The 126,281-nt window shown below is 32.0% G+C and overlaps 4 protein-coding genes across 5 annotated transcripts; 2 read left to right on the plus strand and 2 right to left on the minus strand.

Moving 5' to 3' along the window:
- Positions 1–13,082: 13,082 nt before the first annotated feature.
- LOC132757209 (F-box/WD repeat-containing protein 7-like) lies at positions 13,083–36,803 on the minus strand. Its single transcript, XM_060748419.1, has 13 exons — positions 36,701–36,803; positions 26,693–26,823; positions 23,410–23,525; positions 21,735–22,305; positions 21,055–21,134; positions 20,426–20,552; positions 19,802–19,936; positions 17,659–17,922; positions 17,109–17,222; positions 16,308–16,489; positions 15,182–15,407; positions 14,344–14,554; positions 13,083–13,451 (listed from the first exon to the last, which is right to left on the minus strand). Exons 2-13 carry the CDS (start codon positions 26,795–26,797, stop codon positions 13,153–13,155), a joined length of 2,430 nt encoding a protein of 809 aa, XP_060604402.1. The 5' UTR covers positions 26,798–26,823; positions 36,701–36,803; the 3' UTR covers positions 13,083–13,152.
- Positions 36,804–41,160: 4,357 nt separating this feature from the next.
- On the minus strand, positions 41,161–54,104 carry LOC132757210 (uncharacterized). 2 transcript variants are annotated; one of them, XM_060748422.1, is made up of 4 exons: positions 53,981–54,104; positions 43,777–45,465; positions 42,040–42,233; positions 41,161–41,561 (listed from the first exon to the last, which is right to left on the minus strand). In XM_060748422.1, the coding sequence occupies exons 2-4, from the start codon at positions 45,406–45,408 to the stop codon at positions 41,219–41,221; spliced, it is 2,169 nt and encodes a 722-aa protein (XP_060604405.1). In that variant the 5' UTR covers positions 45,409–45,465; positions 53,981–54,104; the 3' UTR covers positions 41,161–41,218. The 2 variants fall into 2 exon arrangements, with proteins under 2 accessions (XP_060604405.1, XP_060604403.1); XM_060748420.1 differs by having other exon boundaries at positions 53,977–54,075.
- A 47-nt stretch (positions 54,105–54,151) lies between these two features.
- Positions 54,152–59,895, plus strand: LOC132757211 (transmembrane protein 218-like). Its single transcript, XM_060748423.1, has 3 exons — positions 54,152–54,364; positions 56,213–56,306; positions 57,640–59,895. Exons 1-3 carry the CDS (start codon positions 54,249–54,251, stop codon positions 57,781–57,783), a joined length of 354 nt encoding a protein of 117 aa, XP_060604406.1. The 5' UTR covers positions 54,152–54,248; the 3' UTR covers positions 57,784–59,895.
- A 950-nt stretch (positions 59,896–60,845) lies between these two features.
- Positions 60,846–84,211, plus strand: LOC132757212 (FHF complex subunit HOOK-interacting protein 1B-like). The gene is given in 17 exon segments (XM_060748424.1): positions 60,846–60,998; positions 62,463–62,756; positions 62,758–62,850; positions 62,852–62,942; positions 62,945–63,288; positions 63,567–63,725; positions 65,715–65,801; positions 69,398–69,463; positions 72,913–73,080; positions 74,195–74,274; positions 76,256–76,396; positions 76,998–77,021; positions 78,760–78,864; positions 79,892–81,114; positions 81,552–81,730; positions 82,634–82,832; positions 83,579–84,211. Coding segments are annotated over 16 exon segments (3,483 nt in total). The 5' UTR covers positions 60,846–60,998; positions 62,463–62,525; the 3' UTR covers positions 83,872–84,211.
- The last annotated feature ends 42,070 nt before the right edge of the window (positions 84,212–126,281 follow it).

A 126,281-nucleotide genomic window follows, 5' to 3' on the forward strand; every position in this document is an offset into this window, starting at 1 on the left:
GATTCATGAGTGTTTCAATAAGCTTATAGCTTCCAACACAATCTAACTGAAACTCTAACAAACTCTTATTTGTTTAAATTATAAACCTAAATAAGGAACTGAACGAATGATACTAGAATATGAATCGTCACAAGTCAGCAAAAATAATCATGTCGGAAAGATGTATTAAATAACTACATAAATCTCTGTATTATAAGGTAAAAGTTGTACTACTAGTTTCATCAAAGTCATGAGACATTATTAAATTTTAAGCATTTTTGAATTATTTGAAGTTTGTATACTACTGTTGTAAGATTATATATATTTACACTGTGTTTTGATTTATGCTTGTCTATGCTGACATATGCTTTGTGTATAGTAAATGTGTGTGTAAAATTATGAAATTACATAATATATTAATTTTGAATGGATGATTTGATAATATTGATTATATAATCTATCCTATCCTAAGTAATCATAATTTTTACTTTAGAATATTTTTATCAAGCTATTTATACAGTACTTTAATATTTAGCTGGTACTAAATTATAATCTGACCACACGGAATAGAAATAACTAAAACTCATGTGTGTACAGTAAATGTAGCATATGGCATATATTTTTGTTTATGATATAAAATGGCTCTATCAAGTGTATTGTGATAACTATATATTCCCGACCTTGACATTAGCTTCTTTGACTTTTGACAGTACTGTCTCCATTGTTGTTGTTGTCAAATGATGTGTGTTGTACAGTTTTGAGTGTACATTGTGCGTTCCATGCAAACAAGTTTTTATAATGCATGTTAAAGATTTTGGTAAATTTTTTGTGTCACATGAAGTCATAGAGGCAATGTGCAATGTGTATACATCATAATGCCTGTTTCCTCTAACATTGTGTATATAGATACCTTTAAAACTTCCTCTCCATTAATAATTTGCTTGCTTATCAACAGTTCACCTATTCAGACTTTTTTTGTATACAATGAACCATAAATATGTATTTTTATGTTTATTGTATTAAGGAAGTTTTTTTAAGGATTTATATACTGATTTATACAATTGAATTTTGACAGTTTCTCACGTTCTCATGCTTTAGAACTCTTACATCCCACCTATATATTATTACTTTGGCTTGATTGATTCTCTCAGGTTGTTATTGTTGTTATAAATGTGCTGTAATGTTATGTATGATGTTTTTCACTGAATTGTAAATTACAAATAGTTGATTTTGTGGTTTACAAAGTATTAACAGTCCACAAGTTAATTGTATTTTGAATTTGAACAAAATCAGTTTGAAGATATTTTGTTTCAATCTTTAAGCATGTGCTAATACTTTATCATTAAATGATTTGAGATATTCCCTGATTTGTTCTTACTCAGAAGTTGCTCTATTATGTGGACAAAAAAATCAGCAACACCTAAACATATTCAGTTTTTGCAACACTGTCTCAGGTTGACTTAAATGTTCATTTTACAGTCAGTCAAATTTATCTCGTGGCATCACTCTATTTCAATATGTTGTCAAGGTAACCAAGTAAGAACAATGTTGTCAAAGTAATTAAGTTACAGCAATGTTGTCAAGGTAGCTTAATCACAGCAATGTTGTCAAGGTAACATAGATACAACAATGCTGTCAAGGTACCGTAACTTTAAGTGACAGTAATGTTGTCAAAGTAACTAAGGTACAGGTAAGATAACAGTAGTGTTGTAAAGGTAAATTAGTTACAGCAATGTTGTCAAGTTAGCTTAATTATAGCAATATTGTGAACGTAACTATGTTACAGTAATGTTGTCAAGATAACTAAGTTACAGCAATGTTGTCAAGGTAACTTAGTAACAGCAATGTTGTCAAGGTAACTTAGTAACAGCAATGTTGTCAAGGTAACTTACTTGCAGCAGTATTACCATAAACTCACCATGTCAACACCTTAAATATAATTTATGATTGTTTTTCTTGTACTTCTATACATGTATTGTGTACATTGACATTAAATAAAGCAGAAGTTATTATAACAAAATGTTTACAGAATTTTTGTTGATTGTCATATATATAATTAACCTTTGTGGCAGTGTATAAGTTTTTCCTACTTTTTCCCCCCTAGCTTATAAAACACAATGTAGTAAATATGAAATATTTGGTGATATATGTTTATAATGACAGGAGAAATGTGCACATATATAAATGAACAAAGTTTTATAAATATATCAAATATGTTGTGTCTGTTTTATATATAAATGAATGTATGTTTAAATAGCAATTTATCATGTCTTGTTTTGTGAACTTGTGTATATATAAATGCAGAATATTTATGTTATAAACAGATAAGACATTCTATTTAATATTAATAAAGCTTGCTATTACAATAAATAGTATGTTCTTTTGTCCTTGACAATTCCAGTCTGTATCAGTAGAAATGTACAGATCTTCGCCCCCTTTCTTGATACATTGGGGTTTTTTGTATAATTTTTAAGTTGAGAAGCAAAATTATCTCAGTTTCACTTTTAGCCTGTGTATGACCAAATACATCAAGAGGTCAAAAATCTGGGACCTCTCATTGTCTCGCAAAATCAATAAAGAATTCAACTGTGGTTAAAATAGTGTATGCCATCAATACCTAATGAACTATGAAGGTTCACCAAGCATTATACAGATGTAAGGGCAAGTAGGACAGCCAAAATTTGCTCTTAAGTTAAATCTACTATAGTGCAGACCTACTTCCCATAACTCGGGGAAGACATGATTGGATCAGGCCATTAAATGGTTGTTAATGTCGGATTCAAGTTAAATACAAAATAAAGCTGCATTGATTTAGGCAAGCAATTCTGGACAGCAGTTGAGAGACAACCACTTAACTTGACTAGCAGCTAACAGCAACAGATTTTACCCATGTAACCAGTACTGAGACCAAGATCAGTCACCACGTCTATACCATCTGATCATGGTCTACAGTATACAGATCACTATTCAGTCAGTAAAATATTTTGAAATTTTTCCCTTAAATATGATGTATGGTTTTGTCCAGATTGAAAGATGGACAAGTCAATTTAAGATATTTAGCATAATAAGAGTGAAAACCTCACTGCAGCACAACTAATTTCATATATTTTCCTTTTTCTCAGATCAGCAAATAAAATCTACATTTTGTTAGTTAGTTTTTGGTTTTATGTCACACCGACTCAGAATAGGTCATTTGGCATCGTTCAAGCATTACTGGTGGAGGAAGACCTCAGGTGCCCTTCCGTGCATTATTTCAGGCACAAACGGGCACCTGAGTAGAACCACCGACGTTCCGTAAGCTAGCTGGATAGCTTCCTCACATGAAAAAATTCCAAAGTCCCTGTCGGGATTCGAACCCAGAGCGGTGAGGGGCAAGAGGTTTTAATATCTACATATAGAGGCATCTATGTGATATGTATATATGAAATTATAAACAACAACACATTTCATGTTTATTTCTTTTAATTGTGATAGCTAAATGAATAGCTAATAATCATTTCTATTACAAAGACAAAAATTATAACAGTTCACACTGAGGCAGAGAGAGAGAATACAAACTGGTGTGATAATTGACCTTATATTGATCAATCAAAACAAGAATTATAACACACAAGTCCTTTCTTAAATTAGGCTGGAAATTACACAGGCTGCAGTCTATTATTAACGATTATAACAAAATTAATAATTAATTTAGTTCCACAAGATCAATGAAAATGAATGTAGTTTTTACCATATAATTTTAATTTGAAAATAAGTCTATGTATTCATCAAATAAGCTAAGTCTTTATCCCAGTATTTCAACATCCCTTGATTTAAATTAACATTTCTTTTCTTTTTATTAAAAAAAAACTACTTTTGTCTAAAACAAAATGTCCCTAAAAAGTAAAATAATATCTCTAGCAAAATAAATACCTTAACTAAGTTTGAATTCTAGACCAGCATAAACCTAAAAATTCTTTTGTGGGTTAACAAAATAAAAGCCCTTAATTATAACATTGTTTGACATTTAGGTGTAAAACAAGAAATATCCTAAATATTCTACTTGAACAATTCTATTAAAAGTTATACTGGCATAAATAAAAAATTAGGGTTTATGTAAAAGGTCAAATGTCAAGGTCACATCATGTTCAACTGTAATAAAACAGCCCATAAGACATCTACAATAAATATTCCAAATATGTATTTAGCACCAATACAGGATGTAACATTAAATTCTCTGTGATAAAATTACAACACCTTAAACTATTGCTCCATCTGACCTCCATACATAAATCCATATGACCTATATATACTACAACATCTGACCTAAGTAACACTTAAACATCTGACCTATATAACTTACTGCATCTGACCTACATACACTACAACATCTGACCTCTATACACTACTACATCTGACCTACATATACTTCAACATCTGACCTATATAACTTACCCAAACTGACCTACAGACATTGCTCCATCTGACCTCTATACATTACTCCATCTGACCTACATACACTACAACATCTGACCTATATAACTTACCCAAACTGACCTACAGACATTGCTCCATCTGACCCCTATACATTACTCCATCTGACCTACAAACACTACAACATCTGACCTATATAACTTACCAAAACTAACCTACATACATTGCTCCATCTGACCTCTATACATTACTTCATCTGACCTACATATACTACAACATCTGACATCCATTAATTACAACATTTGACCTATATAAATTACTCAACCTGACCTACATACATTACTTCAACTGACTTCCACACACTACTCCATCTGACCTACACATATTATTCCATTTGACCTACAAACCTTGAAAGTATTTCTATACATGTCAACTGATACTGTAAAATCATTATTATTCGTGGGGCACGAATTTTCGTGGTTTTCGTGGGTATGTCAATCCACGAATTTAAGATCCGACGAAATTTTATCCCAACAAATACTTTTTACCCTGTTTCTGTCCTATATATTACAAACATGCGTCGGCTCTTTTCCGGCCGATTTTCGTGAAATAAATGTATATACATACTTACATGTACAGATAATCAGGTAGTGACAGATTTAATCCGTTTGCAATATTTAAGAAACTTGATAAAAAACTCTATTATAATTATGTCCTCAATTTACTGTCACAAAAGTCGGTCGCATATACACACTTGATCGTTGTTAGAATACTTGATATAATCGAGTAAATATGGAAACCCAGGTAATCCAATTAATTGGCGCTTATAAAAAATGTCAGTTTTCTCTTATTTATTAAAAAAAGTCTTTGATATTAATGTCGTAAATACACAAAACGATAAAAAATATAATCGCTAAAACAGATGAATTGTACTTTCTTTTGTCGTTTTTAAATGATCCAGTTTTACTAGATCCACACATATTTGTGTTATTTACTCAGATTAATTTATATGCATGTAAATTTACACAGTCGCTATGACTTTGCGTGTAATTACTGTCAAATATGGTAAGACCAATTCAGGGTGTAAACTTTTTAAACTCGCTGGTTAAAACGTGTTTGGTGTCGTATAAATTATGCGATGTTTACATCGGCGAATTACAGGGGCAGTGTGTGTAATGGAGGTGCATATCAAGTCACATAAATGTGTTAATTGCAGCCAATTATCGGCAGTAACTGTGCTATATTAGAGTTATGCCCAGGGGCAAGGATTAAATTTATTGACAAGCGCTGTGTGACACATAAAGTTATATACATGTTGTAAGTAAAAAGTAAAAATGTTCGGCGATTAAGTTAAAGATTACTTTGCATTAGGTTACTAAATTTTTTACAAGAAAATGAAAATCCTCGAATTTAAGAACCCACGAAAATGCCCGTTTTGATAGAACCACGAAATTTCATGCCCACGAATATAAGTGAATTTGCAGTAAATGCCAAGGTATGAATGCATCAACCATGAGTTGTTTAAGCTGTAGATTCAAAGTCTAAACTTAACATCTTATCATATTCTTTCCTATCAAGTTATAAAATGGTTGCTTCTTGCATGCTAGGTCCACAGGTCAGTATAGAGTAACTACCAGAAGAAACATTGTATAATTTGTATTTAACCAATAATTTGAATACACATACAAAATTAGTTAAAACAGGTATTTTAAACTAAGTATAATGTTGTTTTCCTATATCTTTTTTTATAACTTTCATCTTTTCTATAAAAACAAATATGATCATTTTGAACTCAAACACTTTTGTCCTTAAGAAGTAAGCATTCTATTTGAATAGTAAAACTTATAATTTTCTGAAAATTGTACATTAATGTTTGTTTCCCTATTAAGATCAGGAATAATAGACAAGTGTGTTGTAATTTGAGCACAGAGAAGAAATGTTACAATATTCTATATAAAACTACAGACAACACATGAGCAGCACTGTTTCCTTAACAACAACATTATAAAAACAGTTTAATATGACTACAACCAAATAAAACATACATTTAGAGTATACCTAGCAAATATATCATTAACCTACTCTTCTTACAATTATATGTCTAAGATGTCAATATAGAGTCATGTCAGTCTGTACTTTCAAGCTGTCAGTAAAGAGCCACATCAGCATGTACTTTCAAGCTGTCAGTAAAGAGCCACGTCAGTCTGTACTTTCAAGCTGTCAGTTAAGAGCCACGTCAGTCTGTACTTTCAAGCTGTCAGTAAAGAGCCACGTCAATCTGTACTTTCAAGCTGTCAGTAAAGAGCCACGTCAGTCTGTACTTTAAAGCTGTCAGTAAAGAGCCACATCAGCATGTACTTTCAAGCTGTCAGTAAAGAGCCACGTCAGTCTGTACTTTCAAGCTGTCAGTAAAGAGCCACGTCAGTCTGTACTTTCAAGCTGTCAGTTTAGAGTCACGTCAGTCTGTACTTTCAAGCTGTCAGTAAAGAGCCACGTCAGTCTGTACTTTCAAGCTGTCAGTAAAGAGCCACGTCAGTCTGTACTTTCAAGCTGTCAGTAAAGAGTCATGTCAGCATGAACCTACAAGCTGTCAGTATAGACCTCTGTCAGCCTGTAATTTCAAACTGTCAGTATAGAGCCATGTAAGCATCTATTATTAAGCAGTCAGTTTAGAGCCACTTCAGCTTGTACTTTTACTGTTGTCTGTTCCGGTCAAGGATTTGATTCTTAAACCAACAATGAATGGGCAGGACACGTCTTTCAAATCTATTCAGCTAGGTTATGATTAAAGTCGTCTTATCTTTTTTATACATCCATATTCTCCCTAATCTAGTATATAAAACTATGACAGTTTGTTCCAACATATTAGTCAGAAAAAAAACATTAAGATAAAGAAAGTTGCTAGAATTAAAACAGGGACAATAAATTAAAAATATTATGCTATTTTAGGGGAAAAAATAAAATAGAAATTGAATATAGATACAGTTAGATAAACAAAGGAGATAGCAAACATGTTTCTGTTTAAAGAATGATAGATGTTACAAGAGACTACAGTTAAACACCAGAAAGGAAATTATCTTAAAAGTTTTAACAACAGGAGAACTTAATTACAACAACTGGCACTAGATTTGCAGTGGTAAAATGTTGACAGGTATAGGGACCTCTTTCCAACCTATAGTAAAATAACAAGATAATTATAACTCTAAGCCTTCATACAGTCTAATACTCATATATTTCTAGTGGAAAAGTCACAAACAAAAAATCTCTTTGCAGGTTACCTTCTTTATAGATATGTAGAAAATAAATTTCTGCTTGACTGATTAAAGCTGACCTATTAATTTATAATATCTTAAGACCTTAACAAAGAGAAATTGTTATGGACAAAACTAGCAAGTAGAAAATGTTCAGGGACAAAGTAACATTCAATCCTGTAACATATACTTCTAGATAGATATAGTTGTGTCATTTAAAATATGTGTACAGTAAAAAATATTGAATATTTTGAAGAAAGAGAAGTGAGGTTTTGAACATTCTATCACAGCAATCAATCAACAGAAATATTTGCCACATATACATGTCAGTGATCAGTAATGTATGCTGCACTAAACCTGAACACTTAAAATTTTATTTCAAACACCAATTTTGAAAAACTTTGATCTTTAACCCCAATTTAGAATAAGGATAATCTCACCATTGGTCACATCTATACTACCAAAATCTAACACATCCGACCTTGATCTCCTGCTTTAGAGATCCACTAAACTATAAAACATGTCAAGTAAATCTAGTGTTCATAAATAAAGCCTGTCTTCTTCCTCTGATACATAGTACCACAGGCAGTATAACAGTCATACTAACTAAAAAACTTTATAGAAATGTCTATAGAGTTATAGCATGATAGTAAACATTTTACATAGAAAAAATCCCTCAAATGTGAAAAACATTTTAAACAAGAGCTGTCCGTAAGACAGCGCGCTCGACTTTTTTATTGCTTGCCAATAAAAAAAGTTTTTGCAGTAAAAGGCAATACAAGAATCTCTGTATTTTTAAAGTGAACTAGTTGTTTGATACCCTTGAATATTACAGCAATGTTTATATGACATAATTTATGGTAAAGTGAACAAGTGGATAGGAATGAATTTTTTTAGATTTTTTAAGTTTTTTAGTGCTTGCCTATAATACAAAACATTGACAGTTAAGGGCCATAATTCAAATAAAATCTTTGACAGAATTACCTTCTCCTGGACATGTTTGGGAATCATGATTGTAAACAAGTATTCCAACTTTCAAATTAATATCTCAAACAGTTCAGTCAAAAAGTGGACTGGTACTAAAAACTTAACCAAGATTCTAAGTCGATAAAAGGCCTTAATTTTTAAAACAAATCCTTGACAGAGTTACCTTCTCTTGCGTACAGATGGGGGTAATGATGTGAAATAGCATTAAAAGTTTCAAAGCAATATCTCAAAGGGTTAAGGCAATAAGTGGATTTTACCCATATTTCAATGTATTTCTAAGTCAAAAAGGGGCATAATTCTGTCAAAAAACCTTGACAGATTATGTCCTCTTGTCTGTTGATGAAGGTCGTGATGGTAAAAAGTATGGTCAGTTTCAAAGCAATACCTCCAATGGTTTTGAAATAAAGTGAGGTGGTACAAAAAACTTAACCAAGCTCAATACACTTTCTAAGTCAAAAAAGGGCCATAATTCTGTCAAAAACCTTGACAGAGTTATGTACTCTTGTCTGTAGATGGAGGTTATGATGGTGAACAAGTATGGTAAGTTTCAAAGCCATACTTGTAATACTTCTGAAATAAAGTGGGGTGGTACGAAAAACTTAACCAAGGTTGTTGACGCCAACGCTAACGCCGACGGCCGGGGCGAGTAGGATAGCTCCCCTTTTCATAGAAAAAGTCGAGCTAAAAAAGGGCCATAATTCTGTCAAAAACCTTGACAGAGTTATGTACTCTTGTCTGTAGATGGAGGTTATGATGGTAAAACAAGTATGGTAAGTTTCAAAAGCCATACTTGTAATACTTCTGAAATAAAGTGGGGTGGTACGAAAAACTTAACCAAGGTGTGACGCCAACGCTAACGCCGACGCCGACGCCGGGGCGAGTAGGATAGCTCCCCTTTTCATAGAAAAGTCGAGCTAAAAATAAGCCCCTTTCCTGATATTAAAGCAAATGTCTCAGGTGGCAAATAGCAGTGTGACACTTTGTTAAAACATCATCTACTGACTGACTAATTACAATATATAAGTAATGTTCAAGTTTATATATTGACAAAGATCTCCAAAACAATGACCTTGAGAAATAAAACAATATATATATCCTTTTTCAATTTAAAACTTTATTTTTTTGAAAACCTAGATTATATCAGAAGACTTGCTGCGGATTTTCTACTAACTTTTAATGTCTACTAAATATTTTTAACAATCACAACATTGTTAAAAAAAAAACTATTCAACTTTTTCCTATAATTAATTTCTATGACTAAATCATAGTCAGTGAAAATAAATATCATCTCTTTAGTAATCAACCTACATACATGTTACAAGATTCAGATTTAAACTTGTTTTTGTAATTGTTTACATATTATACCAGAAAGTCAACCCATGTTTATATATTGTATATGTTTTTTATGTTTATATTGTATAAGTTTGGCTATAAATTAACAGTGTGGTCCTCAGGTTAATACAGAATACTGTAACACATAAATAAGATAGGAAGATAACATGTCTATTATAAGGGAAAAACAAAAAGGAATACAAAAACGTTATTATTTTACAATTAATAACTTCCAAGTATCCAGAATGAACCCTCACATATATAAAAATCTGCTATGCAAGTTACAATATGCAACATGTGTGTGTGTGTGATATGCCATTTTATCAGTACAGGATAAAATCAAAATGCTGATTATAACATTTATACTAATCTCACTTCATACAGTCATTCCTGCTCATACATTATATAATCTCATACAAACAGTGAAAACATTCTCAGGGCATGACTCATATCTACTAGTGTCTATAACTCTCTGTCTAATTACAATTAATCTGCGTAAAAACATCAACAACAGCTGTCTGTATGTCGGTACTTGACTGCTCTCAGTGCTTGATAGTATGAAAAGGGGCATAACTCTGTGAAAGGTAACTCAGAGTTTTGGACCTGTGCCAATTTTTTGTTCTAGATAATCAAAGAGAACAAGTTTGTGAAATTTCAACCCATTCCCTTCTTCAGTTTTGAATATACCAACTTGCACTCATGAACTTGACCAAACTGTAAAAGCGAGACCAACACTGTGGATGCGTACGATAGCTCTCTCTATTCTTTGATTAGTCAAGCATAGAACAGAAATGCTGGAAACATATATCTATGATTACATTTAATCTGATCAGAAATATGTTTTTCTTTTATGAAATAAGCTTTGAAAGGTTTGTTTTTGTAATGATCTTATACATTTTCTGTGTTGTATACATTTTCTGTGTTGTTGTTTTCAAAAAGACTAATTATTAGGGGCATGATTAAAACTAGAAATGTGTCCATAGGACACGGATGCCCCCACACACCACTGTTCTGTCAATCTTATGACTCTAGGTCAAATTTTTTTTGGACTACATGTGCCACAAGTTGAAAACTAAAAATCAACAAAGGGCCATAATTCTGATAAATTTGGTCGCAGCAAAAATTCCTACCTTTACTACCATCTACACATTAAGGTTGTTAATCCCTGGAAGTTTAAGCAAAATCTGCCATCCGGTTTAAGAGGAGTTGCATTCACAAAATTTCTACATAGTATATAATGAAAAAAACAACAAAGGGCCATAATTCTGTTAAATTTGGTTGCAGCGAAAATTCCTTCCTTTACTGCCATCTACACATAAAGGTTGTTCATCCTTGGAAGTTTAAGCAAAATCTGCCATCCGGTTTAAGAGGAGTTGCATTCACAAAATTTCTATAAGTATATAGTGAAAAAATCAACAAAGGGCAATAATTCTGTAAAGTTCGGTCGCAGCGAAAATTCCTTCCTTTACTACCATCTTCACCTTAAGGTTGTTCATCCCTGTAAGTTTAAGCAAAATCTGCCATGCGGTTTAAAGAGGAGTTGCGTTCACAAAATTTCTACATAGTATATAGTGAAAAAAAATCAACAAAGGGCCATAATTCTGTTAAATTTGGTCGCAGCAAAAATTCCTTCCTTTACTACCATCTTCACCTTAAGGTTGTTCATCCCTGTAAGTTTAAGCAAAATCTGCCATGCGGTTTAAGAGGAGTTGCGTTCACAAAATTTCTACATAGTATATAGTGAAAAAATCAACAAAGGGCCATAATTCTGTTAAATTTGGTCGCAGCGAAAATTCCTTCCTTTACTACCATCTACACATTAAGGTTGTTCATCCCTGTAAGTTTAAGCAAAATCTGCCATCCGGTTTAAGAGGAGTTGCGTTCACAAGATTTCGGGACGTACGGACGGACTGACGGACTGACGGACTGACGGACGGACTGACACTCGGACGGACAAGTGCAACGCTATATGCTCCCACTCTGTGGGGGCATAAAAAGAGAATTTACAACAATTTGTATCAAAGTATAAAATCAAGTAGATTAATTTTAAGTATCATTAACAGCTATTAAGAGATACATCAGAAAAATGTGACAAGTTCAGAGTCCAGCCAATCACCTCATTATATGTTCACTGACCAAAGTCTTTCATTGTTGGCAGCTGAATTTCTGTACTTTGATATCTGTACCCTAATAATTGACAATGGATTGGTTACAAACCTATAACAGGACAGTTCAATACAATAATATAGCACTAGAATGATTTAAACTGACACAACTAGCAGATTGTAAGTCATGCCTTTACTGGCAACTCAACATTTCTCTGAAATACAGGCCATTACATGGTGGAATGTCATTACACACATCAGCTTACAACAACTAACACTCATTACTGTCATATTCACCATCTCCTTTCACACTTTGAGCAGGTATTTTTATCTACTTTAATTATCTTAATAAATCCCCACCTTTACTGGCAAATAAAAATCTTACCAGTTGAATACAGTTAACTTTAGAATACAGGTATTAATAAAAAAAACAACATAATACGTTAATAAAAATCAATGACTTGAAATTGTAGTTTTCAAATCATGGTCAAACCTACTTCAACCTGTAATATGTTTACACTGTTTTCTTTTTCACATAAAATAATGGGATCATCAATATATAATATATACATTAGATGTTTTTGGATTCCAATTTTTACAAATCAAGTATGTTCAATGCAGCACATGGCATTACAACCTGACTTCAAATTAAACTGAAATAGTCACTGTACATACTGGCTCTACCTTTTACAAAGGTATTTACTTATATATTAAATTATTTATAATGTCATTCATGACGCATCTGTACGTTGTTGACCCCAAGCTTTCAAACAAATTTAGCACACAGAGGTACAAAACACTTCAAATCCCAGATACTGTAATCCATATATAAGCTGCGTCACGACAAAACCAACATAGTCCGTTTGCGACAAGCATGGATCCAGACTAGCCTGCGTATCCACGCAGTCTGATCAGGATCCATGCTGTCGCTATCAGTTTCTCTACTTGTAATAGGGTAAATGATTCTTGTAAAAGCCTATTTATGTAGACATTTTTTAAAATAAAATACAGCACATTTAAAACACAGTACACCTTTACAAGTGTGTTTTTGTCGTTAAAAACATCCTAGAAAACAAGACATTTAATCACACTCTTTCAATGATGGGTAATTTATCCTTCTTTTCTTCAACATCAAAATCCAACACAAGTAATTTAGTTTCTTCTGTACCGTTCCGACTACCAACGGCACATACAAGTTTAGTGTTACTACAACGCACTCTCCAGACTACTCCACCACTGCCACCACTATCAAGTGTGACAAGATTACGGAGAAAATCTCCACTTCGAAGGTCCCAGATTTTTACAGTACCATCATCAGATGAGGTAATGACAAACTTCTTGTTGAACTGTAAACAAGTTACTGCGCTCTGGTGCTTGTTTGAACCTGAAAAAATTAAATCAAATAATTTTACAATTGTTTTAATGTTGAACTTTCAGATTTTTTAAGGAAAATCATATGAATTGTGTACTGTAATCTGTATAGAGCTTATTTATACTTATCATTAAAATTAAATATACTACCAATGAGCTTTTCCATTTTAATACTTACTATGTAAATGATATCAATGAAAGCCTGTATTCTGATGATAATGCATTCAAACACATTTTTTGTGATCAAGAGTAAGAATTAGAAAGAAAGACAATCTAACAAAAATCTTCTTGCAAATGACCACTACAATACTGTCATCTTATTGACACTATTTAAAATCCAATCAGAGCCCAGGATTCCAATTCTTGCAAGTAAACTTACATTTCTAACGAAAGATATTACAGGTGAACAAACATGTCTGTTTAAGTAGGTTAAGTAAAATTCCCTTAATATAATTGACAGAATTGAATGCACTACAATAGTAATATTTGACGAATCAATGCTAGCATGGTATGAAATATTACAATAATCTCTCACACTGAATTACAAGACATATCATACACAGTTTCTTCAGGTAATAAAGTTGTATATTTTTTACAGCTGCTAATTCATACATTTATAATGTATATAAGCATGTGTGGAATAAATAGCTGGTCATACAAAAAACTGACATAACTTTTAACAAAAAAACCTGTATATGATCAGGTAGCTCAAAATCTGTGCTTATAGAGAGTAGACCACACTTGAAATCTGTGGAACTAATCTATATTCTTGTAACAACCACAAACTGAATACATTATTGTTTGGTACACTATGATATTACATATTGTAACATAAAAACTGTAGAAATTATTCACTCTGAATGTCTAAAATGCATCTTAAAAAGCTATTATTAAATAATACATACCCTGTAATGTCTGTAAACACTGGCCTGTAGTAATATCCCATACTTTGACCGTAGAGTCAGCATTTCCCGAGACTAGAATGTTATCTTTCAGCTCAAGCCCACTGGTCAATGACTGATGACCAATCAGGGTATGTAAACAGTTCCCTGTTTCCACATCCCATACCCGAATTGATGTGTCCAGTGAGCCACTCACTATGTGTACACCATCAAACTACAAAATGAGAGAAAGTTACATTAAAGTTTCATTGATAAACAAAATGGCCATGACTACAATATACAGGAGTAATATGGCTTTTTGTATTCCTCTATCTCAGAAAGTACAGTTGGAAACTTTAATCCAAGGTATAAGTTAATGACACTGTGTCAGTAACCTGATCAACTACCATCTTTGGTTTTATGTAACAATAAACTTAAAATTGTGACACTCATGTCTCCTCATCTGACAAGTCTCAAATATCTGCCCTACAAACGTAACTCATTTATTTAGTTTTTCCATGTATATTTTTAAGCTCAAATTTTAAGGGTTCACACTGTTAAAAGTTACTTGAAATTTCAACCTACATTTTTACCTTAAAAAAGCAGAAGAAAGTGAAATAATTGTTGTTGTTTTTCTTCTTTTACATTTTGAATGTTTAAATTGATCCTAATAAACTTACTTGATAATTCTAAATTTATCCTACATGTCATGACTATAGGTGGTAATTTATAGTGATCACAAAAAAAAAAGTTTTTTTTTTTTCAAGTTTGAACAGATTCTAAACAGATTTTAACTTACTTGTGGATTCTACACTTTTGAAATTTGTAAATAATAGATGTAAGTGTACATATATACAAATACCTGTAGAGAATAGACTCTATTTGTATGTCCTTGTAGTGTATGTAAGCAAGTTTCTGACTCCGGGTCCCATACTTTAACCATATAGTCATATGCTCCACTCACAACACGGCGACCATCATACTGTACACAGCGCACGGCAGCCACGTGCCCCATCAACACATGTAAACATGTACCTGTATCAACATTCCATACTCTCAGTGTAGCATCTCTAGATCCACTTACAACTCTACAAAATATCAACAATGTTTAATTAGCTAAGACGTATATCTTCACAGACAACATTTTACTTTGTATATTATATAAAATGTACTGATTTTGTTGAGTTTTATGTTTGTTCATGAAATATATAATTTGTGATTATTGGATTTATATGGGTAAAATACGTTTTAATAAGACCAAAAATGTTTCTTTTTTTCTCACAATGAAATGTCTTTCCTTGAAAAAAAAAGCCCCTTCAGAAGGTCTAAAATGTTAAATTTAAGAAGAAAAAAAATGAGCAATATTCCTGTAAAGTTTCAAGATCCTAGGTCAAATACATTTTAGCTACATGTGTCACAAGTTGAAAATTGCAAATTGTCAATGATTTAAGGACAATAACTCTACAAATACTGAATAAATCTACACACAAACACCAATGTGTACATCAACACATGCTGACAGATATTCCTATAAAGTTTCATGACTCTAGGTCTAATACTTTTTGAGGTATATGTGACACAAAAGAGAACAGACAATGCCCCCACCCCCCAATACTGGGGGCACAGAAATCTTTGATCTGCATTAATCAAAAGTGATTATCAGTATATGCCAAAAATCATTACCAAAAAAGAACAATTGTTACATTAATTTGACTGCATTATATGGTTGGTAGTAAAATGAGACAATATTGTACCAGATATGACTCACTGTATGATAATAAATATGCTGGTTTACTACATGTTTATTTGAAAAGTACGTATACGTACGTATATATATAAAGTGTATTGCTAATTTTCATTATCAAGACTTTGATGTGAATTCCATTTATAGCAAACCTGTGATAATCAATAAATAGGTAACAACACTATAAATAAACCAGACAAGGACACAAACACAAGGTTACAGTAAAATCATGTAAAAGCCTTACTTGCTGCCACAGAGATGCATACATCTTACAGTAGAGGTGTGACCATATAATGTATGCATACACTGGCCAGTATCTGCATTCCATACTTTCAATGTTCTGTCAGTGGAGCCACTTATAATTACATTACCCTGCATCTGAGATGACCACACCCCACCTGTATGACCTACTAACGTACGTAAACACTGAAATATAAATTAATGTTTCTTTTTTCATCAGTAATACATATGGGGTTAATAGGCAGGCTCAAATGTCATCAGTACAAGTTTGTTTCAGAAAAGGGTTTTGAGACTTCAAGCTTCAATCAGTACAATTCAGTAATACTTTTGTGTGTTGAACTTTGATTAGTCGATTTTCTTGATGTGTCAAAGTGAAGGGAAATTCTTGATTTTATTCCCCCAATATAGTCTTTATTAAAACCTATATGAGTCTCACTTTTCGAGTTTAGTTATTGCTTTCCTTTCTGTTGCATCTTTTATAACTCGCTTGTTGAAATATATCACCCGAAATTTTGTCATTAAACTGAGACCAATTCATGATTTAAAGTCCCATTATGTTAAAGTCCCTTCAACTTCAACTCACCAAAGTTCTACTGTACTTACTGCAACTGACCATAATATTTTCCTACTGTACATTCACTAGCTATTTAATTAGGAGAAACAAATAGAGTTGAATGTTTTTACATCAAAGATACACAAAATACATAATGTAATGCATTCCAGTACTATAAAATACCTGGTGAGTCATTACAACTGAATTCCAGAAAAAATTTATACATGTTGATTTATATATAGATTTACATACCTTGCCAGTTAAAGCTGACCATACTTTTAAAGTATTATCATCTGAGCCACTAACAACACGGGTACCACAAAATTCTAAACATGTAATCACATGATCATCATGACCTTTTAATAACTGAAAAATATAAACATAATGTTAAAACAACAGCTGTCAATAAAACAGCATGCTTTACAATACTCAGTGCTTGATAGTAAAACAACAGCCTGAATAATGTAGAAGTTAAAGAAGTGCCATAATTCTGTCAAAATCCATGTTAGAGTAATGGGCATTGAACAGACATCTCCTATTATGCTCTCAAGTAAGTGAGTGGTTTTTCAACCCATTCCCTTCAGTAGTTTTGGAGATACAAACTTGCATGCAAAAACTTACCAAAGTGCGACCCTGACCCTGACACCTAGATGAGTACAACAGCTCTCAAGCTAATAATACTAGTTATCAATATTTTTGACAGATAATGTGGCCCTGTATGTGGGTCTGAACCCATAGATATACAGATACCGTACATAGATCTAGTAAACACCAATATTTACATGTATAATACAATGTTTACCTTAGGAGACCTAAGAGGACCAGTTCTCCAATTCTGTTCTATTTGATGCTGTCTCATGTACAATGATTTCCAGGGACTTTTAGGTGAAGGTTGACGTCTACGTAACCGGTTGGATCCAAACACTAATGACTCATCTATATTCTCCTCCTTACATTTCTCTCTCCATAATAAATTGTCCTCGGCTAGAACTCGCCAGTAACGACAAGTCTGAGCTGCTTGTAACAGATCTTTTGGTTCCAGGAATGATAAAACATATAATGCAAGCTGAAATATAACAGATGACAGATCCTTGTATTACAAACTTATCAACATACATGTATACAAATTCTTTCACATAAATGTTTCCATTATTGTAATATATATTTCATTAGGTAATATGCATAGTATTTTGTGAGGAAAAGATCCTATTTTCCTTTTTACTTAACACAAAGTGTCAATTTAACAATATTACGTAGATAATTGAATATCTTTTTCACAATACATGTAATAACAGGAACAATTATTATAAAAGCTAAAAATAATTTGTTCACTTCCTTATTGACTTAATAGGAATGTACCAATGAATGTGGGTTTACATGATAAAATTATTTATATTAGGAAGCAAATAACAAAACTTTATATTAAAAGGAACGAGACAATTACAAATACAGTGGAGCCTTGCTAATCCGAACCCTTCTAATCCGGAATCCTTTCTTATCCGAACGAAGTGTACGGTCCCGATTTTATTCGTTCTATTTTCAATAGTAAAAAACCTTTCGGATCCGGAACCTGTCTACTCCGAATTCCGGACGATTTTTTCAATTTTTGTTCTTATTTTACTCTAAAATTTACCTCTCGGATCCGAACAGATTTTGCCAAATGTCACACCTTCATTCAAAATAACAAATAATCGCGCATCTTGCAGGACTGGTTTTTTTTTTTTTTTTTAATGCGTTTTATTTAAGGTCGCCGCCAGCAGCCCATATGGGCGACCGTACACTCAAGTCGGGCCATCCTAGAGCGTCCAGCCGAGATTTTTTCGTCGATTTTTTTTCCAGCTTTATTGGTGGAGGAAGACCCCAGATGCCCCTTCGGGCATTATTTCAGGCACGAGCGTGCACCTGGGTAGAACCACCGACCTTCCGTAAGCCAGCTGGATGGCTTCCTCACATGAAAGAGTTCGACCCTAGTGAGGATCGAACCTACACCAAACTGGTAAATATTTCGCTTGATTAATGGGTGAAGAAGGTGTGAAAATTACACTTAGCCTGCCTTGATATCTTCTATAATTGCTTATTTGATTGTTTTTCGTCAGCTTCTATAAATATTTTGATATAATGCAATAGAAATATCTTTTAATCCTTTGTATTGGATTCAATGATACGTAATTAAGTAATGAAAATTAATGGAAACTGTCAGTGAATTCGGATAGTCGCTGAATCGGATAAGAGTAAACAACAATTGACAAATGCTGGTACGAATATCTAATCATGTCTCGGCCTCCTGTTTAACATCGTAGGTTAACTTACCCTTGAGGACATAATATTTTTGCTTATTTATTTATTTTTATTCTTTATTTTTGTATTCACATGTATTAAAATGAACGATAAGAGACTGCAAAAATAAAATATCTAAATTGCAATTTCAAATGCATTCCTGTTTTCTTTTCTTAAACTTTTTTGCAAATAACATGGAAAAAACATGTAAAAAAACCTTCTAATTCGGAAACCTTTTTAATCCGGAAACCTTTCTAATCCGAACTTTTCTTCTGGTCCGGACGAGTTCGGATTAGACAGGTTCCACTGTATATACGGAATTAAATGACTTTATATAAGTGGACATACACAGTTTTTTGCAATAATATTTAATCTTACTACATAGTGTAAAAGACCCAATAATACAAGTCATCTTCAATGGAAATGCTATAGAAGAATAGTTGTTTCAATATCATCATCAGTGAATAAATAAGAATCGGTTATCTTAGTAAATTTATTATTAAAGTAAGTCGTGTGTTACCAATTAGATCCACACAAATCATCCAAGACTTTCGCCTACAAATTCCTCAGCTTTAGATAGACCCCAAAAATAATCCAGGAGGGGCTAAAACTGGAAATCCAAACAATTCTGGATGTTCGACACCCGTGATGGTAAACTAAGAACTTACCTCCTTTGGAAGGAGTGATATAAAATCTCGTTGAAATTGTGGCTCTATCACCTGCATCATGTGACGAACCTGTGTCGGCTCACATAACGTAATCAGCTCATCTACAGCCATTAATCTCTCAGCGTTACCCCATTCCTGACATAATTATAAAATTATAAAATGTTCATAATTATAAGAGGAAGTTGTCAAACATTCAATAAATAAAAAAATAGATGATAAACTGTGTGAAAACTTCTACGTTACATGAAAACATACACACAATATACATGCACAGTATAAAATAGAGAAAGTTTAATTATAATTTAATTTACTTCTAAAAATCATTACTTCTCAGTGTAAGAATTTTTTTAGCATTATCTTATAATTATTATATATATATGATAATGAACAGCTAGTTCACTGTTACCATTACAAAAACAACAGTTTCCAACATTTTTCTTACACAATATATGATGATAATCTTTTTTCATCACAACAGTACAGCATAAAGATTATCTACAAGAGTAAACACAAAACTATTAACACCAACAATTATAAAACTACATCATTATGCTACACAAATGCTGCATTTCTATGCTTTGATTATAATTGTGGTGTTGGGAGTATTTAATCAGTTTAAAGTACCTGAAACTGTTTGAGCCATTCTGCTAGGCCTGAAGGTGGGTGCTCCTTTGAGGGAATCCTCTGCCGATGAAGCTGGTACACGCAGTTCTTCATAGGAGCTTTTAAATTACTGTATGTGGTCTGTGGACTAAAAGAACAAAGGAAATCTTATCACAGATTTTTAACAATGCAGCAGCACTATATATATATTTAAGATAATTAATCTGACAATTTTCAACTGTTATTATAGCCTTTAAATGTTTTCCAGCTGTTCTATCATTACTATGGTAATATGGTAAATTTATGTGATTATTTCATGCACAAGCAGGTATTTGCCTGAAACCACAAATCCACCACACAAGACAGAGTGAAAGCAATAACCTGTATAACTAGAAAATTCAGTACAGTAAAACCTGGATTAAAAGATCAGTTAAAACTATACTAGTCAGAGTGAAACCAATTAAAGGTAATTTGTTAAAATAATTAATTAACACACAGTTAAAACTGTAAAACCTATACAACTAGAAAATTCAGTACAGAAAAACCTGTATTTACAGAACAGTCAAAACTTTAAAACCTGAATAATGAGTAAAAGTCAATACTGGTAAACATGTAACATTAAAAAGAGGTAAAATAAAGTACTAACTAACCTAGAATATTCTATACGGCACATCCTCTTGCTGTTTGGTAACAACAAATCTTCTCTGTGTAAATTGCTCTTTCTCTTCATCTAGATAAAATCAAATAAACTATCTGTTATTACTTTGTTTTTTTTAATTATGATAACTACTAACAATTCAGACATTCATGGAGTCTGTATACCTTAATGGTTTTGTGGCTTATTGACACACGTACATATATCTGAAACAATCTTAAAAGCCACTATCTGGAAAAGTCTAAGATTGTACCCAAAAGGGAATACCATGAATTCAATATTTATATATCTTTCCAAAAAGCTGCAATACTTCTATGTAAATTACGTTAACAATTTACTTGTCCTGGTAATACATGACAAAAACAATGACAGCACTATAACAATAGATATATTATCATCACTTATCAGCTTGATTAACAAGGATGACAGTACTAATTCTCAGTTTTGTTATTATATTGTAGGTTAAATAATATCAATAAGCCAAGCCTATATAATAAGCTTTATGTTAAGTCTATGGACATCAGTGATTTAATCCTCTAAAAATTGACTATAACTATTGTGCTGCAACAATTTTATAACTCAGTTAGTCTATGCTTAATATTCTCTATTATCTTTATTAATTAATAATGAATGTTAGCCAAAACATTACTGATTAAATCAATTTTATATACTTACAAGATTATGGGATGTCAATGAACCAGATATTGGCACAGGTATCCGCGACCTTTGACTTGACAGGCTATAAACTGTGTCGGAAACATCTGACATATTTTCATGACTGTCATCTTCGTCTAGTTCAGGGTCAATATCTTCAATATCACTGGCATCATTTATCTCATCTTGAATACTTTCTGAATCTTCATTGTCGTCGTCCTCCTCCTCGGCATTGTCCTCATTTTCCTGTAATATACTGTCAGCTGACGGCCCTGGTGTTAGGAATGACTTGGAAACTTGTCCAAATGTACTACTAGTATTTGAGGCAGAGTCTTTAGAAGTAGAAGCTTGGTCATCATTACTAACTACAGCTGGAGATTTTAACTTATCCTTTGTTGTATCTTTATTTTCACTATCAGTTTGTTTATCTACAGAGATCCTTTTATTTCCAATTCCTGATTTACATTTCTTTTGTGGGGATATTGATTTAGGTGTCCGTGGTTCAGCTCTATTACGCAGTACAGCTCGAATTGCCCTTGACGAACCTTGTTCTGTAGAACTACCTGAACAATCAAGCTGTAATCTTCTAACCCTAAAAAAACCCAGGAAAATAAGGGTAAAAAGGGTGAATAAATTCAAAAACTTTCCTATTGTTTTGACTTACTTTAAGATTTTCATTAAATATTAATAATGTGGCAACATAAGTCATCTCAATGATAAAATGTTACAATGTTACCTGCCTTATATAATTTCTACACTCCTGTTTAACACAACTGCATTGCATTAACAATATTTATCTAACTTCAAGGTTCACCGTACACAATTTTATGATCAATGATAGTTTTATAAGTCGCATCAATATTACAAGAAAGGATTGTTTTCAAGAAGAAATGACATCAAAAATCACAACACTATTTCCCAGCAAATTTCTACCATAAGAACAATTAATTTTTCATATTTAAAAAAATCTTACACATCCTGTTCCTACAGTAAGTAATATACAAACTTATTCTAAAATTATAATATATATTACATCCATTTGTATTCTTACTTACATATTTGTCAAGGGTACATAGGTTAAACATCAAATTTATTTGGTAAAATATTTACATAGAATAATCTTTTTGTAATTTCTTTCATTAACACAAATTTATTTGCAAAATAAGATAAATGGTAGATTATACCAATGATTAAAATTTTCACAAGCATTAGCAACCATTTTTAAAAAAAAATCTTTTTTTCCCTTGTATATCCAATTATTAGAATTTAAATTGAATTAATTGAATTTCCTTAGTTACAAGGTATGAGTGAACAATATCTAGCAAAAGAATGAACTATGACTTCATTCCTAGAATACAGTAACTGTGTTACAACATGATTTCACTTCTAGTTAGAAAATGTGTCAAACCAAAGTGATTTATCATAAGATTATGATGCCATGTTCACATGATTTTTCATAAAACATAATTAGAATTTGTCACTCCCATTTCTAAATGCTGGGAAACTTAATTACAAGGACATAGTATGCTCAATAGAATTTACACGTAAATCATAATTATACATGTAATAATTATCATTTATGCTGTAAATACTAGAAATATTCTGAAACTGGCATGGAGATCAAAAAAGTTCCTAGGCAATGAAATAAAAATTACCCCATTTCTTTCACATCAACAATTACAATGGTAAAACTTACCTGCCAGTCCGACCAGTTATCTTACAGCAAATTTGTCGCCTATTAAGGTCAAGGACACTCCGACCCACACTTGGTACAGTACAAAGATCACTTACACTCTGGAAACCACCAACACTCTGAAAATAGCCGCATTTTGTTATATTAATTAAGGAGTGAAAAAAACATGGCTATTATAAACTATTTATTATCTCCTTTCATCACTGATGCCCATCATTTTTTTTTTAAAAACATTACTTATAATAATTATTTTTAGGGATGGGAACAAATATTGAATTTTTTGTCCAAAGGCTATTTGAACTATATAATTACAAGTTATTATCAGTCTTCATCTGAAATTAGATATTCAAAGTTAGTTCAACTCAGTGCTGTTAGGTTAACTGACTTATTACTTATAAATTATTATATTTTACAAAACAACAAAATAACTATGCATTTTATTTCAATCTTAGCAGGTTAATGAAATAATCCTTTAGGATAATCAAAATTGCATTATCTTATGTGAAATAATTCCAAACACACAAACAGGCGATGTAGGCAAGTTAATTTGACGGAATACATATAGCAAATATAAATCTTAAACCAAGGCCATTTAAGATACATGTATTTTAAAACATATCTATCCGCGACTACTTGAGTAACTTTCAATGATTTGGTTATTCCAGTATCAATTAATGGACTTACAAATGTGACTGGTTGTTTGTGTTTCTGTCTCAAAATACAGTGTAAGTACCAACACACAGTGAGATAATTTTCAAAAGTCATTACATAGCATGGGTTACAATTACAACAGGGATCAGTGATCACATGTGTTGCTGCCAATTAGGCAGTTGTATTGAGGGATAATTGTCCAGTTTGTTCCCTGTATGTCGCTGTAACTGTACTTTTTATCCTGTCACTTGTATCAATTTCGGCCTGATAACAAGGTGCTGTATATTTTTACTGATCTACGGCACTTGATCACGTGGTATGCATGTTTTCCGGACTACTTTTCAAGAAAAAATATAAAAACTGTCGTTAAATCTTCTGTGTGTAGAATAACAAATTTTGGAAACGTTGATAAAACTTTGTTTGTTTATTTTATTCCACTCTATAATTTTTCAAGCGAAATAAAAATTATTAAAAGAGAAATAAATGTAAAACTTAACTCGTTTGCGACATTAAAATAGCGTACTTGATTTGATTGTTTTGCACCGTGCTGTTTGGCGCTACATTGTGACGTCACGTAAACAATACTTTAAACGTCTGTACAGCGTTAACGACTGAATAAAAGATATTGGTGTTCGAATTCATTTTCTTAGTTAGACCATTTTTTTTCATTCTAGATAGTTTTCACAACAAAATTCAACAAAAAATTGTTTTTATTTATCACATTTTTCAAACAAAATGGTGCCCTCAATGTGAAAATACACAGGGAGATAATAAGAACGGCGAGTGCATTGTTGTAGAATAATGCACGCTTCGGGCCTTCTTTGTTTATATAGAAACATTTCCGATAGTGTGATTAAAGGTAGTTTGCCTAATAAAATTCTTTAAAAAAAACGGTGACAGGATAAATAGAATAATAGATTGGTGCCGTGGATGGAGAAAGTTTATCTGGCTCTGCTCCGGATTTATTTGGTTCGCCTTCGGCTCACCCAATAAATTCCTCCGCCTCGCCAGATAAACTTTCTCCATCCACGGCACCAACCTATTATTCTCTATGTAGCATGTTGAAACTACTGAGAAGCAGGAGACACAAAAATCATTGACATTCAAAACACTTTTTTATTCAAGGGCCATAAGTCTGCCAAAAATCATTCATGTGGAACACCCATTAATTATGTGCAAGAACGTTTGGTATCGATCAATCATGTAACGATCACTCCAATTGCATTTGTTTAATGTAGTATAAGTGAAGTAATCTGGACAAAACTTAAAAAAACACTAATAATTAAAGGGCAATAACTGTGACAAAAATTTTAGGACTGGAAAATGCTGACTATATGCACATATATATTTAATACTGATCATTCCTGTAAAGTTTGGATGAAATAAAACCAGCAGCTCTTGAGGAGTAATCCAGACAAATTTGGTGACATATAGACAGACAGACGGTAGATAGTGATCCCTATGCGTCAAATAAAAAGAATATAAGAACAAGAGTCGTTTACTATCTTGTTTGAAAAATACTGACGACAATAACAAATATGTTTTCATCAATTTAAGAATAGGGTTACCTAATTTTATCTTCATTTAACATAGTTTTGAAATAATATTATACCATGCAAATATAAAAGAAAAGTTTATCTGAAGAAAACAATTTGGTTCACTGAAACAGGTTTCTGTCATTTGTTGATGAAAAAGAAAGTGTATGGGTTCAGAAATCCTATAAGATTTTGTCATTTATAAAGAGAGTAAAATTGTTCTAAATAATTTTCACAACATGCCATGTACATGTGACTAACATATTAACATGTATGTCAATACAATATACAATATTAGTATACAATAGTTTGTATCCGGATATAGTGATAATTTTTTATGTACGTAACCGGCATTATGTGTCTTCTCTTTCTATTAACACATGATGTGAAACTGTGAAAGCTGCAACTAAGTTTGGAGTCAATTAATGCCACTGTCTGAGTCAATAAAACTTTTAAAATAGATGTGTACAATGTAAGGTGTACATGTACCTATATCAAGACACTTTGATGATCTAACTGTCAATCATTTAAATCAAAGTAGAATACCTGGACATTTATTCAAATCTATTATTAGACCAATTAGAATCAGAAACATTGACAAAGTAAAAGAATTAATTTTCGAATACTGTACTTAGTGATCCATCTAACAACTTGTAGCTTACCTGTACATAACATTAGTATTAAAATTTTAGTTTAAAATTTAAATATTATTCAATAATTCAGAGTTTTATTTGAGACAATTTCATGCAAAGATAAATATAAAAGATTAACAACACTGTACAAAACAAGAACTGTTGGTACAATAGCATGCTCTACTAATGGCAGTGCTTGATAGTAAAACAAGTCGGCATAATGTAGAATTTTCTACAGAAAGACAAGTTAGTTATGGGCCTTGGACAGTGACCTCTTATTGTGCTCTCAAGTAAGTGTGTGAAGTATAAGCCAATTCCTTTCAGTAGTTTTATAGATACATTATGTACCAACTTACATGCAAAAAATTTAACCAAAGTGTGATGCCGACACCAACATCAGGGTAAGTGCAATAGCTGTACCTATTCATTGAATAGTTGAAAAAACCAAAGACCTTGTAAGAAACTCACTTTTCTATGCTTTACAATAGCCTCTGCTTTATTTCTGCCTATACCAATCAGTTGTTCAAAATCATCTACAGTAGCGGCATTAATATCCAGTCGATTATTGGCCATCCTGCTGTACAGTCAGCATGTTTACACTGAAATGATAATTATATCCCAACATATCAATATAATATCTAGTCAAACAACAATTACAATTAAGATACAGTATTTCACAATTCTTGCATATAAATGCATATTAATTTGTAATAAAACATTGAGGCTGATTCATATCCAACAACTAATGAAGTGCCCTTGACAGTTGTTCCCAAAGATAACTGTACTGATTATTAAATTAAATAAGTTGTTTTAGATAATATATATTACTGTCTTAACACATTATTTTCAATGTTATCCAGCACTGTCCACTAATAAGCCTTCGTCTTTCACCCAAAATCAAGAAGGAAAACCCTTCAAAGCATGTGCCACGACCACTTTTAAACTTTTTCTAGTTTTCCAGGCAAATGACTTATAATCAAAAGATTTTAATTCAAAGAAGTTTTAGTCATTGGGTTTTAATATTTTTTCTTTAAAATTCCTGCAATTATCTTTCTACAAATCAGTGGCTCACTTCATCTTTATTCCCTTACAATATTAAATATCAAATTTGGTATGTTTACTTAAATGGAATTCTAGACAATAAATTATATATATAAATATATATATATATCACAGCATCTTTTGTTACAAATGTAAATATGTATAAATTATATCATGATGCATATAAATTTATGTGCTTAACCTAAGTTTACACCATGACCTATATTTGCTATATGTTGAATTATTGTATAACTTGTAATGATTGTGATTGTACATTTATATATATATATATGTTTTTTCTATTATGTTAAAATCTATGAAAATGGGAAATAAAGTGTAATAATAATAAGTTGAGAGAAATGGGACCCTGCTGTGTTAATTGCTTATACATGTCTAAGACTCTTTTATTGTGGTTTCAAAGGTGACAATTGGTAAATAAACATCCAGGCAAAATTACGTAGACAGATTAGCAAGTAATTGGCAACATAACTTTGACTGTTTATAAGAATAACTGACTCTTCACAATGTTAATTGTTATACAAATAAAAACTTTTGATTAAAATCCTGGTGCCAATGGGACATTGGTAATCTTGAAATTGATTCAATTCAATTCAAATATTTTATTTACGTCTCATCACATGTACATTATATATATCACAATAAAAAAGACTAAAACTGGTAAAAGTACATATGCCATTCAGTATAGAATTATAAGAGACGTGTAAGCAAAGCTTACATCTATAGGTAAATATAATAAAGGATCATATTTACATACTTATATGATTATATACTATACATACTTATAATGAATGAATTGGGAATGTTGTGGATCTATCATTTTAAGTTTTCATATTCCTACTAATGTGTCTAAAAGTCTATATATAAAACAATTCACTAGTCTGATGTATAACAATTCTAATGAAATTTAAGAGAATTAAAATACTAAAATGTATAATAATAAAATAAATTCAATCTGTAAGATCCACAACACTCTATCTTAAATACCCACAACTACTAATAATACAATTCAAATGTTAAAATAAACACTGTACTATTAAAAAGACATTTATATTATTTACAGTACAGTAAAATTTTTCTTTCCTTTAAAATGTTAAAACAGGCTTTGGCTGTATATTTAACTATGTTTACATCAGTGAATAATATACAAAATTTCTCCTTATCAGATAAATTATCAAACCCATTAAAAACTCTTCTACTCTGTGTGTATAGTTCCTCTCTTATGGAGGTGTACAATGGACATTTCAGTAAAACATGTTCTTCATCTTCAATACAGTTTAAACAATTGAAACAAGTTCTGTCATGTACATTAAGATTTTCATACCGCCCAGTTTCTAATCTAATCGGTGCCACACCGCATCTAAATTTTGCCATAGCACTTCGAAAATGAAAAGGAAGTGGTTCTTTAACATAGTGTTCAGTTACAAAATGAGACTTTATAAGTCTGTAAGATCTCAACTTATTACAACCATTACCTCTTACTGAATCAACTCTGTTTACAGTTTGCTTCAATTTCTCAATTTCAATCTGTAACAGCTTATTTTCTAAAGTGTCTACAACAGTTTTAGTACATCTCTGTAAATTATCTATATTAAACATTCCAATGTTTCAGTACATTTCCATTATACGAAATATTCCGGTTTTACATCTTATATTAGATGACAATTTAACCCATTCAAAAACTTTTTTATTTAATCTAGAGCCATGCATCTTTAAAAATCTACAATACTGCCTTGTAACAGCACCCCACTGTTTTACAAATATTGGTTTCCAACCCATATCTCCCAATACAGCAGCATTTGGTGTGTATTTTCCAACTCCCAAAAAATACCTCATGGCTCTATTTTGGACAGCATTTATACATGAGTAGGATTTATCACCCCATATTGGAGCTGCATAATTTATTACAGGTAGAACCATGGAGTCATAGAGCTTTGTGAATGTTGAAAAGTAAAAACCACCAAAACTTTTACATTTCGAGATTACTAAACCAAGTGCTCTACCAGCGGACATGGCTACATTTTTGGCAATTTCTGTAAAATCTAAGAATTCATTTAATACAACACCAAGATATCTATAACTATGAGTAATCTGTAGGTGTGACGGTCCAATTTTAAAAACAGAGCTTGTCTGAATACAACTATGTGGTCGAAAATGAACAATATTAGATTTGTTACAATTAACAACCATACTATTATTATTACACCAAATATTTAAGATATCAAGCAGCTTTTGTAAATCTGCAGCTGTTTCCGCTAAGATAACAATATCGTCTGCGAATAATAAAATACTTAACAGCTCGTCATTTACTTTAATTCCAATATTTGCTTCTTTTATAGCAGTAACTAAGTCATTGATGTATAGGTTAAAAAGTATAGGTGACAGCGGGCAGCCTTGTTTCAAACCACAATTTACTTCAAACCACTGTGAATCAAAACCATTTAACCTTATACAGCATTGAACATCTTTATACAATGAAATAACAGATTTGAGAATTTTTCCACACAGACCTGACTGTTGTAGTTTTGTCCATAATTTAGCCCTAGGTACAGTATCATATGCCTTTTTGAAATCAATAAAGGCTGTAAAAGTACTTTGTTTTTTCAATTTTCTTGTTTCAACAATACTTGTAAGGGTGTAGACTTGATCAATAGTACTTCTATCTTTAACAAAACCATTTTGCTCATCATGTATAATATTTTCACTCTCACAGAATTTAGAAATTCTTTCATTTAAAATACTGCAATATACCTTATACATTGATGGTGCAAGAGTAATGCCCCTGTATGAAAGTGGGTCCCTTGGGTCTGAAGTCGATGACTTTGGTACTGGAGTAATGATACCCTTAGACCAGGCCGATGGTACCATGTTAGTATTTAGACATTGGTTGAATAAAGCCGTGAGAGTATATAAAGCCGGATCATTTTTCAGCAATTCAACCGGTATATCATCATGACCAGGGGCTTTACCAGACTTTGCATTAATAAGGGCCCTGTATGTCTCTTCAACAGATATTTCTGAATTTGGGTTAAAATGTGTAAAGTCACCGACTTCATTATCACAGGCCCCACCCACATACTGAGAACAACTGCCATCACCCTTTGTGTTCAGAAGGTCAGAGAAGTCAGATGCCCATTTTTCGAGCACAACCGTAGGTTTGGTACTAATTGAACCATCTGGCAAAACTGTTTCAAATGGAATATTTTTCATTCTCTCATTACCAATACCAATCTTCCCAATTTGTTTCCAAAACTCAGTTGGTTTGACTGTTAATAAATCATCAATATCCTTTTGAGCATTTTTAACTTGTTCACTTGATACAAGAAATGAATAGAATTAATTTTTACTGTTTAGCGTGTCTTACTCTTCATTTGACCAACAGAATCATATCTTATAGTCTTTGGAGGCTTGAAAAGAAGCTAATACATCATCTCAATTAGTTAAATTTTCTAATTGTACAATGTACTAAAATCTTAAGATATAATCTGTTCGAAAGTCTAACCTTTAAAAAGTATACTGAGCTATCAACTGAACCCTATCTGTTACTAACAGATCCTGGCCATTTTTCATGAATCTGGTATCATAACAGAGTTTGACTTTTACAATGCTCTGTATGGATAATGGCTAATGACAACAATTTAAAAAAATTCAACAAAAATTATTACAGCCACCAAGATACCGTATAATAGGGCATAAGTTAACATTATCTCGCAGCAGTCCTTTATTCAATGTCTGTTAAATGGCCATTACAGCTTATGCACTCTTTTACTAAAAACTTCAAGTTAAGACAAACTTTACTTTACAAAAATTAAAAAAAAAAAAAGCAACAGAAATTAGCTTCTATAATTTTTTTTTTTCAAATTAAGAACATTTCAGAAAAAATGATGAATTTTCAGCTGATTATTCACAGCAAAATCAATGCCAGGATGAGGTCAGTCTGCAAAAATATGACGTAAAAGAGGGTGTATGTAAAAAACGCCCTTGTTAGAAAACATAAGTTTGGACTGAGTCTTTTAAGCCAATGCACCTTAGAGCAAAGATGGTAACTAAAATATGGTAGAATATTCTTTTTATTTTCGTTCACTTAATTATCTGATTATTGTACTTAAATGGTATATGCATCACTTAATTAACTTGTTTTAACATTATGTCTTTATTCTATTTTTACTATTTCTTCCAGTATTTTACATGGGAAAGTCTGGTCCAGGCTTGGCAAGGGAAAAGAGTCAACTCGGCCCTATACCAACTCGGCACGGGTCAACTCGGCACAGGTCAAATCGGCCCACTTTACAAAAATATATAGGCCTAAGCCCTTTAACGTATTTACTTTGCTTTGCATGTTGTTAAGGTAAATGAATAATAAGAAATATCTTATTATTATTATATATTTATACATTGTACCTCTGCTGAAATAAAGTATATTTAGAAAAAAAAGTTATTTATTTGTATTGCAAATTCGATAAAATTAATATAGACACAGGCACGATTATCGAACCTAGGAAGAAAAAATATGAACAGATTGATAAAATAACTTCATATTTTTTCTTCCCAGGTCCGATACTTGTGCCTGTGAATATATAGATAAAAATGTGTTTCCTTAGATGCATTTTGTTTGTAAAATAATTTTCAAAAAAATATGAAACAAAAATGTGTTTACTTAATAGCATAAGCTTCTAATTAATTGCAGGTGGTCACTAATCAAATTTGAATGAATGAGTCAATCATAATTATCACCTAATTAATCGGTATCTTTAACATACACATTGATTGATAATAATAGCCCCTGACAATAGGAGTCCTTTGATGTCCTTTACCCATTTTTAAAAGTGGGTCGAGTTGACCCGTGCCGAGTTGGAATAGGGCAGAGCTGACTCGGGGGCCGAGTATGTTTAAGGGCCGAGCTGACCCGGATTCCTTGGCAAGCCTAGCTTTAGACTGCATGTGTGTAATAACAAGAGCTGTCACAGGAGACAGCGAAGCTTGACTAATGAAATACTGGACGCAGTAAGGAGGACAAAACTATGAAAGAAAAATCAATTATGTATAATTATGTATTAAGTTATAGTAAAAAAATAATATTTGTTAACATAAATTCCAAGATCAAGGGGCATAATTCTAGAAATAGTCATGCTAGAGTTATGGACCTTGTCACACAACATTTGTGTAATGATAAGAAATATATATTTGAAGTTTGAAGTAGATACCTTAAAAAGGAAAAGAAGTTATTATATTTCTTAAAGAAAATCCTAAGTTCAAAGAGATATAAATCTGTAAATATTGCATCAAGAGTTATGAACAATGTCACATAAAATGTAATTGTTGATAAGGAATAAGTATTTGAAATTTGAGGTAGATACCTTTAAAAATAAAAAAGTTATAATAAGAAATAACATTTTTCTAGTAAAAAAATCTAAGTTTATGGGGAGATAATTCTTGCAATATTGGTGCTAGAGTTATGAACCTTGTCACATAAGATGTGGATGATGATAACGTAAACATATTTGAAGTATGAAGTTGATCCCTTTAGAAATAAATAAATAACAGAAAAAAAAAAAAAAATTTATGGAAAATTCTAAGTTCAAAGGGAGATAAATCTGAAAATATTGGTGCTAGAGTTATGAACCTTGTAACATAAGATGGGGATGATGATAATGTAAATACATTTGAAGTATGAGGTTGATCCCTTAAGAAATAAAGAAGAAAGAGTAAGAAATAGTACTTTTTGAGGAAAATTCTAAGTTCAAGGGGAGATAAATCTGAAACTATTGGTGCTAGAGTTATGAACCTTGTCACATAAGATGGGGATGATGATAAGGTACATATATTTGAAGTATGAGGTTGATCCCTTAAGAAATAGGGAAGTAACAGTAAAAAATAGTATTTTTTAAGGAAAATTCTAAGTTCAAGGGGAGATAAATCTGAAAATATTGGTGCTAGAGTTATGAACCTTGTCACATATGATGTGGTTGATGATAAGGAACATATATTTGAAGTTTGAAGTTGATACCTTAAGAAATGACAAAGTTATAGTGAAAAATATTTTACTGCACCAAAACTTTAATCTAAAATCTGGACGCGGACGCCGACGCCGGGGCGAGTAGGACAGCTCTCCATATACTTCGTATAGTCGAGCTAAAAAGGAAATCAAATGAAAAAACAATAAAAAATGTCCAATTTTATACAAAGTAGATTTCTATACTGTACAGGGAATTGAAGAATTACAGTCAAATCGGCCCCAAGTCAGATCGGCCCCAAGTCAGATCGGCCACAAAATAGTCAAATCGGCCTCAAGTCAGATCGGCCCCATTTTTTTTTATTTTCTAAATTCATTATTCATTTTCTTATTTTTTAAATGTTGTTAAAAAACAATTGTGTGGATGGGAATACCAAATGACAAACAATGGATTACATATATATAGAAAACAAGAACAAAACATATAATAATCAATCTAATTGATTATATGCATTTGAAATCATTTTTACCAACAGAGTTTAATATATATGTTTTTTTATAATTATACTAAGACTTTTTTCAATTTTGTTAATTATGATTTTATACACAGAGATGGAATCTAGGTAAGTAGAATTACTCAAAAATTTTAATTAAATGTGATTACTTTAGCTTTAAAGACGCACAGTCTAAAACGCGGACGTCTTAAGTTGTTGGTGATATAATTTCTTTTATGTTCTTTTATAGTTTTTTAATTTAAAGAAATTAAATTTAGATTGATAAAATATATAATATATCCAGATTATTTATTATAATGCATGCACCAAGAAATCATGATATAATAAATTCAAGCAGTTATATATATTCACATAATTATATACCGATTTTTTTTTAAAGGGACAGTTTGAGAATTTACGTTTATATATGATGGTCTTCAATTAAATATCAAATTATACATTCATATATGATATCTATATTGTCTGCGTGTTCCTATATCCACTCATGTGCGACAAATCAAATTAAGTTTGAACATCACATAATTTGTACCGTCACGTTTAATCAGGTAGCACGTTGTTCACACTTAATTATCGTTAATTGCATCAATCATTCGTTTCCAGTAGCATTGCATGTCTATTTATTATAATCAATAAACTATAATTTAAATTGAAAATTACTCTATTAACAAGAGCGATCAGTAATCACATGTGTCGCCTCATGATGGCCAATTTTATGTTGGGACAAATTTTGTGACAGACGGACAGACAGACAGACAGTGCACAACTAGACTTGGTACTGATCATTCCTTCAAAGTTTGGATAAAATTGCACCAGTAGTTTATGAGGAGTAGTCCGGACAAGCTTTTGCGTATCTGGCAACACACAGAAAAAAAACACCTTTTTATCAAAGGGCCATAACTCAGCCAAAAATCATTCAACCGGAAAACCCGTGCAATATGCGCAAGGACTTGAGCTACAGATCAATCCTGTAAAGTTTCATTGAAATTGCATTAGTGGTATAAGAGAAGTAGTCCGGACAAACTTTAAAAATAAAAATTATTAAAGGGCCATAACTCAAACAAAAATCATTGAACCGGAAAATGCTGACAATATGCACAACTAGACTTGGTACTGATCATTCCTGTAAAGTTTGGATGAAATTGCACCTGTAGTTTATGAGGAGTAGTCCGGACAAGCTTTTGTGTATCTGGCAACACACAGAAAAAGAAACCTTTTTATCAAAGGGCCATAACTCGGCCAAAAATCATTCAACCGGAAAACCCGTGCAATATGCGCAAGGACTTGAGCTACAGATCAATCCTGTAAAGTTTCATTGAAATTGCATTAGTGGTATAAGAGAAGTAGTCCGGACAAACTTTAAAATTAAAAATTATTAAAGGGCCATAACTCTAACAAAAATCATTGAACCGGAAAATGCTGACAATATGCACAACTAGACTTGGTACTGATCATTCCTGTAAAGTTTGGATGAAATTGCACCAGTAGTTTATGAGGAGTAGTCCGGACAAGTTTTGTGACGGACGCACGGACAGACAGACAGACGGACAGACAGACGACGGAGAAGTGATCCCTATATGTCGCCACTACTCCGTAGAGGCGACACAAAAATGCATTTAGAAAATTAGTAAAATACATTTTTGACTGTTGCTAAAAAAATCAACCTTTTTATACATAACTGATTAAATTCACTTCACGCAAAATTGTTTGCTAAAAAAGTCGAATTCAATGCATGATTATTTGTGACAATGACTGAATTGATTAAAGACACGTGATAAATGTTTGTTTTTCACATAATTATTTATCTTCAAAACGTAGACCGACCTTTATATGTTCAGATATTTAATTGTAATTAAATGTAGAAATCAATCAACAAAAAGCAAACCTGCATAATTACATTAATAACAATTATCACTAGCATCAAAACTGTCTCAATTTCGTAATGAATTATTTTTAATTGGTACATTTATGTTATAGTACAATTCTCAGTTAATAACCTTGTAATTTTTGGCGAATAACATTATTTTAACCAAAATAGGATTTTTTCATAAAAATAACTTTAGGGCCGATTTGACTAGTTTTGGGGCAGATTTGACTAGTTTTGGGGCCGATTTGACTAGTTTTGGGGCCGATTTGACTTTTTAAAATTGGTGTGTGGCCGATTTGACTAATTTTGAGGCCGAATTGACTAATTTAGGGGCCGATCTAACTTGGGGCCGATCTGACTTGGGGCCGATTTGACTAGTTTGCCTGTACAGGTCTATCAGTGAAATTTTCAGTGCCATTTCTATGTCAAGTATTTGGGCGCCACCAATTGTAAGGTAATTCAATGACAATTGAACAATTCAACATCAGAACAATCACAACTTTTCAAATGACACCTTTAAAACAAAAAAAGGAACAATTTCTTAAATCTGACTACCCTGTTCACAGGCTTCATCTACTTTCATATTAAAAAGTTTTAGTTTTTCTAACAGGCATTTATAAAAAAACAAACATTATCAGATTATCTTTACTTTACCATCCAAATACTAACATTTTTCAATTTCTAAGCTATGCTGTATGTGCCGCTGTTATTGTTATATACTAAAGTTAATAACAATATGTTGCAACAAACATCAGGACAAATAATTTAGCTACTTCCTAAACATTAAAATAAATTGATTATAATTTAGGCAAGTATTTTATACTGTTGCTCATGTATATTCGAGGATTTATTTATCTAAAGTTAAACAATTTATATGTCTTAATGACTTAAACTTAACATTAACTTAAATAAAAATCGTGATGGCACACAATGAACCAAGATTGAAAATTCTCCTGAAAAATAATCTCCACTGCCACTGACAAAGAGACGAATTTTCTTTGCAAATTTCTCCATGCTATGCAAAAATCGAACATGTTTAAAGATTGAAGTAATTGTTTACGATCTGTTGCATCGGTATAACTTACTTAAATTTGGCCTTTTCCCTTTATTATCGGAGTATTTAAAATTTCCTTTTTATTTTTTCATCGGCCAACCTGTCAGACTCCATTTTGTTTCCGAGAATGTACGGAAAATGCCGAATTGAATGGGTGTATCTTAATAAACGAAAAGTACATTTTTATGCGAAAAGTATAAAAACTTAGGATTTAAGAAACCACAAAGAATGAACCAAAATGCGCTTAAACGTTGAAATATGTTTTTTTTCCAAAACAGCTGATATTAAGATTTTTGATACATATGACAAGTATATGTGCTGGAATTGACAAATTTACAATTTATTGGATTTTAACGCATTCTGAACTCCACGTACCCCACGTGTAGGGAACTACGTGTGTGCAACCACCTCACGTCCAGTCCCTTGTTTGATAGCATTCAAGTAAGGTTCGCAATTTAGGCAGGGTCATTGAACCTGGTAAAAGATAGTATAACTCTACATGAAGATCTCAATGGGAAAGTATCAATTCAGATACATGTACATGTAAATGCTTTTTTTATAGGAATCACTAGGAAATGCCGCTTATAATACATGTAGGCCTCGCAATACTGAATTGAAACCCGATATATACAGCATCAAAATATTATACGCGTTACCCTCTTCTTACTTAAATTGGTCTAAAAACAAAAGTACATACTCAAAGGCAATATCCCTTTCATTCAAAGAAATGTCAAAACTGTTAATAATCAGATCAAAATTGCAGGGTGCAACATAACAATTTATATACCGGTATATATATATACGTCCGCCCAAAATTAGAAAATGTTCTAATATCTAATGGTATCTCTGGAAAACAGAACATCTCAGATAATATCAGTAGGTCAGCAGTCTGTTGTGTCATGTCAGGCTACTACAATGATAGACAAAGTTCACGAAAATACTCATTATCTCGGAAAAGAAATCGTTAAAACAACAATGTAGGATGCAAAACTCCCGCAATGTTTTTTTTTTTGCTACTAAAGCAGAAACCAAGCAATTGCAGTGAACAATAGCCGCCTTATCCCCACCAGAAACCTTCTTTAATTATATCTATCTAGAATATAAGACTCTGGAACTCCTTACCCCTGTCAGTTAATCAAATCTGACTCAGCCTTAATGTTGTCTTTATAATACCTTCTAATGTTTGATCTAAATTCTATTATCAAAAGTAAATCCACCTGCTATCTTATAAATTATTTTAGCAAAATGGGGTTTGAATGAACATAGTTTTTGTTAGCATCATTAAAAAAGATCATATATGGAAGATTTTTAACTTGATTGGTATACAGTAGACCATTAGACTGTCATGAATATATATGCACAAGTTTGCCGATTTTATGTTCAGTTTAATAATGATTATGCTGTTGCAAATCCCTTACGACATCAAAAGTTGCTTAAGAATTCTCGTATATGCTCTTTTTTATTGATAAGTATAAATGATCGATTTCAATACATCATTGCCATTTTTAAATACTTGCTTTCTACGTACGCACATTTACCTTAAATAACTTACCAGAAATGAAACAAGGTTGCTTGATATCGAATATATTTCTGATGGGACTGTAGAATATGTTTGATTTGAAATAAAATGATTTAGTATTTAAACTGCCTTTTCACTGAAAAAATATAAATAAAACAATCGTCTTTATGTTGCAAGCGTCCAGTATATTTGTTTTTATTTGTTTGGGTCGTCAAACCAAACAAATAATGGTAGCGAAATTTCAGACTCTAATGCTGTTAATTGCAAGTGCCGAAAGTAGTCCGCTTTTTTGAAGCGGTTACTTCCCTTTATATGTAAACTAACGCCGAAAATTCAGGGGAGAACACTGCGTAAAGATGGTCAAATGACAGGCGCATTAATTTTCAAGCAAAATAATTCCCGAATGGTCAAAGTTAAGGCATTTTTTTTCAAATTATTTAAGTCAAATAAACATTGGATTGAATATCAGTGTTTAAATTAGTCTTATAGCCAATTTACTACAATTAAAACGCTGGAAAGCATTGGTGACACTTTACAAAAACAAATTGGTTTATAATCTCACAGCCTTCACCTTTCTGACATTCTGAGACCCAAACAAATTCAGCGCCTTCTGTGCTTTGATTCTACTCTGTATATGTCCAGGGTTTTCGTTCGTTAATGTCAATTGATTTTACACAACAATTTAGCTGATTATACAATAGCATTAATAATTAAATGGACAAATACTGTGGACAGACTGGCAGGTTAACGGATCGAATACCCTCATTTTACCGTAAAACACTTCAAATTAAAAAAACTGATAAGATAATGTTTTTGAGTATGTTTTTATTAAATTCTAGCATCAAACATAATTATAGAATCCAAAACTTATAATGTGAATCGGATTCAATAATATGCATGCAATAAGAAGATAAAAACGTAATTGTTTTTTCTTCTTCAAAACATCAATACGTAGCACAATGTTCAGTATTAAATATTTAAATATCTCTAAAAATAGACTAGTGTAAAATCAAAATTTTCCTCTGATAAATGTCTAATAGCAACAATTAGTAAGTGGTAGAATATAAAAAAAATGTTATGGCCGAGAGAAAAGTAGCCAGCGGAAACAGACAGGCCTTTGATTGATGCAAGATCGAGGTTGTGTGGGGAGCATTACACATTTAATGTTCTATATTGTCAGATCTTGTTAAAATGTTTGAGGAAAAATGTTTGTTTCAGAAATTTCAAGTTACTATTATCATCGAGCCCTGGTGATCTGGATACATACAGTGGTTATAAAGGCATCACTTCTCTGCGCTTTGAGATGACCGACTTCTTAATTATCACGTCACAAAATTACCCAGCTAGCTTATGGAAGGTCAGTGGCTCTACCTATGTATGCATTTGTATCTGAGTCTATCAAATATAATGACCGTATTAATAATGTTTGGTAGACATCAGTAAATCTGGCAAGTTGTCATATGTCCTTGACATAGAATGAAAGTGTAATTTAACAAGCATGCACGGTTAAAAAAAGTAATTGTTACTTGATCATCTTTCATTTAATTTTTGAAGACTTTAGTAGCTTTCAAATATCACAACAGTTACCTCCAGATTCGTCCTTTTTTATAATTTTTTTTTTGAAAGCATTTAAAAGTAAAACTTTGTGAAATGAACAAAGAAAATAATTTACACATTTCAAACAACACTTACTTAATGCGTTAGTAAGGCAGTAGAAATTTGGTGACATACAGTGTATACTGCAAAATCAGTCATTAACCCATTATTAAATGAATCTTTTTCGTTTTTTTACAGTCTTTGTATTTTTTCCCCAAGTTTGATTTTCTTGAAATAAGTGGCTCATTTGAAGGTGCCAACTTTGCATAATTGTAATATCAGATAAATAGGAGGGTCTTGAATTGCTAACCTGATATACATCGCTAGGAAAGGTCACACTTTTTATTTTTCAATGTTAAAGTCAGTAATGAGGTCACATTGGGTTTGTCATTTTTTACCCAAGCTGCATAATTTTTAAAACATTTGTAGCTGTCTGCTACAAAATGCTTTATGACAAATATCTGAGCCCTTGGCCTCACACAAGACTGAATTGTGTTTTACAATGCATAAGTCTATATAAACTAAGTGACCAAAATGTACAAACAAATTACAACTAAAGAGGCATGATTTATGTCACTTTTGTTGAGGACCACAAGGTGATGCTACATGCAGAATAACTACAATTTAAGCTTTGGGTATTGTACATTCAGAGAAACAGATTTGTGAGACTTTTTTACTATACAAGTCTATGTTAACTAAGTGGCCCCCTGGGTACTGCAATTATTACCTTAGAGGCACAACTATGATTTTTGAAGAGGTCCACTAGTCAATGTTACATGTCAAATATCTAAGCTTTTGGCATTGTAGTTTCATAAAATAAGACTAAATATAAATGTATTTTCCTATACAATTTTGTATAAACTAAGTTATCCCCAGGATGGAATCAGTTTTGTCACCAGAGACATGATTTTATTATATAACTATTGTAGAAGAACATGCCAAAATATCTAATCTTTGGGCATTGTACATGAAATTTCAGAGAAGAAAGTTTTAAAGACAGGGGCATGATTTCTATATTCAAGTTTTAAGAGGACCGCAAGGTGATTCTACAAGTTAAATATCTAAGCTCTAGACATTCATTTGTTAAGTGACTTAAGTCTATTTTTTGCTCCTGTTTCCTACTTATGCATCAGACAGGAACCATTTATAAAAGGTTTGCAGAGGACCATCAACGGATCATTCCTGTAGATATTGGTCAAAATCCATCAAGTGCTGAAGAAGAAGTTGTTCATAGAAATTGTGGACAACAATGGAGGACAGACAGCAGACACACTGACATCACAAAAGCTCACCTCTAAGCACTTTGTGCTCAGGTGAGCTACAGCTAAAAATTCACACCATTAAACCATATTATTGAAAGATAATGGAAACATGCAAATTGTATAAAAATTCTATTGCAAACAACTTGCAAACAAGTAACTCAAATGTTTTAGTTCAGTTAAATATCTCTGGAAAATCTGACAAAGAATCTGCCAGCAAAGATGTATATCTAGGATGAACATGTGTTCCATCAAATATGAATTCTTCTTTCAGCATCTCTCCTTCATCTGGACCATTAGTTAGGTCTTTAACAAAGTTCAACCAATGGATTGCTGGCTCTCTCAACAGCATTGTTGCCAAGATTCTATTAAACTGTGATACTATTGGACGGGTAACATCTAAGACTGGCAACACAGGATGAATGAAGAGTTTCCATTGGTGTTTTCTCTGCAGATTGTTCATTTCTTTAAGGTAGATGTCAATCACAGCTTCCATGCCATCCTCTATTGTGTCATACCTGAAAAATGTACAACATTTGTTTTCCTGCTTGATGAATTATTTACTGTACATAAAGTGCAAGTCTCAAGCTGATAAACAGTTAACCATAAAAATCATAAAAATTCTTAGAGATAAAGATATAAAGCAGGCCAATCCAAAATTGCTAACAAATTAATGGACAGACAACCAGGGACAAAAAGTAAAACCATCCTTCAATCATTTAAAAATACACAGAAAAAAAACAACAGCAAAAGATCTTGTTTACAGTATTAATCAAAGGAAACATATCCTGGCATGTAAGAATGAAACACTTGTAAATGTTGGACTATCAAACAAATATAGAAAAATATGGCAGACTTTCTTTTTTATTTGTAACAGGTTGCTTTTAAGCACTTCAAGTATAGGTGAGCTGAGGCAGAAACAAATGCTTGTAATAATCTATAAGTTATGGTCTTTAAGAAACCGTAACTCTGCAAAAACTAATATCAACAGTTTACCTGGCCTTTTCCCAACAGCTTAGTAAGGCTTCTCTACAGTCAATCTCACCAAGACAAACAATTACAGTGGCATTGTCTGGTATGTTTTTAATAGCTGAGTGGAAGTTCACCTTTGGATAAAACTTGCTTTCGTGTCTTAGATGCCAGATTTTTGTACCAGTTGAAAGGATTGGGTGCACAATGAATGTTGAGCCCTGTAATACAAAAATAGTAAGCATTTTATTGAATAGACATGTACTCGTGAATTATTAAAGAATATTTTAGATTTTCCGAGCTAATCCAGGACAAACACTTTCATTTACAGCTTTGGTCATAAGCACAATGGATTTACTTATCTATTGTGAACAGTAATGCACCATGAAGCTATAACAGGAAAGTTTGATTTAACCAAGGGATAAGCTTGGAAAAACACACATTTGCTTAGTTCTGGATAACAACTATAGATATCCCCCACAGTATGATACAAAGAACCTGATTAATTATGTTTCTCAGGGCATTATTATGTCAAAAACCCACAAAACTGAGCAGTGTTAATCAAAAGGACATTCTTTTAAGACATGAGACATTACGGCATTTCAATATCACTTTGAAATTACGCCATGCCATTTGGTCATTCATTTAAAGTATGTTTGTATAAGAAATACAATCTTAGGATTCAAGAGTAGTGAAAGATTGTTTATGCTCAAATTATTAAATTCATTGAATCCAGGAATAGAACCGGAATAAACATCATAAATTCAAATTTTAATTCTCCATTATTATAATTTGGTAATGCTGATCGAGAGATATACATGTATCAATTTATAAAAGATTTTACATCAAATTTTCTTAGAATCACTATCTAAAAGCACAATCTAAAAAGATCCTTAAATGTGTTAACATTGATAATAGTAATAAATATGGTTCTTGATGAAAAAATGGGGATAACTGAAATAAGCAATAGGAAGACAATCACTCCAAATTATACCAAGAAAATTTTGGTTTTTGGACATGATACTAGTACATGTATTTTTCCTTTAAATGAGATTTAACAATCATTGAAGTTTCATGTTGATATCACCAATACTTATGAGTTAGGCCCTGGGCAAAAGTTTAGTGCATGTAATAGACATAACAAAGGGCAATAACTCCAAAATTACACCAAAGAGTTAGGGCTTTTAACCATCACTATTCTTAAGCACTGCACTTATTCTTGTGATCTTATGAGATCTATCACTGATGGATATATCCAACATTTTTTAGTTATGTCCACGACAAAAATTACGAAAAATTAAAATGGCAATAACCAAAATTTTGTAAAAGAGATTCTTCAGCACTGGATTTTTTCTCTCAATGAGATGTAACCATATATGAAGTTTTGAGTTTGTAACTGAAGTAGTTTTAGTTTTATGTTCCCATCAATGAGTGATGGACAGACACAGGAAAGACAAAGAGATGGACAAAAGAATAAATGTCAGGACAGAAGACACCAAATACATCCTTGCAACCTGGCTGTGGTAGGCTCGGTCGGGAAAAGCTAAATAAAATGAAAACATCATTACAAGAATGTTATTCCTTAAACTAATGTACATTTGTGTTTCCAATAATAATACTGTAAGATGATTTTCAATATTATAAATACAGTACTCTTGCTATTCTTAGTCTTATTCACCTATCTTTATTTCTTTTCAAAATTATTTTGTCTGCATGGGTAACTTTGGAAAAGAATATTATCAAAAAATGCAATAGTATACAAACCTTTACAGTAATTTTCTGCCAAGCTGGTGGTATACAGTGACTGTCACCAATAAAATATATGTAATTTTCTCCAAGTGAGAGCTTCGTAGCAGGAATATCCCTATCGTATGTTTTGAACAAATCTCTGATGCAGCTGAAATATGCAGCTTCATTTCTAATGTTGCTATTGTGAAGGTCATGCCCTTCACATAAAGGATGAATCATCTCCAATAAAGGTGGAATATAATGCAACTGTCCTTTGATAAACAACACTTTGACAAGAGTAAACCAGAATGCAAGCAGATATTTCTCTTCATCAGTGTATTGTTTAGAACATGAAGTAATTTCTGAGTTAGAACCTTGTTTCACAGTTGCTACAACAACCTCGTCTGATACTAGTGAGTCATCTAGCTGTTCAGGTATGCTATCAATAACATCTTTAACATTTTCACATGTAAGATTATTTACAGACTTTTCTAAATATTTACTACAGTATTCTTTGTAGTACTTTATAATATCCTTATGCCTATCTACTATCTCTAAAGTATGAACATAAATAAGTGCAATGCTAGGATTACTTGGATCTGCTTCTAAAGCCAAACTAAACAACTCGAGACATTCTTTAATGGCACTAAAGTCTCTTAAACAGTTCCCAAGGAACACAAGTGCAGCAGAATCTTTCATCACTGGTTTAATCACTTCCTTTAATACTTCCATTCCATCAGGCTGTTGACATACTTCTGCAAATGTTTGCATAGCTTTTTTATCATTTTTAGCTCTTGCCAGAGTTGATATTAAAACTGACATTGCCTCCTCTTTCTGTGATGGTCCAAGTGGAAATAAAAGCCCTGCATATAGTACAAGAGCATCTTTATGTTCCACATCTTCTCTTAAAACCCCTTGAAGAACTGCTATAGCCATATCTTTCTGTTCTTTGATAAGGTAAGCTTTGGCAAGGAGCACATGAAGTTCATGTTTAGTCTCTGTGTCAAGACCATTAGAACTCCTAGCTAACTTGGAGCACTTCATGAGATACTCAATTGCCTCATCTCCATTACCACAGTCAACATGCACTTCTCCTGCTAACATATTTAAATCCACATCATTCTCAAACAGTTTTAATGCCTTCTTTGCCTGTGCTAATGCCTTCTTGAACCTACCTGCCTTTTTGTAGCATGTTATTATACCTTTGTAGGCAGCTTTATTTCGTGAATCTTCATCTAGGATCTCTTTATATACAGCAATAGCCTTTCTATATCTACAGTTACCAACATGAATAATTGCTGCATTATTTTTACTTATTAGAACATCTTTCTTCGAATCTTCACTTTCTGCTTTCTTTTCATTCTTTTCAATACCTAATTCTTCTACTCTCTCAGATACTTTATTGATTCCATCTTCTTTAAATTCAACATTTACATATAAATCATCCATATGCTTTACAGCTTTGTCCACTGAAGTACTTTCCTCAATAATTTTTCCTCTGCCATTCTTAACAGTACAAATTAATCTAAAAGTTTTAAATTCAGGGAATTTGTTTTTCAAAGATTCCGTAAATATGTTTACTGCTTCTTGCAAAGTGCCTGACCTGTTTTTTTCCCATACTATAACTACTGTTAGTTCTGGTTCTTCTGAATGCATGTAAAATTTCATCTCTCACAAAATAGTTCTATATGACTGTGATCATAACCTTTTTCTTGTTCTGTATTTCTGAAAAAGTTAAAAAGAGATAAATATAACTTTTGATCACATAATGTTCACTGAAAATTATTTTAAGTTAAACTAAGAGTAAGTCATATTTTCTCTCTCCCCCTCCCCGTCCCCCTGCACCAATGCCAACACACATGCCAAATTAATACTAAAACAAGGAATACAATTAGTATTCAGAGTGCCTGCCTACATGTATATCCAAGTTTCTCATATTATCAAGGTTTCTTGTACATGTATTATAGAAGCATGCTTAAAAGTGATAGAATAAATCCTGGTTTATCTTTAAAATGTGACAAAGCAGATCAATAACAATTGGTTGTTATGGAAAAATACAGTTTGCTATGAAAAGTCAATGGCTGCTATGAAGTCACTGTTTGCTATAGAAGTCAATGGTTGTTATGGTCTTACGGACAGTAAATGGTTCATATGGAAAGTCAATGGTTGCTATGTGAGTCACTAATAGCTATTTAAAGTCACTGTTTGCATGGAAGTCAATGGTTGCTGTAGAAAGTCACTAGTTGCTATGGAATTCTACAGTTGCTATGGAAATCCTTGGGTGCTATGGAAGTCAGTGGTTGCTTTGGAAAGTCAATGGTTGGAATAGAAATCATTGGTAGCTATGGAAAGTCAATGGTTGCTATGGCAAGTTAACGGATGTTATGAAAAGTCACTGGGTACTTAAGAAGTCTAAAGTTGCAACCGAAAGTCAATGATTGATATAGATGTGAGTCACTGGTTGCTATAGGAAGTTACTGGTTACCATGGAAGTCTTTGGTTACTATGGAAAGTCACTGGTTGCTATGGAAGTCAATGGTTGCAAAGGAAAGTCATGGTTGCTATGGAAAGTTAGGGGTTGCTATGGATGTCAATGGTTGCTTTGGAAAGTCACAGGTTGCTATGGCAAGTCATTTAGTGTTAAAGAAGTCTATGGTTGCTATGGACAGTCAATTGTTACTATGTGAGTCACTGGTTGCTATAGGAAATCACAGGTTGCTATGGAAGTTTGTGGTTGCTAAAGAAAGGCCCTAGTTGCTATGGAAATCAATGGTTGCTGTGGGAAGTCACTGGTTTCTAAGGAAGTCACTGGTTGCTATGGAAAGTCAATGGTTGACATGGAAATGCACTAGTTGCTTTGGAAAAGTCTCTGGTTGCTAAAGAGGTCTGTGGTTGCCATGGAAAATCAATGGTTCCTATATAAGTCACTAGTTGCTATGGAAAGTCAATGGTCCCTATGCGAAGTCACATATAAGGCAAACCTATGTTCTCCCAGGGTGGGGGCCAATATTGACTCCAGGGCTATAATTTGAATAATTTTTGTTACTATGTTTCATGTAAAATATGGTAAGACATAGCTTTGCAGTTTTCAAGGAGATTTTTTATGTATTTAATATACAAGCAAAAGCCAGAGGTCCACCAGACAATGTTTCATACCAAACATCTAGGCTGATGAGTGAAGCCTCTATATTATAATATAAGTATTAGTATGCGCCAATTCATCAGGCCTCGACATTAGCGGTGGTCCGTTGGTCCGAGACCACTTGATTTTGGCAAGGACCACCTAATTTAAAAACCCACTGGTCTGTTGGACCACTTGAATTTTCTGGTTGATGCAAAGCTCATTTGGAAGAATGGCGATTTGGTCAAAAACAGTTTATATGATTTTGTTAAAAATCTTGTGTCCGATGTACATGTATATGGTTCATTAATCTCTGATTAGTTAAAGAAGTTCTTAAGTCATCGATAACTTTCATTTGAAGTCGCTAACATTTTGTTTTGCAAGTTAAAAGAGTTTAGAATTTGTGATATTAATTTAGGTACAAAATTCATTCAAATGGTGCTAGTAATTATGCATCGTTGGATACCGGCAGCGGAACCATTAACATTTATGTTATGTTACATGTTAATCAACCGTGAGTATCCGATGATGGTAATTATATGATATCGGATAAACTTAAATTTCAGATACTTGAATAACGGCAGCAAACGAAATGATCTGGTAGAAATACATCTAGTAATTCTTTGCTATTTATCTTTATTTTAACTGTATAACGATAAGAGATGTATTTCTCCTAGAGTTAAAATTAATTTAAAAGGTTAAAAATACTCAATTTAAAAAATGAATATCAACCAACAAGCAACAGGGAGGTTAAACTTCTGTATTATAAATCTGTGAGAAAAATAAGCTATTTAAACTACAGTTAAACATAACATTACGTTGTAATTATTTTAATAATTTAGATATTTCATTGGTTTCAAAGACAAGAATAAGATAATTTATTAGTTTTATTAAAAATGTTAATCTATTAAAGATACTATGTTACTGTCATGATTATAAGACGTACCACGTATCAGCAATGAATATTTCAATAACAGTAAGAAAATTACAGACACAAATGGTTTCACTATTCCCTAACTTGATTTGAGGGAGAAATCACTTCAATATGAAAGTTAACATAAATAAGAGCTCTGTTGTGTATTTTTGAATGAGATAAAAACAAACAAACAAATAAATCTACGATAGAGTACCTAGTGACTTGCTCTCCCTTTTCTAATTAGATGAAAAATACATATCTAAAAATATCTGTTTTCTTTAAAGGTTAATAATACATCTTTGTCATCAAGGTTAAACATTTTTATTTTACATTTCCAGTAAAATGATATAATAATGATAATTGACCACCTATCTTCTGGAAGGACCACCTAACTTTCAAATCTAGTGGTCCGGCGTACCACCTGCTAAAAATGTTAGTGTCGAGGCCTGTTCATACATTTAAATTTACATGGTTGTTGTGATGTAGCGTGTACTAGTCTACCTACTGCCAAATAAAGACTGAATCATAGAGTGTAAAAAAAAATCTCAGACAACACTTGTTAAACATGCAAGAATAACTTAGGCTAACAAGGGGTGGGTTTATTATGTCACCTCTCTGTCAATTTGCAACACAATATTTAATTTTTAATTTTTCCAGCATTCCAAATTATTCACATAGTAAAATTTTTGACTGATTCAAATATGCTGCAAGTTTTTGATAAATTTCAGTTATTATTTATTTATACTCAACTCATTCATAAAATATAGAATAAAAAGAAATAAATGCCAAGTTTCAAGATACTCTTTTCCTGAAATGAAATTATTAATCCCGAAATTTGATTTTAAATGAATTTAGTTTCTCTGATGAGTGGATTCAAATCAAGATATCATATAAAACATGAAATTATTTTTATGGCCAAATTCAAAAATGTAAAATGTCTAGTCGGCTATTTGTTTACATGAATACCGGCAACCAAGGGGAAGTAATTGTGAGCTAAATAAAATCAATATTTTTGTTAAAAAAGTTGAGAGGGACAACCCTTGTTGCAGTTAATAAACATTTTTGTCCAAAAAATATAATCAGTTGAATGTGTTCATGTATAAAGTTGATTACAGAGTGCACACAAATCATTTCATAAAAGTATTAATATATTTCTTTGTCAACCTGGCATAGATCAAAAATCATTCTCGCAGGGCGGAGATGCACAGTATGAATAGAATAGAATAGAATAACTTTTATTTCCAGTCATGTTAAATGACATGTAAATCACAATAATAATAATGAGATCAAAGATCAAATAAAGACATTAAAGAAACTAAAATTTGATTTGTATTAAAAAAAAACTTGTTATTTGTATAACAATGAACTTAAAGAAAAGACAAAGCAAACAAACAAAATAAATGACACAGTTTTGCTACCTAGACTTATCTTAACTATTAAACATCATAATTAAATAAATAAATAAATAATGACATTATGTTTTAAGTATTCTTTTGAATGACATTCAAGTTACGCAAAAAGTTAGCCTATACCAGTATGATAACATTATTATCCCTGTTTCTCGTATTCTCGGGGTTTCTCGTATTCTTGTGGAATATTTAAAACGGATGGAAGCGACGCTCGCGACTTCCGCCGATATCCGAAAACATGTCTATTTAGCAGAGCATTTTCATCCCCATTAAAAAAATAAAAGAAATGCGACAAAAGCAAATAAAAAAACAAAATAACTGTGAAAATAATCGTAAAATCCAGTGAATAAACATTAAATTTATCAATTTTCCCCCCAAAATCACGAATTTTCTAGTTTTTTCCATGTTACAGAAACCTCTAGCGGGTCCCTGACGCAAGACGCTTATATGACGGTCTCACACTACTATTTATACAATACAGCTCAAAATATTTGTTCCATGAATAGATATTTTAAAAAAGATATGAACTCCAATTAAAAACCAATAATGAAACATTATTTATCCTAAACACATTTCATTTTTGACAACTGCAATGGAAAACAGTAGTATTCATTGTTTAATGCTCAAATAACTAATAAGTAACTAATAAATAAACGTAAACTTAATATATTTTAGAGAGATTATGTAAATAACAAGAGCGATCAGTAATCACATGTGTCGCCTCATGATGGCCAATTTCATGTTGGGACAAATTTTGTGACAGACGGACAGACAGACGGACAGTGCACAACTAGACTAACCACTTTGTACTGATCATTCCTGTAAAGTTTGGATAAAATTGCACCAGTAGTTTATGAGGAGTAGTCCGGACAAGCTTTTGCGTATCTGGCAACACACAGAAAAAAACACCTTTTTATCAAAGGGCCATAACTCGGCCAAAAATCATTCAACCGGAAAACCCGTGCAATATGCGCAAGGACTTGAGCTACAGATCAATCCTGTAAAGTTTCATTGAAATTGCATAAGTGGTATAAGAGAAGTAGTCTGGACAAACTTTAAAAATAAAAATTATTAAAGGGCCATAACTCAAACAAAAATCATTAAACCGGAAAATGCTGACAATATGCACAAGTAGACTTGGTACTGATCATTCCTGTAAAGTTTGGATGAAATTTCACCAGTAGTTTATGAGGAGTAGTCCGGACAAGCTTTTGTGTATCTGGCAACACACAGAAAAAGAAACCTTTTTATCAAAGGGCCATAACTCGGCCAAAAATCATTCAACCGGAAAACCAGTGCAATATGCGCAAGGACTTGAGCTACAGATCAATCCTGTAAAGTTTCATTGAAATTGCATTAGTGGTATAAGAGAAGTAGTCCGGACAAACTTTAAAATTAAAAATTATTAAAGGGCCATAACTCTGACAAAAAAATCATTGAACCGGAAAATCCTGACAATGTGCACAACTAGAATTGGTACTGATCATTCCAGTAAAGTTTGGATGAAATTGCACTAGTAGTTTATGAGGAGTAGTCCAGACAAGTTTTGTGACAGACGGACGGACAGACAGACGGACAGACAGACGACGGAGAAGTGATCCCTATATGTCGCCACTACTCCGTAGAGGCGACACAACAACACTAAATTGAGCTCAAACTATTTCTGGAACAATCAAAATCATGTGGTACCAAAGAGGCGTCAATATGATCCTAAAAGTTTGATATGGCCTGCCAAGCTGTTATCAAAACACAATAAAATTACAGATTTAAGCCATTTAACACTTAATTAGGAGTGGCACTAATGATTTGAACTGGTATGTAGAATAAAATCATCACATAGCTACCAGCCTTAACAACCAATCAGATTCCACGAGAATACGAGAAAGAACCTGCTTCACATAAAGGGTGAAGGTCAGTATATAGGAAGGATTTACCACCACGTCACTGATAGCTGCTGTGTGGACTACGTATACACACAATCTTAGAAGGTCGTACATTCACATGTAAACAATGGTAGTATTTTCTGTAAAGTTAACATAAGATGATGTTCCTGGGGCAAAGTTTTAAAAATCAGAATTATCTGAACTTAATTTTTTGTAATATTCAAAATGAAGAAAAAAGATACAAAACTATTTTCTAAATAGTATTGATATATTTTATATATAAGATAAGTGTGATGTTATAAAGGGTTAAATTTTTGCTAAACATCTACATGTACTTTAATTTCTTTTGTCTATATCAATCTTGAAACAACTCGCTACATATGTTCTATGAATTATCATTTTTATGTGAAATATGCCTGCTAATTGCTCAGTTTTGTTTCATTTTAATTTTCCCTTTTTTCACCCTGTCAATGTAAATATGTTTTATGATTCAAGGGTATTATATTTCAGCCATTGTTAAATGTATGCTTAAGACCCAAAACTGAGTGTTGTTAACATAAATATAATTTAAAACTTTATGCTTAGTTCATGTTCAGTTTTAAGTATTAAGCAAGTTAATTAAAGTGACATTATGCTCATATTTTCATAGTCAATTTGAGCTGAATTGACCTTATATTTATAAAGATTGACTGTTAAAATGGTGTTTGACCAACTGGTGATATTTGAAAATGTTTGGGATAAATTTAATTTATTTAAAAAGTTGACAAAATCCCAAGTTAAACATGTTTACAGCAGCCAATAAAAAAAAGAAAAGGCAACATAATTACTCAAAATAGTCATGTGTCACATCTGTGGTGGGATCAGGTAGATATGATAATGACCTCAGTGAATTTATTTCAGAATACAAGTACACCTCTAAAACTATATCATACTTATAAGCTAGGCATTATATATTTGATGTAGTTAACTAATTATAACTTTTTTTAAGGCCACATATCATAACAAATATCTAAACAATGTCTTTATAACTGTTCGAATATTTCTTTTGCCTACAGTTTTTATAATTGTTTGAAGATTTCTTTTCCCTACAGTTTTATTTATTTTCAATAAAAAATAAATAAATAGGAAATATGAGATAAGAAATATTGTTTTGTTTATATAATTTTGTAGTCAGTACCTTTAAAAGTACAATAGAATTGCATCGTTTCTTACAATAATTAAACATATTTTCCCAGTCACTTTGCAAGCTTAATGTTAATGCTTTACTTTAATTATTTTCAATCACTTGTTTTATTCGCGATGAATTAAGTTTATGATGAATTAAGTGTACGTTATTTTTTTGCTGATTTAAAAAATGATAACAGTTTCTTGACAATATTTCTAAGCAAGTTTGTTTCACATATAATGTCTTTATTGTAAATAAATAGTTACTCAACATATTGTTAATCTTTTCTTTATTCATGAACCATTTAACTGATATTTTCTTAAATTTATGATAATGCAATCATTTTTCTATTTGGGGACTAATGATGCTTTAGCATCAAAACCTCTACTTTATTGAAACAGAGCTCATATTTATTTCTTAATAGACATAAACACCATAGTTTTCTTATGTAAAATGACTAAGTAGTACAAAGAGGATGTACGACCAACAACGGTTGCTATGGTCAGTGCTTATCAGCAATTCTATTTTTAGAATATTGGCCACTGGTAAATCGATTTCGAGACGTTTCGGCCCCAAGACGTATCGGCCCCAAACTACCAAATCGGCCCCAGAATAAGTACTGTATTTTAAACCTATATATTAATAGCATTTCAATAAAAAAAAAAATTTATATATATATTTAATCATTTTGTATAAAAACTAGATTATTATAGTAGTAGGGGGAAAGTAATCAATACAAACAGAACAGAACATAAACTTTATTTGAAAAAATATAATTACACAAACAAACAATTATTAACCATATATAGATAATATTTTATTTGAATGATTAAGAAGCAAGACACAAAACAATACCGCCAATTAGCATAAAGTATAAACAGTTAATTAGTTACACTTACGTATAGTTTAATTAAGATCAAAAGAGAATGTTTTCTAAGGAAAAATTGTAAGTAACTTTCTTAATCCAGAAGTTTTAGTGGTTTGTTTTATAAGTAAGTAACCGGCCTTTATTGTTTGTTACACCTTTAAAAACATTAACGTATATCTAAATCGTTCAAGAGATCAAAAGATAATAAATAATTATTCAAAGAATTAAAGTTTCATAATTGTTTAATTGTAATTCAATTTATTGTTGTTGATAAATCAAGCAATACACTATAGTGGGGCCGAAACGTCTCGCGGAAAAGGGCCGAAACGTCCAGGGGCCGATTTTTTGACTGGGGCCGATTTGGTTTGGGGCCGAAACGTCCTGTTTGCGGTAAATCTCTCCTATACAAGCAGAAATATCTTTTGTTTTGCTTACAGTTACGATCTTTCTTTCTATATATTTTGTTAATAAGGTATTTCTCTGTGTACCAGGCAAAAAATACTGTAACAGAATGTTTTATAAATATTATGCAACCAAGTTTAGTCCTTAACCCCCCCCCCCCCGAGAGTATGAGAAAACAGGATATATCAAACCCCAAAATACACCTGAAAATGAGTTGATTTGTTTTTTAAAAAAACAAACAATCTTGGTTCCGTTTATATAAACAAGACAAGTCCTGGATTGATATAAACAACATTGAATTTTACTCATTTACACTTTATATTGGCACCCTTTGTTTTTTGAAAATCGTCATAGACGAATCGTCCGTGGGACGAATCATTAAATTTTAGACTGAAGGATTTCCCCGGAGATAGCATGGTTAATTGTTGTTTTTTGGGGATTTTTTTGCAAATATTATTATAAACGAAACTACCTACATGTTTTAAATCACTCATTTAACGAGTCTTTGCATTGAAACCTCCCCAAAAGTGATTTTATAAAAATTCAATAACATCTTAATCATTGGACGCTTTTAACAGATCTCTTCACTGACTGAGATGTTGCAGAAATGTGTGCTAAGATTTCATTGGTTTAGATTTTTGAAGCGTCCAATTATTTCTTATGTTACAAATCTCTTCCTGACACATTTGTTGACATTCGTGATAGATGTTGTGACTTGTCTTACACGAGAGATAACTTTAAAAAATGACGGACCATAACACTGTTTTAGGGGTTGGCATTGGCCTTTTCCTCATAATACTTGTTTGGGCATTAAGCTTATTTCTATGTTTAGTATTTTCCAGATCGACAGGGGCAATATCGTAAGTGCATCACTCAGGAAAATTCTTGAGAATCATGAATTTTTCCACAGAATTGAATTCACATCAAGATTTTTCTTCTTCCCCTTTTGCAGGAACAATTAACTTTTTTCTCAAATTAAACGGCATTGCCCTTTCCTCTAATTGTGAAGAAAACCTTGACTTTGTTCTCTGGACAAGTGAATGTACTTGGCTTTAAGGCTGCTTCTTGTCCCAGGCAAAATTAAAGAGCCATCCACATTTTGAGCATTGGACTGTGAATTGGGCAACCCGGTTCGATTCCCTTACCGCGCAGGTCACTTTCATAATTGTGATTCATCATGAAATCCTTTCTACGGTCATTTGCACTGTACCTCGATCTGCTCTTGTATGTACAGAAGTTTCAGTTCCTTGTGGAAAGTAATGTCAGCTGGTACTGCTGTCAAGCAGTTTACCAGTCAGTGTCTATTCTAGGATTTGAAAAAAACAGGAAGTATTTTTACCGAAAAGTGAGAATTTATTACATTTGTTGATCTTTTTCCTTCTTTCTCTATGTAGAATTTTACCCCTGCCTCTCTAAAAATGGGGAGGAATTTTTAAAGAATATGAGTGAATTCACCCCCATCCCCCTCCTAGAAAAGACACTGACTGATAAACTGCTTGACAGCCTGCCCAGGTGGTTGAACTATGCTCTGGTGAATTTAATGTGGCTTAATTACTGCCGTGATCTGGAGTGAAAAATACCAACACCACCACCAGGCTAAATTAAAGTGATTGGGCAAACTTTAAGTAATAATATAAAGCAGTGTGAAAGCAGTTTTTGTGTCGCCTTGAAAAGGCGACATATAGGGGTTACTTTTGTCGGCGTTGTCGGCGTCGTTGTCGCCTTTTTGTCCAGGCCAAATTTTCCTAAATTATAAAAGCTATAGACTTGAAACTTCACAGGATGATAGATCTTATTGATAAGAAGTACAGTGCACAGAAACTGCTGCTCTGCAGTTCTAATTTTTTGAGTTATTGCCCTTTTGTCCTGGCCATTTCTCCTAAACTATATTGTTCACAAGGCGACACATCCGACTCGCAGAGTTCTAGTTATCAATGTAACATTGTTTTTATGTAGTTTATACTTATTATTTTTACTTTGTGTTGGAAGCTCGAAGCTTATTGAAACACTCAAATTTGTTCCTGGGGCCAACTCCGTGGGGATATAAATGCAACAAATTTGCTTGTTTTCTTAAATTTCTGGGGGCAGGCAGGGGCCCATTGGGTAGAAGAATCTAGTTGTTTTAAGGGGAATTTTGTCTGTCAACTAAAATACTCATAATGTTGAGTTTTAAACTGTTTTATGTATTCTATTTTACAAAAAGCAAATTTCAGTATGATATTGTAAAGGGTCTTAAGTTTTAGGCAGTAAGAATTAAAAAAAAATAGATAAGGGGATTATGTTTAAAATGTATAATAAATGCGGAAGGGAATTTGGCCCCAAAATTTGAGAAATGAGGACCCTGTCAACACTAGAAAGACTTTTGCAAATGAAAATTACATAGATTTTTATTGATTTCAAATGTATAATAAGGCAAATTTGTTCAGTGGTTTTATCAAGACCAGTGGTTTCATCAAAATCATTGATTCTAATAACTCTATTGCTTAAAAGACTGTCAAAATATAAATTCATTTCTAAAACAATAAGCCAATGTCATTATGAAATGAAAGGAAATTTGTAAAATTTTCTATTTAACACCTCAGAAAAATCAAATATTTTGATATGAAACCTTGATACAATTGGCAATGAAAAACCCAGCTTGAACAGTTTGGGAGCTAAACACCTGATGTTCTTTGTTGTAATGAGTTGTTTTGTTTTTTACATTTCAGGAATGTTGGTATTGTGATGATTCTATTTGCTATTCTGTTTTCTGTGATATTATTGGTTCTACCAAGAGAAGATTTTGAAGCCCCAACAACAAAGGTATTTTAAGCGTATTGTCTATTTCATAGGGTATGCTTTTAATTGCAAAAAGGTGCATTAATTTACATGGCAGTCAGTTATTTGCTGACTAAATAGTTGTTTTTATGTAAATGTAAATTAAGTACTGTTTTACTTTGTTTTTAAATGTAGTTGAGTAAACACTCATTTAACATTTGATTTATCTTTTTATTATAATCCATTCTGATACTTGGTGTCTAAACTTGAAGAAATATGAGCCGCGTCACAACAAAACCAACATAATGGGTTTGCGACCAGCATAGATCCAGACCAGCCTGCACATCCGCGCAGTCTGATCAGGATCCATGCTGTTTGCTTACAAACCCTATAACAAGTAGAGAAACTGACAGCAAACAGCATGGATCCTGATCAGACTGTGCGGATGCGCAGGCTGATCTGGATTCATGCTGGTCGCAAACCCATTATGTTGGTTTTGTCATGACGCGGCTCATATTAATCAGTGCAATTGTGTATTTGTAAGTAGTGTTTATGACTTGTGTAAACATTTCAGAATAAACCATCAAAGGTAACCTAAATAATGCTCTCACTATGACGTGTTAAATGATCACTGTTCCAGATCTTTCAGATTGACTCAAATCAATTAACGTTGCACAAAATAATGAATCAACACCTTGAAATCATAAAATCACATAAAATGAGTTTTCATCATTTGAAGAAATTGAATACATTTTGTATGTCTTTACTAATCTTTATGTATTATATCGCAGTGTTTGAAAAATGTATCCTTTGATCTGTTACAGCCACCTTAATGCCTGTCTAATCAGTCCTAAATAATCAAATATCTTTTAGCCAAACTGAGAATTAAAGTTTCAGAATCATTATATACTTTAGTTTTTACTATAACTAATATGTCTATCAGCAAGCATCAGAATTTCACAAATGGCATGATCTATAAAAATATTGATCACTTAAAATTTATTTTATAAATTTGTGTGCTAGTTTACTAATTAGCCTAATTAAGGGACTCCAGAGCAAGAAATGATAACATATTACAAATGTGTTTTCTTGCAGCTATGAATTTTAAGTGCCTTATTGGTTTTCAGTTTTTCCAATTGAGAAAGTGTGCTTATTTAAGATATAACCTCAAAATGTACCATCATTATGACTTACAGATTGGCCATTATATAATTACCATTCAATGATGTTCTTTGTTTTACATACATCTAGTTCTAATGCTGGCTTTAATTAATCAGGTCTTAAAGTGACCTTATGTGATTGCTGTATCTGATGTTTTAAGGTGATTTATAAAAGTTATTTTGTATATTAAATAAATTCTTATGATTTTTATTTTCAGAAATATGATTACTCAATCATCTTTCGATCGGTGTTGATTGCTGGATGTTCTTTATTCCTGGTGATTGGAATGGTTATCTTCCTACTTTTACATTTAATGGAACCAATCTACGCAAAACCAATACGAAGACTTAAACTTACGTAGATGTATTGACACATATTGAGTGCTAGAAAACAAACCTTGTGCCAAGATAATTGTGATAAAGAGAAATAACTCATGCTGAGAAAAATCAGAAGACAGGAAATAAAATAAAAATCTTGTGGTTCAGCTAAAAGACAATGGGGAAAAAGATTTAAAGTTGATGATTGTTTGAATTTGTCAATTGAACGTGTTTGAATAAAACAGGGTTGAAATTTGTAATCTATTGTTTGACAACTATGAATTTAAAGTGATATTATGCCTGTCCATGTGTAAATGGTGATGGACAGGTCAAAGTCGAAATAACTTAAAGATTTAGCCATTATTGTTTTCAATTTTATAGACTAGTTCACGTGTATTATCAATAAATTACATGACTCATAGAAAATTCTATAAATAGCCTTCAGAGTGTATTGTTACTTTTAAATTGATAAAAAGAGTAGGGAAGGCTTTTATGCTGTAGGCATTTGTTATATTTTATCCTAAACATTTTTCATCATAAATTATTTGTCAGTAAACATTATATTTAATAGCCAAAAGCCAATTCAGCTGAACTCAACAGTGAAAAAGTGAGCATAATGTCACTTTTGGTAAGAATAAACAACATTCACCCCCTGTAAATTGTAACCACAGTCTTGCATTCCAGTGAAGGACTGAGCAGAGTTATTCCTTTCATCTATCACCACATTGCTAAGTCAATGCCACAGATTTAATTTGGCATCAAAATAACTGGGATAATGTCCGAATTGCAGTGCTGTGGCTTTAGGAATGGGTTTTATTACCTGACTGGTTTGAAAATCTAAATGTTCCTGCAGTTCCTCAGGGAATGAGTGCAGTGCCATGGTTACAATTGACTTATGCTAGCAAATGTATCAGATTATTTTCTTGTAGCTTTTAATAGCTTATGAAACACAGTTAATGTGAAGATTCTATAAGTTGTAAAATTGTTAAGCAAAACAGTTAAATGTTGCTACATTATTTGTGTATGAAACTTTGTGCTTTAAGATGTTTGTTGTAAAATGGTTTTATTTTGAATAAGAAAATATATAATGAAAATCCTTTAAACAGAAAAAAGTGTAAGGGCAAAGATTTAAAGGTATTTTGTAATTGTTTTTTCTTCATTTCATATGTTACAATTTGTATAGATATAAATATGATAAAGGTTTGTCAGAACTCTATACATAACACATGATATTTGTTTCAAAAAGTACAATTTTAATGATGGAAATGAATTGTTTCTATAGTGAATGTTAAAATAGGATGGAGAACTTATATTTTATTATTTCCATTTTATGCTCCGCATTATAATTTTGGGGTGATATAGTTGTTGATTTGCCTACCCTTACATCAGTTGTACATGTGACAATGATGTACTATTCATATAACACCTATAGCACTTATTGACCAACATCTTAAACATGCACTGAATACTACATGTGACCTTGGTTGAGGTGTGAGGTCAATTAGGGGTCAAGGTCAACGAGACTGAAAACAGATGTTAGTATTTACCATCATAGAGCATTTGTTTATTGACATATTTTGGTTGTTGAGTTGCACATATCTCTGCCCTTTAAGAAGTTTTTTTTTGAGCTCATTGGGGGTAAAAGTCACTTAGCTTAAAATAGGTTTTTGTGCTCCTAGAAGCAAAGAAAGTTAAAGAACCATAATGCTACCTAAAAATGCTTGATAATTTCTTCATTAGGATAAATGCGGATAAAAATTATGAATAATGCTTGTCCAGAGTTTGACTCTATTTCATTGAAACTTCACACAGTTGAGGAAGTGCAGTGTTAAAGAATCAGAATTCTATATTATTTAGTTTTTCAGCCTCTCACTTTATAATACTTAATAATGCTTATCCCAGAGAGTTATTTGGAAAGTATTGAATGCTTTATTTTCACACAGTGAAAGAGATTAGTGGTATACTCAAACTTATGGATGGAGTAAGGGGTCAAGTTTACCAGCTCTCATTCAGTGCTATAAAAATGTTATGGATATTACTCTTTTAAATTATTTATGTATGATTTTATCTCAAATGTTTAATATAGATGTTAATTTATTAATATTTGTTAATAACTTAGCTTATAGAAATATTGCAGTAAACATTGAAATCTATAATGATTTGTTCTGTTTCTTTATCATCAGCTGCAATGTTTACATCACTATATATTTATACCTTTGCTATAAAACCATATATCAATTATTATCAAGGGTCCAAATCATTCAATGTCCTTAAAATTATATTATGTGTACATTAGTTTTGCTTTCAATGCCTTAAACCTGGCAATGTTTTCTGAAGTCCATCAATTTAGTCTCCAGTGTGAACAATAAACTGCTATAAAACCACCACAATGTCTCACTCCTTTACAAAACACAGGACCAAGATGATATTTGGTTCCAGTCGAATACACAAGTAGGTAAGTAGGTCACAAGACCATGACTTTTCAGTGTGACCTTTACCTTGGTCAAAGGGACCTGAATTTTATACTGGTGAAAATTTGTACCAAGTTATAATAAAATCTCTCAATGCACATTGAAGTTTTGTCCCTGACAAGTGTTTTATTTTGTCCCGATGCCAGCTACCAGGGGTGATCCAATTGTATGTTTTTTAAAAGGTGTATTTTTGAAACCAGAGGTACACTTTTATAGTTTAAATGAATTTATTGACAAATATAACATAAATACTAACTTTATGCATTATCTTGTAATGAAATCTTTAAAATCTTCTCTCAGAAACTGTAAGTCTGGAGCATAGTTATATTGCATGAAGCATCTCCAAGGTAATATACCTCTTCAATAGCTATGTAAATCATGCCTTAAGACTTGTATAGTAATTATGTCTTAAAAATCTGCTCCACTGAAAATACTATTAGACTGTATAGAATAGAATGGAATAAAGAATAGAATAGAGAAAATATAATTGATGAAAATAGAAGAGAAGAGAGAAAAGAATAGTAAAATAGAGAATTAAAAAGAATAGTTAAATATAAAAGAATAGAATATGGGTATGGAATTGAATGAAAACAAAAAGAGAAAAGAACGAGAAAAAATTGTTCGTCTTTCAAATGTCCTTTCGGTAAAAAGAATTTTTCAAGCATCTATCCGACGCAGACTTTTCGACCTTGAACTTAGCAAGTTGTCAAGATTTTAATTTTACCTGTATTTGTAAATATTCGTGATGAATCAAACATTCGAACTCATATGACCCTGATTTGCTAATTGTAAGTTTACAAGGAACACAGTTTTTTGAGATCAAACTTTTTTCATAAGATGCAACGCTGTGAAAATAATGAAAATATCTGCCACACATTATCTCACCAGATCATAAAAACGCCTTTTTATCATTTTTTTGTTTGTTTAATCCCAAATTTCAAACATATTCTCATCCCAATAAAGGTTCTGCTATTAAAATTAAGTCGGTTGAATAGATTAAGTTGTTATTAAGTGAACCATGATCAGATGATTATTATGACAATTGTTGAAGTGCGAAAGTCTCCAGCATTTCACTATCAGGCAGTTACAATTGTCACGGGGAAATTTGACATTCTAGTTATTTTTATGCCCCCACAGAGTGGGAGCATTAAGCGTTGCACTTGTCCGTCCGAGTGTCCATCCGTACGTCCCAAAATCTTGTGAACGCAACTCCTCTTAAACCGGATGGTAGATTTTGCTTAAACTTCCAGGGATGAACAACCTTAATGTGTAGATGGTAGTAAAGGAAGGAATTTTTGCTGCGACCAAATTTAACAGAATTATGGCCCTTTGTTGATTTTTATTTTCAACTTGTGGCACATGTAGTCCAAAAAATATTTGACCTAGAGTCATAAGATTGACAGAAACAGTGGCGTGTTGGGGGCATCCGGGACACATTTCTAGTTTTTGCATCATTTCTAGCTAGTGTCTTTATCTTGAAACATGTCATCGGTTTTGCAATGAAATAATGTTATATGTTATAAACATTAAAAAAATACATGAAAAATTATTATTAATAGATTTATATAAATATGAAAAAGTATATTTATAATGAATAAATAATTAATTCATGGTATCTATTGTATTGATATGTTCAAAGGCAATTTTACCTGTGTACATAACTCTACCAAAGATGTATTTATTTTAATGAACTAAGGTAAAACTTGTCATATTATTTAATAAAAGAAAAGGATTCCCAATTAAAGAATTATCATATTAATCAAACAACGAATAGGCTAAATGCACCCTTCCGTATTCTGGGCTTACACTCCACAGAAAGATTAAATACTTTCCTTCTTTATTGTTTTATGATTTATTGATCAATTTATGACAAACCTTTTTAGTATTTAATTTCTTAACTTGGATGTTTTTTAAGAAAGCAGGATAATTCACATTTCTTGCTGTTATTAAAGACCTGACATAAAATTCCCAATTTGCCTCATTTCACGCTTTGAAAATTCCCAATTTGGCCCTTTTAACAACTCAAAAATTCCCAATTTGGTAGGTACAGGACCCGTTCCAATTGGGTGAAAAAAAAATGCAATAGAACATGACTTTAACTGTTGCAACATAAAATGTTAAACATGTAATTGTGAGTAAATTATCAATGCAGTCTGTTATCAATAAATTTGTAAAGAGTTTTTAACAGCTAGTAAACAAGTCATGATTTGCCAGTTAGTGTAAACAACTTACATTGCTCCTATTTATTTCAGTGACTGGCTGATAAAACATGACAATATGTTTGTGAGTATTGTCATGTCAGTAAAACATTCAGAATGAGCTGGTTTAAAAAGAGGTCTGAGTCTAAGAACTCATCGGATGCTAGCAGTATAAACAGTGAAAGTCCGATGGAACGTCGTAGCCGACGTGACACGGATCCAGCCACTTGCCTGGAGGTGTTCCAAAATCACTGGGAGCAGGCTTACAGTATAATAAATAGAGATGTAGAGAAAGGTACAAAGTCAACAGATGATGAGATTAATACAGTTAGTCATAACTTTGAGCAAAATGATCACCTTACTTGCCCAGGAAGATGGAGAAGATGGTCAAGGTATGCCAGGTGCTATCCTGCATTACCTGTTAGAACATGAGATATTAGAAAAAGTTCTGCGGATGGTGTCATGGATACCATGATGATGGTCGGAAACTTGTACAGGAACAACTTCGAATGTTTGAACACTTGATAAGCCAGTCCACCAACTTCTTTTAATTCATAAACCTGTGATAAGACCACTGTTAAACCTTCTGGCCTACTGTTCAGATGACAGTACTGGTAACATAGAATCTAGTTTAGTGCTTGTTTTACACCAGCTGTGTGTGAGCATATCCAAGGAGACCGTTATATTGGAGAGTGTGTTCAACATGAATGCAGATCATGGCCCGACAAAGTTTCTTATTTTCTCACTGCTCATCCCATACCTACATAGAGAGGGAAAAGTTGGCCAACAGGCTAGAGATGCTCTCTTACTGATTATGACGTTATCCTCCAAACATCCTTATATTGGAGAGTACATTGCAGAGAACTCCGATTTCTGTCCTGTAAGTAAGATAAAATTCTTAACTTTCAATATTATATATAAAAATTTTTTTTTACAAATACAGGAAGTTATACAAGTATTCTTTTTCTTTGTGTTTATTAGTATAATGTTTAGACTTGGGTTATGTAATAATTTCACAGGTTGAAATTCAAATCCATCTTTAAGTAGTCAATAACTAAGTTAAAAAAAACAATTTTCAGTGTATTAGTAAGAGCTGTTTTATTTTAAGTTTATGAATAATCTGTAATTTTTCATGAATATATTATGATATTATTACAGGTGCTGGCCACAGGGCTAAGTGGCTTATATTCCGATTTGCCTCGTAAAATAATTATACCATCAGAAGACTGGTGTCAAATTACAGATGAAGATGTTCATAATATTCCTGAAATGGCCATGTTTCTGAACTCCCTAGAATTTTGTAATGCTGTAGCTCAGGTAAATTTCACTTTCATTCAACCTGGATATATATACTTGTCCATTGATTTAGATAAAACTTCATTTTCTGGTACACCTGTAAGTTGTAACAAGTTCCTTACTGAATGTGTGTATAATAATTACATATTCTCCCTGCTTTTAATTCAGAACCATCAATTAAATTCATTATTTTTGTTAAATTAATGAATTTCAGTTTGTATTGTTTAAATGATTTGGCTGATCGCAAAGTTTTGTCGTGATGATGGAGACTGACCTTGATCTGTACTAGTGTCATAGACCTGTCCATATTTTGGCTAGCATATGAAAGGTTTGATAATGCTCACCATTAAAACCACTGGCTAGTTTCTGGCTAGTTACTGCAGAATTTACTGCTAACTACTGTCTTATAATGATGATTTGTTTTAAATGAAAATTCTTTAACATCACCCAGGAGTGCTTTACTTCTAGCTGCTCTTAGTTTCTCACTGGCTACATGTGAGCTCTGAGTTTAAATATATAGAACCTATAAAAACACTATTGAAGCATTTATTTGATAGATATCTTTTCATTCAGAATGAATGATATTTACAAGTAATCCTCTTAAACAAACAAAATCTACCTATGATAATCTGTAAGTAGTGTATTTAAAATGTTTGTACACTTTAAAACTGGGTTTATTTTGTTTTCTTTAGTCACAATAATTCAGTCTGATATCTACATCAACTTTATATATCTGTAGGTGTAAAATTGTTCATAAAAAATTTAAAGCTCTTCAAACATTTATTGTAGAGAGTAAGCTTCTTTAATATTTGAAATTCATATGAATTAGGTTAATTATTTAGCTGAACACATCATTGATACTGTTTTCTTATAAAACCACAATGTCATGATTATATTGTGGTGCATTTCAAGCAACAATAACCAACTCTAGTTTATTTAATTGTACATTAATTAAGACTTAATAAGGGACATAGGTTTATCAATATAGTCTTTTCAGAATAAATAGCAAACATTAAACTACATGTATGACATATCTGCCGCTGCATGAAGATTTCCATTTGAAGAATTGTTAGTGTGTTTAAACCTGATTAAGACAATAAATGATGGATCACAGGGTAAAGGAATAATGAGAAAGTGTGATTTTATCAAGATAATCTTTTCAGAATAAGTAAGAGGTATGATATGGCTGCAGGCTTTACTGCTGTGGTTAAGATGCATTGATTATTGTCCGGATAAAATACCTGTCATGTCAATGTAGCTGAAAGTTAATACTCCTACAGATCCTACAAATGTTATTGTACTCTAACCAAAGGAAAACATAAATAAATTCTTTAAAATTCTAATTTTGATTTAATAGATAATAGGATAGGTCACATTAAAGATGATATTATTTTTATGAAAAAGAAAATGCCTGAATGAAAACACACTTTTAGACTTACACTTTTAGATTAATGGAAAAATATTGTGTGAGAAAATGACATATAAAAAGTAATGTGTCTTGAGTTCTATATGAAAAAAGCAATAATGCTGTTAAAATGTTCATGAAGTAATTGGATTAAAATTGGTATAGATTATGAAATACAATATTACAAGTAACAAGCTTTCACATTTATGAGATAGTTTATCAACAACTTTTTCAATTAGGTTAGATGGCATTTGTTACTATTTTGATAGTACATTTTGTATCATTAGGTTTGATACTGAATTATTTCTAATATGAACAATACAAAGGAAATATTAAATGTCTGTTGTTGTTACATAATGACTGCCCCATTGATTGGTGTCAATCAAATATTTTTGCAATAATTTGCATGAATTGAACAGAATCATAATTATGATATGGTAGTTCTTATCACATTTCCCATATAATCACAAAATCTGTATAATAAAAAACCAGTGCATTGTAGATGACAATGTTTCTTGTAGAATCAGAATGTTTCTCCTTTACTATTTTTCTGAGTATATAATGGTGCATGATAAATTCACTTGACAAAAATGTTTTGCTTGTAGATTGCCCACCCGCTTGTACGAGACCAGCTCATCAAATATATATATAATGGATTCCTTGTTCCGGTGCTAGGACCGGCTCTTCATCAGGTTTGTATTGCGATCTATCTGTCTGTTACCCTGTCTTATGTGAATCACTGCTGTACACTGAATAGGAAGAGATCATTTATAAGACACATAGAGGATATTAAATAAGTGTAGATTTGATACTGAATTTATTGAACTAATTAATTGAAATCATATTATGTGAGCCTCGGGCAAGCACAATATTGTTTATATTCAACAAATTCAATAAATTTATAATATAGAACCTGCACAAATATATTCTTTTTATCATACATCAAAAAAAAAAAAGAACAGTTTACAGTTCAAAGGGTCATTTTTCATAAACATGCCTATAATGTAATCCTAAATTAGGGAGTTACACTATGTTTATATATAACGCAAATGGCATCACGTCATCTCCTGGCCATGGTTTACTGTATGTGATAAATGCATGTCCTATATTTTAAAACAATAAAGATTAAGAATTTATGATTTAATAAAAAGAAGTTTTGGCTGAAAAAATCTTGTAATTATGTAAAGGATTTTCTCATTCTTTGGAATAAATATAAACATTGAACATATAATTAGTTGAAAAAAAAACAACATGTTATGGCACTGATATAGGCTCTTAACTGAAACATTTGCAGCTAACATGATATATAAACTCTACGTTCATCAGGTGGAGTGTTTTTATGCCCCCACAAAGTGGGAGCATATAGCGTTGCACTTGTCCGTCTGTCAGTCAGTCAGTTCGTCCGTCCGTACGTCCCAAAATCTTGTGAACGCAACCCCTCTTAAACCAGATGGCAGATTTTGCTTAAACTTTCAGGGATGAACAACCTTAATGTGTAGATGGTAGTAAAGGAAGGAATTTTCGCTGCGACAAAATTTAACAGAATTATGGCCCTTTGTTGATTTTTTCAATATATACTATGTAGAAATTTTGTGAACGCAACTCCTCTTAAACCGGATGGCAGATTTTGCTTAAACTTCCAGGGATGAACAACCTTAATGTGTAGATGGTAGTAAAGGAAGGAATTTTTGCTTCGACCAAATTTAATAGAATTATGGCCCTTAGTTGATTTTTTCACTATATATACCATATAGGAATTTTGTCAACACAACTCTTAAACCGGATGGCAGATTTTAATAAAAAGTTCCACATAAATTCTTACATACAGATATGCATGCTCTTGTTTACGAGCACATCTGCACAGTGGGGGCATCCGTGTCCTTTGGACACAATTCTAGTTTTTTGTTCATTTCATCATATAATTTGTTATTGTTTGCCAGTTTTGATTGTTTTTTATGTTTAATATAATGATTATGAAAATTGTTATAATGTAAAATGATCATTATAAACATTGTTATTTGACATAGTATTCAGTTTGCAGCATACAGATTTGTATAAGACAGATTGCTTGTAGATTTGTTCAAGATAGACAACTCTGTAGTGTTACCATGTTTTAGATTGCTTCTCTTTGCATTGGCCTTGTTCAACTTTGTTAATTTTTTTTTAATTCTGTTTGTTATTTTTGATAAGATGAAATATGAAGTGATACATGTTATAATTTTACTGAAAATTTATATTTTTGAAAGTAGATAGCCGTTAAGAGATTGTTATAAGTGCCTAGGGAAAACTTTCGGAGAGTCACTTTTAAACTTTGTTCATTAGATGTAATAAGTGGTCGAAAATGATATAAGCAAAATTATTTATTTTAACATACACCTGTCAAACTGTTGATTGCCTCATTTAGATGTTAAGTTAACCATTGTCAATTTCCAATAAATTTTTCGCAATCTTGCATGATATTTTGATTAACAAGTTTAAAAGTTAAAAGTTTCTAAAGTGAAATTATATCTCAGAAACTCTGAGATTTTATTTCTACAATTGAAAAAAAGAATGTTAGATGTACTTTATTTTCTAACCAAGTACACAATTATCAAATTATGTTATCAATATACAGACGTTCAATTAGGTACTCTACTGAATGGTCACTTGTTGCCATCCCTTATTAGAGGTGATATGTTCATACTAAGTATTACTGTTGTCTGTGCGCCATATTTTAGTTTCTGCCATTGATTAAATGAATAAAACATCATAAGATATTGTCAAGTGCCGTCTTGATAGTCTTCATACTACTAAAGGATATTTTCCTTTTCCTACATGTCACTGACTAAATTAATAACATGTACATTATATTTTGGTAAAGAATATAACAAAAGAGGTATAATTTTCAAATTTCAACCCATTTAACATATATCTCAATTCTTCAATCTTATGCACATCTGATAGCCTTTGTCTCAAGTGTGATTTCTTCTCAAACCAAACTTGTCATTTCTATCCCCCCCCCCACCGCTATATAGAGATAGCACTATAGTTTGATTAGATTTATTACAGTTATCAGAAATTTGTAAATCTCCTCAACCTTAATCTCACATATATCTCAAGCTGCACTTATCTGCTAAAAAGATCATTTACACTTTGTTACATCATATAAATAGCTCAAAACTAGAATACAAAAACGTTTTTCAAGTCCAAACTTTATTGTCCAGCCCTGGGTTTTGCGTAATATGATATTATATAAATAAAACATAAGTTTGTGAGTAACAGTCTATAAATCATCCCAAGAAGGAACTGTAAAAATATCGTCCTTAGGAGTAACCGAGGAGAAAAATGCTGTTACCCATGTCGTTGGCAGAGGGTAATAGTATTTTATGAAGGATAATATTTTTGCTGTTTTTACTTAACAAACCTATGTGTTATTTATTTTATTATATTTTTAATCACATGGTACACTTGAATAAACAGTAAGAATAAGTCCCATTGGCATATGGGAAATTAACGTTACAAAAATAGCAAGGGGTAATAATAACATTGAATCATTGATTATTTTGAGTGAGTGCATAATGTTTATGTGTGCCTATATAATCTATAGTTGCAACTTATGTTACCATCACTTGTTCGTCCAGTCAGCCTCAGCTCGCAAAATATTGGTCATTGTATGTTTTTGAGGCAAGTAAAAGTAACTCTTCTATCAAGATTAAGAAAAACATAAAACATGAGTCTATTACAAATGTATATGAATGATTATTTGTTGAAAGTTATTTTATTGGGGTATCAAACTAGAGTATTATACATGTATTTTGTTAAGTATTGATCTAATATACCAATGGATAATGTATTAAGCATAAAATTTCATATGTTCTGTTATGATCACCATAATCTTATTAAGATTGCTACATGTTTAATGTGGTAGACTAAGAATACAAGTGTGCTTTTGTATTAACTGTATTTGTGTGTTTGTAAACAAAAAATAAATCACCTCAGATTAATATCATTATAATTTCCTATCCCTTTGTTACTGTAATGTATATTAAAGGACATTTTTCACTATCTGAATCTTTAATGTCTTCCGGAACCCCATCTTGTTAAACAATACAGGTAAATATGAAAATAACATTGTAAAATGGGCACTTTCCTTTATTATAATTATAGTCTAGATATAATGATTTTTAAACCATAAAGACATACTGATGTCTTGATTTGAGGGGATTGTACTATGTATATTGAAAACAGTTTTAGAAACAATACTTGCAACACATTCATTATAAATAATCACATATTTTATATGTATTAGAATGGTATGACATTTTCTCCACTACGAGAAAAATATCATACCTACAGGTCTAGCTATCTTTGGAAGGTAAGGTGCTTCATCCTGTCTGCTTAAACCTTGAAGATTATTTGCAATTGTGGGAAATTTAGTTGCATTTCTATTATTTGATGGTCAAGTTATGTTTTGGGTTTTACTTTATATAAAATATAAATTTACCTAATGCACCTGTCATTTATAAACCCTCCCCCATTTGGGAAGGATGATGAAAATGAAGCCAAATTTAAAGTCCATTCAGGTCATTTCGGTAGTTTTATTTGACAGCAGAATGACGTGAGGCGGGGGAGGTGGGTTTATACTGTCCAATTCACAATGTAGGAGTATTTAGTGTTCATTTTCTATCTGAATTTTCTCCTTAGCATGGAGCCTTTACCAGAAGTTTGAAAATGTGAGTTATCTCCAAGGGATGGGAGGGGTTATTGGACTGGTGCACTGTTAGGGAGATATAAAGTTATTCTCAAAATCTTTGGTTATTGTATATTTTGAGAAAGGTAAAAGAGTAAAGATCTTGAAAATACATGGAATTTTTACAACACAGTAATAATCAATTTTTGGTGGGCTTGATTTTTCTCCTTTATCTGATTTTTGTTGCAGGGTTATGGCTCTTGTTTTGAGTTAAAGTAAAAATCTATTTCTGTTACAGCTGTGATATTTGTATTTTGATTTTATACACGTTTGTATTTGAAAGTTACTGCATTATTTTCTATAAAGTTAATAATATTGTATGTGTTGCTCAGGCATATCTATATGTATGGGGAAAGTTTTAATTTAAATGTTCTGCTCTAAGATCAATAATAAAAATAGAAATAAGTAAGACAGGTCAATATCAAATGATTATGTCCAATATATAAATTAAATTGTAAAATATCTGTGATGCAGGTACCTAAATAGTGTTGTAGGTAGTGTGATGTTTTGCAAATGAAATACCTAAACTAGAAAATGGTGTCCATGGATATAGACATATTGTATGTAACAGTATGTCCATTCACAATCTAGCTAAGTTGATGTAGTGTCTTCATAGACTGACAAAACATAGCAATGTGAGGGCATCGTGTCATATGGACACATTCTTAGTGCTTTATAAGTTTGACCACCTTAGGAAAATATAAAAAGTAAAATTTTCATAAGGTCATTCATGGTGTACTTTTTGACTAAGAATTCTGAAAATATTCAATAATAAGAATTAGGAAAAAAAATGCCCTCCTATAAATATAATAAAGTTTTTATAATCATTATAACAAGGAAAATGTAAAAAATGACAACAAGGAAAATGTAAAAAAAGTGGGATGTTGTTAGAAGTGTTTTTTTCCTGACATGAATTTTTATGCTACAAGTAATAATCTTTCTTATGTGATTTTATGTAATCTTTACATAAATATATATTGCTTTTATTGGTGAAATTTCCATCTTTTCAATTTTATTGTTTTTTTCTTGTGCTTGCACAATATATAACTTCATTTATAAGATATGTGGTTTTATTATTATGGTGTAGGACATTACGGGGCTTCCTACCCCTCTTCTTGATTCACCAATGTTTTCGGTCAGTATATTTATGTTTATCTCCCCTTGTCTTCTGTTTGCTTCTGTTCTATTCTGTTGTATGATGACTGTATTTTACCACAGAGCTCCTAGATGATCGCACTCTAGAGCTTAATCTTGATGTTGTGATTGTACATGTGATATGTTCGTGATATGTTCGTATGATCATCATTGTGTAAATGGCGGCAGTTTAAAACACCCACCTTTGTCGTATCTTTAGTTGATTTTTTTTGCCTGATAACAAACCAAACTACCAAATTATGTTTTACATAGTATTACATACTGATACTGTTTTTGTAAATTTAATGCCATTCTTTTTCCAGTATTATAAAACGAAATTGTATTATTTGGATGGAACTTGAATCAGTTATAATTAATATCAAGGGTACATTTATTTCTCAAGTCTCCTTTTTTATGTCATACTTCAATAGAAATTGTCAAAGTGGTACTTGTTGATATTTAACTTGTCATTAATTAGGTCTTTATCTACATGTAGTTATCAATTTGGAGTGACTTTTTCTATTGCTTGAACATCAAAATGCTAAATGTGAGTGACCTACAGTAAAAAATTTGGTCAATAAGTATAAACAAAATTGATTGTGCTTTGACTGAATAAGAGTATGGATATAGGTGCTTTCATGCACAAAATGACACTTCTTCATGAAAATCTTGAACACTTACCAAACAAAATTGTTATTTCAATAGAAGGTCAGAAGAGAAAAAGTCAAATTGACACTTTGTAAATCCTGCATGCAAAAAACTTTGTTGTCAATCTATCAGCAGCATTGTTCAAATTTTAAAAAGCTATTTACATAAACATTTTTATGATTTAGCCATTCTTCTATATTGCAAAAGGATTGTACAATCTCCGTAGGGCTAGAAATAGGCCAACAAATGCCCCATGGTTAAGGATACCTGTGTACACTGTCCTAGTGTGTAGTATCAAATACTGTTGTATTGAAAGTATGGTGACTAGAGCTTATTCTCCAGTCCTTGCTTCAGGCAGAATGTAAGCTTTTGCTTTGTGAAAAAAATTTCCTTTATCATGATGTTATATACTAAAGTACCAAGTTCAAATCATTTTCCAAGTAAATTTGTTGATAAGACTGTATATGCAGTTGTTTCTTTCCTTTCATTTCACAATGATATTAAATGTTACAGTATTACCATACTGTATAATGACCACCCTGACTATATTCTGATGACAGGACTGGTCTGCATTATTCCAGCTAGTATTGACTATTTTAATGTCATCCCTAGTATTTTATTTATGTTTTATTAATTTGCAATGCATTGTTAAAGAGCTTTGCTATTGTGATGAGGAAATGTTTTTGTGTTGTTACTTATTTGTTTTATTATTTTACTTATTTGTTTTATTATTTCATATCTGGCATGCTTTTAATGACTTGTGGATATATTCTGTTCATTTTCAATTATTTTATTGTGATCTTATATTTGTTTTTATTCCTTTAGTGCATTTATATATCTGACTGTTGTAAATTAAGTTGAACAAGACAGAAAAACTTATTTCCAGTTTGTAAAGTTGATTTACATTGTTGTGATAGTTGCTTCTTGTATATAGAACTGTCTTATTATTTTATCTCTTATAGTAGAATGATGAGAAAAATACATTATTGAATAGTACAATAAATTTTATATTAATGTTGGAACAAAGATAATTTTCTGTCTTGCACTGAATTTTTATTCTTTGAACTGTCACACATTGCATGGTAAATTGCAGATATGTATATATAATAAACTTTTTGTAATTGTGTTAAGTAAATTTGGTATAAATTTGGTATTAAACAATTTATGTATTATGTTTATATTTCATATGATTAAGTTTTTTAATTGGATATAATGTTAAATTAAGTTTCAGTCATATTTGGAATATGTTAATTGTTCGTAAACTATGACCATGTTTTTATTTTTTCATTCAGAATTCTCGTGAGGAAGTTATCACAGCAACAGCCTATCTAGACCTATTTTTACGAAAGATTTCTGAGCCATGTCTTGTAAAGGCATTCCTAATGTTCATCTTTACAGAAAAGAATGATGAAATAGTTATCTTAGATTCCCTCATCACTAGAATTAACAGCAGCTCCAAGGTAATAATAGTTATCTTAGATTTGTTTATAACTAGTGTAGAAAAATCAACAGCTCAAAGGTAATAGTTACCTTGGATTCATTTATAACTAGAGTAGAATAATCAACAGCTCAAAGGTAATTGTTATCTTAGATTCATTTATAACTAGAGTAGAATAATCAACAGCTCAAAGGTAATTGTTATCTTAGATTCATTTATAACGAGAGTAGAATAATCAACAGCTCAAAGATAATTGTTATCTTAGATTCATTTATAACTAGAGTAGAATAATCAACAGCTCAAAGGTAATTGTTATCTTAGATTCATTTATAACTAGAGTAGAATAATCAACAGCTCAAAGGCAATAGCTATCTTAGATTCATTTATAACTAGAGTAGAATAATCAACAGCTCAAAGGTAATAGTTATCTTAGATTCATTTATAACTAGAGTAGAATAATCAACAGCTGCAAGGTAATAGCTGTCAGCTCTAAGGTAGTTTCAGATATTAACAGGAACTGCAGTGATAAATGGCAGCTCAAAGGTAGGTAACAGTGATTAACAGCAGCTCCAAGATAGGCAATGGTGATTTAAGGTATTCTACAGTGATAAACAGCAACTCTAAGGCATTCAACAGTTTTTAAGATCAACTCTAAGGTAGTCTACATTGATTAACAGCAGCTCTAAGGTATGCTACAGTGATTAACAGCAGCTCTAATGTATTCTACAGTGATAAACAGCAGCTCTAAGGTATTCTACAGTGATAAACAGCAGCTCTAAGGTATTCTACAGTGAAGAACAACAGCTGTAAGGTATTCTACAGTGATAAACAGCAGCTGTAAGGTATGCTACAGTGATTAACAGCAGCTCAAAGGTATGCTACAGTGATTAACAGCAGCCCTAAGGTATGCTACAGTGATTAACAGCAGCTCTAAGGTATGCTACAGTGATTAACAGCAGTAGCTATAAGGTATGCTACAGTGATATACAGCAACTCTTAAGTATTCTTCAGTGCTTAACAACATCTTTTTGTCACTGTGACTGTAATTTAAAAAAATCATAACCAACTTTAATATTTAAAAGGACTTAACAACATGTCATACTTATTTATACAGTGATTGTTATGTTTAATTTCAGCTGTGCCTTGTATCATTGTCCCTGTTCTTCACCTTGATAGATCTCAACTGTGAAGATGCTATGTTTGATCTTGTCTTCAGGTAACACCAGCATGTTTTCTACCTTTGATTATTACATTGACACATTGTGCTCAGGTATTTTGAGTCCAAGACATACTGAGGCTGTGGTGATATCTCCTATGTGACAATAGTACTGGTTAGTTCCAGGAAATGGGCTTGAGAGTAGTTTGAATAAGTTTCAAGCTTTCATCATAATCAAGCTTAAGAAAGCTATTGCTACCAGCTTTTACTAATTGTCGACTGTCAGTCATTCTACTTTGGATTTGCAACATCTTTCTACATGGATGATCTTTATGTGGTTCTCTATAAAAGTTCTAAAAATAATTATGGTTTAATATATAAATAGGTTACTACATCAGAAAAAGATTATTTTTTTTAAATTAAACTTTAGATGTACTAAGCTTTTAGACATAACATTAAAATTTTCTGGTCTCAAACAATACTAATTATAGCTTTAAAGATTTGGCTTATAACCTAGTTGTTCTCTACAAGAGTTATGTCAGTCAGTGTTACCATTATTAAAAGATTAGCCATGCATTTCATCTGTTCAAATGCTGTTAAAATTGGTTGTATTTTCAGTCTGTAGATTAAAGTATTCCCCTTGACCCTTGGCAAAATCTGAAAATCAGTTGTTTTCTTGGCACATCTGTTGTCTCAGATGAAAATGAAAAACTTGTCAGATATGTCCCTGGGATCACACATGGCCTATCTGGGGTCAGTTTTGTTATTATCCCCCGCCGAAAAATTTCGGCGGAGGATATAGAAATAGTCTCTGTCCGTCCGACTTCCGTCCGTCCGTCCGACATTTTTGTCCGGAGCATATCTCTAAAAGTATTTGAGTTATCAACTTGAAACTTCATAGGTGGATAGACCTCATTGAGGAGGAGTGCAGTGCACAAGAATGATAACTCTACCTTGCATGATTTTTGAGTTATTGCCCTTTGTTATTTTTCAAAATTGATTTTTGTCCAGAGCATAACTCCAAAAGCCTATGAGATATTAACATGAAACTTCATAGGTGCATAGATCTCACTCAGGAGGTGTGCAGTGCACAAGAATGATAACTCTACCTTTCATAATTTTTGAGTTATTGCCCTTTGTTATTTTCATACCTAATTTTTCACCTGAGTGGAGCATAACTCAAAAGTGTTTGAGATATCAACATGAAATGTCATAGGTGGATAGATCTTATTGATGAGGAATGTTGTGCGCAAGAATGATAACTCTTCCCTATACAATTTTTGAGTTATTGCCCTTTTTTTTTTCATGCTATTTGTCCAGAGCTTATCTCAAAAAGTATTTGAGGTATCAACTTGAAACTTCAAAGGTGGATGGATCTCATTGAGGAGGAGTGCAGTGCTTAAGAATGATAACTCTACCCTGCATTACTTTTGAGTTATTGCCCTTTGTTATTTTTCAAAATTAATTTTTGTCCAGAGCATAACTCGAAAAGCCTTTGAGATATCAAAATGAAACTTCATAGGTGCATAGATCTCACTCAGGAGGTGTGCACTGCACAAGAATGATAACTCTACCTTTTATAATTTTTGAGTTATTGCCCTTTGTTCTTTTTCATACTTAATTTTTCAATTCAATTTTTTTCTCAAAAAGTATTTGAGGTATCAACTTGAAACTTCATAGGTGGATAGATTTTACTGAGGAGGGATGCAGCACACAAGAATGATAACCTACCGTGCATTATTTTTCAGTAATTGCCCTTTGTTATTTTCAGCCATCAGTATTCACATAGGTTTCAAATCTGTAATCACTATAGCCATCAGTTTTCATTACCAAAAGACCTCTTAAAATGGAATTATTCCGCTCTACTACATATACATTCTTCCAATGAGCAAACACATTCGGCGGGGGATGGCCATGTTGACATGGCTCTTGTTATACATGTATTTATATTACAGATATTTGATACCATGTACACATGTAATGATCAATATATTACAGATATTTGATACCATGTACACATGTGATGATCAATATATTACAGATATTTGATACCATGTACACATGTAATGATCAGTCAGAGGAGATCTGTAAGAGATCATGACATTTACTGTAAGAGTGCCGAAAAGTTCCTGTCCCTGAGACCAACATGTTGTTTACCTGAGATAGACAGCCCAAAACACAAGTAAGTGATAAAGTATTTTCTACATAATCTACTTGATTTTGTGCATTTGATATAGTCTGTGTAGAATAGAGGCTGTTTTTCTCATATATTTAATTGTTATAATGTCGGATATAATTATCCATAAAATCATGTCCTCAACAGATTGATATGATTTTATTTGGATTAACATCAGTGTCAGAATATATCTAATTGTTTATTTTTGTTGTGATGTTTGTATTTCTTAAGTAGTTGTAATGTAACCTCACATGTCTGGTATTGTTAAGTTGTGTTTAAAAATTCATGAAATGTGTGTACATCACACCTACCCTCACAAATGTGACATCAAATATGGAAATTTCCAACCAAACATTGTCTTACAAACATGTTTAAAAGTTTTTCTAAATTCAGGGACTTGGTTTGATTCTGATTCAGTTCTGATGATAAAACATAATGAATTAGAACTCCGTTAAAGTCAGTTTTGTTGAATGTATCCTGGCACTGACATAAAGACATAAAATATTTGCTTTGTTTGTTGTGTGTAAAGATTAAACTTTGATAATTTTTATTTGCTACTGATATATAGTACAAGCATCTTATAATTATTTTGAATGTTTTTGTTTAGATTAAAACCAAAAGTTAGCGCAGGGTATGTTATAAACATGTACACTATTAGCTGTTTTGGAGTGTAATTATATTTCATAGAAGCTAAATGTTCACACAGAATAGTTGCTCAAAGTATCGTTTTAATTTTCTATTTAGTGAGTTAATTTGAATTACATTTGCTGTATGAAAATTATACATGAAACAGAAAGTCAGTTGTATATTCTCAGTAAAAAATGTCATTTTTTTATATTTTTTTTAAATTTTATGCAGAGAACACAATATATTAAAAAAAAACTCGGAGAATTGATGAACATTTTGCTTCTATAGTTTCAACTTTATCATTGCATATTTTTGTAAAAAAAAAAAGAAAGAGAAACATTTGACTGTTAAGCTAGCTCTGTCTTTCATACAATAAAAATCTGATATAATCTTTGCTTGTTAATTTCTGTTTTACTTTAAATGAAATAAATAATGAAATTATCAAGCAAAATATATAAAAGAAGATTATAATTAAATTATCATCTAGAACATTTATCACTAAGTGTGCAATGATATGGTTATGTAGATGAGTTTGGTTTAAAGCACTGGGATTTTTTTTACTTCATGCACAGAATGACTAGCAGCATGTAAACAGTTGTGACTTGCCAAGAAATAATATTGTAATAAATTCTTGAAAATATTTTAGAAGACATTCTCTTAAAATTCTGAGGAAAAGTTTGATACTCTTTGATATCTGGTGACAATATTAACTTGCCAATGGCATCAGTATATAGTGAGATCAGTCTGACCTGAGATTTTTTTTTTGTTGACTGCATAATTCCCATAGTGATAACGAAAGAAAGAAACACCAGTTGTCTCCCCTGTCTAAACTTTCTTTAATGACATTCCACTTTGGAAATTTTATAAGCAACATATTATTATCCTGGCAAGATTACAATTATGAAAACAGTTTAGTATACTGAGACAGTAGCACTAACACACAAAAATAACAAATAGATAGTATAGCATTAGATAATACAAATAACTGATAGTGAAAGTTGACTCATTGATTATTACATTGCTATCTTAGTTTTGGCTGAAACTTTACATATATAAATCAAGTGATAGATACATGACTGATGTGGCTATATCATGTACTTCAAGTTTATTAGATAACAATAATTTTTGTATGAACCATTTATATAGAAGGGTCAACGAATATGAGATTATAGCACTTCACATTGTGATCTCGGAGAAAGTCATATAATATTTGTTTCAATGTAAACTTTATGATAAAGATAGCATACATGGTATTGAGGGGCTGCATCATTTTGAAATAAGGACATTTTGTATATCATGCATGTTGCAGTTTGTTCATTATGGCATATTTCTCCATTTGAATATCATTATTTCATTAAAATTATAAAAAATTATGCTGCAATGATTGCTATAAATTATGATTAATTTTGTCTATGCAAATATATTCAGCCATTGAATGTCTCAAATCATCTTCCTTACATATGTTCACATCCGCTGCTTCAATAAAAAAAGTTGGAAAAAAAAACCCAAACCATAAAAAACATGTTTTAGTAAATAGGAATGCATGTTTGCTTTTTGTAGACATGTATTAAAGTGAGAAAATATCCACAATTTCACTCAGACAAACAGACAAATATTCATGTATGTATGCAATCTTATTCAGAAAGGCAGCATTGGAGTGTATAAAAAAGTTATTGTAGTGTGGTGTATACAGTATATATAGCACAGGTAGTAGTGGTTTTATGGTGCATTATATGTTGTAGCCTTGGTGATCTTCCTGGCCTCCCAACTAACATTTCTAATGGTCCTCGTCTACCTAAAGTTTTTCGTTCTCGGAAGGATCGCAACAAAAAACGTCAAATTGAAAGGTAAAGTTTGGATACCTTAATGCCCTCAAACCCTGTTTATTCTTGATAACTTTTATTATTTTTGAGAAATATGCAACAATATCTTCTGTTATAAATGCCCTTCCTCTAAATAATTTGAGCCGTGTCATGACAAAACCAACATATCCGCGCAGACTGATCAGGATCCATGCTGTTCGCTTACAAACCCTATTACAAGTAGAGAAACTGATAGCGAACAACATGGATCCTGATCAGACTGCGCGGATGCATTCATGCTGGTCGCAAACGCACTATGTTTGTTTTGTCATGACACAGCTCATTTCACCTTCTTTTGACAAAGAAAAAAAAACAACAACTGACTTACTTAAACAGAATCAGTTTATTAAAATCAAAGAAAATAGATAAATAAAATCCAGTGGAAAATGACAGAAAAGTGGTTTACAGTCTTTCTATTTTGACAAGATTTAACATTATTTCGTAAATCAATTACTGCCCCCTTTTGGAAATGTTGTACCTTCAGAGGCATTTATAGGGAATATACATTATTTTGATTTTAGAGTTTAGATTGCTTTTAGAAAGCATAGCATGACACAATGCATGACTGGATGCTATTGATGAATTATTCTTATGTCATAGTATTGAATGTATTTCTGTAAAAGTAAAAAAGAATAAAACAACTTTTTGTTCATTGAATTAGTTATGAAGAAGATGAATTCTAGAATTTTCTTTTACAAAATTGTTAGGATAAATCTCTTGACATCATGAGATGTTTTGTGTATATGATAGATATCTAATTATGGCAATTTAATTTCACAAAGTCTAAAGACAACACATTTGCTGACAAAATATAAAAAAAAATTAATTTAGATTTGCACCACAGATTAAATGTTGGTGTATATTGTTTGAGATTTTTCAACTTATTATTCTTAATGATCCTACTCTCACATCATTTTGAGAATTTTCTTCGGTTTCTAAACATGTTAATATCTTTCTTTTTACATTTGTACTTGAGTAAGATGTAATGAAATTAAAAAATTTACATTATCAGTGAGCCAGAAGTTAATGAGTTGAGCACGGCATTTCCGGCAGGTACATTTGGCAGTAAGCTGGAACACTTTGAGACAACATACCTAGAATATCTACAAGAGGCTCGTGTACGACTTGAAAAATGTAACCAAGCTTGTCACACATGGCAGTATCTCTATGATGGGGAAAATCCTTCTTACAGCTGCCTAGGGGCCGATATAGGCAATGTCTCACATATGTTGAACATTTCTGTGTCTGACTCTAGTTTACAACAAAGGGAGGTAAAGAGGAGCATTTCAAGTGATATTGAAGAAAGGGAGAGAATTGAGGTTAATAAAAATGATAAAATAGGAAAACATAAAACTATACAAATAAATTCGAGCAGCTGTGATAGTAGAGTAGAAAACAGTAATTTTAGTTCAACAGAAGGTGCAATAGTGAATAGTGATATTGTAAATAATGAGATTCCACTGAGACGAAGTACGGCCAGTTACAGAGATACCTTTAGTTCAGATAAAGAATTGATGCTATACTTAGATGAGAGTGGCAGTCCTGTAGATAAGTCAGCATCTCTGGAAGAGAGTGTGAAGTGTTTGGACACACTGTTATCTAGTGTTTCTGCCTCTGTTTCCCGAACTTCTACACCAAGAAAGGACATCAGTCATGAAGCAACACTAGATAGTGATTTTGGAGATGAGAATGAACTAAGTACGGTGTATTTTGATTGTGAAACGTCACAAAATGAAGGCGAAGATGTGTTCAAGTCTATAAATGAAACTTCATATGATATCATTGATGATCCAACCAAAAATAAAACCAACAACGGAACAGAATTCGAAATTGTAGATTCTCAGATAGGAAGTGAAAATGGTAAAAGTATAGAAAATAAATCCAATAATGTGACTTCATTTGTTGATATAACAACAGAGCAAGATCAAAGTGTCTTAAAACCAAAGCATCAGGGTAAAATTGGAGAACCAGACATAGAAAAACTTGATGATGATAGTCTGAATATTGTTGATGATCATTATAAAGCCCAGGCGAAGGGTGGTATCCTTGTTACAAAAGCAGCAGATAAAGATGCAAGCCAAACTGCTCCTGAACCGAAGGATGTATCAAAGGGAGATAAATCAGTAAGGTTTGCTGGAGATTCTGCCTCGGCACCAAACTTACTTGAGGTATCTTCACAGTCCGTTCTTGGTGTAGGAATGACATCTGTTAAACAGTCAACCACTCCAAATATTGGTAAGAACTTTGATTTATTTTATTGAATATCTGTTATAATCTGCAGTGTAAAAGGCTTTAGTATGTAAACCAACCAAGGTTTATGTTGTTTGTATCATTATTAAACTACTTTTATCACATAAACTAAAGCACAGAGGAGGGTTATAAAGCAATTAAAGTTATTACACCAGTGTAATAACATTGCAACATGACATCATCAGTGTTATACAAACATATAGTATAAAAGCTTGCTTATGTAAGCATTACACAATAGGGGCAATAATTAAAAATGGTTTTACTGTAAACCGTTCATACTTAAGATATGTGATAAATGAATTATTATATTCATGTAGGTAGATCTACTAAATGTAAAGTGGCTGCAACTTTCATTAAAGTAACTTTAAACTTGTTGGAATATTTTCTGTCTAATTTGTTTATGTAAAATATCTGTATTACAGGACCATTTTTGATGGCAATTTTGTTGAAGTTAGAGGGTATGATGCAGAATCCTCTGCCTGTAAACCTTATGTTGACTGGACTTATTTCTCGACTTGCTGTTTATAAACAACCCCTGCTTAGGTCTTTCCTGCTCAACAATAGCCTTGTGTTCCAACCCACTGTAAAATCTCTTGTACAGGTATATACTATGTTTATATTTTGAATATTGTTAACATGACTACTATATTTAGATAATAAAGAGAGCTATTCAACACATCCAGGCATCAGCACCTGTGCCATACATTTTTCAGTTTTTTTGTACCACCCAATTTATTTCCCAAACCCTTTTAAATTTTATTTTGAAACTATAACTTATTGGTGACCCATCTCCAAGAGGACACAACTTTGTCATCAGGATTGATAAAATAATGCCCCTTGCTTCATTAAGAATTATGGTGGAGATTTTTGTACAACACCACAGTTTTATTGTACTCTTTATGGTATTTGTTTGAAATTTTAAATACTTGTTATTGCAATTATCCCCTCTTCTTGGCAAGACAACATAATACCTGTCAAGAATTTTGATGAAAGTACTTCGGAATTCAGTAAAAACAATTGTTCCATATCTTTGATTCACTATGCCCCTTAAGTAAAACTTTGAATAATCTTACTAACCATCACTCCCACTTCAGTCAAGAGACATAACTCTGTCAAATTATGACAAAATTATGCCCCCTTTTTAAAAAATTTTTTATACCACCCCACTGTTTTACTATATTTATATTCTTAAACATATTACTTTGAACTTTAAATATAAGTGATGATCATCCCACTTCATTGCAGTAAGTTTATATACAACAGTAACACAATGATTCTACTGTCTTACATTGTTGAATAGACCAGTCTTTATTCCACTTTCATGTATAGCTGGAAAATACATGTAATATGACAAGTTGTATTTCAGGAAAAATGATACATCTGTTTATAAACAAATTTTAATGTCAATTAAGTTACACCAAGTATAAAATGCATATATAAGGAACAGGTTGGTTACATGTAACATATGCTCATTGATATATAGTGTGTGTTTTTATGTATACAGGTATTGACAAGTGTGAGGCAGAAAGTTGACCATTACTCTTACACTGTACAGAACTTTGAAGCCCTTTTACTTCGAGCTCGGAGAACATTAGCACAGAGGGAGGGTTTATTACCAGAGAGAGGGCATTCACTAACTCCTAGTCCAGAATTAGTTCATTCTAAAATCAGAGCCTCTACTGTCACAAATATTCCGTCTAAAGGTATTTATACTTCTTTTTTTTTTTGACTATTTGAAAAAAGTAGGGTAGTCCTACTCACCTTTATGTCAGCATAACACTGTGCAATTTCTAGTACAGTATCATATTTTCTATATTTCTAGCATGTATTTTGACAGTATTAATGCCCTTCATTTAGAGATAGCTATTTATGGTATTTACTTGAGACTTAATTCATGTTTGATTTATAGGATGTCACTTTCCAAGACACTCATCATGAACTTATAAAAAAAATTTTGGTCAGTATTAAAGATTCGTAACTAAGTTATGCATTTGAACTTAACCAAAATAATTTATGAAATATTTCCAAGGAATACCTTCTTTCACAGAGTCAGTAGATGATTTATCATTATTATGTTTGGTCAATAGTTTAAAATTTCAGGAAAATTTATATTGATGACCAATTAATCTTAAGAGTACAACATTCTATTACTAAGGCTGAACTTCTTAACATAACTTTATTCATAACTTTATTTTGATTTTCTATCCATAAAAAGCATTATGAATGAACTTTTTCACCAGAACTATGTTCATATGCTTCATCAATGAACCACTCCATATGCTTACATATCACATGTCTGAACCTTTGTAGAGAATACTTTAGCTAGATCTCTGACACAAATGATTGAAAGAGTCAACAAACAAAACATTACTCAATATCAGTATACAGGAAGGTGATGCTTTAACCCTATTGGATGAATCTGATCATTAAAGGATCATTATATTTTCAGAAAAAAGGCACAGAACTTTAACAGAACTTCTGTTTCGAAGAAGCCCAAACGCTAAGAAAATGGGGTCATCTGCAAGTGTGAAAGGAGCCCAACTAGAAATTCTAGCAGGAAATAAAGGAATGAGATATATAAATCGTAAACAAGAGGAAAAACGAGCACAACAGGTGGAGTCAGTAAAGACAAGAAATGCTGTATACTGTGCTATTGTGCTGGAAGAATTTGTGAAAGAACTGGCAGCTTTATCCCAGGAACATGCTCTATTGATAGATGATGAGGAGTGGTGTGAGAGGTAATTATGAGTGGTGTGAATGGTAGATGATGAGGAGTGGTGTGAGAGGTAATTATGAGTGGTGTAAGAGTTAATGGGGGAGATATGGGGAAGCAGGATTAAATTTTGACTAATTTCATAAGTCATACCTTTGAGGCTAATGATTTTTACTGCACATATTCTTTATTTATTGAGAAACTGGTTAGATATGCAACTTTTTACCTATTACAATTACAAGCACCAAGATGAGAAGAATTTAAGCATTATTATCATTTCTTGCCAACATTAGTATATAATAATAACTCTTTGTTCAATTATGATTTTAGATATATAAATGTAATAGATTCTAAACAATGTTATTTTTTTCAAAGAAATTTTATAAAACATACCAAATAACCTTGTATTTTTGTATTAGATAGCAGATACTGACTGCATAATGAAAACTTCAAACATGTTAGATTGTTTTCTTTTAACTGTTATGTATATGGTGAAATAGTGACATGATTAAAGTATTCTCTGTGTTTTGTTTGACATTATTAAATAAGAACATTGTACTGTGATAGAAAGTTCATTACACTATAAGTAAGTCTCTTCTTTGGCAAATTATGTTTTATTAGGCGTAGAATATTGCAGGCATGGTGTCAAATCATTGGATCTTCTTTATTATTCTATATAAGTTACAATAACTGTACACAAAACTGTTGAAATATATTTCTCGATTACAGAAGAATTATATTGTAAATGTGTTGACATTATCTGAAGTTACAAGTAGGATACATTTTGGATCATGTGTTATCATACTGTGTAATGAAAAAGAAGAAGGGGAAAATGTTGACACTACTGGGGTTTGAACCCACACCCCTAAGGTTCATTGCAATTGATTTAATTTTTAAATTTATCTTATATTTTAAGTATTTAAGTGAACTTTTAAGGTTTGAAATTGAATATGTGCACTTGTTGATTTCATTTTAGATTTTGTTTTCATTTTAGTATTTGTTGCAAATTAATCTTTATTTTACATTATAATAAATGGGAGAAATGGGATTAGGGGGCAGCTATTTTAATTTGTTTTGTTTTACTTACGGTAGTTATATTTTTATCATGTATAAATGGCTATGTTTGTATTTTATCAGCTAGTGTTTTATAATGTATGATTTACTAGGTGACAGAGTCTTAACTTTTACATAAACTAACATGGACTTTTGTTCAGTATTTGGCAAATGAAAATAATTTGTATCTAGTTTTAACCAGTAAATTTAGTTTTAAACAAATATATTATATGAAATAAACTCACCTGAGCACCCAGAAAGTTTATCAATAGTGTTGACTGCCATATACATGTATTTAAATGTACTATAATAATATTACTACAATTTTTCCATGTTGCGAAAATGTGACATTGACCTTGAATTAATGTGATATTAATGATTCAAACAGCTTATTTTCTTTGAAAAATACAAAAATAAAATATAAAAAAGTTCTATATTTGCATTTTTATTAAATTTACTTGCTTTGCAAAAGGATACAAAATTTAATGCTGAATAGTTGAAAACAGTTTCTGCACTTTGCAATTGCTTATTTAGGGCTTGTTTGCATAAAAAAATAGACATTAGACAACTTTGAAATTTTACCAAATAAAGAATTGTTTTGTGGTTTATATAATAAAACAGTTATTGTACGCAGATTTAGGTGAATATCCAAGTAGATGAATCTGACGAATGTGTAATTCACCGCATCATCATAAAGAAATTGTATAAATCGCAATGATTGTATATATACTATTCAATAGGAAGTTGACACCATTTGTGTTACATGCAAAAAAATGTTATTTGATTTATAGGGCCAGTAAATAAGTTAATGTCTTCTCACTAATCACTTGTACAAATTATTTATGTCTGTCTACAAGTTATAACTATTGTTCAATTAAACGTCAATTAATGTCGAACTTCTACTAAATTTTGGCAACTCATTTTAATTAACTATCACAACTGGTACAATATTTCATTAATTGAGCCGTGTCACGACAAAACCAACATAATGGGTTTGCAACCAGCATGGATCCAGACCAGCCTGCGCATCTGCGCAGTCTGATCAGGATCCATGCTATTCGCTTTCCAACCCTATTACAAGTAGAGAAACTGATAGCCAACAGCATGGATCCTGATCAGACTGCGCGGATGCACAGGATGGTCTGGATCCATGCTGGTCGCAAACCCATTATGTTGGTTTTGTCGTGACACAGCTCAATTTATTTTTAGTGAGCTGGAACCAAATTCACAACCTGTTTGCCTTTCTTTTGTCATTATTATAAAAAAGAAAAAGGAACTTGATTATTTAAAGATGGTTTGTAGATTATGAAAGGACCTGAGTGCTCATGTAAGCTTGTATGACCAATGGCCATGTGTGGTTATCATCCATCATCCGCAATATCTCATTCTGAAACTACTTGGTCAAATTTGATGAATATTTCCTAGGATATTACTTACGTGATAGTATCGCAAAATTGTTAAATGTTTCGAGATCACTTCATATTTAGGTGACAAAAGGTAAAATAGATTTTAAAAGTGAAGCTGATGCACATCTACTTCTCTGAAACTACTTTGGATCAAGCTGAAATATTTTTTTATATGAAATTTGTCTTGCGAACCCTAGTAAATGTTTTTTTCAAAAACCTGACAATGGATTTAAATTGACCATGCTATGGTCATGGAATAATGCTAGTGTGATTATCATAAAAGATACAAAAAAAGTTACAGACCTCATGCAGGTGAGCAATTAAATGGCCATCATGGCTCTCTTGTTTTAATGTCATGTCTTTATGTCTATGTAAAAAAATAGCATTACCACCATGGATATTCCCGAGTTGTGATTCTTATAATTATTTATAAATTAACTACTCTTGTTATTGCATATTTGCTTGTTTATATCTGCTTATTTTATGATTTATTCTGCAACTTCTTAATTCTTAATTTTTATCATTGAATGTTGAGTGTATATTTTCTACATGTAATTTATTTTATGGAATATTGGTTTTAAAATGATAATGAAATATTTCGTCTTGATTTAAATAAGCATTGTTAAAATGAAAGGTTAAAGCGACGAGTTAGATATAGTGAAGATATAATAAAAATGGTTCTATGAACAGAAGAAATTGACATATGATAAAAATGGGATTCAAGAACCTACCTGTAACTGTTGCTATTTTGTTAATTCATTGAAGGATTTAACTTGCTATTTAGAACAGGTAAATTTTCCGAGTGTTAAATGTAATACTGATAAACCATTACTAGCAGTATAAACACAATCTGTAAATTTATGCAGTCTCACATTAACTATACTGTCATATACTATATTTTATGAGTTTAGTCTATAAGTTTTTGATATTAACATTGGACAGTTCCAAGCAAAATTACTTATAGTTTATGACACATCAGCTAGGAAAGTGTTGATTCATAATGTAAACTAAAATAATTTAATTGGAAGGTATATGATGAAAATATACACGACAAAGTTTTGTCTTCCCAGTACAGATTTGTCACAAGTTATCGTAAAAAAACGGTAATGCCAGATTGTTTTAATATATATATACATTTTTATATATTTTTGTTGTTTGACAAAGTGTAATAGTTAAACAGTTATAATAAGAAACATTTAAATATCAGTTAAATAATACAAAATGCTGCTGTTATTTATAAAATGGGGGAAAAGATCTAACTTGTTTGTATAGTTTATAATGCATTAAAACCGTTACATGCAGACAACATTTTGATTGAATACATATAACCAGCATATGTACTGGGCATACATCTAGAAAGAGAGATAACTCTGGCAAGTTTGAAATCAAACCTGCATTTTACGTTACAAGAATACATGTAGATAGGTGTGGTGATTGGTAGGTCAATTAATGATGAATGGTTAGATAATTGTTACTTTATTTCTCTGATTACATTAATTACTTGTATACAGATGCTTGCACCACTATGACCTCGTTGATTCAGGAGATTTTTAATTTTTTTTTTCATTGAAATAAAACGTTTTATTTCTGTGTGCAATAAGATTTAATTGTCATGAATTATTCTGTGTGTGTTAAAGTGACTTTTATTTGGAATAAAAAATAATTTGTTTAGGTTAAAAGGTGTAATATGAAGTTTCTGTTTGAAAGATTTATTTTATACAATGATTTTGTTCAATTTTTAAACTATTGGTATTTTTTTGTACAATTATGTGTTGGATTTTTAAAAAAATTATATAAGAATTATTTCTGTTATATATAACCAGGGATGGCAAAATCAATTGTCCATATTTCAGAGGTTGACCAACAGTCTATACACCATGTGAAAAATTTCCTAAATTTACTTTAAAAATATCTTACAGACTAGTAAAAAAATATCTTAGATAAACCAACAGTAAGGTCCGAATCAGATTTTGCCTGCCTTGGTATAAGTATTTGAAATCATCTTAAATAACAAATAGTAAACAACTAACATATACTAAAAAAACCATTAAGAATCATGGATAGTATCAGTTTATACAATGGCACCATTAAAGATATACTATGCTCAAATTTGATATAAAAAAATATTGATAATTGCTACACAGTCTCTTTGTAATTATACAAATTTTGACTTCACACGAAGTTCTGTTCTGTTCTGTTCTGTTATGTTAAAGTTCTACATATGGCAGGTGGTCACAATACAAATATATGGTGTCATTAAAAAAACAAACAAAAAAAAACAAAAACTGGCAGTTTTTTTTAAAGAAAATACCAACTTTACTTAACCTGTAATAGGAAACATCGCTTCCTATACATAGTTTATTCATTATAAATTAGATATATTCAGTAAGAATTTCATAGATTTCAATGCATTTCTTTGATTAAAATATTTTACTCAAGAATGAGTATAGTATATCTTTAAGGTTAAAATTGCTATATAATAGATAAGCACAGTCACTAGATAAGATGATTGGCAGATGGTTTATATAAATGTTAAATCAACATATCAACATTATTATATATGCACAAAATGCAGGCAGCAAATAAATATGTGGATATATGTACACAAATATTGACTTCACACAAAGTAGATATGTTATTTTAAATTTCTACACATGTGTAATTACCTTGTGACTACTGTGAAAAAAGTTTTACTGAAGTACAACCAAATTTTTTTTCAAGAAAAAAGAAATCAATAAACAATTTTGAATTAGAAGTCTGTTAGTTGCATAAAACATTATTATATTTTTACTTTTGGCTTATCAGTGTTGGCAAGTAGTTTTCAACCTAGAAAACCACACATACATATTTTCCTATATTGCCAGCTTTTATACAGTGCAACAAATGGCTTTAAAGCTACATTAAATGAATTTTTTAAAAACAGAAATAGCGACAATTCATTAATAAATTGGGTTTCATATCGACTCCAGATCTTATTATGGTGTCAAGGCAACCAAAATGAGTTTTATAAGCATAAATACCTGCGACCTCATTGTGGCAAAATCGGAATTTGCATGAGAAACTCCGCCTTCGGGTCATCCGTACATCAATATTAAATCAACAAACATGGTTATAAGTTACAGTCCTAATATAACGGTATATTTTCGCATTGTATTGTTTGTTTTTATACAAATTTAATATTTTTATGAGATGATTACTCCTTCCCGAACGCCATGCCAAGTGCACCGTGAAGCTAAAACGGTTAAAGTGAGTATGCACATGAAAATCGCGTATTTGCTGTGTTCTGTATAGCAACTATAACACTGTGACGTAGCGCATGCAAAAGCTGATTATACTCTTCATTTGCATGTTAAAATTCGTATACAAACTTTAGTGTTACCGCGGGGTTTTCCATTTAAAATCGTAATTTATGAACAATGTTTCATGATATATACAACGATATTGTTAAAAAGATTAATGAAACTGTATAATGCTTAGGCCGACGGCAAAATATTTTTTACATATTTATTTAATGTAGCTTTAACTTTAAACTACCTTTGATATACATGTATGTATTTCTATGGCATCATGTAAGCTTTGTTTATCTTCACTCTAGATGTCACATATCAACATTTTCTAGTCTGACTTACAATAATTATTTCACTGTGTATATCAACTGTACAAAGAATCCTGTGACTCTCAACAGTGTATATGTCAACCTTTGCCTTTAAATTATACCTTATTGTTAATTCATGATGTACAGAATTTGATCATCTTGGCTATCATTACTTATAACATGTACATTTGTACTACCATTGCCTTGTACATGTATATGACTATGATAAATACTTATACATTTACTATTGTTTAAACACTTCATACACCAAGCTTGATATAAGTATTGTTTAATTTTTTGCAATACCTGCTTTCTATTTGAATGTATACCTCTACATCATTTGATTTGTGTACAGGTGCAAACAAAATTATGTTAAAATAAGTTTCTTTTATTTTTTCAATCATTTGATATAATGTAATAACCTCTAGGCCTTCTGGCAGCAACTGACTCTACCCATATAACCAGTGAAGACCAATAAAATTTCAAGAAAATAACCGTTATCACTGAATTTAAAGATGGACAAGTCCATTTAAGATATTTGGAAAGGGTTAATAAACTTTTGAAAATTCCTACAACACATACTGTTTATCCATGAATACACTACTGTCGTTGCTCGATATTTGTTCTGAGACAGATGGTTTGCTAGACACTGTATAATTATTTTGTTTTATTTACAACTTGTGTCCCTGTGTTCTGTTTGTTTGTGTGGCCAAAGTTTTACAGAATACATGCATTGTACTGTCTTATTATGCCAGATTTTAATACATGTAATGCCTGCATATTTATACAGTAAGTGTATTTTAACGAACCAAGAACATATCTTCCTGCTATTTATTTATAGTATACATGATTGTAATCCTTGCTATAACCCTAGTCAATGTAGTATAAACCGCAATAAATCACATGAAGAAGAAATCATTCAGTTTCTTGTTTTTAGCTCACCTGTCACAAAGTGACAAGGTGAGCTTTTGTGACACCGTGTTGTCTGTCGTCCGTCAGAGTGGGCGTTAACTTTTTCATTCAAATGACTTCTCCTCCAGTAGTGCTTGGCCAAATTTAATGAAACTTGGCAGGCATGTTTCTTGCATGAAGCTCTACCAAAGTTCTTAAAAGAATTAAATTCCTTGAAGAACTCTGGTTGCCATACTAATAGAGTTTTTTAACAAAGTTTTAAAAAACATTCTTGTCAAAACCAGAACGTGTAGAGGTGGAGGTCTTCCTGCACCAGTAAAGCTAGAACATCGCCATATGACTTATACTATGTTGGTGTGACGTAAAACCCAAACAAACAAACTGCCAGGGGGCTTATTGATTTAAAAGAAAAAGATTATTAAAAATCATCTTGTCAAAAACCACAAGGCCTAAAGCTTTGATATTTGGTATGTTACATCATCTAGTGGTCCTCAAAGATTGTTCAAATTATGATCCTAGGATCAAAAGGGGCCCTGTCAAGGAGCTCCTCAGTTTTATTTAAAGTAATATAGGGAAATCTTCAATGCATAAGGTATGTAATACAAAGATTTGTTAAAATTATGCCCCTAGGATCAAAAAGTTGTATAGGGAAAAATCTTCTTGTCAAAATCCATAAGGCATAAAGCCTTGATAATTGGTATGTAACATGATCTTGTCTACAAAGGTTTTTCAAATAATGCCCCTAGGATGAAAAAGGGCCCACCAGTGCGCTTATTATCCCTCGCCGAAAGGCGGCGGGGGATATAGAAATAGTCTCCATGTCCGTCCTTCCATCCGACATTTTTGTCCGGAGCATATCTCAAAAAGTGTTTGAGATATTAACTTGAAACTTCATAGGTGGAGAGATCAAATAGAGATGAAGTGCAGTGCACAAGAACTCTACTTTGCATAATTTTTCAGTTATTGCCCTTTGTTATTTTTCAAACTTAATTTTTGTCCAGAGCATAACTCAAAAAGCTTATGAGATATCAATATATGAATTCATGAATAGATCTCACTCAGGAGGTGTGCAGTGCACAAGAATGATAACTCTACCCTTCATAATTTTTGAGTTATTGCCCTTTGTTATTTTTATGCCCCCACAATGTGGGAGCATATAGCGTTGCACTTGTCCGTCCGTCAGTCCGTCCCGAAATCTTGTGAGCGCAACTCCTCTTAAACCGGATGGCAGATTTTGCTTAAACTTACAGAGATGAACAACCTTAATGTGTAGATGGTAGTAAAGGAAGGAATTTTCGCTGCGACCAAATTTAACAGAATTATGGCCCTTTGTTGATTATTTCACTAGATACTATGTAGAAATTTTGTGAACGCAACTCCTCTTAAACCGGATGGCATACTTTGCTTAAACTTACAGGGATATACAACCTTAATGTGTAGATGGCAGTAAAGGAAGGAATTTTTGCTGCGACCAAATTTAACAGAATTATGGCCCTTTGTTGATTTTTTCATTATATACTATGTAGAAAAATTGTGAACGCAACTCCTCTTAAACCGGATGGCAGATTTTGCTTAAACTTACAGGGATGAACAACCTTAAGGTGTAGATGGTAGTAAAGGAAGGAATTTTCGCTGCGACCAAATTTTACAGAATTATGGCCCTTTGTTGATTTTTTCACTATATACTATGTAGAAATTTTGTGAATGCAACTCCTCTTAAATTGGATGGCAGATTTTGCTTTAACTTCCAGGGATGAACAACCTTAATGTGTAGATGGCAGTAAAGGAAGGAATTTTTGCTGCGACCAAATTTAACAGAATTATGGCCCTTTGTTGATTTTTTCATTATATACTATGTAGAAATTTTGTGAACGCAACTCGTCTTAAACTGGATGGCAGATTTTGCTTAAACTTCCAGGGATTAACAACCTTAATGTGTAGATGGTAGTAAAGGAAGGAATTTTTGTTGCGACCAAATTTAACAGAATTATGGCACTTTGTTGATTTTTAGTTTTCAACTTGTGGCACATGTAGTCCAAAAAATATTTGACCTAGAGTCATAAGATTGACAGAACAGTGGTGTGTGGGGGCATCCGTGTCCTTTGGACACATTTCTAGTTTATACTTAATTTTAAACCTAAAAGGAGCATAACTCAAAAAGTCTTTGAGATGTCAACATGAGACTTCATAGGTGGATAGATCTTATTGAGGAGGAACTTTTTCAGTTATTGCCCTTTGTTGTTTTTCATGCTTAAATTTTGTCCATAGCATAACTAAAAAAACCTTTAAGATATCAACATGAAACTTCATAGGTGGATATGTTTCATTGAGGAGGAATGCAGCACACAAGGATGATAACTCAACCCTGCATAATTTTTCAGTTATTGCCCTTTGTTTTTTTCAGCCATCAGTATTCACATAGCATGTTTCAAATCTGTAATCACTTCAGCCATCAGTTTTTATTACCAAAAGACCTCTTAAAATTGAATTATTCTGCTCTACTACATATACATTCTTCCAATGAGTAAACACATTCGGCGAGGGATGGCCATGTTGACATGGCTCTTGTCGATTTTTAGCTCACCTTTCACAGAGTGACAAGATGAGCTTTTGTGACACTGTGTTGTATGTCGTCCGTTGACTGTCTGTTTTACTGGTTCATTGCAAAAAGTTATATTGTAAGTTGCTTGTATTAAGTTTCCAATGACAACCAAACAATGGTGATAATTGAAAACCTGGTTTCGTGGTGTTGCCACGTTTCTTGTTGATCATTATAGCTCCATGTTCTTTTCTTTTTAACAGATTTATCTTTCAGACATCTTTGTCACTAAGTCTGTATTCAACTAAACACTGTAATTTCAAGTCTTCATATAAATAAAAAAATGTTCATTTACTTGTACATTTTCGCTTTTAACACGATTCTAAAATATATTTGTCAACATATATATCTCAACAAGACTAAGTGCAGATTTGAAACTTAGTCATATAGGTTCAGAAACTAAATAAGTCACCGTGGAAACCTTTGTAAAACTGAGATCACCTTTTACCCAGTTCAATTGAAACTAAGAATGTTTGCCTTCACAAATTGTAAATACGGGTATTAACCCATATCTCAAGTGTAACCGCCTCAGTGGTCGAGGGGCTAGAGTCGATGACTTCTAATCCAGTAACCTCTCTAGCGTGGGTTCGATCCCCGGGAGATGCTTTGGTAGTTTAGCGCGGAGGAAGGTAGTCTAGTACTGGTTAAGAAACTACCCGCCTATATGACTGAAATACTGTTGGGAAAAGACGTAAAATGAAACAAACAAACACACAAACAAATGTCTCAAGTGAGCGACCCCGGGCCCAAGGGTCCTCTTGTTTATTATTCTAGATTAATATGCCCCCAGGTATATAGTAATTGAACCGTCTGCCCATCTGTCGGTCTGGATGTTAATCCATCCCTCGGTCCATACGAGGTTAACTTAAAAAGGCAAGTTGGGTTTATCTGTACCCATTGCCCCTTAATTAGCACAATTACTAATTAATACAAAGTACATGATTTGGACAAGTTGTGTAGCTATAGCTTCAATTTTTAACTTGACTTTGATTTTTTTTGGAAATAAATAAATAGACATTGCTACAGTGAAATCAGTGTTGCCGTTGCTGTGCCGTTGCCGCCCGCAAACTCGTATCTTGATCATTACTTTTTAAGTTCTTGGTGTATTGTCTTCATACTTGGCCATAACAATTCTTGGGACAAGACCTTGAAATAGAACGGACTAACCTTCACTTGCATTCATAAATGACCTTGAGTTTTAAGGTCAAATGTCTAAATTTTGCTTGTTGTTTTGCAGATGTTTTCTATTAGTAGCTATTCCATTATTATTTTTTAATGGATTGTCTTCAAAGTTGAACGTAATACTTTTTTAGGACAGCCCTTCAAGTTAACCTAGACAAATCTTGACCATCACTCATAAATGACATTGACCTTGAAGGTCAAATTATTGAAATTTTTATTATTTTTTTTTGCTGTAACTGACTTTACTTTGTAATTTAAATATTAAATGGATTGACTTCATATTATATCAGAACACTCTTTAGGACAAGATGTTTATGTATATCAAACTCAAATTGACCTTGGCTCTTGTATGACCTTGACATTAAAGGTTAGATTATTAAGTTTAACTATTTTTTTTTCTATAATTTACTGTAAATTGGTGATTAATTAATGGATTATCTTCATACTTTGACAAAATAACATTTTGGAAAAGACATTCTAAAAGGTTGGCGTGACCTTGAGCTTTAAATGACCTTGACTGTCAAGGTCAAATTATTGAATTATTGTCATAATTTTGTTATTTATTTGTTATTTATGTACGAATGTTATTAAAACTTGGACAAAACAAGACTTGCTTCGAAAAAAACATATTGAATAATTTAGATGTGACTTTGACCTTTGACGGTTGAGGTCAAATTAATGAAATTATCTTGTTTTGCTTTATCTGTAACTGGCTACAACTTTATTATTTATAAATAGATTAACTTCAAATTAAGACACAACATCTTTTAGGTCAGAACCTTCATGTATATCAACCTCAAATTGACATTGAAGCATGTATGACCTTAACCTTTAAGTTAAATTATTTATTTTTCACTGATTATTACTATAATTGGCTATATCTTTGTCATTAATCAATGCATCTTTTTCATACAAAACAACCTTATGAACAAGACATTCTAAAAGGTTGAAGTGACCTTGAACCTTGAGCTTTAAATGACGTTAACTGTCAAGGTCAAAGTATTCAATTTTGGTTAAGTTGTCATATTTTTTTTATTTATGTGAAGATGATATTGATTACTCAAAAAGTAAACATTTGTTCCCTTTATGAAAAAAATTATGTTACCAATGGAACAACTCGTAACAACTTCTTGTCGTTTTGTTTTGTCAACAAATTGCAGCAAACGAAAAAAAAATCATCTAATAATAATGAAAAAAGTAATCTATTTTTTTCATTAATTTTGAACCATTGGTTACACCGTATCAGAGTCGACGTTTATTATATATTAATAATCAGCTAAGCCAATAAAATGATAAAGATATTAAGTTGATGTGATTATGTTGATAAATACTCCTAATTTAGATTCGAAAAATTAATTAATTAGTGGAAAATTACCTAGAATATAGAAAATACTAGATATGGGTTACGCGTTATTCATTGTGTGAAATCACATTTCTCAATTAACATAAGTCTCTCATATATGAGAGCTTGTTTAATTTTTATCACAAACTTTTTTACCGAAGATTTAAGTTTCAAAAGTAAACATAAACGTATAAACAGAAAATAAACTATGTTTCTGAGACACGCTCGTAGCGATGTTGAAAAACAACTCGCGGAATTTTAGTGACATCAAATGATTCTTCATTAAAATAAAGTCGTCAAACAGTTCTAGTTCGTCTGGATTATAACGGCAGAGCAATAAAACACTGAAAACAAGCACATTATATATGTTGTGTCTGAATCAAAGTATTTGTTTCAAGATTTCTGGAATGTTTGAGTGCATATTTGTAAATATGCCCAGGCGTAAAATTTGTCCTATTTTCTATTATTCATTAACACTACATAGAAAAATAAAATTTCATCTTTCTTTTAAAACTGAAATCAAATTGTGTTGATCATGTAAAAAATTGAGAATTAACATGCTAGATAAATTTTCTATGGATTATTTCAAAGATGAAAAATGATTAAGTACAGATATCCCAATTTAGTTGATAGCTCCCTAATATAGAAATTAAACTAAAGGTGGTGTTGGACATTCAGGGAATCAATCACGGTAGACATTTCTATCAAAATAATAAATCAATATTATTATTATTACTATTATTATCAAGCTTCAGCATTTTTAAGATATTTGCTAGAAACAAACAAATTTGAACAATATTGCTTTTCCAAAGTTTACGAAATATTCTCTTTACATTAATATTAAGCTGTCAATTACTTTTTTAAGTCTTTAAAAAGATCTAACATACATTTAATAGTGTTGTAATCATTAAGAGCAAATAAGATGTTAAATAACTGATGAAAGTAGCACTAAATGTGCAGTAATGTGTAGTAAATGTAGCAAAATGTAAACAAAGTAGATCTAGTATTTTGACTTCCATTCAAAATACTAAATCACTATAATTATACGTATTGCCAACGAGCAACGAGATCACTGAGCTTCATGGCCGATGAGAAACTGTTTTTTTGTTTTTTTTTTGGAAACTGTAACAAGCTACCAAAGATAAAAAGTTTTTGAGAAATAAAAATGATGGTACAGTAGAACTTCGGTAAAAAAAATCTGGAAACAAAGTGATCCCTCGGAAGCATTAATCACAACATAATTACATGTAGTTTCCAATTTCAGGTAAATAATATATAGTAAGACATGTATAAAAATAATTCATTCAAATCTGGAAACAAAGTGATCCCTCGGAAGAATTTATCACAACAAAATTACATGAAAATTGCAGACTCGGTTTGATTGAGTCTATACACGAGGGTTAATGAATCAGTGCGACATCCCTCATGCACCCTAGCACCGGCTTGAGCGGTACTCAATTCTCAACATTTAATAGTGCAGGCATCAATGACCCCGAAGGACCAGAAAAATATAACAACAATGAAGTCGAATTTGAAGGGACTTGCGTATTTCAGGGGCTAAGTCGGCCTTTAAGTCAGTGTGTAAGTATTCATAAGTCTCTACATTCTGCACAATGTAATAAAAAGTGAAGTTTGCCTTCTATGAACTGCGGACAACATTTATATTTTCGACCTTCTCTTGGTATAGGAGTAAAGCTTCGCTCTCTATTTCAAGGCCATGCACACCTGTTTTAAATTGTGTCATTGTCTGACGAAATTTACGTATCGTCAGTATATATAAATAGTTTCATGTTCTTTGTAGTCTTTGTAATAGACATTTCGTGGACAAGCCGTTTTTGTATCAATATTTAACTTTTGTTACCCAATTAACACACTCGGTGTTACCGTAGAAAAATTCCATTATATAGCACTTCTCCATAACTATAGCTGTTATCAACCACTATATTGACATTCGTTTAGGAAATCTCACGCAACCACCCACTACGACTGCATTGCAAGAGTTTTGGTAGACGCACATAGAACGTTTACAGGCATATCAATGTCGATGTAATACATGTATATCTACACATGCTCCGAAGGCAAATCCCCAAAATTCGGAGCCATAATGTAAATTGGTAATTCGTTGGCGTCAAAACGTTTAAAGGACATTGATGTTGGTATGGGCCTAGCTTTATTTAGTGTCGTTAATAATGATTACTACAATCAGCGAAACCCTAGTGCCTATTTCTGAATCTGATTTAAGGTGTACTGAAAGTATTTTCTGAACTGCAAAAAAAATTTATTAGGCCATTCATCTAAAAAAATACATGTACATAGTTATGTTTTGGATGATTAAAAACCAACAGCGCAAATTTGTGACACAAACTTCAAAAACAACACAGGATGTTGCATTTTAATTCAATGCTTTTTATGGGAAATAAATTTTGAAGCAGCCACATTTAAATGGTATTTTCAGCCGTAACGTAGATTGAATATTTCTGCAATGATTTTATTCTTCATATTACAACACACAATGATACATTCCATAAAACACATAGTTTATAATAATTATCATCTTTTTTACTGTATGTTATTCAAGTGTCTTGAATTAAACTACTCACAAATTGGCAGCGACTTCGACAAATTTCACTTTGCTTTGTACAGCATAACGCACTCAAAACAAATGGTTTATTTGACTCCAATAAAGTATATATAGCTTAAAATACAAAAGTGATATGAGCCTAGAGAAGCCACATATAAAAAGCCTATTTTGACAAAGCAAAACAGATTATTTCCTAACCCTAACCCTAGCTGGTCACGCAAACAAACATGACATGAAAGTAGTACCCAGCTTTATATTCCCCTCAGCACCAGCAGCTACTTTTATATGTCAAAATGTTTGTAGTAAAACTTATATCATTTTAAAGAACAAAAGATTGGTGACCAAAGTTGCGATCGTATGTTTTCTAGAAATATGTATTTATCATATCGTCTATTATCTTAACTTATATTCAGAATTAAAAAAAACTATACTGTATATATTGTGCTGTTTAAAGTCAAATGTGCAGTTGGATATTTTATATTACAACATTTCCGGGATATAGCCTTTATATATTTTTGAAAACGTAATGAAATAATGGGAAATTTAGCTTTCTCTTCATATTTATATTTCCTATCAAAAACTGGACAACCTAGTCCTAATCAGTGTTTACAATGTTAGCCTTGACGTCACGCAGTGATAATGGCAACATTTAAATACCGACCTAGGAAATGCAGGTGCTGCCCAGAGTCATTAATCTTGTTTAATTATTGTTGACAGAATGTATTCTACATTTACTGTTCTTAGAACTCTTATTAATTGTGGTTTCACATTACTTGGTGAGCTATTCATTGATTAGCTTGTCAAGTAAGGCCATATTTACAGGCGTGATAAATTGTATTTACACACAGAGAATGGTAAAATGTTTCGCACTTGATTCTTCACTTAACCAAGAACGGAATTTTACAAACTAGATTAACTGTATATGCATTTAGATAATTGTATAACGTTTATGCAAAAGAAGTGTGCTTAATACTTTGTTTTGTTTGGGTCTACGGCGCATCAATACAATTAAGGCCATATTGCCTAAACAGGAAAGCTGATTTTAGCTTACATCGGCGTTACGAAGTAAAAGCAACATCAGGGGTCTCAACCATCTCTTACGATAAAGCAGGGGAAAACGGTAGCTGCAATTCTTATCCCTCAACCCTTAAAGGAAATACCTCAGTCACAAGTGGGGGTACTAAATATAAAAATGTCAGAATAAAGTTTTGTCAATCATATTCTACAATAATAAAACTGGTATCAAACAACAACTGCTGTTATTGTCTATGAACATATCATCACTATTATCACATTTTTCATGTTGCTGTATGCTGTATTCTATAGTCCACTATTTGACACTGTATAATGTCTTCATGTATATATATTTATTTTTTTATTTTATGAAATTATCGGGTATATTGATCTTTTGAAATGTTAACTGTGTTTGTTTTTAGAAACTGTAGACAGGCCTGCGGACAATTTAAGTTAAATAACAGCACCGTACATAAAGTGGTTCATGCCAGTCGTACTTTTTCATTTTCATGTTTTTACCAATCTAGGTGATCTTCAGGCTTCATAACCAATGATCCCTTTTAAAAGTGCCATATTATTAGGTTTTGTTTTCTCGCTAAGGACACAGACACAGTCTTTTATTTGGGAACCATTCGCCACTTTTCATTTATGGAATGGTACTAACGTGCCACAGTCAAGATTCCATGATAACCGCCGCATGAACACACTTACACATATATCAAACTTTAACAATTTTCATGTTTAAATGTTGAATTCTGCTTAAGCCTGTGCTGGGGGCGATAATGAAAACTTGCACTTTCAAGTACCGCCCACAAACAGACTGAATCAATCCTAGCTTGCAACATTTTCAATTTTGTCGTTTTGGGCGTTTTTTAAAGGATTTCCAGGCTATGTCACTTTAGTAACATGTCTAATTCTTTATAATAATAAATTATTATATAATTACAATACAGACTCTGCATGTATTGTACTGTAGCTCCTAGCAAATTTTCCTAACATTGTCTATCAGATTTTGTTGTGTTTTTATCGAATGTTTCTTATTTTCAAGATTGATTTTAATTGTTCTCCAGACATTTTCAATTATATTAATATCCGGACTCTATGATGACCAAAACATACATCTGATGTTGTTATAATTTTTTTACTGGGTTGTTTTCCTTGAAGTTTGTACTGGGGCATTGTCTTCTTGGAATATATATCCAACTTCTTGAAAATTCCTATCAATTACAGGCCACAAATTCTGATCTAGACATTCTATATACTTTTCTGGGTCAATATTCCCGACAACTTATTCCAGTGTTCTAACTCCTTAATATGTTAGACAACACCAAAACATAACAGACACTGAACTGCCTTCACGCTGCCCAAGACATTCAGGCCGCCAAATTTCATCAGACTTCCTCCAAACACTAATCTTTTTGTAACTCTTTATCTTAACCTTGGTTTTATCAGGTAAAAATCATTCATTCCAATAATCATTCAAATTCCAATGTAATTTTCGTTTTTTTCCCTGTTTATAGCACTAACGGTAAGGGTCTTCTTCACTTTATGTCTGATATACTTATGAAACCTCAATCTGCGCCTCAATGCTCTTGAAGATATATTTTGTGGCAATGACTGATTCACAATACAAGTCAACTTTTACAATGGAGCTCTTCTATTAGTCCTAGCCACCCTTACAATTTGTCTGTCTCCCCTTTTCCCAACTTTCAATGGTCTTCCACTTCTAGAAACATTTTTAATGCTTTCCCTGTTATTGAACCTTTTCAAAACCCTACTGACTGACTTATTCCCAATGTCTCTGCCATTTTTCTTTGTGAAATGCCATCATTTGCCAAAGTTATAACAATTTCGTTCTGCTCAGTCGTTAATTCTTTCCTTTTGACAGGCATTTTTGCTTCAGACGACAATTGTTTGTAAATAAGCAGAACTACGTGTATTTTTACCCCAAAGATAGAAAAAGTGTTGAAAAGAAAGTATTGTAGCAAAAAGTTTCAGTCAAATAATAGAGTCAACCTTAAAAATATCATTATTGCTAAAGCAGTGGTATAGCACGTTGTTGGCAGCCATTTTTATGACTCACTTATGGCCATTGACAGTATATATTAAGTATAATATAATTACTGTGACTATATCGCCATCCCATCCACTGAATCATGTGATAATAATTGTATTATATTACTGCCTACGAATTTATTGCCACAGTATCTGTTAGTTGTCTACAGCTGATATCTATATGCTAATGCTAGTTACTACGCAGATCGTGTGTATATAAGGATGACTCTCCATGCTTTTGCATGCCTTATTACCCATGTTTCATTGAAATAGAGAAAAACAGAATCCCCAAAGAAAGCCCAACACGGCAAAATTGTAAAATGTTGCAGGCTCGGTTTGATTGAGTCTGTTCATGAACTGTACTGGAAAGTGCGAGTTACCGTCCCCGCCCCCTAGCACTGGCTTAAGCAGATATCAACATTTAAATACAAAAATAGAGAAATTTAGAAACATCCGCAGATGTGTTCATACGGCGGTTATCACGGAACCTTCAATGTGACACAGTAGTGTCATTCCATGAAAAGCGGCGTATGGTTCCAAAGTAAAAGAATGCGTGTGCCAGCTTGCACCAGCCTGGCATTTACACTCAGTCTATTTACTATCGTTTGCAGAGTTGTTTTTTCCTTTTTAATCAAACATATACTTTTGTTATTTTATACATTTTGCATTGGTGTCTATGTTTTAATTACAGTTTATAGCAGTATTAAATTGAACGAACGCCGTCCTACTTTAGTGACATTTACATGCACTATTTTTAAAAGGATCAGAACACAAAGCAATTTACGGTCCGTCTCGACGTTATAAGAGCTGATTTGTCTAAGGTTAAGCAATGGTTAAAGGGTGATAACCGTTTTAAGAAAATTCTTTTATATCAATGATAAACTTATTTGTCACACGCAGTTATTTTCTATAAACACATAAAGAGAATAATTCAATGTGAAGTTTATGAAAGTGTAAAGAAAAACAAAGAATTAATATAGGACGATTATTGATGAGAAATCTATAAGACATCAAATTCATATTTTGCAAGACTATAATGCATGACCTTTCCAATTCATGTTAAACGTTATTTATAACATTATACAATACTTTTCATTTTCTTGTTATACATGTATTAAGCAAAGCATTGCTTTAACTTTTCATGATATATATTCAAAGGTAAAATTTCACTTGTCCATATCAGCAAGTACAACCGTGCGATTTAATTATATGACGATACAGGGATCTTTGGTTCATAGATGATAGGAAAGCCATCTTCAGATATGATAACAAAATCCACCAAATGGCAAACACGCAACAGAAAAGTGTAAAATTGCGATGGAAATATTAATACAAATTCTTGAAAGTTTAAAGAGTGATAATAAAGTCCCAGGCAGTAATATACATTTTGTACAACTCTAACCACGTGATTTAATGGGAGATACGGTAATATTGTCACACTGATTAGATTATGTTTTATGTATACAATATGTGGACAATCGGTCTGTCTAGTGATAGAATAATTAGTTACAATGAGAGGGATGGACGTTATCAATTACTGAACTGGTCTTTTAAATTTGCATATTTTGTCTCAGTAGTATTTTATTTCCTTCAGACACAGGATAAAGGTACGTAGTATAAAAGATCTTTGATGATTTTATCTTAATGGAGAAAAAGGGAAATTGTTCAATTAATTTTATTGTGTCAGCACTGATCGTCTAATTGCATTTTAAAATTGCAATCTCCACACCAAAACTGTCATTAAGCAAAATAATGGGGCATTAAGTCTATTATACAAATTTTACTATACAGTTTTGCTCTTTAGCTTCAATTCAGTAGCTTTGATATTGTACAATAGAATCATTAGTTCAATAGTTGTTATTTAAGTACAGACATTCTTTCAGGCAAAAATGTTAGATGTGCAAAAAGGTCTCAAGAACATTCAATTTTGATGTTATGTACTCAATATATCATTGTGTCCATACAAGAATATGACTCCCCATTAAACGATTTCTTATATATTTCAAAGCCATGATTAATATGATGGTCGTTTAATTTATATTAAATCACTTTTATTTTATCAGAAAGAAATGATTGTCATCACAGCCACTATCATTCGGCATAATTATTACAGCCCTCCAGTGCTTTTTCCCCATTCAAAAAGCAATATTAGATGTAACCGCTAAATATGGTGATTGTAGCGATGAGGAATTTTCGTCATCTAATTTTAATAAACTAAAGGTAACATTAAATTGATTGTTAATATAATGTAAGCAAATAATTTAAGTTCCTTAATACTATATAGACATTACCTTTTATTTCCAATTAACAACTATACTTTCACTATAGAACTAGATAAAATGTATGCTATATTTTGATTTATATACGTTTGTTAGATATGAAGTCGTTTATTAAAAAGTACTTTTATACCGCACTTGAATAAATATATCAGTGATTTACGATTATAGTTACTATTTGACCTTGTTACTGCGAAGTTTTGTCTTGTGTTATTCAAATATCTAATAGATGAGTTCCTTATAAAATTCTTTTACATGATCAGGTATTTTTTTATTACATACATACGTTAATATATTGACTTTCCAGTACAATGACGTTTTTCACGTTATCATTAGAGATTACTTGATTTATGTTATAACAGTTATTAATTAATTAAATTTGAAAAAAAACGCAATTTTCTATCACCATGAACAATACTCGTACTTTTTCTTCAACATCATAACTGGATATCACTGTTGTATTTATAGGACGATATAATATTGTTCAATAATAGCCCTTTGTATGCTACGTCTTTAAATACTTTTTGTATACTTATATCTATGTTCTTGTTACATCCACTTTAATTTTCATGCTAACTTAGTTGTCCTTAAATAGAATAAAGTAATAAAGAAGAAAAGCTTCATGAAATTTCAATAACTTACCTCACTTTTTCTGTATATTATTACACTTTATTTCCCATTTTCATAGATTTTAACATAATAGAATAAACATATATATATAAATATGTACAATCACAATCATTACAAGTTATACAATAATTCAACATAGCAAATATAGGTCATGGTGTAAACATAGGTTAAGCACATAAATTTATATGCATCATAATATAATTATATATATTTACATTTGTAACAAAAGATGCTGTGAGATATATATATACGTATATATATTTTTATTGTCAATTTATTGTCTAGAATTCCATTTAAAATTAGTGCTTTATCGAAACGAAAACAAAAACACTAAAAAATGGATTAACATCTAAGTACGCTTATTGTTTGATATAACACAATTTGTGAAATATATTTCAGTTAGTTTCTCTGACAGTAAACTTGTTGCCTACAACAAGTTTTATGTAAGCAAACGACTGGAATAAAAAGGAGTGATACTCGTTTGGGTTTATTGCACATGTGTTTAAAACAAGAGATCCCATCATAGCGTCAAGTTTTAAAGGATTTGAAAGATTATGTATGTCTTGTATAATAGTCATATTTACAATGGAATTGAGTTGATCAAAAATGTGTGAACTTTCGTTGTTGTTAGATGGACATTCTAAACATATATGCGTCAATATATCACTTGTTTGAACGTTACATTTTAAACACATCTGGATTTTTAAGTATGACACACTTGCCCATAATTTTGCAATGTACATACACAAAGTCAACTCCTGAGCATTACGTGGTATTTCGTAAATTATAGCAGGTTTAAGGTCCAGATGTAATCTTCTGAAACGAATAAAGTCTTCATCTTCAAAGATATTTTTTCTCCATTCAAAAACTGTAAACGATTTAACAGCTTTTTTAACAATTATTTTCCACATCCATTTAGAAGCAAAACGACCACTTTTTGCATAGTTGTATAAGTAATCTGTTAAATTATATTTTCTTAGAATTCTAAATATATCTGGTATGAATCCTTTCTGAATAGTGAAATTTCCATTTATGAACAGCTGTAACCTAAGATCGAAAATTTGTCTTGCCACTAGATAGGTTGGTGTTGTGCATAGTTTTTCGAGAAAAAGTAATTTTCTTTTGTCAATATTTGACTCCATTGATGACCAACCAAGCATACTTAGTGCGATGTCCGTTCTTGTTCTTTGACTGAAATTTTGTATACGTTTGGCACAGAATCTTACAAACTTTTCTACGATATTTGAATCATTCAATGTCATGCTATTCCATAGTTCACAGCCGTAAAGAGTCGTAGGGAAAACTTTTTTTTTCAGTCATATTTGCTAGAATCATTGGAGTTATTTCAGAGTCTTCATTTCTTAATATTGAAAATAAGGAACCTCGGCCTTTTGAGCACCTAGTTTCGATTGAATTAGTACATTTTAGTGATGGCACAACATCAATACCGACGTGGCGAGCACTATATACACGTTGTAGATTCGTTGATGCTATCCGAATCATCGGGGGTATATGTGGGTTTCTTTTTAAGCTGCATATCAAAAGTTTGCTTTTTTCTCGATTAAAAAGGAACCTCCATTTACATGAGTATGAATATGCAATATTAAGAGATGACTGTAGAGAATTTGCATCTGGGCAAATAAGAGTAATATCGTCTGCCATTGTAGGCGCGGAGCAGTTTAATTTTCCCACAAAACAACCTATTTTATTGTTTTCTAGTTCATTCAGAAGATCATTAATGTAGATTAAGTAGTAAAAACTTGACAACACTCCTCCCAGTCTTGTTCCTTGGTGTAGTAAAAACACATCTGTGACAGTTCCATTCACATATATCATACTCGTCATTCCGCTGTAGCATTTCATTATTATTCGTAGAGTTTTTGATGGTATGCCGATTTGTTTGAGTTTGTAAAATAGTCCATTGTGCCAGACTGTGTCAAAGGCTGACGAGGTGTCTAAAAGACCAACATATGGTTCTGAACCATTTTCGCAATAATATGACACGGTTTCTCTCAGGACGAATGAAGTTGTTAATGAACCAAGATACTTTTGATAGCCATTTTGTAATTTATTCGGAAATTGCATTTGTGTCTCACATAACCATTTTTGTATTCTGTTCATTTTAACTTTTTCAAACAGTTTATAAATAACTGGTAAAAGTGACACTGGTCTATAACTCGTAACTTTCTTTGAGCACTTTCCTTCTTTCAATACAGGAATGATTATACCTTTTTTAAGATCGCTCGGTATGTATTCGTGCTTTATCATTAGGTTAAAGAACTCCAATAATAGCTTGCATACACCACTCCCTGCATATTTTATATGTTCATATACAATTTTATCGTGACCTCCACTTTTATTGATTTTCAAAGAATCTATCGCAGTTTGAAGTTCATTCTCTTGCACAGAATTCCAAAATATACTGTCAAATTCAGAGAAACTATTCGAATTAATGAATTCTCTCATTTCAGCATCCACTTTATCTTTACAATCCTCATCAAATGAATACTTTCTGTGGGAAGAAATATGTGTTGATAGTGTTTTTAAAGGATAGGGTTATGTTGAACGCTATTGTCATCGGTTATAATTCCTCGAACTATGTTTTGTTTCTTTTTACGTCTTCGATTAACAGTGCGCCAAAAAAGTCACACTCAGCATGTTCTTCGAGATTTTCATGAAATTGACGATTCACGTCTGAGAAAGCTTTTACTTGATCTTGTTTAAATTTCCTTTTAGCATTTTTATAGTTTGTAAAAGAAACACTGCATTTACCACGTGGTTGCCCTCAGATATCCAAATACGTCTAAAACGTCTCTGTTCACTATGCGCAAACTTAACTTCCTTAGTCCAATATATGGCTTTGAGTGTTTGTTAAATTTAAATTTTGGAAGTGTTTTATCAGCTGCACAAAGTAATAGATTAACAAGATAAAGGTACCTAATTATTGTCTATCAAATTTACAGGGTTACTTCTCACGGCGTTTTCAAGGTAGTCATTGGCATCAATATTTGTTATATTTTCGAATTCCCGCTTTTCGTTTTCCGAACATTTGGACCAGTTTGTATTCGGATAAGAACTTTCTTGAAAGCTATACTTAGAAAATTGGATGTTTAATATAGCGTGTATAGGATTATGATCTGAAACATGACAAAGATCATTGTCTATTACTTCACACTTTGCTATCATATTGTCATTATACTGATTGAATACAACGTAATCAAGTGTCTTTGAGGTAGGTCTAAACGTATGATTACAACCTGCAGTCTTTGCATAAGACATGTTGTTTCTGTTTAGAAACTGCTTGAAATATTTATCTCTTTTGTCAGGCTTGTCAATAAATACATCAACATTGAAATCTCCAAAAAACATAACATTTCCTTCTTTGGAATATTTTTCTGAAATAGTCTCCAAAATGTCAATACAGTCTTTGAATTCATCAAAATCATAATTTACAGATGGTAATTATACAGAAAATAAGAATGAGGATATTTCATTTGAGTGACATATTTCAATACCAACAATGCGATCACTAAAACTATGCTCTATTTTTTTAATATTAAAGGATAGCTGTTTTCTATATAAAATAGAGACGCCTCCTTTCCCCAATTTAGTACTTTTCATAGTAGAGTTATCAAATCTACTAACAGATAAATAGTCTGTATGAATGCTATTGAAAAAGTCTTTACGGTGAGGTTTTAATTTATGCAGTCTTGAACACTTAAACAGTCTTGTTCATCCTTTGAAGAAAAACTCAAAACAATGGCCGACAACAAAGCAAACACTGAGAAAAAGTTACTTGATCTTAAAATGAAATCAATGAAGGACAACCTTGTGTTCTATGGTATACCGGAAGTGCCGGCTGATAGACCCGAAGACTGCCAAAAGATCGTTCAAGACATTATCCATAAACATCTGGAAATCACGAAGGACCTCTTTATCGATAATGCATACCGCCCTTTTCGTCGAAACGCGTCCCGGGAACCTCGCCCTATAATAGTAACGTTTCACTATAACAGACAACGTGAGCTAGTGCGTAAAACATCATTTGAGAAGAATACTTCCCTGAAGGAAGCTAACATTGGCATAGGGGCTCAACTCCCTAAAGAGGTTCGAGATGCACGCAAATCCTTGTATAACGTAATGCGACAGGCAAAAAATGCCGGGAAAAACGTTAAATTTATCGGTAAGGAGCTTTTTATCAATGGACGACAGTACACTTCAGCGCCCCATGAGCACATGGACTCCAATTAGGGGGGTCAAGAGCTATCCCTTAGCGTAGGAGCATGGAATATCAACGGATTAAAACGGAAGTTAGGGGATCATGACTTTATTGACTATATCAAGTGTTTTGACATTATTTTTTAAGCGAGACGTGGATTTCTAGTGAAAATAGAACAAATCTTAACATTGATAGTTTTGAAAGTAATCATTTATATGGAGTTAAATCGAAACACAAAAAGACTGGACGTTTTTCGGGAGGTATTTCTCTATATTATAAAACATATCTTAAAGATAAAATAAGTATAATTGAAAAAAAACATCAATGGACTATTTTGGATAAAATTAGATAGAACTCTTTTTTCACAAGATACTGATATTTATCTATGCCATGTTTACAAGAGACCCACAAGTAATAATTCGTTTGTATTAGAAAATAATACTTTTGACTTTTTTGATTGTTTAGAATCAAATATTGTTCATTATGAAAACTTAGGTCATGTTCTCATTACTGGTGACATGAATAGTAGAACTTCTGATGATTACGATTTTATTGTTTTTGATAAATACTTAGATGACAATCAACCTTTCATTTATAAATGTGATAGTATCTCACGCAGATGTAGTAAAGATAAGGTCATTGATTCTTATGGGAGAAATCTGTTACAATTATGTCAATCGACCGGTTTTTTAATTGCAAATGGCCGATTAGGAAATGATACTTCAGGTGATTTTACTTTTTGTAACGATAGGGGTGCCAGTGTTTTAGACTATCTTCTACTTAAATATGATACTTTCAAATATATAGACAATTTTTCTTTAAATGATTTCAATGAATTCTCCGATCATGCGTGTATGTCTTTTGAATTAAAGTCTAAATTCAGTGTTACATTAGAGTATGACGGTACGAAATCAGAAAACACTCAAAATAATATAAAAACAATAGTTTTTGACACAAATAAGGTAAACTCTTTCAATTGTCTTTTAAGAAATGAAAATGAGTCAATTAATAAATTGATAACACAAGTTAATTCTGGTGACGTCAATGAATCTGCCACACAATTCACAAATTTACTTCATTCAGCAGCTGAAACTGTATTCGGTAAGATAAATAACAAAAAATACAAAATTAAATACGAAAATCACTTATGGTTTGATAGCAAATGTAAACAAGAAAAGATCAAATTTAAATCTCTTAAGAACATGTATAATAGGAATAAAACGGATGAAAATAAACAAAGGTTTGTTAAAGCCAGGACACGATATAATAGGTTTAAAAAGAAAGCTAAGTTTAAATATAAACTAAAAGAGGGTGATCGTTTAAATAAATTAGCCTCCTCAAATCCACGTAAGTTCTGGAAAATACTTAAATCTAAGTACAAAAAAGACAGCAACAAAGCAGAAACACTCACAATTGATGACTTATATACTCATTTTAAAAACATGTACGGTCAAAATGAAAATTACTCTAATGATGTTTTTAATATTCCCGACGAAAATATTACTTCCAATGACGAAATGCTCAATAGAGAAATTACCGAGGAGGAAATACGGAAATCTGTTATGTCACAAAATAACAATAAAAGTCCCGGTATAGATCAACTTTCGGCCGAAATCTTTAAATGCTCGATTGAAATAACACTTCCGTTTTTAAAATCTATTTATAACTATATATTTAACAATCAAGTATACCCAGCATTATGGGGTGAAGGAATAATTACCCCGGTATTTAAGAAAGGAGATGTGAATAATGCTAAAAACTACAGAGGAATAACATTAATAAACATAATTTCAAAAATATATTCTCAGATACTTTTAAATAGACTTACAAACTGGGCTACTTTACATAATAAACTCACACCAACACAATTTGGATTTCAAAAAGGAAAATCGATATCGGATTGTATTTTTATCTTAAACTCAATTATAGCAAAAACACTGAATGCAAAAGAAAAACTTTATTGCGTATTCATTGATTACAAGCAATTTTTTGATAAAATTGAACACAAATACCTCTGGCATAAACTGTTAAATGAAAATGTGAGTGCCAAGTTTGTCTCAGCACTGCGTGCCATGTACAACTCTGTTAAGTCTTGTGTTCGGTTTAACTCGGAATTGTCCCCCTTTTTTGATTATACGTCTGGAGTAAAGCAGGGAGACCCCAGTTCACCTTTGCTGGCCATGTTTTTTGTAAACGATTTGATAAATAATATAAATAGTGATATGTCGGGAACTATATCCCTTGATGATATGAATCTCTTTCTATTAATGTATGCAGACGATATGGTTCTTTTTAGTAAATCTAAAGAAAACCTTCAACTTATGGTCAATGACGTCGAATCATTTTCATTACATAAGCTTTTCCAAATATTTGACAGAACAGTAATACCAACATCGCAAAAAATTAAACTTTTCGATATATTAGTGGGATCTATCTTAAATTACTGCTCTGAGGTTTGGGGGTTGCATCCAGCATCAGACTTTGAACTTGTACACACCAGATTTTTAAGGAATATATTAGGAGTAAAGAAGTCAACAAATTTAGCAGCCCTCTATGGAGAACTTGGTCGGGTTCAAATGTTTGTTATGCGAAAATATAATATGATTAAGTATTGGAACAAGCTAATAACTCTAGACAATGATAGTATCGTAAAGAAAGTATATAATAATTTGAAACTAGATGATCAAAATAATTTAACTTATAAAAACAGAAATTGGGTATCTCAAATAAAACAAATTTTGAATGAACATGGTTTTGGATACGTTTGGCTGTCACAAAAACTTGATAATACAACACTCCAATTGATAAAACAAAGAATATTTGATAACTATTACCAAAAATGGTATTCTGAAATAAACAAATCGAGCAAATTAAAAACATATGCAATTTTTAAACATGAATTCAAAAGAGAAAAATATCTAGATACTATTAAAGAAAATTACTTAAAAACAGCTTTAGCTAAATTCAGAGTCTCAGCACACCAATTAGCCATAGAAACGGGAAGATACACTAACATACCCCAAAATGAGCGTCTTTGTAAGTCTTGTTACATGCAATCTATTGAAACAGAATACCACTTTTTACTAGTTTGTCCAAAATATAGAACCATTAGAAGTAATTTTTTTAAAAGTTATTATTGTCACTGGCCTTCTTTAAACAAATTTTAAAATATCATGTGTTCATCATCAAAAAATACTTTATATAACTTAGCAAAATTCATTTTTTCTGCAAATAAAATTGGCATTGTTTAAGGCATCATATTTTGATAATATTGTATTGAACTTCTTCTCTTTGTCTGTTTGTTAAGCTCTTGTTAATTGTTTACCTCATGCCTTATCCATTGAACATGTATATATGTTTATGTTGTTTATATGCTATGAACATTGTATAATGTTTCAGGCAATAAAATTTGAAATTGGAATTGGAATTGGTTTTAATTTATGTTTAGATATAAAGGCTATATCAACATCAAAAATGTCTAACAATTTGCTTAAACTAGCAGAAGAGGACATAGCGCCTCGAACATTCCAAGGAGAAGAATTTCGTAAGACATGTTGTCTTTCATTCTAATCCTGTTTTTTAAGAATATTTGAATTGCATCTGTATATTGTTAATTATAACATGTATATATATTCTGAGAAATAAAATATGTTTAAACTAACATTCCAAGTTAACGTGTTTATATTTAATTGTTCAGTACTTGAACAATTTCATTTAAAGGTGTTAACAGCAGTACACAAATGATATAGAATGCAAATTTAAACATTTTCATTGTAATAATTTGCCCATTCATTTATTCCATACCACCGACGGCAGTACATTTTTTTCAGCCAAAAGCTTTTATTTTCAATTATATAACCATCTTCTTTATATACAGTAACTTTAGCACTGAGACATTTGCGTTTGCTTTGAAACAAATTAACACTAACTGGTGTTATCCCTCGTTCAGTTAGATATTCTACTAATCCAGCTCTGTTAGAGTCACTACATATACCACCTACATAATATCTTGATGTTTTTCGTTTAACAACGCTTTCGAATTTCGGTTCGCTGTCATATGCATTCCACGATTTTTCTCGAACATTTTATTTTGGGTGATAGACGGCTGCATTTGCATATTGTGTTCCGTTGAATTTATGCTCTGATCTTTCTCTTATAATTGTTTCAATTTTCATGTTTTCATTTGTTTGTAATTTTGAACTGTGAGCTTCAATACTTCCCATGTTGTTATTAGCAGTGGCACATTGACTGTTTGAATTAATGATTGTATGTAGATTTATATTTGTCTCTTCTTTTCGACTAATATTTTCATTTGGGCTGCTATCAGTATGAGTCACCGTGCTTATATTTTCTTTGACAGCTGCTGAGTATGACTTTACTGTTTGCTTATTGCTACTTGGTGAAGTTCTTATTATTGTACTTTGGTTGGCTTTGGAGTTAATCTTTTTGGACTCATGTTTTTCATCATATGACAATTTGGTTTCTAGACTATGTACTTTACGGATTAAATCTGTATTTACACGTGCTTGTACTTTTTTACATTTGTTGAGCTCCATCTCTAGACAACCGATTCGATCATCATACGCAGTTATAGTTTTTGTTAATTTGATATTTTCAGTCTTGATATTGAATATCTCACACCGTAAATGCCTAAGTTCTACTTGCAAATCTGCAAGCATTAACTGTGAAGATTTGGAAGTGCTACCGAGGGAAAAGGAGGAGTCACATTCTGCTGCGAATGATGAACTTAAGTCTATTTCCTCTTGTTTTTGTTTTCTCAATACAAACAGCACATATATTGCTTTTGGATCTCCATTACCTATAAACTCTTGTAGTAAGTAACAATCTCTTGCATATTTTAATGCACTTGATGACGTGTTCGTTGCTTTCTCCGTATAAGATCTCCAACAGGACAGTTTTAAAGATCGCTAAGTGAACGCTTTGCTAGGACATCTCTATATGTTGAAAGTGTGATTTCAGATGATTTGGTCAATTCAAGTATCTTATCTATATACAACTCTTTTGGTAAGTGTAATAATTTGTTAAGAAGGCTTGATTACATACAGGTTGTGTGCTTGAAAATTCATAATGCTCTTCTTCTTTCTGAGATTCATTTGCATACACTAAGTCAAAGACATCTGTTGTTAAGTTGTGATCACGTGGTGATGGAAACAGGTACTTTAATCTCAGTTTGGTCATTTAGCATTACCGGTTTTAATTCGGTGTATGTTTTTTCTTCTTGTACATTCTCCATAAGGGTGACTGTCAATGTCTTCAGGGTATACACAATGTACGTATAGTAACGTATAGTTGAAATATTCATAATATTTCAGATAGTGAGCGAAATTCAGCAAAGGTGACAGTCTATTGCTCTCAAGAAAAATGTTGTTTTTTCTCTAATGAGCACTCAATATCAATCAGTGATACATATTTATAGGTAGATAAACATATTCTACCTTTTGATATAAAAATCCATCAATTTGATTTACTTGAAATATAAAAAAAAACAAAAATTAAAAAAAATCACTTTTTGTGAGAGTTACAGAAAACACGTCTTAACCATAACCATTCAAACAAGAAAGAGCATTTAGATAATTTGTTTAACTCGTTATATTAGATGTTTTCAAATAACTCTTCTTTGAGACAAATGTAGCTGTATTAGTGTCCCTTTGCCTGCATTCTAACAGAGTAATACAAACTCCCCAAACCTGATAATTTTGCAATGTTGGATAGCAACAGTTGTGTGTGTTTTTGTGCGCAAATCAAGACGAAAGTAAGCCTGAACTCGATGTTGTCTCATTTGTTGTGTATAAACTTAAAAATAAATGAAGATGTTCAAAAGTAGTTATTAATTATACACAAGATTATTATTCATTATTTACACATTTTAGAACTACATCAAGGTAAATATTGAAAGAAACTTTTATAGTATCGCCGGTTGATTATTTCGTGCGATGTATATTCCTAACATAAAGGCTAAATTACTAATGTGGGCTACAGAGATGTATTAATTACAAGGTAGTTATTTATCTTGGACAAAAGAATATAATCCTCTCACACGATCCTTAATTTTTTACTAAATTGATTAAAGTGGCGAATCTTATTTATAAGGTTGGAAGTCTCTGTCCATATATAAACTATCAGTTTTGACAGGTGTATATGAATTGTATTGTGATATTCAGTTGCGACATTGAAACTCTTTCTGTACAACTGATATATTTGAAAAAAACTGGCTTAGTATATAAAATATACTATACCTAGGATTATTAGTATATTACATATACATGGAAATAAAACAAGAAAATCTGTTTTAAACGTGCAAGATTCAAGAACAGAGTGAATAGCAACATATTAGAAAAAGAAAAATGGAACAAAAAATATATTTTAAGGTGCCCCTTGCACATAATGGTGTATGTATCAAACAATAGTACAATGTGCCATTGCATACATTTCGCCAAAATGAGATAAGGTTGAAATGCAAGTGCACAACTCACAATACGCACAGCTTGCTTCCTATCGTTTCAAATATAATTGCGTGTAACTACATTTTACATTAACAAAAACAGATGTTATGGACTTTTTGCTCTTTGCTTAATATACGAATGCAATGTGCAATCTACAGTTTTTTTATCATTGAAAAGTATGTCAGCCTTGCACATTTTCTGTTCACATAGGAATTGTAAAATGTAGGACCTTTATCAAAACAGTGTGAATTGTTTGCAATAAAAGTTCGTTATAGTAAATGTCATATCGCACGTACAGAGTACTACTGGATCAGTACAAATTACCAACCATGTGGACCTTATGATATTGTTATATTTGATGCAGCTTCTTGATACTACCTATGTTTACCTATAATGTAATGTACAATCCGTCCATGAAGTAATCAAGAGTTAATTGCCATACTGTATGAAATACAAAATATGTAAATCTTTAAAATTAGGACGTCAAGTCTGCTGGGATTAATTTTTTCAATGGTACATGTGAAATCTCCTATGAGTATAGTTGACTTAATAATGTTGACAGTTGATAAAGTACCCAGCAGGGAACTTAACAAAAGGGGGAGGACATAAAGTTGGAGAAAGGAAGGGATGAATTATTGATTTCAAAACCTTCTTGATATAGACAGTGTAAGATGAGGTGAAATATATTCTCCATAATCTCTCATGAACAGGCTCAATTAAACCGAGTTTTTAATTTTTACTTTTAAAATTTGTTTTCACTGCTCCTGGGAGATCTCCCCTTTCCAGATGTTTTACTCATAACAGCAGCTGCTAAGTGCTAGGTGACAGCTGTTCAAACCGTACTTCACTTCAGTATTGTTATATTATTTTCTGGTCCAGCATGCAACCAGGTTAGGTTGTTTGCTAGAGAAGTCAAAGATCAGTTTATTCTAATGGACGATAATGCTCGTCCCAGTAGGGCCAGGGTGGTCCAGGACTACATAGAGAGGCAGTCTATTGAGCGCATGCACTTGAAAGTTCGATAACCTGACTTAAATCCAATAGAACACATGTGGAATTAGCTGCAGGTTAGAATTTCAGCTCGTCAGCTGCAACCCATAACCATTCAGGAACTTGGAGCTATGTTGCTTCCACATATATTCATTTACTTACAATGATGAGAAATATATAAAAACGTTAAAAATTATGTTTGCTAAAATATTAATTTCATTCCGAGCATGTTCAGACTATAGCATGCCGTTGAAAAACATAAAAAAGGTTATTTTGAAGGTATTACATTATTTAAATTCTTTTCTAGATCAAATACTCTTTCGTACTTGCAAATATACAATATAAACACACGGTAATATTGCAGTGATACTTTATTTGTTATAAAGGGAAGACCATAAAACAGTTATAGCAGATACACTTTTCTTGTGTCTGAAGAAATAAAATACTACTGAGACAAAATATGCGAATTTTAAATACCAGTTCAGTAATTGATAACGTCCATTCCTGTCACATTGTAACTAATTATTATATCACTAGACAGACCGATTGTCCACATATTGTATATATAAAACATAATTAAATCAGTGTGACAATATTATTCTCTCTCTCACAAATTGGCAGCGACTTCGACAAATTTCACTTTGCTTTGTACAACATAACGCACTCAAAACAAATGTTTTTTGACTACAATAAAGTATATATAGCTAAAAATACAAAAGTGATATGAGCCTAGAGAAACCAAATAATTATAAAAAGCCTATTTTGACAAAGCAAAACAGATAATTTCTTTCTGTGATTTAAATAGCTGGTTACGCAAACAAACATGACATCAAAGTACCCAGCTTTATATTCCCCTCAGGACCAGCAGCTACTTTTATATGTCAAAATGTTTGTAGTAAAACTTATCTCTTTTTAACGAACAAAAGATTGGTTACCAAAGTTGCGGCCGTATTTTTTCCAGAAATATGTTTTTATCATATCGTCTATTATCTTAACTTATATTTAGAATTAAAAAAGAACTATACTGTATATATATTGTGCTGTTTAAAGTAAAATGCGCAGTTGGATATTTTATATTTCAACATTTCCGGGATATAGCCTTTATATATTTTTGAAAATGTAATGAAATAATGCGACATTTAGCTTTCCCTTCCTATTTATATTTCCAATCAAAAACTGGACAACCTAGTCCTATTCAGTGTTTACAATGTTAGCCTTGACGTCACACAGTGTTAATGGCAACATTTAAATACCGACCTAGGAAATACAGGTGCTGCTCAGAGTCATTAATCTTGTTTAATTACTGTTGACAGAATGTATTCTACATTTACTGTTCTAAGAACTCTTATTAATTGTGGTTTCACATTATTTGGTGAGCTATTCATTGATTAGCTTGTCAAGTAAGGTAATATTTACAGGCGTGATAGATTGTATTTACACACAGAGAATAGTAAAATGTTTCGCACTTGATTCTTCACTTAACCAAGAACGAACTTTTACAAACTAGATTAACTGTAATATGCATTTAAATAATTGTACATCGTTTTATGCAAAATAACTGCGCTTAATACTTTGTTTTTGTTTAGTTTGTTTCACGGTGCATCAATAAAATTTAGGTCATATTGCACCCAAACAGGAAAGAAGCTTACGTCGTCGTTACGAAGTAAAAGCAACATCAGGGGTCAAAACCATCTCACCTGCTTGAGCTAAGAGATGCATAGACTCCAATATTTCGAACCCATTCAGTCGCCTGTTACGATAAAGCAGGGACAAACGGTAGCTGCAATTCTTATCCCTCAACCCTTATAGGCAATACCTCAGTCACAAGTAGGGGTACTGAATACAAAAATGTCATAATAAAGTTTTGTCAATCATATTCTACAGTAATAAAAATGATGTTATAGTATATGAACATATCATCACTATTATCACATTTTCATGTTGCTTTATGCTGTATTCTTCAGTCCACTAATTGACACTGCATAATGTCTTCATGTAATTATATTTATTTTTTGATTTCATGAAATTATCGGGTATATTGATCTTTTAAAATGTTAACTGTGTTTGTTTTTAGAAACTTTAAACAGGCCTGCGGACAATTTTAGTAAAATAACAGCACCATACATAAAGTGGTTTAATCCAGCCGTACTTGTGGCATTTTCATGTTTTTACCAATATAGGTGATCTTCAGGCCTCATAACCAATGATCCCTTTTCAAAGTGCCATATTATTAAGTTTTGTTTTCTTGCTTAGGACACAGACACCGTCTTTTATTTGGGAACCATACGCCGCTTTTCATTTATGGAATGGTACGAACGTGCCACAGTCAAGATTCCATGATAACCGCCGCATGAACACATATGCGTATTTCAAAATTTAACAATTTTCATGTTTAAATGTTGAATTCTGTTTCAGCCGGTGCTGGAGGAGCGATAATGATAACTTGCACTTTCAAGTACCGCCCACAAACAGACTCAATCAAACCTAGCCTGCAACATTTTTCAGTTTTGTCGTTTCGCGCGTTTTTTTTAAGGATTCCCAGTCTACTGTCACTTCAGTAACATGTCTATTTCTTTATAATGATAAATTATTATATCATTACGATACAGACTTTGAATATAGTGAACTGGGGTGGGGGGGTCATAGCAAATTTTCTTAACATTGTCTATCAGATTTTGTTGAGTATTAATCAAATGTTTCTTATTTTCAAGCTTGATTTTAAATGTTCTCCAGAAATTTTCAATTATGTTAATATCAGGACTCTGTGATGACCAAGACATACATCTGATGTTGTTATAATTTTTCCACAGGGTTGTTTTCCTTGAAGTGTGTAATGGGGCATTGTCTTCTTGGAATATATATCCACCTTCTTGAAAATACCTAGCGATTACAGGCCACAAATTCTGATCTAGACATTCTATATACTTTTCTGAGTCAATATTCTCGAAAACTGGTTCCAGTGTTCCAACTCCTTTATATGTTAGACAACCCACACTGAACTGCCTCCACGCTGCCCAAAAAGACAAGAATAAATATCAACAAGGCAAAGGCAACTTTCACAGGACGCAGCCCCCGACACACCCAAGTAGGGTACCCAGAAGGCACCGAACCAAACCCTGGAGTGGACATAAGGGCGGTTAAAGGAGAGGAACATGTAATGTGTAAAATAATATAAACAAAAACGGGCCCATATGGGAATTAAAGGGATAAGGGCTGTAAGGGTAAAAAGGGGAGGGGGTTAAAAATGGGATTGGGTGTGAGAAAATACCTACCGTAAACGACAATCCAACAAGGCAGACACCACAAAACATGTAAACATTCAAGTAACAACACAGACATGAAAAACACGTGAAGGAACACAGAGGGGTACCGCCTTGGAACGGTCAGTGGTAGTTAAACCACTGGGGGGGGGTTAAACCGGTTTTAGGCGCGCCAAGACATTCAGGGCGTCAAATTTCATCAGACTTCCTCCAAACACTAATCTTTTTGTTACTATTTATCTTAACTTGGATTTTATCAGGTTAAGATCACTGATTTCCAATAATCATTCAAAGTCCAATGTAAGTTTTGTTTACACCGCGAAATTCTCTTTACGTCTGATATACTTATGAAACCTCAATCTGCGCCTATCTGTTCTTGAAGATATATTTTGTGGCAATGACTGATTCACAATACAAGTCAACTCTGACAATGGAGCTCTTCTATTAGTCCTAGCCACCCTTACAATTTGTCTGTCTCCCCTTTTTCAAACTTTCAATGGTCTTCCACTACTAGAAACATTTTCAAAGACAATGCTTTCCCTCTTATTGAACCTTTTCAAAACCCTACTGACTGACTTCCCAAAGTTTCTGCAATTTTTCTTTGTGAAATGCCATCATTTGCCAAAGTTAAAACAATTTCGTTCTGCTCACTCGTTATTTCTTTCATTTTGACAGGCATTTTTGCTGCAGACGACATTTGTTTGTAAACAAGCAGAACTACGTGTATGTTTAACCCCAAAGATAGAAAAAGTGTTGAAAGCAAAAAGTTTCAGTAAAGTAAGAGAGTCAACCTTAAATATAATTATCATTATTGCTAAAGCAGCGGTTTAGCACCTTGTTGGCAGCCATTTTGATGACTCACTTAAGGTCATTGACTGTATATATTAAGTATAATCTTATTACTGTGACTATATCACCGTCCCATCCACTGAATCACGTGATAATAATTGTACTATATTACTGCCTGCGACTTTATTACCACAGTATCTGTTAGTTGTCTACAGCTGATATCTATATGCTAATGCCAGTAATTACGGTGAGTATCTGTATACAAGGATGACTCTCCCTTATTTGAAGCTAGCTTGCATCAGCCTGGCATTTACACTCAGTCTAGCTATTTACTATCGTTTGCATGGTCTTTTTTTTCCTTTAATTAAACATACATGTATACTTTGGTTATTTTATACATTTTGCATTGGTGTTTGTATTTTAATTACAGTTTATAGCAATATTAAATTGAACGTACGCCGTCCTACTTTAGTGACATTTACATGCACTATTTTAAAAGGATCAGGACAAAAAGTACATTTACGGTCCGTCTCGACGTTATAAGAGCTGTTTTGCCTAAGGTTAAGCAATGATTTAAGGGTGATAACCATTTGAAGAAAATTCATTTATACATATAGCTTTTCAGTCAAGTTGATAAACTTGTTTGTCACACGCAGTTATTTTTTATAACCACATAAAGAGAATAACTCAATGTAAATTTTATGAATTTGTAAAGAAAAACAAAGAATTAATATACGACTATTTTTGACGAGCAATCTATAAGACATCAAATTCATATTTTACAAGACTTTAATCCATGGCCTTTCCATTTCATGTTTAACATCATTTATAACATTGTGTGCAGAGTGATCAGACAATAATTATCATTTTCTTGAGCGAAGCATTACTATAACTTTTATGTTATATATTCAAGGGTTAAAGTACACTTGTCCTTATCAACAAGTACAATTGTGCGATTTAATTATATGACAATACAGGGATCTTTGGTTCATTATAGGAAAGCCATCTTCAGATATGAAAGAAAAATACCTAAAAAATGGCAAACACGAGACAGGAAAGTATAAAATTGCAATGGAAATCTTAATACAAACTCTTGACAGTTTAAAGAGTTGTAATAAAGTGTCAGGCTGTAATATACATGTTGTACAATTTTAACCACGTGATTTAATGGGAGAGACAGTAATATTGTCACACTGATTAAATTATGTTTTGTATATACAATATGTGGACAATCGGTATGTTTAGTGATAGAATATTAAGTTACAATGAGAGGGATGGACGTTATCAATTACTGAACTGGTCTTTAAAATTTGCATATTTTGTCTCAGTAGTATTTTATTTCATTCAGACACAGGATAAAGGTACGTTGTGTAAAAGTTCTTTGATGATTTTATCTTACTGGAGAAAAAAGGAAATTGTTCAATTAATGTTATTGTGTCAGCACTGATCGTTTAATTGCATATCTCCACACTTAAACTGTCATTAAGCAAAGTAATTGGGCATTACGTCTATTATAGAAATTTACAATATAGTATGTGCTTTAACTTCAATTAAGTAGCTTTGATATTGTACAATAAAGTCATCAGTTCAACTGTTGTTATTTAAGTACGGACATACTTTCAGACAAAAATGTAAGATGTGCAAAAAGGTATCAAGAACATTCAATTTTATTGTTATGTACTCAATATATCATCGTGTCCATACAAGAACAAGACAGCCCATTAAACGATTTCTTATATTTATCAAAGCAATGATAAATATGATTATAATTTAATTGATATAAAATCACTTTTATTTTATCAGAGAAATGAATTTCATTATAGTTACATCACATAATCATTCGGCATAATTATTATAGTCCTCCAGTGTTATCTTTATTCAAATAGTAATACAATGTATTAGATGTAACCACCATATATGGTGATTGTAGCGATGAGACATTTTCGTCATCTAATTTTAATAAAGTAAATTGATTGTTAATACAATGTTAGCGAATTAACATTAAATAATATATCACTGTCTGTATTTAGTTCCGTAAGACTAAATAGAGATTACCTTTTATTACCAATTTATAACTATATATTCGCTACATAATTAAATGAATGCTATATTTTGATATATATATGTTTGTTAGATAAGAAGTCTTTTATTAAAAGTACTGTTATACTGTACTAAAATAGACATATCAGTGATTTACGATTATAATCATTATTTGAACTTATTACTGCGAAGTTCCTTGCTTTATTCAAATCTTTCATAAATGAGCTCCTTAAATGATTTTCTTTTAGATAATCAGATATCTTATTAATTACATACATGTACGTTAATATATTGATTTCCCTGTACAACAAACATTTTCACGTTATCTGATGAGATTGTAAATCAAGGATTTGCCTGAAATAGGTTAAGATAGTTATTAATTAAATTTGAAAAAACACGCAATTTCTACCACCATAAATAATACTTGTCCATCGGCATCATGGCTGGATATCACTATTGTATTTATAGGAGATGATCATATTGTTCAATAAAAGCTCTTTGTAAATACTCATTGAATTCTTTTGATTTTCTCATAACAAACAGTTATAACTATGTTCTTGTTTTACAAGTAACCACTTGGATCTTCATGCTAACTTAGTTGTCCTTAAATAGAATTAACTTCAATAAAGAAATAAAACAGAAAAGCTTAATAAAATTTCAATAACTAACCTCAGTGTTAATGTATATTCCTTGTATAGAAAGTAAATGAAGGAGCATGAGATAATTTGTTTGACATACGTGAACGTGGATTGGTTCTTAAACAATATCTCGTTATATAAGATGTCATCAAATACCTCTTCTTTCAGACAAATGTAGCTCTACTCGTATAAGTGTCCCTTTATCTGCATTCTAACAGAGTAATACAATAGATAAATACAGAATCCCTAAAGAAAGCCCAATACGGCAAAATTGAAAATGTTGCAGGCTCGGTTTGATTGAGTCTGTTCATGGACGGTACTGGAATGTGCAAATTACCGTCCACGCCCCCTAGCACCGGCTTAAGCAGAATTCAACATTTAAACGTGAAAAAGTAAAATTTTGAATTTAGAAACATCCGCAGATGTGTTCAAGACCCTTCAACACAGAGTTATGACCCCTGTTAGTTATGCACTATGCATATAGAGCAATATTCGTTTCCGTGCTATTTCTCTGCAACTACCGGCTGAAAGTCAATGATACTTTATGGGAACCATCAATATCAAAAGGAGATGCGCATATCGTCGCCTTGATCCAGTCAGATCCTTCAAGACAGAGTTATGTCCCTTTAAATCAGTTATGCAGTATGCATATAGAGTAGTAATAGTTTCCGATGTATTTCTCTGCAACTACTGGATGGAATTAAACGAAACTTAATGGGAACCATCAAAACCAAATGGAGATGCGCATATCGTCGCCTTTTTGGTCAGACTCTTCAAGACAGAGTTACGCCCCTTTATAAGATAAAGGAACACTCGTTTCATGTCTATTTCTCTACAACTGTTGGCTGGATTTCGAGAAAACTTTATGGAAACAAGCCCTTGATGAGTTATGTAGTATGCATATTTCCGATCTATTTGTCTGGAATTCAACGTAACTAAAAAAGAACAATCAATTTCAATAGAAGATGCGCATATCGTCGCCTTCTTTGGTCAAACTCTTCAAGACAGAGTCATGCCCCTATATTAGTTATGTAATATGCATATAGAGCAATAATCGTTTCCGCGCTATTTTTCTGCAACTACTGGCTGGAATTCAACATAACTTTATGGGAAGCATCAATAACAAGGGGAGATGCGCATATCCAGTCTGACCCTTCAAGACAGAGTTATGGCCCTTGATAAGTTGTGCAGTATGCATATGTAGCAAGACTCGTTTCAGTTCTATTTCTCTGCAACGGCTGGCTGGATTTCGAGAAGACGTTATGGAAACAATGAATACCAATAGGAGATGCGCATATAGTCATATTGTTCGGGTCAGACCCTTCAACACAGTTATAGCAATTGATTACTTATGCAGTATGCATATAGAGCAATAATAGTTTCCTTGCTATTTCTCTGCAATTATTGGCTGGAATTCAATGAAACTTTATTGGAACAATCAATACCAAGAGAAGATGCGCATATCGTCGCCATGTTCCGGTCAGATTTTTGGCTCGTGATAAGTTATGCAGTATGCATATATAGCAATATTGCTATTTCTTTGCTGTTGGATTGATTTCAACAAGACCATATGGGAACCATCAATACGAAAAGAAAATTTGCATGCCATGATAAATATATAATTAAAGCATTATGTCTCCAGTTGTTGTGTAAGTAATTACCAGTACCCGGCGGGGGATATAAATTCAACGAATTTGCTTATTGTAATTTAAATAGCTGGTGACGCAAACATACATATGTACATTGCATTAAAAATCCAGCTTTATCTTCCTGTCAGGACCTACAGCTACTTTTATATGTCAAAATGTTTCTAGTAAAACTCACCTAATTTTCAAAAACAAAAATTTGATGCTAAAGTTGCGATCCTATTTTTTCCTACGAATATGCTTTACTCAAATCATATATTATCTTAATATATATATATATATATATATATATATATATATATATATATATATATATATATATATATATATATATATATATATATATATATATATATATATATTCAGATTTTTCTTTTGGCAATTGTATATTTTTTATTTTTTCAATATTTCCTGGACGTCACACAGTGATAATGGCAACATTTAAATACCGACCTAGGAAATGCAGTTGTTGTAATATCTGAGTCATTAATCTTGTTTAATTACTGTTGACAGAATGTATTCTACATTACTGTTCTTAGAACTCTTATTAATTGTGGTTTCACATTACTTGGTGAGCTATTCATTGATTAGCTTGTCAATTAAGGCCATATTTATAGGCGTGATAAATTGTATTTACACACAGAGAATGGTAAAATGTTTCGCACTTGATTCTTCACTTAACCAAGAACGGACTTTTACCAAATAGATTAACTGTAATATGCATTGAAATATTTGTATAACGTTTATGCAAAAGAAGTGTGCTAAATACTTTGTATTTGTTTGGTTATATGGCTCCGAAACAGGAAAGATGATTTAAGCTAACCTCGGGCTCTACGCAGTAAAAGCAACATCAGGGGTTTAAACCATCTCACCTGCTTGAGCTAAGACATGCATAGATCCGGTATTTCGAACCAATTCAGTCGCCTCTTACGATAAAGCAGGGACAAATGGTAGCTGTAATTCTTATCCCTCAACCCTTAAAGGCAATACTTCAGTCAGAAGTGGGGGTACTAAATACAAAAATGTCAGACTAAAGTTTTGTCAATCATATTCTACAGTAATAAAACTGGTATCAAACAACAAATGCTGTTATTGTCTATGAACATATCATCACTATTATCACATTTTTATGTTGCTGTATGCTGTATTCTATAGTCCACTAATTGACACTGCATAATGTATTCATGTAATTATATTTATTTTTTGATTTCATGAAATTATCGGGTTTATTGATCTTTTGAAATGTTAACTGTGTTTGTATTTAGAAACTTTAAACAGGCCTGCGGACAATTTTAGTAAAATAACAGCACCATACATAAAGTGGTTTAATCCAGCCGTACTTGTGGCATTTTCATGTTTTTACCAATATAGGTGATATTCAGGCCTCATAACCAATGATCCCTTTTCAAAGTGCCATATTATTAAGTTTTGTTTTCTCGCTTAGGACACGGATACCGTCTTTTATTTGGGAACCATACGCCGCTTTTCATTTATGGAATGGTACTAACGTGCCACAGTCAAGATTCCATGATAACCGCCGCATGAACACACATGCGGATTTCAAAATTTAAAAATTTTCATGTTTAAATGTTGAATTCTGCTTAAGCCGGTGCTGGGGCTAGAATGATAAATTGCACTTTCAAGTACCGCCCACAAATAGACTGAATCAATCCTAGCCTGCAAAATTTTCAATTTTGTCGTTTTGGGCGTTTTTAAAGGATTCCCAGGTTACTGTCACTTTAGTAACA

The sequence above is a fragment of the Ruditapes philippinarum genome, unplaced genomic scaffold (assembly GCF_026571515.1).
Source record: "Ruditapes philippinarum isolate M1 unplaced genomic scaffold, ASM2657151v2 ctg1469_1_1_1_1, whole genome shotgun sequence".
Taxonomy (NCBI): Eukaryota; Metazoa; Mollusca; class Bivalvia; order Venerida; family Veneridae; genus Ruditapes; species Ruditapes philippinarum.

Bases quoted from the DNA above. Each gene is read 5' to 3' on its own strand.
- LOC132757209 (XM_060748419.1), bottom strand. From the start codon at position 26,797: ATGGCCAATAATCGACTGGATATTAATGCCGCTACTGTAGATGATTTT. The intron at 19,937-20,425 runs GTACTTTAAACT...TAATTATGTCAG, and splicing joins AATGGCTCAAACAGTTTCAG to GAATGGGGTAACGCTGAGAG. The intron at 17,223-17,658 runs GTAAACATTGTA...TATATTTTTCAG, and splicing joins GTCCTCTTAGGTCTCCTAAG to TTATTAAAAGGTCATGATGA.
- LOC132757210 (XM_060748422.1), bottom strand. From the start codon at position 45,408: ATGAAATTTTACATGCATTCAGAAGAACCAGAACTAACAGTAGTTATA. The intron at 42,234-43,776 runs GTTTGTATACTA...TTTGTATTACAG, and splicing joins GGCAGAAAATTACTGTAAAG to GGCTCAACATTCATTGTGCA. The intron at 41,562-42,039 runs GTAAACTGTTGA...TACATTTTTCAG, and splicing joins AGCTGTTGGGAAAAGGCCAG to GTATGACACAATAGAGGATG.
- LOC132757211 (XM_060748423.1), top strand. From the start codon at position 54,249: ATGACGGACCATAACACTGTTTTAGGGGTTGGCATTGGCCTTTTCCTC. The intron at 54,365-56,212 runs GTAAGTGCATCA...TTTACATTTCAG, and splicing joins AGATCGACAGGGGCAATATC to GAATGTTGGTATTGTGATGA. The intron at 56,307-57,639 runs GTATTTTAAGCG...TTTTATTTTCAG, and splicing joins TTGAAGCCCCAACAACAAAG to AAATATGATTACTCAATCAT.